Here is a 144,179-nt window from a genome sequence, read left to right on the forward strand (position 1 = left end):
GTATCCGAGAAATAAATGAAACCACAAAAACTACATTATTCACTGAAACATGAAAATGAGGCCAAGGACAAATGAAACCAGTCTGCATTTTCACCTTCATTCCATACACCAATTCTAGTTGACCTATTTCTAGTATCGGAAATATGGATTTTGTTATCAGTAAATTAAAATCAAACTAAATATTGTTGTTATATGCATATACACATTCATGGATCTACAATCTGTCGATACCTGTATCTTGGCATTGCAAAAGGTCATGTTTTTTTCAGACTGTTTATGACGTCATTACATTAAATCCATTGGATGTTGTGATTGATAATTTAGTCTTGGATGCACGATTTTTTTTTATTAGTTGTTAGTGGCTTTGAACTAGCGGTCAGTTCTCTCAGACCTGTACTTTAGTGTCTTATTGTTGTTGAGATATATAAGTACCTGGCCACATCCACTTTGTTTTGTATTTGTACTTGTATCCATCTGATGAGTTCATCCTTTTTCAACTGATTTTTATAGTTCATTCTTATTATTACACCACTGTCCCAGGTTAGGGGGGGATCCTACTACCCTGTTCAACCCTGCCACATTCTGTATGCATATGCCTGTCCCAAATCTCAGGAGCCTGTTAATCAGTGGTTGTGGTTTGTTAATGTTACATATTTGTTTTTCATTCATAAATTAGGCTGTTCGTTTTGTTTTAATTGATTTACATTGTCATTTAGGCCTTTTATAGCTGACGGCAGTATGGGCTTTGCTCATTGTTGAAAGCCGTACGGTGATCTATAGCTGTGAATTTGTGTCATTTGGTCTCTTGTGGAAGGTTGTCACATTTTCAATCATACCACATCGTCTTTTTTGTATTAAACAAATAATTTAAGGAGATCCGCCAGCTTGTAATCATATCTTGCGTTCTGCAACTTTCGTCACAAGTGCCCTGAAGTAGGACAAAAATTACTTTTTCAGTGTTTATTCAAATCAATTCCAACCAGGTGCTCCGCAGGGCGCTGCTTTATACGACCGCAGAGGTCGAACCCTGAACAGTTGGGGCAAGTATGGACAAAACATTCAAGCGTGATACAGCTCTGAATTTGGATTGTGATCAAATTTTTGACATTACATGGGTTTTTTTTACACAAAACAAATGTCAAGATTTTACAAATCAATTAAAGATTTCTTCTTCAAACTTTTTAAATCTAAAATTAAATAGTTGACACAGCATAGGTTTCTGACACAGAATGAATGTGGTCTAATGAACTTAAAAGTTTTTTTTTTGCCTTTGAGCAATTCACTATGCTGTTGAATATTAATCCTCTCAAAAAAATGTTTGAAGAAATTTTCTTTTTATTTATGAAATCTGAAATGAGAAAAATTTAAACCCCCCCCCCCTTTTTTTTCACATCCCCGTTTCCCTTTTTCCAAAACTGATATCAATTCAAATTTCTAATAGTTTGCAACAATAACTACTCTTTTAAATACATCATAAAATATTAAAATGTAAAATAAAGTGCTTGTTATCACTGAATGGTAAAGATTGGTTGGTAGTAAAAGTGAATATACATTGTTTATTGTATAAAACAATAAAAAAAACTTCATCAGCAACATTTTATATTGGCAAATTTCCAATGAAGTTATTTACATAAAGTTATTGGCAAATAAAAATAGAAAATGACATCATAGTCATGTCTGGCAAATGTCCAACATACATTATCTAAAAACATTTTAGATAGGATAAGGAAAAAAAGCTTCATCAGACATTTTATATTGGCAAACTTCCAATGAAGTTATTTACATAAAGTTATTGGCAAATAAAAATACAAAATGACATCATAGTCATGTCTGGCAAATTTCCAACATATATTATCAACTACTATTCTATACAAAGAAAGATAACTCCAATTGAAAATTAATTGCTATTGCACAATATTGTGCAATTAGATATTTCTTGCTATTGTGCAATACTGTGCAATTGAAAATTTCTTGCTATTGCACAATACTTGATATGGAATCCTGATTTGGACCAACTTGAAAACTGGGCCCATAATCAAAAATCAAAGTACATATTTAGATAAAGCATATCAAATAAGCCCAAGAATTTAATTTTTGTTAAAATCAAACTTAGTTTAATTTTGGACCCTTTGGACCTTAATGTAGACCAATTTGAAAACTGGACCAAAAATTAAGAATCTACATACACAGTTAGATTTGGCATATCAAAGAACCCATTTATTCAATTTTTGATGAAATCAAACAAAGTTTAATTTTGGACCCCCATTTGGACCAACTTGAAAACTAGGCCAATAATTAAAAAATCTAAGTACATTTTTAAATTCAGCATATCAAAGAACCCCAAGGATTCAATTTTTGTTAAAATCAAACTAAGTTTAATTTTGGACCCTTTGGACCTTAATGTAGACCAATTTGAAAACCGGACCAAAAATTAAGAATCTACATACATAGTTTGATTCGGCATATCAAAGAACCCCAATTATTCAATTTTGGATGAAATCACACAAAGTTCAATTTTGGACCCTTTGGGCCCCTTATTCCTAAACTGTTAGGACCAAAACTCCCAAAATCAAACCCAACCTTCCTTTTATGGTCATAAACCTTGTGGTTAAATTTCATAGATTTCTATTTACTTATACTTAAGTTATGGTGCAAAAACCAAAAATAATGCTTATTTGGGCCCCTTTTTGGCCCCTTATTCATAAACTGTTGTGACCTCAACTCCAAAAATCAATCCCAACCTTCCTTTCGTGGTCATAAACCTTGTGTCAAAATTTCATTGATTTCTATTTACTTATACTAAAGTTATTGTGCGAAAACCAAGAATAATGCTTATTTGGGCCCTTTTTTGGCCCTTAATTCCTAAACTGTTGGAACCAAAACTCCCAAAATCAATCCCAACCTTCCTTTTGTGGTCATAAACCTTGTGTCAAAATTTCATAGATTTCTATTCACTTAAACTAAAGTTATAGTGCGAAAACCAAGAAAATGCTTATTTGGGCCCTTTTTGGCCCCCAATTCCTAAAATGTTGGGACCAAAACTCCCAAAATCAATCCCAACCTTCCTTTTGTGGTCATAAACCTTGTGTTAAAATTTCATTGATTTCTATTCACTTTTACTAAAGTAAGAGTGTGAAAACTAAAAGTATTCGGACGACGACGACGACGCCAACGTGATAGCAATATACGACCCAAAAATTAAAATTTTTGCGGTCGTATAAAAAGGATATTAATACAAGAAAGCTCAAAGTACACCTTACAAACTAGTGAAGAAAAGCTTTTAATATGTTACATTTCATTGGTTGATTTTTTTATAATCACATACTTGAGTTTTGCATTTTATGTTTTCAAACATTAACACCTGCCATTGCAAATGATAGTTTTTTTTGGGCGTCTCAGTAGTCCTTTTTTGCTGATCTTGTCTCTCTGTAGTACTCACTCCTAGATTTGGGAATAATTATTTCCACCTGTGGAGAGAACAAGACAGTCCTCATACAATAATCTGTGGCATGACATTTGCCAAAGTATCGAAAGCAATCCCATGTTTGCAATACTTCAAAAGGAAAGGTCTAACTACTGTCCTTAATTGTTTTTTTCTTTGTGTGCCAGAAAAGCACAAGAATTTCCAATAAATTGTTATCACTAATAACATACAAGTGTTATTTCATGTGATATTTTAGTCCTACATATCCATCCTATATTTTGTTTTTAGTATCACACATAAACTGAATATATGTGAGAAAAATGTTCCATAATTATACATGCTTTGTATTCAAGGGTAATAAAAGTGGCGTCTGAAAGGGATTCACACAGTATAGCCATCCCATGTGAAACTAGGTCCCAAATATCAAGAAGTTATGGTGTATTTTGTAATATACTACAGAGTTATGGAGAAAATAGCAAAATGTAAACCAGGATGGATGGATTGTTGTCTGCTCAATGTCCAGTGGCAAATAAAATGCATATTCAGGACAAGAACATGTCTGTGTGATATGTATATAAACCCTGCTTTGTACTAGACCAATACTCTGGCTAGTTCATACCGAGTCCACTAGAAGACATGTTACTCTATCTGAACACATTATTCCACTCCGAGTGGATCAATCTTTGCTCTAACTCCTTAATGTTCCATGGTTAGCAGAGAAGCAGCTAATTTAAATTTTAGTCTGTTTCACACGGCTGACGTTAGAACCCACAACAATGAGACAGCTGAGGGGATTGAAGTAACCCAGTCTACTATCCTTTCTTCTGAATGGGAATAATAAATTCTATACGTTCTTTACTCAAGCTTAAATGTAGGTAGAACAAATTATATAACAGAAGTTCATTTTACCAATTCAAACCTTTAACTATACTACTGAAACTGTTTAGGATTTTTAATTTGCATGACAGTATTTTTTTTTCTTAATGGTATACAATATATGATTTAAGTGACACATAAAAAATATAACAAACAATTAACAGTTCAAGTGCCGAGCTCCTCGGTTTTTCTCCGTTTATCTGACATTTCTTCATTGTCCTCTGCAGGTCTTTTGTTTTTATTATTATTCCAAAGTTGATCAAATGTTACAACTATACAAGTCATGTTATCACATCCTGTTCCATCTCCTAATGTGTTAGGGGCCAGACATTTGTCAAATAGCTGAAAAAAACAAAAGAAAGTTCTTCACATGTGTTAGGGGCCAAACATTTGTCAAATAGCTGAAAAATACAAAAGAAAGTTCTTCACATGTGTTAGGGGCCAAACATTTGTCAAATAGCTGAAAATATACAAATAAAAGTTCTTCAGTGTTAGGGGCCAAACATTTGTCAAATAGTGGTTAAATAGACAAGCCTTGCTTTTATCCTGCTTTTTAACGTTTACACTTAACAAGAGGCTGTCACAACGACAGCAAACCGGATTTATTAATATTTATTTGTGTCCTGGCAATATCACAAGAACCATTACTGATGAATGGTGAAAGTGAAAATTGTCAATATCAAATTTGACCTCCATTTTGTCATCAGTATCAACATATTAAAATTTGAAAAGCTTAGATTGAATGGTTCATGAGTAAATGCAACAACGTGAATGGAAACGCCATTTTACAATCTTTCAAGAACCATAACGCCTGAACGGTAAAAGTCAAAATCGTCATTATTAAACTTGACCTCTATTTTGTCATCAGTAACAACATATAAAAATTTCAAAAGCTTTGGTTGAATGGTTCATGAGAAAATACACGGACACGACTGGAAACACCATTTTTCAATCTTTCAAGAACCATAACTCCTGAACGGTAAAAGTCAAGAGTGCACAAGCTGAAATGTCTCGCCTTCTTTACTAATTATTGATATTATGTTGATAGTCCTAAGTATAAAACTTTATTAAAAACTGTCACATAAACTTAGCATTAACCAAGATAACTAAACAAAGACCAATGAACCATGAAAATGAGGTCAAGGTCAGATGAACCATGCCAGGCAGACATGTACAGCTAACAATGCTTCCATACAACAAATATAGTTGACCTATTACTTATAGTTTAAGAAAAATAGACCAAAACACAAAAACTTAACACTGAGCAATGAACCGTGAAAATGAGGTCGAGGTCAAATAAAACCTGCGGGACTGACATATAGATCATAAAATATTTCCATACACCAAATATAGTTGACCTATGGCATATAGTATTAGATAAAAAGACCAAAACTCAAAAACTTAACTTTGACCACTCAACCATGAAAATGAGCTCAGGGTCAGATGACATCGGCCCGCTAGACATGTACATCTTACAATCATTCCATACAACAAATATAGTAGATCTATTGCATAAAGTATGAGAAAAACAGACAAAAACACAAAAACTTAACTATAACCACTGAACCATGAAAATGAGGTCAAGGTCAGATGACACCTGCCAGTTGGACATGTACACCCTACAGTCCTTCCATACACCGAATATACTAGACCTATTGCTTATAGTATCTGAGATATGGACTTGACCACCAAAACTTAACCTTGTTCACTGATCCATGAAATGAGGTCGAGGTCAAGTGAAAACTGTCTGACGGGCATGAGGACCTTGCAAGGTACGCATATACCAAATATAATTATCCTATTACTTATGATAAGAGAGAATTCAACATTACAAAAAATCTGAACTTTTTTTTCAAGTGGTCACTGAACCATGAAAATGAGGTCAAGGACATTTGACATGTGACTGACGGAAACTTCGTAACATGAGGCATCTATATACAAAATATGAAGCATCCAGGTCTTCCACCCTCTAAAATATAAAGCTTTTAAAAAGTTAGCTAACGCCGCCGCCGCCGCCGGATCACTATCCCTATGTCGAGCTTTCTGCAACAAAAGTTGCAGGCTCGACAAAAATCGTCATTATTGAACTTGACCTCTTTTTTGTCATCAGTAACAACATATTAAAATTTGGGAAGCTTTGGTAGAACAGTTCATGCGTAAATGCACGGACACCACTGGAAACTCCATTTTTCAATCTTTCAAGAACCATAACTCCTGAACCGTAAAAGTCAAAATCGCCATTATTGAACTTGACCTTCATTTAGTTGTCAGTAACAACATGTTAAAATTTTAAAAGCTTTGGTTGAACGGTTCATGAGTTAATGCACGGACAACATTTGATTGCCGCCCGACTGCCCGACCGCCCGCCGTACATTCCCAAATCAATAACCGACATTTTTACTTCCCAACACTTGAATTAGTTTTTGAATGAAATCAACAAGACTTTAAAACAGACGGCAATAAGGAAACAAAATTGAACTATACATTTACAGTAATTTGAACACAAAAGTTTGCTCACAACAAAAGAAGGATTCCAGTCTATAAATGGCTACTCAACATTTATCCCTTCACGTTACCTTTTCACCTGCACTAGTATAGTAGAAAAGCTAATTGCAGGATAAAAATAAAAACATGTAATAAATAGATAGTACCAAATATTTTGAAATATCTAAACAAATATTAATATTTGTTCTATAAGATTAATCACAATTGTCAAATATTTAAACACACAATGAAACATACAAAATGATAGTGATATAACTTGATAATTATGGCTATTTTCAATATAAACATTGTCTGCAAATGAAGAACTAGTGTTGACAAAGTTACTTGAATGGTTTTCCTACAAGCAATTCCTTTTTGTTCTGTTTTTTTTTTTTTAAAGACTCAACAAGTGCTGTTTCATTACTTCCTACTGGAAGTTCCAATCATTCCAAAAATTTTAATTTTAATATAAATGAATTGTAGTCAAGATCCTCTTTCAGCTATAACACAATTGCTACATTTTCTTTAGTATAAACAAGAATGTGTCCCTAGTACATGGATGCCCCATGCGTACTATCACTTTCTTTGTTCAGTGGACCGTGAAAATGGGGTAAAATTTGACATTAAAATTAGAAAGATCATATCATAGGGAACATCTGTACTAAGTTTCAAGTTGGCTGGACTTCAACTTCATCAAAAACTACCTCGACCAAAAACTTTAACCTGAAGCGGGACAGACAGACGAACAAACAAACAGATGCAGAAACCAGAAAACATAATGCCCATAAATGGGGCATAAAAATCTATTTCCATTATAACAATTCAATTAAAAAGATAATCTAATCCAATGAACTGTTTAACAGAGTTCAGAGACTTAAAAATTCTGATGTTAATGGCACATGATTAAAATTAAATTTATTTTTAACTAAATTTGATTATAAGAAAACTTTCCCCATGTTTAGCAATTCACAACAGACTGATAATCTAATTTTATTGAATGCTAAAATGGTTGAATGCTTTAGTATGAAGCTACATATGGAGATAAATATTGTTTTATATATTTTAAATTATTGGAACAACTATTATAAATACTGTAAAAGCAGAAATTTTCGTGGAGGATTTAATTTCGTTTATTTTGTGGATAAGAATTATCCACGAACTTAAAACCCCAACGAAAATTTAACTGTAGATTTACATTATTTTATGATCTGACAAAATCTTATTGACAATTATATAATTGATGAACATAAATGTAGATATTAAAATAAATAGTTTAATTGATTAGACGTTGATATTCAAAGGTTTTCTTTTAGTTAAATGATAATCCTAATCCTGTTTGTACAGTACTGTCAATCAATGTCATTTAACAGTCTTATGCGTCGGTAATGCCCTCTAGTCGTAATACATTTATTTCACAATCATTGTCCTTGGATAAAACATCAAAGGTGTGTAAAAGTCAATTAGCTTGTGCAGGTTACAACACTTAATTAGTGCTCACTTTTACTATAAAATGCAAATATTGACTTTTCCCAACGGCGAAAGTTCAGATAAGTTTTATTGAATATTGCCAATTATAAAGTGACATTTACATAATTGTTTTTCTAATCTTAAAAACCACGAAAATTAATCCCCACGATCTTACTTTTGGATTCAAAACCACAAAATTTTAACCCCACGAAAATAAATGTTTATACAGTACCTACCTTTTCACAAATAAGTGATAACTGCTTTCTATTTTCTTCCTCTTTCATTTTCTCTTTAACAAAATCAACAACCTCTTGACTGGTCATATAGTTCCTGAAAACAACATAATTATCAATATTTATGTTTGACATAAAAAGCAAGTAACACACCTACTAACATAAAATGTGCATGTGGTTCATTAAGGTTAATATTCTTACCCTACAAAAACAATCAAAGCACCAAAGGCGCTGTAGGCAGTTAAATAAAAAAAGCAGAGGCAAACTTGGCAGAAGTTAAGACGAAATTGTTGAAAAATTGGGGAAAATATTATCTCGGCTATTTCTCAAGTATTGAATAATGTTTGTACCCTAAAATTTTCACTATCCAATCCCGCCACTTTCAAAAGTTATGTCCAATTATTTATTTTAACATTTTTATTAGTTTTTATTGTTTTACATTTTTAATTCCTGGTCTTTTAAAGCTTACTATGCAGTATACATGTAGGTTTTGCTAATAGTTACAAGCTGCATGGAGGAATATACAACTGCTTACCAAATACCATTGACTTTTCATAAGTTGTCCTTTTTGAACAAACCTTTGGTTTTCTAGTTTGAAAGGTTTTACACTAGTAATTTCTGGACCCTTGTTGTTCGGTGTGAGCCAAGAAATTAAAAGTGACAAAGTTTATCCAACTGCACACCAAATATCATTGACCATTCACTAGTGGTTCCTCAATATCTGACCTAATCAAAAACTAATACATATTAGTCAATAGACCATGACAAAGGGGGTGGGCTAAATATTCTGGTAATGAGATATACCTACATTATTTAAGTATGTTCCTGTCCCAAGTCAGGAGCCTGTAATTCAGTAGCTGTCATTTGTTTATGTGTTACATACCGTAGAAAGGGGTGTATAGTCCGCGGTTTTGTACCCTGGGAATGAAATTGATGGAAAGAGTGCGCACTATGCAGTACTATAGGATTTCATGACATTTTTTTTCCAGAGTTGGGATACGATGTTGAACGAGGTTTGGCCAAGTAAACAGAAACACAAGGCCGTAGCTAGGCATCTTATTTTAGTGAGGCAAAATAATTGAGCCGAGCGAAGCGAGGCGAAATTTTTTTTGGAGGGTATGAAATTATTGGTGCAAAATCCTGCATTCTAGGCATTTTTAGAGAGTTTGATAATGTTTTGAATTTGGACACTTTTTATATATTTTTTTATATTTTAAGACTTTTACTAACACCAAATTTTATTTAAATTTATATGTAAGATAATCATCCAAATATCACTGATTTGAGTCTGCTGCCAGAACATAGAACAAACATCGATTCAGTAGAGTTTGCCAATTTTTCTATGGCCGGTTCAGTCAACTCGTTTCAGAATCATAATTTGGTCTGCTGATATCCTTATCGCGATGAACATGGCAAGTCCGCACAATCTCTCGCCACTCATGCATGCTCTTTTCCAAGTTTTCAGTCGTTTCAGGGCAGTCTGTGTTTCTAACGGAAGCACATTATCATCAACACAATGATCAATGTCTTCTTCAAATTCCTTCTCCATCAGCAATTTGGTAGCATCATCGGTAGTAACAGTTTTTTTTGCAAAAGGGAATTAAGATTTCCTGTAAGCACCATCATACAGTCGCAGTTACAAAATATTAAACTCGCTTTTATGCTGACAAAGAATAGACAAACTAGGGATAGAATGAGATAAGATAAATGTATATGATATGGGTACAGGGGAATTGGAATGGAGTTTTTGACGTTTACATGTAGGTCCATAATTTCAAATTATTTCTGGAAATAGTTGGTGGTATTTTAGTTCCAGAATCTATAAATTTAGGGGTTAGGGGTATGGGGTGTCCGATTCCGAAACCCCGAATATAAAGAAACGAAATCCCGTAGTCCCGAATAAGTAAAGACAAAATCCTGTGTTAAAGGTTCTACCATTCCTCAATAATATCAAATGGAATATGGGATATTCTTTCAATTTTTAAGGTACAGAAACATGGATAGAAACTAATCCATGCATGTTTCATATTATTTATATTTTATTTATCTGTAAAGAGAAAGATTAAAGTTCGTGAAATGAATACGCAAACAGGACTGTCCACTTGCGATGACTTGATTTGTCAAAAAATTGGTTAAACGGAGAAATTAATACGCAGACAGAACTGCCCCTTCCGAATACCAGTACTTGATTTGTCAGTCTACTTATCGTTTTTGGATTGTTCTAATGAAGTTATATACAATACTCAGACTCTGTTCACAAAACAACTAGTTTACTAGAATTATTCCTGCTTTACCTTCAGTGTCGCTTTCCCTTTTCTGCAAGAGCCTGTGTTTAACTAGAGATCCATGATGAATATCGTTTCTAGGTTAATGTTATCGAGAAACATCACCCGTTGAGATACTGAGTTATATCCAGGAAGAATAGTTTAAAAGGAATGATGTCAAGTTATATAGAAATTAAGGTTGAGACAGAACAACAAATGACTATTATATTGATATATATGTATAAAAAAAATAATCAGTGTCTAAATTTTAGTGAGGCAATTGCCTCACTTGCCTCAATGGTAGCTACGGCCTTGGAAACATTATGTGTTGTCAATGTTATAATGTATTCTTGACAACTCTTTGTATTATTTAGAAATAAAAGTATTCTTGACTACTCTTTGTTATTATTTTTAAATAAAATAAACAATCTAACAGTGTTGACTTAGTAATTTGCATAAAAATCAGCCTTTGATCGAATGTCTGCTTTGTTTCGGATTTGGTAAAATTTGTGTCATTGCATCTTAACAGTGTACCTGAATCCTGAATATCAATAAAAGATGAACCCTTCAATGGTAAAACCATTATAGTCAAGATAAAACCTAGTGAAATCTTCCCAAGATCGATTTCGTTTAATGTTATTCACGTGTGTACAAGCTAGTAAACCACGATGCGCCATTTTGAATATATGTGATTAAAGTATCAAAAATTTTCGTATTCCGACTTTTTGTGTTTAACCCCTAACTTATCGACTAAAATAAATCAAGACCTTACATTTTTTAATTGTAAATTGTAACCATTAATACTGAAAGTGTAAACCTGAAAGAAAGTGGAATTTTGAATACGAAACTATATTTCCAGGTGAAAGGTCACATTGTACAGGTGTATCTTCTTACATGAATGAGTTTACAGGTTATGGTGTGTAAAGCAATTAATTAACCATGTCAACTTTAGATTTTCCTCTAAGTTCAATATTTTTGTGATTTCACTTTTAACTAAAACTCGATAAAGGAAACCATCTTGAAATGACCTTAATTGACATCGACAAAATCTATAAATACGTATTCAAATGAGGTCCCGATTGAAATTGCAATGGCCCTGATCGAGTATAATGTTTAGGGGTTTACACGATACATAGCAAGTAAGAAGAGACACGATGACAAATAATAACATCAGCTTACATTAAATAATTAAATAAAATACATATCTTCATACAATGTAGAAATAAAATAATCAAGTATTCTTACAAATCCAAGACTTATACAGAGAGGAAGGAAGACAATGCTTAAGTTTTAAATATTTACAATTAGTAGGATGGAATCCACCAAATTCAACGGCGTAATAGCCGCAAAATAATATCCATGCGCCATTCATGCCATTTGGCAAATTTTAATGCCTTTATTACAAACATTTTCGGCGATGAAATTATTCTTACAATAGTTCACTTACATCTTCATCAAAAGCACAGACGATAAAAAGCTATGCTTAACTTTTTAATTAGCACTTTTTCAAATGGGGAACATCAATTGTTTTGGGAAAATCGACGATCATTTAAGGTAATCTTCCTTATATTGATTGTTTTTTATAACAAAAAGTGTGAAAAAAATGTCTAATTAGTTATAAAGAATCTACCAGACCTGCCAGATCAGAGCAATGGCACTTTATCAAAAATTACCAGGGGGGAACCCAAATCCAGGGTGCTCGCATAAGGCAGCTTAACTGCCTAAAAATGTACATGTCATAATAAGCATACCCTAAATCATATATCAAAGAATCAGAAAACATGAAGTAGGAGTCTGGCAGATTAAAAAAGCACACACATGTTACAAATCATTACTTTCTAGCTGATGACCAAATATGAAGTCATTCTCAAAAGTTTGAGAAAATTGTGATGAAAACTTTGAAGTGCATTCAGCATATTAAAACAGCATTGGTGTATTATACAACTTTCAACACTATTGTATTATTTGATCGCGGTCAATTTTTATTGGTAGAGGCAGCCTGGGTGCCTTGAGAGAACCATTACCTTCGGTAAATCTAGTCAATTAAGATTGAAGTCCCCATGTGGGATTCAAACACCTTATTATTTATTATCTATGTTAACTGGCTAGTGATACAGCAGTTACTACTTAGACCACTTGGCCACTGATGCCCCAATAATATCATAATGTCAAAATATGTAAACCATACTAATTTGGTCTCTATAGTTTTGTCTTGATTAGACAGGTGTTTTCGTTAACACAGGTTTAATTACTAATAAATATGTATTTTATATACTAATACATCAGTGCAATTTAGTCAAGTTCCTGTTTGTGAATTGTTCCATTTGTACAGGTTTCAGAATAATATTATAATGTTATATATAAGGACTACTTTCATTTTTTAAGGATATTATGCTCCTAAATTTTAGTGAGATAAAAAATAGTCTTATTAACTGATTGCTCATTGAATATGATTTTACCATATGCCATCACAAGCAAGAACCATGAACTCATCATTTTCTTGCAACTCAATTGTTTCTATATCTGGTAGTGCTGTTATCATCTGTTCCTTTGGAGTTTTTTCCATATTTCTTTTGTAGAAGTGGTCACCTTAAAATAATTAAAACAGAGCGAATTAGAAAAATATGATTGCAATGTACTGACATAGTTTTATTTTGAGATGTGTTATAGACTAAGTTAACATCTTTGAAACAAAATCAAACAAAATCAAACAACCCCAAAAAAAGGTCGATGGTTTATTACTACTTATTATTATGAAGTCAAACCTATTGCTCTGGATAAATTGAGACCACCATTTACACGTCCCTCCTCTGTAACTTTGCCGCCAGCAGCTTCAATGCGATTCTTTTCAACTTCATCTTCAGGTTTGTGGTCAACAGACATATCAATAGCTTTTCCCCCACGACTCAGTATACATCTGGAATCTCCTGCATTTGCTACATATAGCTTCTTGTTTTTTATCATGGCTAAAACTGCTGTACTTCCGCTATCCGAACCAGGCTGAAAAATAGGAGGAAAACAATTCATACTGTACTTTAATATATTCTGATTCTGTTTATAGACATTTGCATAGTTTTAAGAAAATAAATCTCTTCAAATGATCGAAATTTCATGGTTTCATCATATAATCAATTAAAATGAGTATATACGAGATCATTGACGGTTTAAAGATATAGATATATATATAAATATACAGAAATATGTCTTCTTGTTAACATAGTTTAGGGGGAAAGTCTTTCATTACTTTTGATAAAAAAACCCATCAAATTTCTGACCAAACAAGGAATGTCAGATACAGCTTTTATATTATACTTCAGAAAGTCAACAATGGATCAGATAACTTTTAAAACTCCTAAATCCTGAAGAAGCCAATACATGGTCTTTGGCTCATCAAAACACTTAAAGCTCTTCTATATCTTTCTTCTTGGAACAGTCTTATGAGTTCCGCCCCTAATTCAGTCCCCGATCTAAAAACTCCTGTTCTGGCACTCCAATTACTAAATCCAATAACGGATATTCATGGCAAATAAAATTGAGAATGGAAATGGGGAATGTGCCAAAGAGACAACAACCCGACCATAGAGCAGACAACAGCAGAAGTTCACCAACAGGTCTTCAATGCAACGAGAAATTCTCGCACCCGGAGGCGTCCTTCAGCTGGCCCCTAAACAAATATATACTGGTTCAGTAATGAACACCATACTAAACTCCAAATTGTACACAAGAAACTAAAAGTTAAGATAATACAAGACTAACAAAGGCCAGAGGCTCCTGACTTGGGACAGGCGCAAAAATGCGGCGGGGTTAAACATGTTTGTGAGATCTCAACCCTCCCCCTATACCTCTAGCCAATGCAGAAAAGTAAACGCATAACAATACGCACATTAAAATTCAGTTCAAGAGAAGTCCGAGTCTGATGTCAGAAGATGTAACCAAAGAAAATAAACAAAATGACAATAATACATAAATAACATCAGACTACTAGCAGTTAACTGACATGCCAGCTCAGGACTTCAATTAAACTGATTGAAAAATTATGTCTTCATCATATGAATATCAGGCACAATCCTCTCCGTGAGGGGTTTAGTATCATACCATCATAACATATATGAGAAGAACATAACCCGTGTCATGCCAACAACTGTTTTATTAGGCCAAATAAAAATATATGTGTGGTTCCAGTAACCCGACCGACCCTAGTTAAAACCCCCCGACCGTAGAACTTTTTTTTTTCATTTCTGAAAAATAAATTTTCAAACGATCAAATTTTGAGGATTGTGAATTAAAATAATTAAATTCATAGATTTCTGTCATCTGAATTTCAATCACAAGTATCTGTTGTGGCTAAAATGCAACAATTCATAACAGAATGCAACAAAATTAACTAAAAACGTATCATGACTGTTTATTTTACAACCAGACACATGTAAAAATGGTGGACTTCCGGTTGGGGCGAGTATAATACCGGAAACAATTTCGGTAAACACACGATTTTTTCCGGATCTTGACATTCAAAAATAAAAATTAAAAAAAAAAAAAAAAAAAATTTGCCGACCTACCAACCCTACTTTTTAAAAGTATGTAACTGGAACCACACATATATTTTTATTTGGCCTTAATAAAAAATGTGTTTAGTTCCGATGCAAAGACCTTATAAGTGAATCAATATTAACGCCAACATATGCAATCTTTAATGACCTGACAACAGTATGGCCAACATTAAAAATATCTTTGTTTCCCCTCCCCGACTGAGGTTATCAGGGTATGGGTAGGTAGGTAGGCAAATTATTTTATTTTATTTCTTGATATAATTTTTCTTTATTGTATTTTTACAAAATTCAACAGGTAAGATAAGTCAAGAAAAGTGGGGTATTCCCTGTATTCAGTGTACACCCCAGTTTTCTGATGTTAAAAACAGTATACAGGGACCTCCTTTTTCCTATTCATTTCATGGTATGAAATCTACAAATGCGCACATCCTTCATGTGGTAACAATGTGTAATGAAAGCAAGTGTTTAATTAGTTAACAAGAGTGCACACGCTGAAATGTCTCGCCTTCTATACTAATCATTGATATTATGTTGATAGTCCTAAGTATAAAGCTAAGCTTTATTACAACTGTCAAATAAACTTAACATTAATCAAGATAACTTAACAGAGACCAATGAACCTTGAAAATGAGGTCAAGGTCAGATGAACCATGCCAGGCAGACATGTACAGCTAACAATGCTTCTATACACCATATATAGTTGACACATTACTTATAGTTTAAGAAAAATAGACCAAAACAAGAAAACTTAACACTGTGCAATGAACCGTGAAAATGAGGTCACGGTCAAATAAAACCTGCGTGACTGACATAAAGATTATAAAATATTTCCATACACCAAATATAGTTGACCTATGGCATATAGTATTAGATAAAAAGACCAAAACTCAAAAACTTAACTTTGACCACTGAACCATGAAAATGAGGTCAAGGTCACATGACATTTTCCCGCTAGACATGTACACTTTACAATCATTCCATACAACAAATATAGTAGACCTATTGCATATAGTATGAGAAAAACAGACCAAAACACAACCAGGTGCTCCACAGGGCGCAGCTTTATACGACCGCAGAGGTCGAAACCCTGAACAGTTGGGGCAAGTATGGACAAAACATCCAAGCGTGATACAGCTCTGAATTTGGATTGTGATCAAATTTTTGACATTACATGGGTTTTTTTTACACAAAACAAATGTCAAGATTTTACAAATCAATTAAAGATTTCTTCTTCAAACTTTTTAAATCTAAAATTAAATAGTTGACACAGCATAGGTTTCTGACACAGAATGAATGTGGTCTAATGAACTTAAAAGTTTTTTTTGCCTTTGAGCAATTCACTATGCTGTTGAATATTAATCCTCTCAAAAAAATGTTTGAAGAAATTTTCTTTTTATTTATGAAATCTGAAATGAGAAAAATTTAAACCCCTCCCCCCTTTTTTTTCACATCCCCGTTTCCCTTTTTCCAAAACTGATATCAATTCAAATTTCTAATGGAGTTTGCAACAATAACTACTCTTTTAAATACATCATAAAATATTAAAATGTAAAATAAAGTGCTTGTTATCACTGAATGGTAAAGATTGGTTGGTAGTAAAAGTGAATATACATTGTTTATTGTATAAAACAATAAAAAAAACTTCATCAGCAACATTTTATATTGGCAAATTTCCAATGAAGTTATTTACATAAAGTTATTGGCAAATAAAAATAGAAAATGACATCATAGTCATGTCTGGCAAATGTCCAACATACATTATCTAACAACATTTTAGATAAGATAAGGAAAAAAAGCTTCATCAGCAACATTTTATATTGGCAAATTTCCAATGAAGTTATTTACATAAAGTTATTGGCAAATAAAAATACAAAATGACATCATAGTCATGTCTGGCAAATTTCCAACATATATTATCAACTACTATTCTATACAAAGAAAGATAACTCCAATTGAAAATTAATTGCTATTGCACAATATTGTGCAATTAGATATTTCTTGCTATTGTGCAATACTGTGCAATTGAAAATTTCTTGCTATTGCACAATACTTGATATGGAATCCTGATTTGGACCAACTTGAAAACTGGGCCCATAATCAAAAATCAAAGTACATATTTAGATAAAGCATATCAAATAAGCCCAAGAATTTAATTTTTGTTAAAATCAAACTTAATTTTGGACCCTTTGGACCTTAATGTAGACCAATTTGAAAACTGGACCAAAAATTAAGAATCTACATACACAGTTAGATTTGGAATATCAAAGAACCCATTTATTCAATTTTTGATGAAATCAAACAAAGTTTAATTTTGGACCCCCATTTGGACCAACTTGAAAACTAGGCCAATAATTAAAAATCTAAGTACATTTTTAAATTCAGCATATCAAAGAACCCCAAGGATTCAATTTTTGTTAAAATCAAACTAAGTTAAATTTTGGACCCTTTGGACCTTAATGTAGACCAATTTGAAAACGGGACCAAAAATTAAGAATCTACATACATAGTTAGATTCGGCATATCAAAGAACCCCAATTATTTAATTTTTGATGAAATCACACAAAGTTCAATTTTGGACCCTTTGGGCCCCTTATTCCTAAACTGTTAGGACCAAAACTCCCAAAATCAATACCAACCTTCCTTTTATGGTCATAAACCTTGTGTTTAAATTTCATAGATTTCTATTTACTTATACTAAAGTTATGGTGCGAAAACCAAGAAAAATGCTTATTTGGGTCCCCTTTTGGCCCCTAATTCCTAAACTGTTGGGACCTAAATTCCAAAAATCAATACCAACCTTCCTTTTGTGGTCATAAACATTGTGTTTAAATTTCATTGATTTCTATTTACTTAGACTAAAGTTATTGTGCGAAAACCAAGAATAATGCTTATTTGGGCCCTTTTTTGGCCCCTAATTCCTAAACTGTTGGAACCCAAAACTCCCAAAATCAATCCCAACCTTTCTTTTGTGGTCATAAACTTTATGTCAAAATTTTATAGATTTCTATTTACTTAAACTAAAGTTATAGTGCGAAAACCAAGAAAATGCTTATTTGGGCCCTTTTTGGCCCCTAATTCCTAAAATGTTGGGACTAAAACTCCCAAAATCAATCCCAACCTTCCTTTTGTGGTCATAAACCTTGTGTCAAAATTTCATAGATTTCTATTCACTTTTACTAAAGTTAGAGTGCGAAAACTAAAAGTATTCGGACGACGACGACGACGACGACGACGCCAACGTGATAGCAATATACGACGAAAAATTTTTCAAATTTTGCGGTCGTATAAAAATTTAACTATAACCACTGAACCATGAAAATGAGGTCAAGGTCAGATGACACCTGCCAGTTGGACATGTACACCTTACAGTCCTTCCATACACTGAATATACTATCCCTATTGCTTATAGTATCTGAGATATGGACTTGACCACCAAAACTTAACCTTGTTCACTGATCCATGAAATGAGGTCGAGGTCAAGTGAAAACTGTCTGACAGACACGAGGACCTTGCAAGGTACGCACATATCAAATATAGTTATCCTACTACTTATAATAAGAGAGAATTCAACATTACAAAAAATTTGAACTTTTTTTTCAAGTGGTCACTGAACCATGAAAATGAGGTCAAGGACATTGGACATGTGACTGACGGAAACTTCGTAACATGAAGCATCTATATACAAAGTATGAAGCATCCAGGTCTTCCACCTTCTAAAATATCAAGCTTTTAAGAAGTGAGCTAACGCCGCCGCCGCCGGATCACTATCCCTATGTCGAGCTTTCTGCAACAAAAGTTGCAGGCTCGACAAAAACCAAGCTTATTTCAAGCCTAATTTGATGCATAACTCACAACAAAACAATTTCTGTTTTCACCAATTCATACCTTGATCATCAATTATGAGATGACAAAAAGATATGTTAATGGCTTGGGAATTAAAATTTAATAAATAAAATTTTTTAATAGAAGTGAACATAATTCAGTTATGTTCAGTTGTACCTGGATCATGCAGCTTGGTCAATTAATTCCTAAACAAAAGATTTGTATGTTTTTTGAGTTCTAGAAAAAAGAAGGCTTCACTTTATGTTTTGTTGTTCCTAAAATACTTTTAGTATTTACAAATTCAACTGATGCAGTTATACCGTAAAACGTGACCTTTGGTAAATTTCATGCCATAAATTGAAAAATAAAAACACATTTAAACTGGTCTTGTTTACACAATTAAGAGGTGAAAGCAGGGAATTCACGTATCCAACATTTTCTGACTTGTGCTCAACCTGTTCGAAGTCGAAGACAAAGTACATTGATTTCAAAGCATTTTTACTCAAAGATCCTTTAAACAGGAACAGAGGTAAAAGACAAAGCCAATGAAGTTGCACTCAGTGGGTTGAATGATGCTTCAGATTTTTTATTTTCAAATATCACCCTTGCACACAACACAAATCGTGTAACAAGGCAGTTTGTTTTCCTTGATTCTGAATCATATAGACGCTTCAATGCAAAAATGCCTGATTTAAAACGCTTGTTGATTACAGCATTGGAAAGGTATGACAAAAAACCAACATAGCAAAAAAAAACATTTTGGACAAGAATGGCCAATAAAATTTTTTGAGTCGCGGCGATTCTACCGGGTCGGTGGTGGGAGGGGAAACAAACAATATTTTATTTTTGGCCTATCGTAACTATATCCCTTCTTAATAAGTCTATTTAAAGGTTTTGTTAGCTTCTGAGGTGAATACTGACATTTTTGTGCTTTATAAAGAATATTTCTATAAAATATTGGATGTGAAATACCTGAACGTATAAGGTAACTTTAAAAGTTCCAATATAAAACAAACCTCTTCTGTAGGAGTTCTTTCAGCCATATAACTGTCTTCATCCTCCTCTTCAATTTCTTCATCATCCTCACTTTCATCGTCATCTTCATCACTAATACAAAAAACCAACATATTCAGTTCTAACTAACATGTAGCACTTTGAGGTTTATTAACATTTATCTCTAGTAGATATTTACCTAATGTGGATTAATTTTTTTCGTGGGTACCAATTTTCATGGATTGAGGAAAACATGCATTTTCGTGGATATTAAATTTTGTGGTTTTGAGAGAGTCTGCATATATTCCTTTAGAAAATTTGTAATACGTGAAACATTTGAATTAGTGGTTCCCTTGATCCCATGAAATCCATGAAAATTGGTATTCAACAAATATTAATGAATCTGCAGTATTTTAAAATAAGTTGTTAATGAGTATTTGAAAAAGACTAAGCAACACGAACCCTACATATAACGTCGTCCTAGATTTAAGGAATGACTTAATGAAGCAATTTTATACTAGATTTTCTATGCCTTTGGGTTCTCTGTAAAAGCAAATACCTTGCAGCTTCAAACTCCTCATCATCGTCACTGCCAGATAAATCCTCATCTTCATAGTCTTCCATTTCATCATCATCATCATCATCATCATCTTCCTCATCATCGTTTATACCACTACTACTACCAGCTGATTCATTCTTATTTGAAGAGGAGCCACCAGCAGCTGGTTCCCCAATAAAAAAGCTTCCAGAGCCAGAGCCTCCACCAGACCCTGATCCTCCAACGGAACCAGTCACACTGGATCCAGCTGAACCACCAGAACTTTGTGAGGATGACCCACTGGTTTCTGTAGAAGACCCACAAGCTGCCTCTGTTGTATTGGATGAAGATGGACCATCACTTATCTCAGAATCATTTACCTTGGTCCCTGTACTAAAAGATTCCTTGATCTAAAAATAGAACAAATATACAAGTATTTTATGTCACGTCAATAACAACATTATTCTAGGAAAGTCAATACAGTTTCCTATTTATTTATCCTTTTTTTTAAGAAATTCTATAACCTGTAGATTGAGATTAAAGCTTTGAAAAATTTTAGAATTAATCATAAGGTACTGTGCTTGTTTTTATTTTTGAAAAGTAGGGATACAATTTGGAATTTGGTTCATTAGAGGATTTTCTAGTAGTTTCAAGCAATAAAATATGGTAGTCAATTTGGGTTAAAAAGCATCTGATACATGTGCATAAAGGAAAATAAAATTCAACATTTCCTTTATTGTTTCTTATTTCTTGCAGGACATACTTTCCAATGTGTTCAGACATGATAAATAAAGTCTTCAATCCAAACTTCAAATTCAAAAAGCCAACAAGTCTAACAAACATGAATATTTGTTTATTTTATTCACATTAAGAAATGACAAACAATCCTTTGGTCAACAATTTGTAACTCATTTGATGCCTATCTTTGCACAAAGAATTAATTTTTCAGATCTTTAGCCCTGTGTCTAGATTCCGTTATTACATGGTCATCATAAACAAAACAAGTAACAACGGGATGGACCTTCATTTTCATGTTGACTATCTCCACAAAAATGTATTGTTACCTTTACCATGTTTACCAAGAAAAATCTTCATAACAAGTTATATAATTATGAGTCACTAAGAATTTGGTATGAGAAGTAGGATGTAAAAGTAAATAACGTTTACTTTATTTAAACTTTGTTGGTTAGTTATCTCATTGGCAATCAAATCACAACTCCTTATTTTTATAACAGTAAATGAAACAATAATCATACTAGACTGAGTTACAAATGTATCTACTTTCAGTTGAGAGAACATTAACTATCACAAATAACTCATGTATAAATTACTGCCAAAAATGTCAGATGATCAAAAAGATTTAACAAAGTATGGTACAATCAGATAACATTTATAACAATATTAAAGAGTCTTCTAATTCCTAGGTGCATTTGTTTTAAACTTTTAGTTTTTACTAAAACAAAATTCAATAGAAGAGTAAGAGTTCCATGAATGATTGTAAGAAAATTTTTAATTTTAAAAAAGAGCCTCTTCAGAGCCTGAATCGCTCACCTGTATTTCAGAGGAGAAAATTTTCAAATATTAGCAATTGATGAACAAATTGTGTAAAATTGACTTTAAAGGGCAATAACTATTAAAGGAGGCTCGAGGGTACAAAAATTTCAGAAAAAAATAAACATTATTTTTTTCATTACAAATTTTATTTATTACTTTATTAGTTGTTACTTTATCATATGGTACAAAAATCATTCAAAAAAATCAATTCGTTTTGGCCACTATGACTTTTAAAATGGTAATATCATTGAAAAAGCTCCAAATTATCTCCCTTTGGTGCAAAATTGCCATTTTTTTGCATTAAAATTGAAATATCTTTTTTAACTCATCGGTGACCTATATTTTTTATTATTATTTTCAAATAAGGTGTACTTAAACTAAACTATTATAAAATTTGAGTGACTTCTGTAGTTTTTATGCCCCACCTACGATAGTAGAGGGGCATTATGTTTTCTGGTCTGTGCGTCCGTTCGTTCGTCCGTCCGTCTGTTCGTTCGTTCGTTCGTCTGTTCGTTCGTCCGTCTGTCCCGCTTCAGGTTAAAGTTTTTGGTCAAGGTAGTTTTTGATGAAGTTGAAGTCCAATCAACTTGAAACTTAGTACACATGTTCCTTATGATATGATCTTTCTAATTTTAAAGCCAAATTAAACTTTTGACCCCAATTTCACGGTCCACTGAACATAGAAAATGAAAGTGCATGTTTCAGGTTAAAGTTTTTCAGGTTAAAGTTTTTGGTCAAGGTAGTTTTTGATGAAGTTGAAGTCCAATCAACTTGAAACTTAGTACACATGTTCCTTATGATATGATCTTTCTAATTTTAAAGCCAAATTAAACTTTTGACCCCAATTTCACGGTCCACTGAACATAGAAAATGAAAGTGCATGTTTCAGGTTAAAGTTTTTGGTCAAGGTAGTTTTTGATGAAGTTGAAGTCCAATCAACTTGAAACTTAGTACACATGTTCCTTATGATATGATCTTTCTAATTTTAAAGCCAAATTAAACTTTTGACCCCAATTTCACGGTCCACTGAACATAGAAAATGAAAGTGCATGTTTCAGGTTAAAGTTTTTGGTCAAGGTAGTTTTTGATGAAGTTGAAGTCCAATCAACTTGATACTTAGTACACATGTTCCCTATGATATTATCTTTCTAATTTTAATGCCTAATTATATTTTTTATCCAATTTCATGGTCCATTGAACATGGAAAATGATGTGTGAGTGGGGCATCCGTGTACTTTGGACACATTCTTGTTTCTCCTATTATTAGTTCAACAGAAAAAAAGTATCTTTACAAAAATGTACAAAAAATCCTATATTAAGAAACAAATATTAAGGGGTGAATTGACAATTTTGGTCATTTAACTTTTTTGTAGATCTTACTTTGCCGAATATTATTGCTGCTTACAGTTTATATCTATCTATCTATCTATCTATAATAATATTAAAGATAATAACAAAAAACTGCAAACTTTTGTTAAAACTACCAATTCGGTGGCAGCAAAACAACAATGGATTGTTCGATTCGTCTGATAATTTCAGGGCCGATAGATTTTGACCAAATAAACAATTTAACCCCATGTCAGATTTGCTTTAAAAGCTTTAGTTTTTGAGATATAAGCCAAAAACTGCATTTGACCCCTATGTTCTATTTTTAGCCATGGTGGCCATGTTTGTCGATGGATCAAAACTTCGGATACTATTTATAAACTAGATACCCTAAGGAACATTTAGTTAAAGTTTGAAGGTATTTGGCCCAGTAGTTTCAGAGGAGAAGATTTTTTAAATAGTTTACGACGACAGACGCCAAGTGATGGCATAAGCTCACGAAGGGCCCCGGTGAGCTAAAATGTAAACCGAACTATATATATATATATTTTTTTTATTTACCTGGGTTGAGTCAGTGCTGCTAACTCCAGAGCTTTCAAGGTTTTTCAGGGTCTTTTTAGATCTAACTAGACCTTTCTGACTAGAACCGTCTGCTGTTGAAGAGGTTGCTTCCTCCTTCTGGCTTGAACTACTACATGACTGAGATGGGTCTTCTGAAGGTGATTTAGATGAATTGTCTGCTGAACTGCTTACTAAGTCCTGTTGGACTGATGATGATAATGATGATGATGTAGACGATGAGAGCGAACTACTCATCTGACTTTCTTTTTCTAAATTAATGTTATTTTCATTTTCAGCATGTCCGTTTGATATTTTATCCTCTAATTTAACTTCAGAGTTCTCATTTGTGTCTATATCCTGTTCACTTGCATTTTGAGGAAAAGGAAATTTTCTAGGTTTGATCACAGGTGAGTTTATCTGAGTTTTTTTGCATAAAATTCTAGTTCTAGGTTGAGCACTATCTTCACCTTCATATTTTGCCATTAACTCCTCAATAGGCATATCTGCTTCCTGTCGAAGAAGTTCTGCCTCAGTTCTTTGTTGTTTGATACTCTTTGCAGGATCTCCTTTGAAATAAAATAATTATTTGAAATTAAGATCAAGAATAAATGTTTTATATTGTTCATGACAGACCAAACCAGCAGCCATATTATGAAATTCAAACAAAATAATTTTAACAAATTAAAAGACGATGCAATCTAATGCTCGCAAACTAAAAATGTGATGTTTTGTGGACTATGAGTGATGACTAACCTTCATCATCAGATTCCACTCCAGCTAATACTTTCAGTTCCTGAACAATTTTAGGGGTGGTTAAGATGGCATCAAAACCTAGAAATGCTTCTTCTAATGCTTCATTAAATCTGCCTTCCTTATAACTCTTTGTTTCTTTAATATACTGGGGTAAATTAGCTGCACAGTACTGTGCTACTTCTGCACCTGAAATATATCAAAAATGTCTGTTGAGGTTTTGAATACAAATCCAACCTACAAAAACACACATCATCAGATTTTTAAGCATATAGATAGCCATAGGTTTCCATTTTAGCAACAGTTAGTTCCCTTTTATAGCAATATTTGAGGTTCATGTGCTCAAATTCCTTCATAAATCAACAAAATTCAAATATATGTACCCCTGGTAGGTAAAATGCCTAACAGACTTTAGTGACATTTGTTTTCGAAACTACTTAGATTTTTTTTAGTCTTGATTGATTCATGACTAAGATCTAGAGTTCTTCTATGACACTTGATTGTCGAATAAGAAAATCAACCATTTATCCCTCAAAATTGGCAGCCAAGGGAGATAACTAAAATTATGTCACATCATAACCTTTCTATTTATAAACAAATCTGTACACATATAATTAACAATTTCATTTAGTTCTGTTCAATGATGTGAAGGTGCAAAGGCAGTTAATTTTTAAATCAAATAAATATTTTGTCATTTTGAAGTCAATATACAAATGTATATATGCATAAATATGTCATTATTTATAATTCAGTGTTTCCCCCCCAGATATTTCATTTAACATCCTGGTAAACAGGGGAAATTGAAATATCATCTTGTTTCCAAAATTATAGCATCACATCCATAACATAATCTATAAGAAAACCACTTCAGATACATGTAGTATCACCATTAAGATTATTTACTAAAGTAATTTTTACAAATGTATATATACAAGGTCATCAGCCAAGTGTTACAATCCACTTCCCTCCTTTCCACCCTTGGTTGATTGAGATAGAATTTTGGAGACACAACTTAATGATTTTCATTGGATGCAGTCCTAACTGGCTGCATCCAATCAAAATGCATATATAGCATGATCTGATGTAAAAATAGAAAATGTAGGTAAACAATTGCCACGTGTTGATTGTGCAACAAGTCTTTACACCCCCCCCCCCCCCCCCCCCAAAAAAAAATGACGATATTTAGTGACAATTTAAATGTTTTTAATCAAATAATAGAAGTCCCTGTGTATGTTTCTTACACAAATTTTAGAATGCCAACGTATATTTTTTGTTTCCTGCTTCACCAAGTTAGTAAAATCTAGATGCTACCATGTTTTCACTTCCAAATTGAAAAGAGTCCAAGTGCTACCATTGGTAAATAATAATTTATTTGGAATGGGCAAGACTTTAATCAACAGATAGATGGTGAAACATTGTTATCACAAATGTTGGCTTAATCTGCCAAGTGTGGAGACGAGGGAAGTGGATTGTAACCCTTGGCTAGTGAAGATGATACAAGGTAACATAAGTTTTGATTATTCTCAGTCTCTCATAAAATGCTAGAAAAAATTAACACTCCTCTGTTTAGCTACAATATCATGACTTCCAGAATCAATACTAACCTTTCATGTTTCATTTGGTACAAAAAGGAATTAGTTGTGATTCTTAGCATGAATTTATACTGAAAAGTATCTCAATACAGGATTTGTTGAGTTTATAAATGATATATTATATACATTACATTGGTCTTACCTCCATGACCATCATAAACTGCAAATAAAGCTGTGTTTTCATCAAACTCAAGTAAACAGTTATGCGCATCCTACAAAAATAAATAGTAGATTCAAAATACTGATGGTCTGATTTCCCCCAAAACACAAAATCAAGACATCTAGAATATGTATCAAGAATAAACTCTTGAGAAAATTGTCTAATTGGTACATTTGTAATCATACCTCATCTTCTTTTATATATAATAATGTAACAACAAAGTCATGATAGCATATTAAAACATATTCATCATTAATCAAATTAATTTTCTTAAAAGCACATTGTACTTTCTGATTGTCTAAACTGAGTTATACAGTTTTGCTGTTTGTATCAAGTTTGAATGTGGCTTTATGCCAATAAAGATCGTAACACAACAGACTGCCATGGATGTTGAGCAAAACTTTATTTCATTTTAATAAAGATTGAATAAAAAACACACCAACTTTATCCAGTGGATGATGTAATTTTTTTATAATGGGAAATGGTTTAATATATATTGTTAATGATGGGATTGCAATCTTATATTTATGTTTAAAGTTATCAATTTTAATCTTTACTTGTCCTTCCATAAGAATTATATTTTTGCTACATTGACTGATTGCAAAATAAGCTAATGCACGACATAAGACCACCACTGTAAATGTTTTAAAGTACCAGTTATTTCAGAGCATTTATAATTAAAAGGTATTAAAAGATTCTAAATAATGTAATAAATCAATGATTTTGTAACTACCAGAGGCGGATTTATGGGGGGGGGGGGGGCAGGGGGCCCAGCCCCCCTTTTTGGGAAAAAATTTGGTTGCTTATATAGGGAATCACTGAAGCATGACTAGAGCGGGCCCCTCTTAGGTCAGTCAGTGGGCACCCACTTATGAAAAATTCTGGATCCGCCACTGACTACATAAATGAATACATGTTGAATTGGATACCCTTAATCGTTATTTCTCCGCAATTACTTGACATCACACATTATTGTATGATTTCAATGGTTCAAGCGGCCCAAATTTTCAGGTAAACTAGCACAGATTTCTAAAAAGGGAAAAGGTCTAAACATCCAGCTCAAGAGAATATTGAACTTATGATAAACTAGATGCTCTGCAGGGTGCAGCTTTATACAACCGCAGTGGTCGAACCCTGAACAGTTGGGGCAAGTATGGCTAGAGGTAAACATGTTAAACCCTGCCGCAATTTTGCGCCTGTCCCAAGTCGCAGCCTCTGGCCTTTGTTAGTCTTGTATTATTTCAACTTTTAGTTTCTTGTGTACAATTTGGAGTTTAGTATGGTTTTCATTATCACTGAACTAGTATATATTTGTTTCGGGGCCAGCTGAAGGACGCCTCCAGGTGCGGGAATTTCTTGTTGCATTGAAGACCTGTTGGTGACCTTCTGCTGTTGTCTGCTCTATGGTCGGGTTGTTGTCTCTTTGGCACATTCCCCATTTCCATTCTCAATTTTATGGACACAACATTCAAGCTCTGAATTTGGATTGTGATTAAGCAGTTGACACATCATAGGTTTCTGACACAGAATGAATGTGGTCTAATGAACTTAAAATTTATTATTTTTGCTATTGAGCAATACACTAAGCTGTTGAATATTAATCCCCTCAAAAAAAAATATTTATAGAAAAATTATTTTAATTTCTGAAATCTGAAATGAGAAAAATTTTACACCCCTACCCCCCAATCACCTCCCCCATTTGCTAATTTAAAAAAAAATCTCCATTCAAATTTCAAATGGAGTTGGCAACAATAACTACTCATTTAAATACATCATAAAATATTAAAATATAAAATGACATACAATCTGGTTAAAATTAATATTAATAAACAGTAACTTCTAATCAAAGAGCTGAAAAGCTCTGAGGGGAAAGACGGCCCTTGTTTCTATTTCATGTTTTTTTTGGGGGGGAGGGGGGGGGGGGGGGGGGGGGGGTATCTTTTGATAGTCTTCATATAAAGAATAAAGAATGAAAAAAAACAACAACTAGAAAATGTGGAAGGTTGACACTATTGGAATCAATTGTTGTTTAATGTAATTTCGTTTCTTTAGTTTAGGATTCAATTTAGACCAATGGAAGAGATCTGCATCTTCTAAATCTAAACATTCAATTAAAGTTGATAGTTAATTATCTAAAATTCAACTAGTTGAATTCTGTCATTTAACAACAACTACAATTATTTTTGAAATCTTAATAGTGTATGACTGAACTGCAGGCTAGGGCCATTTTCCTTTTTTTGTGACAGTACAGATTTTTAATTTATTTCTTAAGAAAGTTAGGACTGAAAAATCTATTCAGTTTTAAATTTCCATTGATAAAGTTCCCAGTTACATCTCTCATCACAGGGATACAGGTACTAATAAAAATAGCAATATGATTGATGTAAACTGTGTGAAGATTGTTTCCAAATCCTACATTTTGAAATATTTGTAAAATTTCATGAATATTAAATAGGTTTAAACTACAAAATGCAACATTTGTAATTTTTTTGTAACTATTACAATGATTATGTTGGTACACAAAATTTAGTTTTAATGGAAGACTACTTATCATATACTAAATGTCACATTTTAAGTGTTTATTTTAATGGATAATAAGCTCAAAAATTGAGGTGCTCCTGAATTGGAGGAAGATTCTCAAAACAGAGTTTTACAGAAAAAAATGGAAAAGATCGTTTCTCTCCCCGATCTCATGTAGCCCCTCGGACTTCCTGTTTACTTTGCAAGTTGTTGACCTACAAATTAAAGTATTGCATGTTGATGTTTGAATCATCTACAGCAAACATCATTATGTTTAAATTTAACAAATACTATTTTATAATAAGTGCACAATCTTTGAGAATGATTTAAATAACCAGTGAAGGATATCCCTGCTTATGCATAGTGTGGCATTCCAACAATGACGTCACTATAAAATATAATGTAGGTAGGATATATTTAGAATATCTCGTCATACTGATTTTTCCGGATTGTAAAAGAAACGTAAATAGTGTAAAGGAGAGCTCAATATACGATAATTTTGAGAGAAACAGAAGGGAAATGTGTAAAAAAATGTTTAAAGTCAATTTATTCATTTGTGTCTCCCCATCTCATCATTCTCAGTAAGATTTGTTGGGGGGTTTTTCACACTATAAAAACAAAATGAATGATGTGAGGGAATGTCACTCTGGTCAACCCCATTGGGGATTGACGGCTTGAAGCCGTCTTCCCCAAAAACAAATTTCAGCTAATCATCTCAAGTCAATCATTTCTTAATACATAATTTTCAAGCAGTGTAAGGGAAGTAATCAAGTAATGAAACATATATATATATATAACAGTGTTCTTTAAATTTTAATTGGATTACCTCCCCTTCACTGCTTTTAAATTTTATAAATTGTCCTTTAACCAGAAAAACCCTTGTTTTCCCCTTTTTTTGTCCATAATTGCTAAATGATTTGAACCATAAACCTCCCCTCCCCGATTACCATCCCTTTTGTAGCATGGAAACTTGTGGTATAATATCAGAGAGATTTATACACTTAAACACAAGTTATTGACTGAAAACTAAAAAAATGCTTATTTCTGCCCCTTTTTTGGCCCCAAATTCCTACACATTTGGGACCTTAACCCCTAAAATCAATCCAAACCTTCTACCTGTGGTATTAAACATTGTGGTACAATTTCAGAGCAATTGAAATGCTTAGACACAAGTTGATATCCTGAAAGTAGAAAAATACTTGTTTTGGGCCCCTAATTCCAAAACCGTCGGGACCATCATCCCCAAAATCAATCCCAATCTTCCTTTTGAGCTATTGAACCTTTTTAAAAAAAATTTCATAGAGATCCATTCACTTAAACTAAAGATATTGTCCGGACACAAAATGTGTCTTGGACGACGACGCAGACGACAACATCATACCATTATACGAAACCAAATTTTTTTGGCAGTCGTATAAAAATTACCTATATCATCTTGTATTGTGTTTTCGACCGTCTTACGTTTTCGACCTTATTCTACTTTCACTTCCCCCATGACGTCATATTCGGCTGCTATACTTAGGCAGCAACCATTTGATTTTCTGGGGGGGCTATGGTTTTTTTTGGAAAAAAAAGTTTGTTTCCAGTTTTTGGAGAAAAAAAAAATTTGTTTTTCATTCTGAGAAAAAAAAATTGTTTGTTTCACCCCCAGCTGCCACTATATGTAATGCTAAAATTGAAAGAAAAAAATTGTTTTCGACTTCTCGCGAAAAAAATAGATTGTTTTTCGCCGCAGGCGAAAAAAAAAGTTTGCACAGAAAAAAAAACCATAGCCCCCCCCAGAAAATCAAATGGTTGCTGCCTTAGTAACAATAATAAATTATACCACATGCGGTGAAGATTTTTCAATAAAGTTATAATGAAGTATTTACGTTTTTTTATTTGATATCACATTTTTGTACCCTTTCACTAATACTAGTTTTACCTTCCATATGAAAAAAATTTCTAAACTTATGGTCTTTTTGAATGCAAAGATAACTTCAAGGTCATTAAGTCACATGACTGTCAGGTGGTTAGTTGTAATACTTAAAAGTGAATTTGAATACGGAAATATGCATGCTCCATACAGCTTTTTACCGTAAAAATAAAATATCAGTTAATTTTTATTTACAGTCTATCAGTGGAAATTACAGACAATACTCACTAACCTCACTTCACAATGCATTCCCCGAGGGTATCACAAGCCCAGTAGTCAGCGGTTTTTGTGCTGACATGAATTTTCATTGATATGGTTATATTTATAAATTTACTGTTTACAAATTTTTGAATTTTTTGAAATACTAAGGCTTTTCTACCTCAGGCATAGATTACCTCAGCTGTATTTGGCAAAACTTTTAGGAATTTTTGTCCTCAATGCTCTTCAACTTCGTACTTTATTTGGCCTTTTTAACTTTTTTAGATTCGAGCGTCACTGATGAGTCTTTTGTAGACGAAACGCGCGTCTGGCGTTTATACTAAATTTAGTCCTGGTATCTATGATGAGTTTATTTTAACCAAAGTATTTAACAAAAACATTAATGTATACAAGACCATGCAAGGCTTCCAAAGTGCCTCATTCTGAAATGTGTACAAATTGTCCAAAAAAGCCATCAAAATAATATTTTATATCTTATAGTTGTATATTTAACCATTTCATTCATTATGTCATAAGTTTGATCGCTCTTACACTTTGATATAAACTTTGGTATCAAATTAATAACCAATTCCGGATTTGTACGACATGTTGTTTTTGACTTTTGATCCGTTTTTTAGATAGGTCGAAAACACAAGATGCTGGTTTTTGTCAACAAAGGTGCCATCGCTCCAATGAAATCAAATGAAAAAATAAATTAAAGATTGAAATATATTTCCGATACAATTATTTTATGCACAAGTATACTAGTGACTCTCAAAATATTAGGTATGTTTAAACATATAAAAGGGAAATTCAGAAAAATATCTTAGTACTGGTAGGTCGAAAATACAATACATGAGGATTATACATTTAAATTAAAACAAGGCAATTCATAAATGTTGAGCTTATCTATAGAAGAAGAAGATGCTTTATTTCCATAAAATGGACTCACAATACACCTTATCGCTATTTGTCCGCCATTGCTGGAAATCACACAGGTTCCCGTAAAATTTTGACGTCATAAAACAAAATATCTGACGCCACAATGTGATTGTTGTTGACGTCAAAAGTTCAAGCGGCCGGGTCAGCCGGGATTAGCGATAAGGTGTATGAGTATAATAAAATTAATATAATATCATTGTAATATTATCTATATGTACAATAATGAATTACTCCACCTTATCATTTATTATCTACCATGTACCTACGTTAAGGGGAATTTTTTATAAATTTTTATAGAAAATGCATGACAAAAACGAATGTAACAGACTGAGTCTGAAGTTAAAATGAAAGTAATCATGATAATGTTGTTTTCACCTCTTGCGCCATTCGCCAACCCTGCATTGAAGATGCCCCATATTTGAAACCTTGACATGTTTCATCACTTGAAATTTTTTCAGTGTTTGGCGTCGACAGATAGACACCCATAATGTCGCTAAATTAGTTAATATCTTTGGTAAACATTTCACATTTCCACATGTGTATTTCGCGGTTAGTTCCCCATTGGTCATGTGATCAAATAACAAGTCCGACGAAAATATTACATGTTAAACAAGAGGTGGAAATGTAATAACGTAAAATGAATTCATTGTCTTGAACAATATTGATAAGTTTTTATCTTTTTATATAACCTGGAGGGCGTGGCCCTTTTATTTCTTTTCATTTTGATTCTAATATTTGCTGCTGGTTTGTGATCTGTCCAATTTCCGTCTGCTCCAACAAGTAAATATTTTTTCTTGAAATTTTGTTCAGATAAGAACTTTAACATGGGAGATGTAGACCAGGAACAACCAGAAAAAAATGACAGTGCTGATGAATCTGAAGATGAAGGGGAAGTCTTAGAATATTCACCATGTGGAAGATGGCAGAAAAGAAGAGAAGAAGTAAGAAAATAATAAAATTTACTTCAGTCTTCATAATTTCATTGAAAACATTTTCCATGTTAAATCACTCACTTAAGTTTAATACGAGTATACTAACATTTGGGCAATAATATTGAAATGGAGCGCAGTTGTACATACATCTAATCAGTAATGTATCGTTGTGTCATGTGATCATATGTTTTCGTATGTCATGTGTTTTCGTATCAATCACATTTCGTTGGTTTCTACTGCATAAGCGTACATTGTGGCATATTTTTCGGTTTCTATATTTGGAACAACAACAACACTTCAACGTGACAAAAGTGAGACATAATCAAAGTCGCTTTTAAAGACGTAAGAACTAATTAAATTAAATTTGCCTGGTTCAGCCATTTTTATGTAATGTCAAAAATAGGCATGCACATCATTAGAATAGTTGTTGAGAAAAATTCTGAGTGGTTACATGAAGTATAGCCATATCGTCTGCCTGTCCAACATCGGATCTTCAAGACATGTGACTGTCGTGTTGCTTTTTGGTCATTTTTATAACAAACTAGTGAGTTATAAGTTATCTATGGTTGTTCAAAATGTATTTATTCAATATTTTACAAATGTTTTATTGACAATTCTTTTTATACATCCTTGATACATGAAGATGAAAACAGTCTTAACTTTTTATATTTAATCCTAAATTTTGAAAATTGTATTTTCTTAAAAAAAAAATAATGTATGTTGTACAAACTAGGTGCACATCTGAAAATAGTCAAAATCTAACAATTTCAGCACATAAACTATTTTCTAATAATTTTTAATACTGAAAAGTATTAAATAACTTTTTTTATGATTCAATCAATCACCAGAACCACAACTTTAGAAGATACTAATTTCATGATTATATAGTTATTTCCTGTTGGTGTACTGATCCAATTTTTGTTTCATACGAAAACATATGACGCCATTTTTTTTATATACATGTACAAAAATCGCAAAGTAAACGGAAACAGTAAAAAATCGTTGTAAGCTTTGACAAAAAAACTAGATACCTAAAATCAATCTACAGGACATGCTTTTTAAATTTGAGTAAACACCTGAATAAAAACTCAACAGTGAAAACCGTAAGCAGTGAAAATTGTTATGAGTACTAAAGACACATCACACGATGTTAATTATTAGGGTATACATGGTTTAGCAATGCACTTTCCAAAACTCCATTACGAAATAATTCATTAAACACAAAACCAATACACCTCATCGCTATTTGTCTGCCATTACTGGACATCACACAGGTTCCCATAAAATTTTGATGTCATAATAGAAAATATCTGACGCCACAATGGAAAAGTGATTGTTTTGTGACGTCAAAAGTTCAAGCGGGACAGATTCTCTGGTTCAGCAGGAATAGGAATAAGGTCTATAAAAAGGGTGAGAAACAGACTTTATGAGTGCAAAAGTGAAAAGGGGTGAACAGTTTTTGGGCAAATCGACCCAGATTCTTGTATTGTATTAGTATGGTGACTGTAAAAATAAATATAAAAATCATAAGGTAGAGCAGAGGGTACAACGGTTGAACCACAAGTCTATTTGGCGCTTGTTTATTCAGAATTTACTGTGCATTCTGGTGTATCTGCACACACAAGACATTTGGTTTCACTAAGATAAACTTACAAGAGCAAAAATCAGATGATATTGTTTAAACTTATTCATGTCATACAATAATTTCTTAAAATCATTGTAAGGTATGGTTTCACCTATAAACTCAAGATTAGAATTCATTCAAATGAGTCATCTCAGAGGTATAAATCAGTACTATAGTATTAGATCTGTATCTGCAGAACTGTAATCTTATTGTCTTTTTACATTTCCGGATAAATTTGCACTGCCCTTTTCTCGATCTTGATATCTATATCATTAATGGGAAGCTTAATACAAAAATTTATGATAAAAGAGATGATTTTTCATTTCCTATCGTTAATTATCCATTTTTAGATGGTAAAATCGTATTAGATTTTAGCAAGAAAAATTTATGTACATGTATTACTAAAAAATTATTACACCAGGGTTTTCGATATCACAAACTAGTCAAAACATTTACTAAATTTTATCATCAGTATAAGGAAATAGTTCGTAAATATATCTCAACATGCAGACATCTTATATGTCAGGTATTTCACATCCAATCTTTTATGGTAATATTCTTTTCAAAGCACAAAAATGTCAGTATGCACTTCAGAAGCTTACAAAACTTTTAAACAGACTTATTAAGAAGGGATATAGTTACGATACAGTTGTCAGTGTCATTAAAGATTGCATATTTTGACTTTAATATTGATTCACTTATAGGGTCTTTGCATCGGAACTAAACACATTTATTTAAAAAAAAACAGTTGTTGGCATGACACGGGTTATGTTCTTCTCATCTATACTATTAAACTAGAAGACCTCATTTTGTGTGTCGCTTCTCTTCCTTCCACAATAAATTAATCATCATGCCTCTGTGTTCTATAGGTAACATGCATAGTAGCATTTGTCATCCTTCCTTATGATTATTCAGATTGAGTTATTTTGGGAGAAAAACGACAAAATAGGTGTCCGGATATTGTTTCCAACTTCAGACTGACTTTTAGTCATAGATAAGAATTCCGGTTTTAAACATGCACAAGAACAACCAATCGTATGATACTAAGATTACAAAAATGAAAAATAAATAAGCCAATCAGAGCGTTCTCCATATCATGGTTTTTAGATCGCAAGAACCATACCTCCTTAGAGACAATTATTTTCCCCGTTTATCCACATGTAAACTACGATTATACTACTATAATATATAGAGACTCTTTGTATTCTGTCTACTGTTTTCTTTGAAATATTTACTATCTAAGGGGTCATACCAGTTGCATATATATTGAAATAAGTAAAACATGTGGAAACAAGAATGTGTCCTTAGTATACATGTATGGATGCCACATTAGCACTATCATTTTCTATGTTCAGTGGACCATGAACTGAGATAAAATCTCAAATATGGCATTAAAATTAGAAAGATCATATCATAGGGAACATATTTACTAAGTTTCGAGTTGATTGGACTTTAACTTCATCAAAAACTACCTCAACAAAAACTTTAACCTGAAGCGGGACAGACGGACGGACGAACGAACGAATGAACGAACGGACGGACGCACAGACTAGAAAACATAATGCCCATTAACGGGGCATAAAAATTTATTGTTGAAAGATAAAGTAGTGATTTTGCCAAAATGAAAGTACGGTAGAGATTAGAGGGAGGCAGAACTTTTTCGGCATTGATCCTTACAGGACCCGGGAATATTTTTTTCGAATTTCAGGATTTCATGTTTTAAAGGCCGGGATTTTGGGTCCCCCTTTGACCACCCCTCAATTAAGCCTTAGTCATTTAAACAAGGTTCAAATCCTACCATTGTCATGTTAATAGGGCTCTCAAAAGGAAAAGCACTGATGGATTGTCCTAGAAGCATATTTTATTAGAATAACAATTAATGGTCTATAGGCAGTTTCATTTATTTCATTTAAAAAAATGCATTGTAGCAAAGGGGAAGAATAATTGTGGTATGAGGCCAGAACCACGAAAATAATTGAATTTAACAGAAAGTAAACAAATAACGGTTTAAACATATAAAAGGGAAATTCAGAAAAATATCTTAGTACTGGTAGGTCGAAAATACAATACATGAGGATTATACATTTAAATTAAAACAAGGCAATTCATAAATGTTGAGCTTATCTATAGAAGAAGAAGATGCTTTATTTCCATAAAATGGACTCACAATACACCTTATCGCTATTTGTCCGCCATTGCTGGAAATCACACAGGTTCCCGTAAAATTTTGACGTCATAAAACAAAATATCTGACGCCACAATGTGATTGTTGTTGACGTCAAAAGTTCAAGCGGCCGGGTCAGCCGGGATTAGCGATAAGGTGTATGAGTATAATAAAATTAATATAATATCATTGTAATATTATCTATATGTACAATAATGAATTACTCCACCTTATCATTTATTATCTACCATGTACCTACGTTAAGGGGAATTTTTTATAAATTTTTATAGAAAATGCATGACAAAAACGAATGTAACAGACTGAGTCTGAAGTTAAAATGAAAGTAATCATGATAATGTTGTTTTCACCTCTTGCGCCATTCGCCAACCCTGCATTGAAGATGCCCCATATTTGAAACCTTGACATGTTTCATCACTTGAAATTTTTTCAGTGTTTGGCGTCGACAGATAGACACCCATAATGTCGCTAAATTAGTTAATATCTTTGGTAAACATTTCACATTTCCACATGTGTATTTCGCGGTTAGTTCCCCATTGGTCATGTGATCAAATAACAAGTCCGACGAAAATATTACATGTTAAACAAGAGGTGGAAATGTAATAACGTAAAATGAATTCATTGTCTTGAACAATATTGATAAGTTTTTATCTTTTTATATAACCTGGAGGGCGTGGCCCTTTTATTTCTTTTCATTTTGATTCTAATATTTGCTGCTGGTTTGTGATCTGTCCAATTTCCGTCTGCTCCAACAAGTAAATATTTTTTCTTGAAATTTTGTTCAGATAAGAACTTTAACATGGGAGATGTAGACCAGGAACAACCAGAAAAAAATGACAGTGCTGATGAATCTGAAGATGAAGGGGAAGTCTTAGAATATTCACCATGTGGAAGATGGCAGAAAAGAAGAGAAGAAGTAAGAAAATAATAAAATTTACTTCAGTCTTCATAATTTCATTGAAAACATTTTCCATGTTAAATCACTCACTTAAGTTTAATACGAGTATACTAACATTTGGGCAATAATATTGAAATGGAGCGCAGTTGTACATACATCTAATCAGTAATGTATCGTTGTGTCATGTGATCATATGTTTTCGTATGTCATGTGTTTTCGTATCAATCACATTTCGTTGGTTTCTACTGCATAAGCGTACATTGTGGCATATTTTTCGGTTTCTATATTTGGAACAACAACAACACTTCAACGTGACAAAAGTGAGACATAATCAAAGTCGCTTTTAAAGACGTAAGAACTAATTAAATTAAATTTGCCTGGTTCAGCCATTTTTATGTAATGTCAAAAATAGGCATGCACATCATTAGAATAGTTGTTGAGAAAAATTCTGAGTGGTTACATGAAGTATAGCCATATCGTCTGCCTGTCCAACATCGGATCTTCAAGACATGTGACTGTCGTGTTGCTTTTTGGTCATTTTTATAACAAACTAGTGAGTTATAAGTTATCTATGGTTGTTCAAAATGTATTTATTCAATATTTTACAAATGTTTTATTGACAATTCTTTTTATACATCCTTGATACATGAAGATGAAAACAGTCTTAACTTTTTATATTTAATCCTAAATTTTGAAAATTGTATTTTCTTAAAAAAAAAATAATGTATGTTGTACAAACTAGGTGCACATCTGAAAATAGTCAAAATCTAACAATTTCAGCACATAAACTATTTTCTAATAATTTTTAATACTGAAAAGTATTAAATAACTTTTTTTATGATTCAATCAATCACCAGAACCACAACTTTAGAAGATACTAATTTCATGATTATATAGTTATTTCCTGTTGGTGTACTGATCCAATTTTTGTTTCATACGAAAACATATGACGCCATTTTTTTGATATACATGTACAAAAATCGCAAAGTAAACGGAAACAGTAAAAAATCGTTGTAAGCTTTGACAAAAAAACTAGATACCTAAAATCAATCTACAGGACATGCTTTTTAAATTTGAGTAAACACCTGAATAAAAACTCAACAGTGAAAACCGTAAGCAGTGAAAATTGTTATGAGTACTAAAGACACATCACACGATGTTAATTATTAGGGTATACATGGTTTAGCAATGCACTTTCCAAAACTCCATTACGAAATAATTCATTAAACACAAAACCAATACACCTCATCGCTATTTGTCTGCCATTACTGGACATCACACAGGTTCCCATAAAATTTTGATGTCATAATAGAAAATATCTGACGCCACAATGGAAAAGTGATTGTTTTGTGACGTCAAAAGTTCAAGCGGGACAGATTCTCTGGTTCAGCAGGAATAGGAATAAGGTCTATAAAAAGGGTGAGAAACAGACTTTATGAGTGCAAAAGTGAAAAGGGGTGAACAGTTTTTGGGCAAATCGACCCAGATTCTTGTATTGTATTAGTATGGTGACTGTAAAAATAAATATAAAAATCATAAGGTAGAGCAGAGGGTACAACGGTTGAACCACAAGTCTATTTGGCGCTTGTTTATTCAGAATTTACTGTGCATTCTGGTGTATCTGCACACACAAGACATTTGGTTTCACTAAGATAAACTTACAAGAGCAAAAATCAGATGATATTGTTTAAACTTATTCATGTCATACAATAATTTCTTAAAATCATTGTAAGGTATGGTTTCACCTATAAACTCAAGATTAGAATTCATTCAAATGAGTCATCTCAGAGGTATAAATCAGTACTATAGTATTAGATCTGTATCTGCAGAACTGTAATCTTATTGTCTTTTTACATTTCCGGATAAATTTGCACTGCCCTTTTCTCGATCTTGATATCTATATCATTAATGGGAAGCTTAATACAAAAATTTATGATAAAAGAGATGATTTTTCATTTCCTATCGTTAATTATCCATTTTTAGATGGTAAAATCGTATTAGATTTTAGCAAGAAAAATTTATGTACATGTATTACTAAAAAATTATTACACCAGGGTTTTCGATATCACAAACTAGTCAAAACATTTACTAAATTTTATCATCAGTATAAGGAAATAGTTCGTAAATATATCTCAACATGCAGACATCTTATATGTCAGGTATTTCACATCCAATCTTTTATGGTAATATTCTTTTCAAAGCACAAAAATGTCAGTATGCACTTCAGAAGCTTACAAAACTTTTAAACAGACTTATTAAGAAGGGATATAGTTACGATACAGTTGTCAGTGTCATTAAAGATTGCATATTTTGACTTTAATATTGATTCACTTATAGGGTCTTTGCATCGGAACTAAACACATTTATTTAAAAAAAAACAGTTGTTGGCATGACACGGGTTATGTTCTTCTCATCTATACTATTAAACTAGAAGACCTCATTTTGTGTGTCGCTTCTCTTCCTTCCACAATAAATTAATCATCATGCCTCTGTGTTCTATAGGTAACATGCATAGTAGCATTTGTCATCCTTCCTTATGATTATTCAGATTGAGTTATTTTGGGAGAAAAACGACAAAATAGGTGTCCGGATATTGTTTCCAACTTCAGACTGACTTTTAGTCATAGATAAGAATTCCGGTTTTAAACATGCACAAGAACAACCAATCGTATGATACTAAGATTACAAAAATGAAAAATAAATAAGCCAATCAGAGCGTTCTCCATATCATGGTTTTTAGATCGCAAGAACCATACCTCCTTAGAGACAATTATTTTCCCCGTTTATCCACATGTAAACTACGATTATACTACTATAATATATAGAGACTCTTTGTATTCTGTCTACTGTTTTCTTTGAAATATTTACTATCTAAGGGGTCATACCAGTTGCATATATATTGAAATAAGTAAAACATGTGGAAACAAGAATGTGTCCTTAGTATACATGTATGGATGCCACATTAGCACTATCATTTTCTATGTTCAGTGGACCATGAACTGAGATAAAATCTCAAATATGGCATTAAAATTAGAAAGATCATATCATAGGGAACATATTTACTAAGTTTCGAGTTGATTGGACTTTAACTTCATCAAAAACTACCTCAACAAAAACTTTAACCTGAAGCGGGACAGACGGACGGACGAACGAACGAATGAACGAACGGACGGACGCACAGACTAGAAAACATAATGCCCATTAACGGGGCATAAAAATTTATTGTTGAAAGATAAAGTAGTGATTTTGCCAAAATGAAAGTACGGTAGAGATTAGAGGGAGGCAGAACTTTTTCGGCATTGATCCTTACAGGACCCGGGAATATTTTTTTCGAATTTCAGGATTTCATGTTTTAAAGGCCGGGATTTTGGGTCCCCCTTTGACCACCCCTCAATTAAGCCTTAGTCATTTAAACAAGGTTCAAATCCTACCATTGTCATGTTAATAGGGCTCTCAAAAGGAAAAGCACTGATGGATTGTCCTAGAAGCATATTTTATTAGAATAACAATTAATGGTCTATAGGCAGTTTCATTTATTTCATTTAAAAAAATGCATTGTAGTAAAGGGGAAGAATAATTGTGGTATGAGGCCAGAACCACGAAAATAATTGAATTTAACAGAAAGTAAACAAATAACGGACATTGGAAAAAAGGGAGAGGGCTTTTGATACCTTATATAAAATTCTCCAGACAACATCTTTTACAAAAAATTATTTTACAACAGTTAACAAGGTGTTTATGCTCGCGATTTCGCGGATGTGTTCTAGTATATTTTATGATAGTATGATACTAAACTTCTAATGGGAGGGATTGTGCCTGATATTCATATGATGAAGACATAATCTTTCAATCAGTTTAATTGAGGTCTGGAGCTGGCATGTCAGTTAACTGCTAGTAGTCTGTTATTATTAATGTACTATTGTCATTTTATTTATTTTCTTTTGTTACATCTTCTGACATCGGACTCAGACTTCTCTTGAACTGAATTTTAATGTGCGTGTTGTTATGCGTTTACTTTTCTACATTGGCTAGAGGTATAGGGGGAGGGTTGAGATCTCATAAACATGTTTAACCCCGCCGCAATTTTGCGTCTGTCCCAAGTCAGGAGCCTCTGGCCTTTGTTAGACTTGTATGATTTTTAATTTTAGTTCCTTGTGTATAATTCGGAGTTAGTATGACGTCCATTATCACTGTACTAATATACATATTTTTTAAGGGGCCAGCTGAAGGACGACTACAGGTGCGGGAGTTTCTTGCTACATTGAAGACCCATGGTGGCCTTCGACTATTGTCTGCTCTATTGGTCAGGTTGTTGTGGCTTTGACACATTCCCATTTCCTTTCTCAATTTTATTTAATGGTCAGTTACTTGTAAAAAAATATCTTAAAGACCTCATTCTGAGTCTAAGAGCTACAGTTCTGCAGATAATATGTCACCAGTTGTTTCAGCCTGATAGTGGTCATATCACACCTTGTCAACTTGCTCTTAAAGTGAGTCATTTCACCTCTAGTAAACAAAAATTTAATCACTTTTATTTAAGATCTATACTTTTTGACCTTATCGCTTGTTGGGAAGCTAAAACACTTGACTCAAAAAGGAAATTTCAGCTGTTTTATTAACCGGATTTTTGTGACAAAAATGTCGGTTATTGATTTGGGGATGTACGGCGGGCGGGCGGGCGGCAATCAAATGTTGTCCGTGCATTAACTCATGAACCGTTCATCCAAAGCTTTTAAAATTTTAATATGTTGTTACTGACAACTAAATGAAGGTCAAGTTCAATAATGGCGATTTTGACTTTTACCGTTCAGGAGTTATGGTTCTTGAAAGATTGAAAAATGGTTTTTCCAGTCGTGTCCGTGCAATTACGCATGAACTGTTCTACCAAAGCTTCCCAAATTTCAATATGTTGTTACTGATGACAAAATGGAGGTCAAGTTCAATAATGACGATTTTGACTTTTACCGTTCAGGAGTTATGGTTCTTGAAAGATTGAAAAATGGAGTTTCCAGTCGTGTCCGTGTATTTACACATGAACTGTTCTACCAAAGCTTCCCAAATTTTAATATGCTGTTACTGATGACAAAATGGAGGTCAAGTTCAATAATGACGATTTTGACTTTTACCGTTTAGGAGTTATGGTTCTTGAAAGATTGAAAAATGGTGTTTCCAGTCGTGTCCGTGCATTTTCTCATGAACCATTCAACCAAAGCTTTTGAAATTTTAATATGTTGTTACTGATGACAAAATAGAGGTCAAGTTCAATAATGACGATTTTGACTTTTACCGTTCAGGAGTTATGGTTCTTGAAAGATCGTAAAATGGCGTTTCCATTCGCGTTGTTGCATTTACTCATGAACCATTCAATCTAAGCTTTTCAAATTTTAAGATGTTGATACTGATTACAAAATGGAGGTCAAATTTGATATTGACGATTTTCACTTTCACCATTCATCAGTAATGGTTCTTGTGATATTGCCAGGACACAAATAAATGTTAATAAATCCGGTTTGCTGTCGTTGTGACAGCCTCTTGTTTCAGGATAACAGGCACCTATACTGTGGAAATTGCAATGTTAAACAGTCTTGTATAAACATTGGAGCTATAGCACCTTACAATTAACAATGGTTAAGGTATATAGTACATTACAGTTAAGGTTTATACGAATTGCTAGGAACAAACTGTGGTGATATAATGTAGTTATATGTTAATGCTTAAATGATTTAAAAAAAAAAGATGTTTTAATTTAAACACACTATAAAATATTTTTTTAGGTAGAACAGCGTGATGTTCCAGGTATTGATTATGCATTTCTTGCTATGGACACAGAAGAAGGTGTTGAAGTGGTATGGAATGAAGTGCAGTTTTCAGAAAACAGGAATTTGAAGGCTCAAGAGGTACTTCATTATAGATAAAGGGTCTAGCTCAAGTATGAACAGTATTTATATTTTAATATGTTTATAGTATCAAGTGTACCATAATTTTATTGCTAACTGCATCCATCATCAAAATTTTGGTGAAATCTGGAACTATATTCTCTACTTCTTGAAAAAGATTTTGCCTACATTTTTCTAAAATTTTACATTTTAAAGTAAAATGATATTCATCTTCTACATCCTTTTTACAGAGAGGACATAATCATTTTTCCAACGGTAAATTTATTGAAAAAATCTTTATATATTAATCCTTGTTTAGCAATGCAAGGTATTCTATAATAAAGGGGAATTTATGTTTCCAATTATAGCTCTGACCTACATTTTATGTTTCAAAGAAATATTAATTTTTACACCAGAGTTCAAATCTAATATATACATATATGAAGTGACCTATAATCATACAAATTACTGAAAGGATGCATCTTTGGGAGAAAAGGAACATCTTAAGAAAAAGAAAGCCACTATGATATAATTTTTATGCTTCATCTCTAGTACATACTGTTTGTGACCAGAAGAACTGTATTAAGCTAAAATATAGTTGCATGCGAAAGCAAATTTACAGATCTAACATTGTTGGGTTGATGTTTAGACGAGTTGTATATATATACATTATGTACACAGCCATGTATCACCATCATTGATGGCGATCCGATGGATACATCTGTTGTAGTTGTCACTGACTCAGACGTACTTATATATATATATATATATATATATATATATATATATATATATATATATAGCTTGGTATGCTTATAATTTTGAAAATTGATCACTTAAATGTATATAATGAGAAAAAGAGTGTCATGTAATTATAATATATTAATACAAATAGTTTAAGTAAATTAAAGGATTAAGATGAATACAGATCTGTAAAAGCAATAACATTAATTGATAATGTAATTATCATTGCAGGACAAAATAAGACAGGTGTTTGATAACTTAATCCAGTTAGACCATCCAAATATAGTCAAATTCCACAAGTACTGGACAGACACGAAAGATGGAAAATCAAGAGTAAGTAAATTTTAAATTTAAGTTCATTTACACTTGGTGCATGGTTTGCCAACAAAAAAAATGAATTTTGATACTCATTGAAATTTTTGGAACAGGTTCAATATTCAAGACCATGATCATAAAAAAATACTCATCTAGTAATAATAAGGAGATGTGGTATGATTGCCAATGAGAGTTTTTATAAAGAAAACTGGCCACCAGATTAACAGAAAATAAAATCTTAAGATTGATGGTTAACTACATGTTAAACATTTTGATATTTATACATTTGAAACAACAGTAAAAGGTTCCATGACATCAAAACACAAAATGATCTTTATTTTAGAACCAAAGTAGTGAGCAAATTTGTGCTTTGTACTTAGTAAAAATGTGCAGCTCCCAGTTCTTAATTGGAAACTCTGCAATTGCTACGGCTACATTTGCTGGTGAACATTCTAACACTTAAACAGACAAGCAGCTTAAATTGTTGTACTTTAAACAAACCGGAATAGTTTTTTTAGCAAGTAAAAATTGACATGTGATTGGTTGGCTACTAAACTATGAGAGAATATTGCTTTGAGGAGTACACATATGAATCATCACATTACAGATCCTTTTTTTCCCTCAAGGAGTTAGAAAAAAATCCTTGTTGAGAGGGAAAATTCATGGGTGTCACCCGCAAAATATTGGTCAGTTGACAGGTACATGTATGTGACAGGATTTATCTGACCTTGTCCTCATAGTCATAGATTTTTTTTTTAAATATTAAGTAAAAGTGATACTTCTAGTTAAACCTTTAAATCATAAAGATTTTCAACCTAAAATCAATGGTCAGTAAAGCAGGCAGGACATTTCTGCCTGTTTACTGTTGTTATTGATTTGTCCAATTCTATTGATTATTGAGCTTTATATATTGCATTTCTTTCAGGTCATCTTCATAACAGAATACATGTCATCTGGTTCACTGTCTCAATTCATGAAGAAAACCAGGAAAAATAATAAAACATTTAATTTAAAGGTATGTCATATCTCTTTAGTTTTGTGTGAAGTGTATATAAAAAGAAGAGCAAATCAACAAATAGGTTGTACAGATAATACCACTTCAGTATTACTTGTCCAGGGGTGTTTATTTTCCCATTCAATAGAGAAGGCAGTATTTTCATTCTTGTTCTCATTTCCAGAATGTTTCAATGCTTTGATACTCCAGTAACATAATCATAAACTGCCACATTAATTCCCCCCCCCCAAAAGAATTTGGAAAATAGAATTGAACCCTATTTAGATTATGAGAAAGAGAGATGGACCTGTGATATATATCAAAATTTGGTATTATAAATTGAAATTTTGAAAATATGCATCACACTATAAAAGACAAGAAACATTCAAATATAGATGCTGCTTTTGTGGATAGAAATTAAATAAACATCTTATATTTAATGTTGTGAATTTTAACACATCTATTCATCTGCAATTATCATTCATTCTATAAATTTATGAAGTTTTTCAGATAACATCTCCAGGATTACTATAAACTCAAGTTTTATCAACTTTCACAAGTAAAACTTTTTAAAAATATCCCATTCAGAATATAAAAAAAATAAAGTTTGAAGATTTTCTGACCATGAATCATCATTATGAATCTTGGGTGGGATTTTAAAAAGTTCCTCTTGCTTTTCTTTATAGGCATGGAAGAGATGGTGTACCCAGATTCTTTCTGCACTGAGGTATGTATATAGATACAATAACACATTAGAATAGAGTCTTTTGGATGTTAACACTTTGGTCTCTGATTGATAGTTATCTCATTTACAATCATCTCCTTGATAACATAATTTAAATGTGATATCTTTTAAGGAAATTCTTGCTACAATAATATTTTGCATGTAGTTGCATTACTATCAGTATATCTCAGTTTGACTACAATTTGGAGGTCCTGCTCTCAGGTCATGGTCCAGCGACTTTCAATGAATTATCAATTTTCACTAGTTGGTCCCGCAATATTGAATTGATAAGCAATGTTTCTGTATATCAGATAGTCTTTTTCAGAATTTTATGCCAACAAATGAGACAAATCTCTGTGTCAAGTTTATTTTATTTTATAAATATAAGAAATTAGCATGAAACTCTATCCTTAATAAGAAACTCTGCTCAAAATGGAAATTTCTTTAAAGTTGTATTCTTAACGGAGAAAACTATATGGAATGCAGGGACTAAACTTAACATTTACTTAGTCGTCAAGGTGACCAGATTTTTGGATAGGCCAATGTTTTATTATCCTCCTTGTCACTGTGTGACTACAATATTTTGCAGTTAATCCCATTTCTACTTTTTCCCCTGTGACATACTAAACTGTTTCCAAACATACATTTTAAATAATTATTGTTTAGTGTCCTCCTGACTTAGGACAGGCACATACATACAGAATGTTAGGGATCCTGAACCCTCCCCTAACCTGGGACAGTGGTGTAACAGTACAACATAAGAAGGAATTATAAGCTCGACAGTGGTGGCTTTAGCTAACTTCTTCAGAGCTTCATATTTTAGAAGGTGTAAGACCTGGATGCTTCATACTTTGTAAAGGGATGCCTCGTGTTACGAAGTTTCTGTCAGTCACATGTTCAATGTCCTTGACCTCATTTATTGGTTCAGTGACTACTTGAAAAATAGTTGAGATTTTTTGTAATGTTAAATTCTTTCTTATTATAAGTAAGAAGATAACTATATTTGGTATGTGCGTACCTTGCAAGGTCCTCGTGCCCATCAGACAGTTTTCACTTAACCTTGACCTCATTTCATGGATCAGTGAACAAGGTTAAGTTTTTGGTGGTCAAGTCCATATCTCAGCTACTATAAGCAATAGGTCTAGTATATTGGGTGTATGGAAGGACTGTAAGGTGTACATGTCCAACTGGCAGGTGTCATGTAACCTTGACCTCATTTTCATGGTTCAGTGGTTACAGTTAAGTTTTTGTGTTTTGATCTGTATTGCTTATACTGTATGCAATAGGTCTATTATATTTGGTGTATGGAATGATTTTAAGGTGTACATGTCTAGCTGGCAGGTGTCCTCTGACCTTGACCTCATTTTCATGGTTCAGTGGTCAAAGTTTTTGAGTTTTGGTCTTTTTTTCTAATACTATATGCATTAGGTCAACTATATTTGGTGTATGGAAATGTTTTATAATCCATATGTCAGTCGCGCAGGTTTATTTGACCTTGACCTCATTCTCACAATTCATTGCTCAGTGTTAAGTTTTTGTGTGTTGGTCTGTTAAACTATAAGAAATTGGTCAACTATATTTGTTGTATAGAAGAATTGTTAGCTGTACATGCCTGCCTTGCATGGTTCATCTGAGCTTGACCTCATTTTCATGGTTCATTGCTTTATGTTTAGTTTTCTTGGTTAATGTTAGTTTATGTGACAGTTGTAATAAAGCTTTATATTTAGGAATATCAACATAATATCAATGATTAGTAAAGAAGGCGAGACATTTCAGTGTGTACACTCTTGTTTAGTAAAATTTCAGTTTTTCACTGTAATACTTTGCATATACATGTATATAAAAGAGAACTGCTTTTAAAAGATACTTTACAATGAATTTTCATATTAACTTTAAAATAATGAATTCCTTTCCCCATATCAAGATAAAAGTTAAAATTTTGTAATCAGTAAGATTTAGATTAGATTTTCACAAATTTATGTATTAACTGAAATTTTACTTGAAAAATGTCAAATGGGATAATTTTTAACCGGATTTTTGTGACAAAAATGTTGGTTATTGATTTGGGGATGTACGGCTGGCGGGCGGTCGGTCGGTCGGGCGGGCAGGCGGCAATCAAATGTTGTCCGTGCATTAACTCATGAACCGTTCAACCAAAACTTTTAAAATTTTAATATGTTGTTACTGACAACTAAATGAAGGTCAAGTTTAATAATGGCGATTTTGACTTTTACCGTTCAGGAGTTACGGTTCTTGAAAGATTGAAAAATGGAGTTTCCAGTCGTGTCCGTGCATTTACGCATGAACTGTTCTACCTAAGCTTTCCAAATTTAAATATGTTGTTACTGATGACAAAATGGAGGTCAAGTTCAATAATGGCGATTTTGACTTTTACCGTTCAGGAGTTATGGTTCTTGAAAGATTGAAAAATGGAGTTTCCAGTCGTGTCCGTGCATTTACGCATGAACTGTTCTACCTAAGCTTTCCAAATTTAAATATGTTGTTACTGATGACAAAATGGAGGTCAAGTTCAATAATGGCGATTTTGACTTTTACCGTTCAGGAGTTATGGTTCTTGAAAGATTGAAAAATGGAGTTTCCAGTCGTGTCCGTGCATTTACGCATGAACTGTTCTACCTAAGCTTCCCAAATTTTAATATGTTTTTACTGATGACAAAATGGAGGTCAAGTTCAATAATGACGATTTTGACTTTTACCGTTCAGGAGTTATGGTTCTTGAAAGATTGAAAAATGGTGTTTCCAGTCGTGTCCGTGCATTTACGCATGAACTGTTTTACCAAAGCTTCCCAAATTTTAATATGTTGTTACTGATGACAAAATAGAGGTCAAGTTCAATAATGACCATATTGACTTTTACCGTTCAGGAGTTATGGTTCTTGAAAGATTGAAAAATGGTGTTTCCAGTCGTGTCCGTGCATTTTCTCATGAACCATTCAACCAAAGCTTTTGAAATTTTTATATGTTGTTACTGATGGCAAATTAGAGGTCAAGTTCAATAATGACGATTTTGACTTTTACCGTTCAGGAGTTATGGTTCTTGAAAGATTGTGAAATGGCGTTTCCATTCACGTTGTTGCATTTAATCATGAACCATTCAATCTAAGCTTTTCAAATTTTAAGATGTTGATACTGATGACAAAATGGAGGTCAAATTTGATATTGATGATTTTCACTTTCACCATTCATCAGTAATGGTTCTTGTGATATTGCCAGGACACAAATAAATATTAATAAATCCGGTTTGTTGTCGTTGTGACAGCCTCTTGTTATTGTTAAATCCAGCATTGACTGTCGATAATGTAACATAACTGTAACATGATATATATTTCAGCTACCTTCACTCATGCAATCCTCCAATAACTCATGGAAATTTAGCCTGTGACACAATATTTATTCAGCATAATGGGCTTATCAAGATTGGTTCAGGTAAGGCAACACTTACAGCGGAGTAATACAAGCATGGATAAATGCTTTGCAGTATATGCTAATTATTTATGATTTAATTTTCAATAAGTTTATTTTCACTTTCTATTACCCCTTAATAACAGTTAGGAATGATGCAAAGGTTTTATAGTCACAATTTCTCGTTAAGAATTTGTTTGCTTAAAATGCATTGCATGCATAATGATCTGCTTTAATTTTTGAAGGCTGTATCATTCTCTTGCTTTCCTGTAATTTATTTATATTTGTTTGTTTCCATTTACTACACATCACAGATCTATAGAATCTAACTAACAACACTGATGATTACAAAATTCATCCACGTCTTGAAATAGTTAAATTTTCAAACATCAAATTTTGTAGTCAACAGGGTAAAGAAGTAGAATCTGTTTTAACAATGATTTATATGAATATGAAAGGAAATTACATAAGACTAATTATAAGCTAGTGGTTTATCAAACTCATTATATCCTGTTTACGTGCATACAGTGCTAGAGAGTTATATATAATCCTGATTAAAGATCAAATAATTCAGCGAAAAGCTTTACCACTAAATCTTAATTTTTACATTAATCATGCTTTTATATGATTGGCTTTGTTTTTAGCTTTCATCACAACTTAAGCCTCTGGTAGTGCTTTCATGAATGATCTGTTTGTAATTATTTGCAAGTAACTTCTATTTAAATTGATTTTTGTAGGTTTTGCAAAAACTTTTACTGGTATGCATTAACACATATTTACTTGATAATCCTATTTTCAAAGAAACCCATAATTGCAAGAAATTTATTATAAGATCTTGTTAGATTAGTAGTTTCAGCAATTTTAAATCTTGATATCACTCTAGCTAGTATTTATGATTATGACCCCATTAATCAACAGCCAGGCCATATGGTGACCCATGTTTGTCCTACCATTGTTTTCAATCTTAAATACCCATAGTTTGGGGGTTTTTTACCTCCATATTTAAGCTGATTTTTGAGTGAATAAAAAAAAAGTTGAAAACTTGAGATTGAACTTGCATCTCATTTCAAATTACCTACTTTTTCAAGGAGTAAAAACAATTCAAAATTTGGCAGCAGGAAAAACCATGTGTGTCATCCTTAATGTTCCATTCAAATCAATGCTAGAAATGAATGACATTTGTTTTAACACATAATAAATTTTGCTGTTAAAAGTTGAACAATACATAATCTTATATGATTTTGATCTCATTTTCAGTGTATTTTTTTCAAGTTTCATTTTCCATTTCTCTGCAAACAGCCAAAAAGATTCGCATCTATTTAAGGTTATATTGTATTCCATTCAAGTTTGGTTCTATTATTGACAAGTTTGCTGAAACTCAGTCTAAAGTTCTTTGTTTCGGTGTAGGATTCAGGAATGAAGCAGCTTTTACTTGACTAAGCACTTTACTGGAATTTGATTCAGTATGCTTCTGCTTCTTACTGGTAAGGTTTCTACACTCAAACAATATGGTTAAAGTCATAAAACAATTATTCCTTTGTTATCAGGCATGATTGCATGTCCAATTTAGATAGTAGATTAATAAATTCTTATTTGTGAATGATGCTAGACAATCAAGTTGTAACATAAAAAAGAGATCACTTACATTGACTGTAATTGTCATTGTCTGCAGTACACTTTGCTTTATATCTCCAAACTCCTTGAAATTTGCTATATCAAACTCAACCAAAGTTGCATAGCTTCGTCTACAGGACATGATTTTTGGTCTAAGTGTGTTTTTTTTAAATTTCCAATACACTACAATCTGGTTTTTCATCAAGATGTTTGCAGGATAACTTGACATAAAAGAAAGGATAAAACTAACAATAAAAAAAGATTTTTTTCATTAATTATTTTCAAATTATGACAATTTTTTTGATTATTTTCTCTGTGTTTTTTAAACATTAATGAAATATGTTTGTAAAAATGGGGTAAATGGCAATTGAAGAAATCTTAAATTAACTTTGCATATATAAGAATATAACCCTGTGCTTAATGAATAACAAATATTCACTTTACACTGGTAATAACTCTTATGATAATGAGTTTCTTGTGGTATAATTCAAATATTTATACATAAAAATTATTCGAAAAATGATGATTGTTTTTTTACCCTAGAATTGTATGTGTTGTATGTCATGTTGAAAGGCAGCATGAAATATCTTGGACAGCATTCTTATTGAAAAGAGACCAACAAATAGGTTAATTATTTTCATGACCTGAAATTTACAAGTCATATGAATCAACTTAGTTCACATACTTATTGTGTTGTGAACTTTAAAAATGACATGCAGAGTTATGTTATTTTCTCTGAATTCAGGTTTCACTGAACACTAAATCCTTCACAATAACTCTTTACACTTAATCCATTGGATTTGTACTGATTAATACTTTAGTCTGGCAAACCAAGATCTGTACAATGACTTAAAATTACTCTTATATTCCTCATTTGAACTCTGTTGGATAATTATATCATTAGGAATCATACCACATCTCCATATTTTATACAGAAATGTGATGATAGAACTGATATATTTTGAGGTTAAGTTTTTGGTTTTGGTAGTTTACCATGAATTGTGGTCACATCAACTCCAGACACATGTTGTTCATGGTGTAATATTAAAAAATTAATTGCCAAATTATAATTTTTCACCTGGCACCCTACACATAGTCAAATTATAGAGTACATTGGGCATGGTTTTCTAATGGACACAAAATTTCTTGTTTATTTATTTTCTGGTTCCTTATTCAATGGAAAGAACTCAAAAGACTGAAGCTTACATCATAGATTATAAATTATTTTACTTAGGAAGTACTTTTAAGTTGAAGTCATTTTGAACTTAAATTGTTTTTATGATTATTTTTTTTAAAGCTTGTCATAAAAGAAGTAACAGCAATAACCTGACTGAATATAAATCTTTTCCTGTGTATGAAAGGGTGCTGCCATGGGTAACTTTGTAATTGTTTGTGTCATTCATAACTATAGGTTACACTTTGTAAATACAGCTGTTTCTCAAACCACGCCTCTTTTGGGAAGAAATAGAATATTCATAGGTAATTAACTTTGTTTACAAACTGGTTCCCAGTTCTGATCTGTAGGTTGCATCTCATAAAGACATAACTTGGAAATGTTACCTTAAATATACATGGGAATATTGTATAAATTAAAATCTGTGGTAACCCTACAGTCGAGGTAGGGGTAGTTAAGAAATTTAGTGTTAGTTTAAACTCTTAGGAAGTTCGGGGCATATAAACGTTAAAAATATGCCGCACAGCCCTTTATTTTAACCTTTGAAAAAAATAGTTTTGCATATGAACTTTCCATTCTAGGATAGGATTTTTTTTCAAAACTTCGTACTATAAGTGGTACAGTTTTAGCCATGAAGGGAGTTCCTATGAGAAAATGCATTGTCAATATTTACAGAAATGCAACCTTTAACAGCTTTCCTTCAAAATTTTTACAACATTGAACAGTGATTGCACACAGATAAACGATTATTGGCCTATTTTAATTATTTTTTCTTAGATTTCTAATGTGCAGAACTTAGGTTTTTTTTGTTATTGAAGGCTGCATATAGTTTCACATTTTTAAACCTCATGTGAAAAGGGATAATTTTGTAATCACTGTGCATAGGGATAGACCTAAATTATTACAAATTTTAATTAAGACTTGTTTTTTTTTTTTACAATTATTTGTAGAATATAATTTTTGTAATCTGATGTTGCCAGAGAACTACACATATATATACTTTGTACCTTTAATAACTACATTTGATAAAGATACTGACATTGACGAATATTACTTCAGACATACTATTTGTCAACTTGATTATATAACAACCTCTCTGTATATGACGATCCTATATTACATGTAGTATCAATGAGCAAATCTGTCAACTATTATATACATATATATAAGTAATTTGTTAGACACACTGTTCTTTTTCAAAAAAAAAAAACCAGTGATCAAAAAATCATTCAACTAATGAACTATGAAATGAAGCTATATATTAGAACTTTAGGTCATATTCTTTCCTTTCTTTTTGTTCTTTTGATGTGAAAATCTATCAACTTTTGACAATTACTTTTTGGTACATGTCTCTGTGAAGTTTCTGCAGATTAACATTTTTTTTTTATATGGTATCTAGATTTATATTTTTTATGACTATTAGTATTCATAATCTTTAAAAATTTTGGTGAAATTTATTTTTTCTAAAATTTTTATTATATTTTTAATTTTTATTTGATTAACAAAGTGTATTTAATTCTAGAGTAAGAACTTTTCAAGGAGCACTTCTTATGAGAGCTTCCTTGAAGTTGTCTAGTAGTTTATAAGCCGCAAGAGAATTCCTATTCAATCAAATTCAAGCTAACACTAAGTGATACACAGGAAAATTAAAATGCTTAACACTAGTTGGATATCTATTTCAGCATTTAATGTATGGCAAATTACTAATGCGTTATAACTCTGAAACACAAAAAATAAGTTTTTAAAATGAAATTTCTACACGAGGATTGTCACATTTAAATCGTTTTGCTTCTCATTTGGGATTTTTATTTGCAAAACATTCAATTTCTGAACTAGAGAAAACTTTCATGTTTTATTTTATTATTTGACCTATCTGTGTCATTGGTTTTTGCTTTACTTTTTCTTTCCCTGTAGAATATGGTGCAGTCTGTTATGTGACAGGAGAAATCAGGGAGACAAAAGGTTAATGCTGCTGTACTACTGTATTAGTGTGGTGGAAAACTAAAGCATGTTCTGGTGTTTGATTATTATAACCAGAATAAGTCTCATCTATTTTTAAATTTAACTAGAATCAGCAGGTCCAAATTGAAAATAAAAGAATGCACCACAGCTTATTATGTGAAGCTCTCCATAACACAGTGCTAATAATGTTCTTTGCTATTGTCTCTGTTGTTATTTTCATTTGAATTGAATTAATCGATTTTGAAAAATTTAATACACTGTGACGTCCAATATTTATGAAAGAATGTTTCAAATAGAAATTTTATAAGTAATATCAATTTTTTTATGACATTGTTTTAATTTTATGATTAGACATTTGAACAAAATGATGAAATAAAACAGATAGGGAAAGATAATCCACCCCACTTTTACTTTGCTTTGTTTGAATTCTAAAAGTTTTAAAGCTTGTTTTCTTAGTTTTGTTGTGTGCTTACCCTTGCCATCTCCAATTTATAATACTGGAATTATTTAATGTTATATGTCAGCACATTTTATCTATAAAAAATACTATAATTTTAGTTTAGGAATAGGTCACAGTTTATAATGCATCTTGATTGTTGTATTGTTCTCCCAATTTGTGCACCATTTTTTACTTGTATCTGTAGATGCTAAATATTATATGTAGGAATGAAACTTTGAAAAGGTTTATGTTACTTCGAAAAAGGGTTAACTTTTGTAATGCTTATTGAACATGAAAATTCAATTGTTCAGATTAATAGTTTAAATGAAATTATTTTTTTAAGATGTTTTCTGTCTCCTGAAATGAAGTTGAAAAAAAGTGCTCCTAACCTTAATGGGCGGATTTGCTGTTACTCATCAATCATCTTTCAACTTTTCTTCTTTTTGTCAAAGTCTCTGAAATAATAGTGGTAATTATAGATTACCTGTATACTAATTCATTATCTTTACTTAATGAGGAAAGCATATAGCTAGTTATAAACAACTCAGTGGTTTCATCATAGTTGCTTGCCTGGAGTGCAAGAGGTTGTGAGTTCCAAGACATGAAGAACATTAGTATTGCAAATTCTCCTCTTAGCAATTGGTAATCTTAGACTATGTTGGTTGTTTTGTTTGAATCTCACACTATATTGGTTGCTACGTTGGGTCCACAGACTATGTTGGTTGTTTTGTTTATATACTCTCAAACTATGTTGGTTGTCCTATTAGACCCTCATACTATGTTGGTTGTTCTGATTGATACTCAGTATAATTTGGCTTGTTCTGTTGGACCCTCAGACAATGTTTGTTGTTCTAGTTGACCCTCGGATTATGTTTTAAGCTCTGGTTGAGTATCAGCCTATCTTGGTTGTTCTGATTGAGTATCAGACTTTCTTGGTTGTTCTGGTTGACCCTCAGGCTATGTTGGTTGTTCTGGTTGACTCTCATACTGTGTGGGTTGTTCTGTTTGAATCTCAGACTATGTTGGTTGTTCTGGTTGACTCTCAGTCTATGTTGGTTGTTCTGATTGAATCTCAGACTATGTTGGTTGTTCTGGTTGACTCTCAGTCTATATTGGTTGTTCTGATTGAATTTCAGACTATGTTGGTTGTTCTGTTTGACCCTCATACTATGGTGGTTGTTCTGTTTGAATCTCAGACTATGTTGGTTGTTCTGGTTGACTCTCAGACTATGTTGGTTGGTCTGGTTGAATCTCAGACTATGTTGGTTGTTCTGGTTGAATCTCAGACTATGTTGGTTGTTCTGGTTGACTCTCATACTGTGTAGGTTGTTCTGTTTGAAGTTCAGACTATGTTGGTTGTTCTGGTTGACTCTCAGTCTATGTTGGTTGTTCTGGTTGACTCTCAGACTATATTGGTTGTTCTGGTTGACCCTCATACTATGGTGGTTGTTCTGTTTGAATCTCAGACTATGTTGGTTGTTCTGGTTGACTCTCAGACTATGTTGGTTGGTCTGGTTGAATCTCAGACTATGTTGGTTGTTCTGGTTGAATCTCAGACTATGTTGGTTGTTCTGGTTGACTCTCATACTGTGTAGGTTGTTATGTTTGAATCTCAGACTATGTTGGTTGTTCTGGTTGACTCTCAGTCTATGTTGGTTGTTCTGGTTGACTCTCATACTGTGTAGGTTGTTCTGTTTGAATCTCAGACTATGTTGGTTGTTCTGGTTGACTCTCAGTCTATGTTGGTTGTTCTGATTGAATCTCAGACTATGTTGGTTGTTCTGGTTGACTCTCAGTCTATATTGGTTGTTCTGATTGAATTTCAGACTATGTTGGTTGTTCTGTTTGACCCTCATACTATGGTGGTTGTTCTGTTTGAATCTCAGACTATGTTGGTTGTTCTGGTTGACTCTCAGACTATGTTGGTTGGTCTGGTTGAATCTCAGACTATGTTGGTTGTTCTGGTTGACCCTCAGGCTATGTTGGTTGTTCTGGTTGACTCTCATACTGTGTGGGTTGTTCTGTTTGAATCTCAGACTATGTTGGTTGTTCTGGTTGACTCTCAGTCTATGTTGGTTGTTCTGATTGAATCTCAGACTATGTTGGTTGTTCTGGTTGACTCTCAGTCTATTTTGGTTTTTCTGATTGAATTTCAGACTATGTTGGTTGTTCTGTTTGACCCTCATACTATGGTGGTTGTTCTGTTTGAATCTCAGACTATGTTGGTTGTTCTGGTTGACTCTCAGACTATGTTGGTTGGTCTGGTTGAATCTCAGACTATGTTGGTTGTTCTGGTTGAATCTCAGACTATGTTGGTTGTTCTAGTTGACTCTCATACTGTGTAGGTTGTTCTGTTTGAATCTCAGACTATGTTGGTTGTTCTGGTTGACTCTCAGTCTATGTTGGTTGTTCTGGTTGACTCTCAGACTATGTTGGTTGTTCTGTTTGAATCTCAGACTATGTTGGTTGTTCTGTTATACTCTTAGACTATGTTGGTTGTACTTGTTGACCCTCAGACTATGTTGGTTGTTCAGGTTGACCCTCATACTATGTTGGTTGCACTTTTTTTACCCTTAGACTATGTTGGTTATTCTGGTTGAATCTCAGACTATTTTGGTTATTCTGGTTGACTTCTAGACTATGTTGGTTGACTCTCAGATTATGTTGGTTGTTTTGTTATAACCCTTAGACTATATTGGTTGTTCTGTTTGGATCTAATAAAATTGAGAATGGAAATGGGGAATGTGCCAAAGAGACAACAACCCGGCCATAGAGCAGACAACAACAGAAGGTCACCAATAGGTCTTCAATGCAACGAGAAATTCCCGCACCCGGAGGTGTCCTTCAGCTGGCCCATGTTGGTTGTTCTGGTTGACTCTCAGACTATTTTGGTAGTTCTGTATGACTCTCAGACTATGTTGGTTGTTCTAGTTGACTCTCAGACTATGTTGGTTGTTCTGGTTGACTCTCATACTTTGTTGTTTTTTCTGGTTGAATCTCATACTATGTTGGTTGGTCTGGTTGACTTGCAGACTATATGTTGGTTGTTCTGCTTGACTCAGACTATCTTGGTTGTTCTGGTTGACCCTCAGACTATGTTGGTTGGTCTGGTTAACCCTCAGCTTATGTTGGTTGTTCTGGTTGACTCAGACTATGTTGGTTGTTCTGTTTTGACCTTCAGACTATGTTGGTAGTTTTGTTTTACTCTCAGATACTTTGGTTGAAATGTTATACACTTGGACTATGTTGGTTGTTCTGCTTTGACTGTCAGACTATTTTGTTGTTCTGTATGACCCTCAGACTATGACGGTTGTCCTATTAGACCCTCAGTCTAAGTTGGTTGTTGTGGTTTACTCTCAGATTATGTTGATTGTTCTGTTATTCACTCAAATTTTGTTGGTAGTTCTGTTTGACCCTCAAATTATTTTCGTTATGTTGCTGTTGTAATAATTATCTCCAATGATCAATTATCTATCATTGAAATCTAGGATATCATATGTTCATAATCAATTATGTTTTCTATATTAAAAAAAAGTTATATCATGTGGGTTACACCAAAATCAAGCAGAACAAATTTTTACCTCAATTGTTATTTGATAGTTGTATTAAAGATTATTAATTATTTAAATGAAATGGATAAGGCCAACTAAAATTAATTAGTAGATTTTCATCCAAATTTTTGAAAATAATGGGGCGGGTGGGAGGATTTTATTTTTTAAATTTTATTTAATATGAAACCCTTTTGTGACGAGTTCTTCATATATGCAAGTGTAATAAAAAGCTTATATCATGTATACACAAGTATGAGGAATCTTACATAATATTTCAAATCCTTAAATAAATATATCTAATTGCGGCTTTAAAAACTTAACAACAAAAACGTGTGAGAAATACTCTCTTCAGTTAGACTACATGTACATGTTAGTAACATGTACCTACACAAAATGTATTTTGGTTTCTAAACAATGGTTTGTATTACCATAAAATGAAGCAAATGCATTGGTATGCAACACAATTATTATGAGTACAGAATAAAATGAAAACTCAGAGAGTGTTGAAAATAATAGGGTTGGTACTTTATATGCAAGATGAAAATATAATTATCATGTAAAACATGAACTTAATAATAAAAAAAAAGTTGTTGTTTAATGAGTCTTTTTGGGTGTATTGGGACATTTGCTATTTGTCAACATAAAAAGACAGCCATGGGTAAAATCAAAGGGCTTGCATAAATAAAATGCGTCTGTTAGTCGACTTTTTAAATTCAATAAACGGTCATACATCTGACAAGTTCGTGCTTGTGTTTCAATATCTATAATTCAGTCATGTTTCCTGTATAAATGGTTTCCACGAATCTTGTGCTTTGGGTATCATTTACAGTTTAAATTTCTGAAACAAAGTCATTGCATAAATAAAAAAGTCCGCAGTTTTCTAATCACAGAAATTTGTGACATACCGCGATTTGCAGTCTTGGAAACAGCGTTTTTCTCGTAACACCAATATTTCATGTCATTCTCGTTATCAATCTTTACTCTCGGAAGATGATTTTGTCATCATAGAGCAGCGGAAAGGTCGACTTAATCATTTTGGTTAGATTTACTTGAGGTACAAAACCGAAATTTGAAACAGGAAGCATTGAATGAAACGAAATTTTAACAGTTACCGGTAACGGGAATGAACAAAATCCGGAAATCATAAATTTTATAAAATAAAAAAATTCGGGGCGGGGCGATTTCAGAGGGGCGGGCGGGGATGAAAATCTATCAATTAATTTTAATTAGCCTAACAATTTTTTAAACATTTATGATTATTTACAAATATGATTTTATAGGATTTTATTTTAATTGCCCAACACTACATATGTTTGGTTTATATTAGAACTTGCACATAACAATTTCATGAACTAGTGAATGTATACTATAGCATGTATTTTATTGTAATAGCTTTAGTTCTTTTGATTTCTTGAACTTTAAACTGCTTTAACAAAGAATATCAGAAAAAATATACTGCATGTATTCAAATTTAAAAGTTGCATGAAATTAAAGGAACCAATACTTGACCTAAGAGTCAGACAGTAACATGGTCTTATGGTATATACTAAAACAAATGTTTTAAAAAATAACCAGATATCTGTTGCAGAAAACAAATACAAAATGACATTAATAAACAGAACCTTTGATATTATAGTTGTAAGTTTAAAGTGTTGAATACATTATAGATACAAAACATGTATATATTATGAAGGTTAACAAGTTTTAACAAATAAAAACATATATATCCTAGCCAGGTGTGTGATTTAGAATACAAATTTATTTTTACAATTTCAAATTTCAAATATTAAAAAAAAAAATATATAAGTCTTTTGAATGAGCTATTTAACTTATTCTCGAAACAGTATAATGGTTGGGTAATGGTAACACTTGTGCACACAATGACATGCCCAGTGGCAGATCCAGAAGTTTTTATAAGTGGGGGCCCACAGATTGCCTAAGAGGAGGCCACTAGTCATGCTTTAGTGATTCCCTATATTATCAACCAAATTTTTCAAACAAAAGTACATGCTCCTTCCCCCTAAATCTGCCTCTGTTGCCACATTATATTGCCCCTTGGAGTTATGTAATGAAACTTTGCATGGTTATGCATCATTACTTGAAGGTGTGTAGTTTACCTGGAATTAAAAATTGAAAGTTGTGGTCAAAAACTTAGTTCAACTTAATAAATTTCTGAGCATGATAAGTACTTTGAAAAGTTCTTTCCAACCCGTAGGTGTTGGGTAAGTGTCATGACTATTCACTATTGCTAAAAGGTGACACATGCACAAGGAGAAAACCATAAAATTTAAGCCAGGGTCAAAAGCATAGTTCAACTTTGACATCCCTGTGAAAATGTACAAAGCATTTTTCAGCTCTCAACTATGAAACTCTCCTGAGTTTTGGGGATGAACTAATGGGATTTAGAAAATTGCTGCCTGGCAAGAGCACAAGTTATGTTAATATCAATTAACACTAATAACTGCTTAGTAAATTTCTAATTTTTCTCACAATTTATTTTTTACTCGATGCTAGGATCTCCTCCATCTACAAAAAAAAAAAAAAAAAAATGAGACTGGTGTAAAATAAGTGGGTCCATTGATTCTTTCTTTTGGTGTCCTATTTTCAGATTTGAGTAAATGAAGATATGTAATATATGTAATATGAGACAGTTACCCAACAACTCAAAATCTAGGAATCTAGAAGCTATCAAAGGACTAGAGTTTTCGCAGTGAAACATATACATATATTTAATCTTTCAACCCTAGTGAGGAACATTTTCTGAAATAATAGGGTTTTTAAAGAACTTATAGTCTTGCTTTTTCATCATGATGTACAAAGAAAGTATTTGTAATCATTGACATTAAGACAAAAAATACAGTTTTGAAAATATATGTAAATTTAATATTGTGTGTAAAGGTATATTTTAATGTGCCTTATATATGTTCAACAGTTGCTCCAGATGCTATGCATCATGTAAAGACATACAGAAAAGATATAAAGAACATGCATTGCATTGCACCTGAATATGCAGGTTGGTAATGTTATTATTCTTTTTAAACATTCATTTTTGTCTAAATTAATCTGTTACATATAACTAATGGTTTGTATGCTTGATTTTAATTAGTTTTGAAGTGATATAAGATGACTTATAAAGCATTATTACATCAACAGCTGTTTTATACTAACTGTACTGGATAAGCAAATACTTTTAAGTGGTTTAAATTTCTCAAATTTTAGTGCTAATAAAGTAAATCATATTCGTGGAGTTTAAATTTTTATAAATAAGATTTTTATTTTTTGTGTTTTTTTGTCTCTGATTCTATTCTCTAAAGATCAAATTTATGAGAGGAGTTATTTAAGCAATGTCATATTGATCAGAAGATAAAAAAGAAAGAAACCCATTTTAAAATGATATAACTTTTCAGTAGGCAAAGTGCATCATGTTTTGAAAGCCATGTATCCTGGACCTTTCTGTGATGCATTGAACAAGACCTATACTGTGGATTCATTTATTTTCGTGGATACAAATTTTCGAGGATGAAGAAAACTTACACTTTCGTTGATATTAAATTTTGTGTTTTTGCTGAAGTCTGCATACAATTTGTTGTTCATTGAAAATTTGTTGTTCATTGAACATTGAAATTCATGGTTCCCCTGTATCCCATGAAATCCACGAAAATTGGTATCCAACAAATAATAATGAATCGACAGTATTGTATTAAGTATTTAAAGTTGTGTTTTGATTTTAGATATAACATCAGCTGACCAGTCAGGTAAATTAGATAGTCAAGTAAAGCATCCAGGGTGTCAAGTGTATATTTGTTTTGTATCTGCAGTCCAAATTTCCATTTTATGTTGTACATTTGATATAGCAAATTATAAGAAATATTAATTAGAACATAAAATTGTGTTGAAACTTCCAATAAACATCAATTTAGTCTTCTATTTTACTTGAAAACAGACATACAAAGGAAATGTAAGTGTTAATGACGGTACATTTATAGTATTAACCTGGCCTTAATAGCAATGATTGGCATCTGTGTGATTTTTTATTTGATTTATTTACTAGACAAAATAGAGGTCAACTTAGATATTGAAGATTTTCACTTTTGCCATTCAAGGATTAATATGTTCTTTATTTTAAAATAAAAAATTACTGTTTATGTTGTTTCTGTGAACAACAATGTAATAACTGGAGAACAAAATCAATCCTTTTCAAATTTAATTATTTTATGCAATAGCGTTCAATAAAAAAATAGAGGTTTAGTTTTAAAATTGACTATATATACTTTTCCATTCAGGATTTGTGGACTAAGATAATTGAAAAATATCACTTTATGTTGTTAAAAAAAAGTTAAACTGATCCTTGTGAAATTTTAATATGTTGTTTCTAAAGACAAAAAGGAGGTCAAGGTTGAATTTTACAAATACCACTTATGCTGTCCAGGAGTTTTAGCTCTTGATTGCTTTTTCAATACATGTAAGTAAAACCTGGTTTGCTGTCTTACTGACAGCCTCCTGTCAAAAGTTTAAAAGACAATTTTTGGAATGAAGCTTTGTTTTTGTTTATTACTTTTGCTTTTTTGGCCAGGTTGCATGAAGTGCAAAACTGGCTTATAGTATGTAATGCTGGATACCTATTTATTTTGTATTATAAACTCATATAGTTTTTCAACCAGGTCCCTACAATTGCATACATTTTAAAATTGTGCATCTGACAAAATGGAATTGTTTCAGAAATATTTTCCCCTCTCTGGACTCCGGACTGGGTAATTTTTCAACAAAATCTTTAAAAAAAAAACAGTTTTAATTTTATGTTATCAATTCCTCCTACAGTTTTCAACCTAAATTCACAAATGTTTATAGAATTTTAAAACCTGTAATGAAGTTGTGAATCTGCTAATATTACAGAATTGTTTGAAAAATTGTTTTCTTCATTTTTCCAGACTTATGTCAACTTTGTCAATTTTCCGGACGAATTTTCCAGCCAAATTTTCCGAAGATGGTACCAATTTTATGTTATCAATTCTTCTTACAGTTTTCAATCCAGAATTTTTCTTTGCAAATACAGTTACTGTGGATTCATTTTATTTTGTGGGTACCAATTTTCGTGGATTGAGAAAAGTTATTTTAGTGGATACATGATTTCATTGTTTTGAAAAACTTTGCATATAATCTAATAGATAATTGGCACTTCATTCAACATGTTAATTTTGTGGAATATCAATGCCTGTGAATTCCACTAAAATTTGTATCCAATGATTATCAATGGATCCAAAGTAATTCTGTATACAAGATATTAAGTAATAATGGCCTTTTTTCATTGTTCAAGAAACATTAAATGCAACCTGGCCACATGAGTTTTTGATCCATTTTTGATTGTTCATGTTGACAAGTTTTTATAGACAGCCTGTTAGCCAATATGTCATATATTTGGATATCTATCCAAATAAAATTAATGATCTTCACCTTTGTATATGGAAATGGATATAAATGCACTGTGCACATTCTAGTATACAATTAATAATTCTAAAACTTATGGAGTAGGAACCTCCTATGATAGACTGTAGAGTAGCTCTTTCTGCTTTATATGAATATGCATTTGGATGTATCATATATCTGTTAATGAATTGAAATATCATAATGGCCCTGAAGGATAGTTAATAACTAGCAGATTAAGGTACTAATGCAGTGTGACTTCGTAGCAGAAAACACAATTTTAATATAAATTACCGTAGTAAGAAATGAGAGTTTTAAACAAGTTTTATCTAAATCCAGATTTTTTTATGGAATGGTAAGTGATGCTAAGTATAAGAACATAACATATAATGCATCACTGATCACTGCTTATATCAAAAACAATTATCAAGAAATAATACTTTGCTTTTATTTAATCAAAACTAATGTCCCAAAGTGAAGCCAAAAACTTAAACTGATGTTATTGCTGTTTTTGTTTTTCAGATCCAGGTGCCTTTGGACCTCCTATTGATATATATTCTTTTGGAATTTGTGCATTAGAGGTGAGTGTAACAAATATAAATTATGGCAGGAGAATTATCATTGACAAAAGATATTTCACAACTACATTGGTTATAATCATAGTTTTTAAAGTGTACAGCTGGGTTCAGTTTGATTTAGAGATTTTTTTCTGGTTGAACCTATGTTTTTATGCTCCTGCAACTGACAGTTGGGGGCATTATGTTTTACCCCTGTAACTAGCCCCCTTTCTTTAAGCCATGTATGCATGACTAACCCTCCTAAATTGGGTAAGGGTTCATTGCACATTTCTTATCAATTTTCCAGAATTTAAAATTATTTAAGGAATGACTGTTATATTTTTTCTGTCTATGAAGAAATAACATAAAAAAAAATGGTGCACACTGAATAACGCGCGTAGCGGGTTATTTAACAGTGTGCACCACATTTTTTATGTTATTTCGAATAGACAAAAAAATATTACAGTCATTTCTTATAATTTAATTCTTAATTCCATTTTAGACCGTTAAAAACCATGAAAAAACGTTGATGACATCACGGTCACATGACAAAATTATGTCTATGTGCTGATAACAAAATAACGTCAGCCAGTCAGAAGACGCGTTACATTTAAAATTAAATTATTCCAGATTGTAATAATTCTTTATTTTTATAATGTTGACTTTTTGAAATACATATATTTTTCTTATTCGTTGGATACAAAATTTTGTGGATACTGCACCTGGTGGACCACGAATTGTAATGTTCTAGAAATTTCTTTATAGAGGTTTGTATACAGTCTTTTGCAAAACCAAGAAATCAAATATCCACTAAAAAAGCAAGTTTTCCTCAATCCAAGAAAATTGCTTCCCACTTAAATAAGTGAATCCACAGTATATGACAAAGAGGGATTCAGACAAGGATTTTGCTATTCACAGATTGGGTAAAAGTTTTGGTATAATGCAGTTTACTATGATGTTGTTCAAAATCAATAAAAAAAATTGTATATGAAGGAGTTGATGTCTTTCATTGTTGTCTTTCCTGATTGTTTACAGATTGCAGCTCTTGGTTTTCAAGGAAATGGTGGTGAATCAAGTGTACATGTTACAGAAGAAAACATTAAAAGAACTTTAGAATCCTTAGAAAATCCATTACAAAGAGTAAGTTGAATTGAACATTAAACAAGCAACAAGCAATCAATCAAGCATTTTAAAATGAGTAATTTTTAACCGGATTTTTGTGACAAAAATGTCGGTTATTGATTTGGGGATGTACAGCGGGCGGCAATCAAATGTTGTCCGTGCATTAACTCATGAACCGTTCAACCAAAGCTTTTAAAATCTTAATATGTTGTTACTGACAACTAAATGAAGGTCAAGTTCAATAATGGCGATTTTGACGTTTACCGTTCAGGAGTTATGGTTCTTGAAAGATTGAAAAATGGAGTTTCCAGTCGTGTCCGTGCATTTACCCATGAACTGTTCTACCAAAGCTTCCCAAATTTTAATATGTTGTTACCGATGACAAAATGGATGTCAAGTTCAATAATGACGATTTTGACTTTTACGGTTCAGGAGTTATGGTTCTTGAAAGTTTGAAAAATGGAGTTTCCAGTCGTGTCCGTGCATTTACGCATGAACTGTTCTACCAAAGCTTCCCAAATTTTAATATATTGTTACTGATGACAAAATGGAGGTCAAGTTCAATAATGACGATTTTGACTTTTACCGTTCAGGAGTTATGGTTCTTGAAAGATTGAAAAATGGTGTTTCCAGTCTTGTCCGTGCATTTTCTCATAAACCATTCAACCAAAGCTTTTGAAATTTTTATATGTTGTTACTCATGACAAAATAGAGGTCAAGTTCATTAATGACGATTTTGACTTTTACCGTTCAGGAGTTATGGTTCTTGAAAGATCGTAAAATGGTGTTTCCATTCACGTTGTTGCATTTACTAATGAACCATTCAATCTAAGCTTTTCAAATTTTAATATGTTGATACTGACTACAAAATGGAGGTCAAATTTGATATTGAAGATTTTCACTTTCACCGTTCATCAGTTATGGTTCTTGTGATATTGCCAGGACACAAATAAATGTTAATAAATCCGGTTTGCTGTCGTTGTGACAGCCTCTTGTTATATATTAATTTGTTTCAAAGACATCATCTCTTTTTGTTTAAATGATGAAAACAATTTAAAAAAAGAAAATTGCTAAAAGCCATAATGATTAATTGATCATAAAGTTTATATTTAATTGCATTTAAATTAGTATAATATGAGCAGTTTTCCAATATATAAAGTTCTGGATTGTTTGCTACTGCCATTTTCCAAAAAAAAATATTCATTTTGTGACTTACAGCAGATATATAACATTGTTTAGAAATCTGCTATTCTTTATATACATAATATGATAATTATATATTTACATTTATAGGATTTCATATCCCAATGTATTATAAAAGATCCAGCAGACAGACCAAATGCTAGGGAGCTGTTATTCCATGCCATATTGTTTGAAGTACATTCTTTGAAGCTCCTTGCTGCTCACACATTTGTCAAAAGTCTTTGTAAGTTTGTAGATATGTAATTATTAGTGTAATTCTCTGAGGTCAATATCCATGACCAGTCACCACACTCAAATGAACTGGTAATCGTTGGTTTTCTTTTAAAAGTCTGTCTCTAGAACATATTTTTACTCTCCATTTGTATCAGAGCTTCCAAAAAATATTTGAGCCAGCCTGACATTTTTTTTTCTTACCCTAATTTTAATCCCATAAGACTTAGTAATGTAAGGCAATCATTTGGTCAATAATTAACATAGAACGATCTTTAACTTCTGACTTGATATAAATACGATGTTCTGATGTAAACTGTATCATTGACAGTGGATCATACTAGTGAACAACATCAGCATACTAGTGTCTACCTTACACTCTTTATTAATTCAAAATCAGGCTGTCTCAACCTTTACTTTTGTTTTTAAAAAGGACATTCTCCTCATACACCATGTTCACTTCACAACAGTAAAATACAGATTAAAAACTGGTATGTAAAATCTATGTACATTAACAAAGATTAATTGAGTTTAAGCAGCTCTTGACAAGATATTTTTTCTTCAAGAAAATACTGAAATAAACATAAAGAGTATCAATGATAATTTTATATATTGAAAAAATTAGGTTAATAATTCAATCTCACATATTGTACTAGTTCAAACAATTATTTCACTTAAAACCTTTTATAACATTTGTTTATATATATAATCAAACAATATTTTGATACAAATTCTGATAGTCTGAACATTTTTTTCAAAATTAAAGTGAAATAGCAGAATTTTATGAATTAGTAAATAACCAATACGCAAAGCATTGTAGAACAGTAATTAATATAGAACTTTGTACCTGTAATAAAATGTGACATTACTTAGTCAGTTTTGGAATGTCATCTGGTAACTGTTTTACAAATTTTAGCTCTTTAATCATAGAACTATAATATGAAAAATATTATTATTACATGAATCAAATAATATAATTTACTCATGCATATTCAATTTATTTCAGCAATTCTTCCTGAAAATTTAACAGATGAAGCATTTATTAAAAGGATAGATCCCAATACTGTATTTGCTGAAATCTGGTGTAAAGAACCAGTACAATGGAAGTAAGTCGTGGAGGAGTGTGTAGAAATGTTAAAAATGGCAAATATGACACACCATACTTTCAAGAGGCAGCTGCTAAATTCATGTTCATCGATTTGACTCGATTTATAGCATACAAAAAAACAAAATTACAAAAAGTCAAACAAAAAATTTACAATGCATGTACTCCATAATATTTATCAGCATTTCATGTGTAATTTAGTCTTAGACACTTTTGGTAAAACCAGGTGTGTCTTGTGTAGCTAGATAAAATAATTAGCAGTTAGATGAAATAATTAAAGAATGATTCTCAAAAATGAAACTAAAATGACAGAGCTTCACATTTCAATTATCTTTAAGATTGAAAAAATTATCTTTAAGATTGAAAAAAAAAAATATTTCAGATTTTCTGCTTGGTAGGAAAATTCTGAAACTGTTATCCGCTGCTTCAGTTATCCTTTGTAGTAAAATTCTGAAACTTTTCTTTTTACAGTTATCATTTTTTCCAAATTGCAAAGTAGTTTTTGATAAAAAAAATAACTATTTAAATGTCAGACCTTCTGTTTAAGAAGCAATTTCTTTTGTAGACGATCACAAGTGCCAAATTTAGAATTAGAAAAGTTTTTGGAAGATGTAAGGTGAGTGATTTTGATTTAAGTGCATGTGTTCCATTATAAAATTCAATTGATGATGTTGCTGTAAATGAATTGAAAACAAGGAAAGACAATTTTCATGAGGATAAACTGGACAGCATTACATGCGTAGTAAGATTGGAACTTTTTTTTAAACACTATTTTTATACGACCGCAAAATTTGAAAAATTTTTCGTCGTATATTGCTATCACGTTGGCGTCGGCGTCGTCGTCGTCGTCGTCCGAATACTTTTAGTTTTCGCACTCTAACTTTAGTAAAAGTGAATAGAAATCAATGAAATTTTAATACAAGGTTTATGACCACAAAAGGAAGGTTGGGATTGATTTTGGGAGTTTTGGTCCCAATATTTTAGGAATTAGGGGCCAAAAAGGGCCCAAATAAGCATTTTCTTGGTTTTCGCACTATAACTTTAGTTTAAGTGAATAGAAATCTATGAAATTTTGACACAAGGTTTATGACCACAAAAGGAAGGTTGGGATTGATTTTGGGAGTTTTGGTTCCAACAGTTTAGGAATCAAGGGCCAAAAAAGGGCCCAAATAAGCATTATTCTTGGTTTTCGCACAATAACTTTAGTATAAGTAAATAGAAATCAATGAAATTTTAACACAAGGTTTATGACCACAAAAGGAAGGTTGGGATTGATTTTTGGAGTTGAGGTCACAACAGTTTATGAATTAGGGGCCAAAAAGGGGCCCAAATAAGCATTATTTTTGGTTTTTGCACCATAACTTTAGTATAAATAAATAGAAATCTATGAAATTTAAACACAAGGTTTATGACCATAAAAGGAAAGTTGGGTTTGATTTTGGGAGTTTTGGTCCTAACAGTTTAGGAATAAGGAGCCCAAAGGGTCCAAAATTGAACTTTGTGTGATTTCATCAAAAATTGAATAATTGGGGTTCTTTGATATGCCGAATCTAACTATGTATGTAGATTCTTAATTTTTGGTCCCGTTTTCAAATTGGTCTACATTAAGGTCCAAAGGGTCCAAAATTAAACATAGTTTGATTTTAACAAAAATTCAATCCTTGGGGTTCTTTGATATGCTGAATTTAAAAATGTACTTAGATATTTAATTATTGGCCTAGTTTTCAAGTTGGTCCAAATGGGGGTCCAAAATTAAACTTTGTGTGATTTCATCAAAAATTGAATAATTGGGGTTCTTTGATATGCCGAATCTAACTGTGTATGTAGATTCTTAATTTTTGGTCCAGTTTTCAAATTGGTCTACATTAAGGTCCAAAGGGTCCAAAATTAAACTAAGTTTGATTTTAACAAAAATTAAATTCTTGGGCTTATTTGATATGCTTTATCTAAATATGTACTTTGATTTTTGATTATGGGCCCAGTTTTCAAGTTGGTCCAAATCAGGATTCCATATCAAGTATTGTGCAATAGCAAGAAATTTTCAATTGCACAGTATTGCACAATAGCAAGAAATATCTAATTGCACAATATTGTGCAATAGCAATTAATTTTCAATTGGAGTTATCTTTCTTTGTATAGAAAAGTAGTTGATAATATATGTTGGAAATTTGCCAGACATGACTATGATGTCATTTTCTATTTTTATTTGCCAATAACTTTATGTAAATAACTTCATTGGAAATTTGCCAATATAAGATGTTGCTGATGAAGCTTTTTTTCTTATCTTATCTAAAATGTTTTTAGATGATGTATGTTGGACATTTGCCAGACATGACTATGATGTCATTTTCTATTTTTATTTGCCAATAACTTTATGTAAATAACTTCATTGGAAATTTGCCAATATAAAATGTTGCTGATGAAGTTTTTTTTATTGTTTTATACAATAAACAATGTATATTCACTTTTACTACCAACCAATCTTTACCATTCAGTGATAACAAGCACTTTATTTTACATTTTAATATTTTATGATGTATTTAAAAGAGTAGTTATTGTTACAAACTCCATTAGAAATTTCAGTTTTGGAAAAAGGGAAACGGGGATGTGAAAAAAAAGGGGGGGGGTTAAATTTTTCTCATTTCAGATTTCATAAATAAAAAGAAAATTTCTTCAAACATTTTTTTGAGAGGATTAATATTCAACAGCATAGTGAATTGCTCAAAGGCAAAAAAAAACTTTTAAGTTCATTAGACCACATTCATTCTGTGTCAGAAACCTATGCTGTGTCAACTATTTAATTTTAGATTTAAAAAGTTTGAAGAAGAAATCTTTAATTGATTTGTAAAATCTTGACATTTGTTTTGTGTAAAAAAAACCCCATGTAATGTCAAAAATTTTATCACAATCCAAATTCAGAGCTGTATCACGCTTGAATGTTTTGTCCATACTTGCCCCAACTGTTCAGGGTTCGACCTCTGCGGTCGTATATGCTGCGCCCTGCGGAGCACCTGGTTGTATTTTTTTTTAAATTTTAATTTTTGTATAGTGCAATAGCACCTGTCACATTTGTGAGAGAAAAAAATGAATGATCAGCATTTTGATTCACAACATGTTATAATAATTTGATGACTTATTAATTTTTTTTTTTTTTTTAATTTCATGAAGAAATGGAATTTATCCCTTGACAGCATTTACTATGCAAGATCCACCAACTAAAACACGTCCTGTAACTCCTGAGGTGGACAATCCACAAAAGTCAGAAGATCAAAATTCATTAGACGTAGAAAATCGTTTGGTGACATCTTCTTCATGTAATGTCAGGAAGGACGATTCCTCTAAATATCACATAACACTCATGTTAAAGATGGACGATAAAATGAATAGACAATTAACAGCAGATTTTTCAAAAGGTGACAATGCAGATATCCTTGCACAAGAATTAGTTCACTATGGTTTCATTAACAAGGTTGGTATAATTAACCTATAGATGTTAAATATTCTGAGAAGTCATAAAAAAAACAGATTTATATGTTGTAACATAGGTACAAAGAAAAAAGGGATGTTGACCAGGGTGTTTTCTTTTATCTTGCTTTAGTCTCTCTAGACTGTTTTACTGAAGACATTTAAACCGATCAAGGTAACCCCAGAGGAATTAAGTGCAGTGATATTGATAACCACACATGGCCAAGATTACCTCATACTCATACTTGTCAACTTGAAGTTGGTCGAAGTTACATAAACAAAAAGTTGAACACTTTTTTTTTTTTTTTTAAATATTTCTATATCAATAGTCCATTTGCCAATTCCGTTTGTAACATTTTAACACAAATTGCTTCCGTTTGTCAATCATAGACTGGTTCTATACTGAACAAAATCAACTTTTGCCCAGGCAAAGTATAAGTTGAAAGTGATATATTGCCTTTTTTTTTTAAATATATCTTTTTAGCTTTACAAAAAATTGAATATTAAAAAAGGTTACAGACATAACACACAAATAAATTTGCTCTTTCCTTTAGTCCTCCATTATCAATGAAAGTTTATGTCCCACCTAAGGGAACTCAAAAATGGAGTTTGCAAATAGACTATTGATTATAAAATTAATCACGTAAATTTTTTAATAAAACTTATTTATATATGCTTCCTATTTTTCTACAAATGTTCTAGAAGCTAGGTGTAAATTAACAAGATTTTGTTTGTGTTTTTCAGAGTGATGAAGAATTAATTGCAAAGTTGATAAATGATCAGCTGATGACAGTTTTACAGAAAACAAATATCCCTGTAGAAGGATCGTGATATATCCCTGTTGGTGTCATGTTTATTACGGAAATCTTACTAACATGATTATCATATGTTATAAAGTGTCACATGTTGTGTCCTACAGTCAGAGTACAACCACTGGTGATGTGACGCTGAACGGGGCCACACAAATTAAAAAAGACAGAACAATTTGGTGCTATTTACTAAAAGATGAAAATATTATCTTTTTGGTGGTTCAAAGTCAAATACTTATATGAACAGATTGTAATGAAGTATTATTGAGATATTTGTAATTTTATTTAAACATGAAAGTAAATTGTTCAAATCTATTTTAATGCAAATATTTCATGTCAAAATATTTTAGCATTGAGTGGCATTAAATTCTTTTCAACTATTGATTAAAATGAAAGTAGATTTCTTTTTAATTTAAGAAAAATTGGTTTGAAATTTTATTGGAAAATATATTGATGCACAGAATTTGATCAATGATGACATTACAGTTTTAAATAATTGGTGAATCTAAAATTCAAAGTTAGTCCTATTTTGTTCTTTTCCTTTGTACATATTGATTAAAAGTATTATGATTAATGAGGTTTGACTGTAATTGTCAATTGAAAAGAAAATTCCATCGGACTTTAAAAAAGCAGCCTATTTGATCACAAAACCTTTATTACACTTTTAAAGGTTTTTTTATAAAGGTACATTTTGCTTATTTTTCTGAAGAAAATGCCAATTGATTAAGTTTGATGTTATGTTATCGTAACTAATTCTAGGTATACCCCTTGTTAATTTATCTATCCTAAAATGTACATTGTCATATGGATTATTAAATGATAAGTTAAGATTTTTTTTGTGATGTCAAACCATGTTTTTTGTGTCTTTACAGATAAAAGCTTTGGAATATTCATATTATGCGTTCCAGACAAAAATGATTATTTGTTCTTTACTGTGCATTTATTTGAAAAATATTTAATGTAAAACAATGTGTGCTGAGAATAAGGAAAAATGTGCAATATTGGAAATTTTAGTATTTATTTAGTTACACTTTGAAAATGATAAAAAATTATGTATTTTAAGACAGGATCATTACATTATGTTTATACTAGAACACACCCGTGATATCGCGGGTCAGTGACTGAATTAATGTATATAACTGTGCGTATGCCTTATTTTAGTATTGGTATTGTCATCTGATAAAGTCATGCCGATTTTAAGATTCCGAGAGTTTTCTCTGCTTTCAAAATCTTTCTGTTTGAACCCGTCGACCTGGAACCTATCAATTATTGGTAATATTAATAATTTGGAAAACAAAAGGGCTTGAATGGAGTATTTTTTACTCAACAGTATACAGCAAAATTCTAAATATACCGTTTGGTAGTGCGTCTGTCAGATGCGGAACGTACAGATAAGGTAATAGGTAACAGGTGAATATACTATTGGTATCGGTGTCGGACTCGATCGGAACTTCTTAATTATTGGCAATATTAATTACGTGGAAAACAAATGGGCCTGCAGTGGTGTAATTTTTAATCAACACCATTGTACTATATTAGTTATATATAAAGTTGAATTCTTTGATTCATCGTTTTTACGTGATGACGGCTGACAAATTGGACCTCGTTATTTTAGTATTATAGATTCCCTGCTTTAGAAACTGCTAAAAACTACTAGCCAACAAAGGTCATTCCCTCTAAATTTTCGAAGTTGGTACTGCTTGTGAATCATTAAAGCAAAATAGATGATTGCTTAATTGTTTTGGTACAATATGTATGTAAAACATTGTCTCATTCCAGAGAAAAAATACAATATCCAGACAAAATGTATTCAGTTTGATAAAGATTTTCTACTGGTTCTTTCTGTGCTTTTGTTCAGTTAGTTTTTATCATTATTAGAAATGTTTATCTTATGATGCTGTTTAAACTTATTCTATATTGTTGATATCTTACAATGAGATTGTATTATAATCACAAAACATCAATAAACAAATGTTAATGCATTACGTCTTTTTTTTAACCCCAATGTTGATGTATATGTCATCCGTCCGTAACACTTCTGGTTTCAGGGTAATAACTTAAGTACTGACTAGCTACCACTCTGTGACAAGATACTTTTAATACATTATTATTTCTTTAAATACTTATTTTTATGGTTAAGGATAATTGACAAATTTTAATATATGCTGATCTACTAATTGTTAGAGAATATGATAGGAGCAGATGAAAATACCACAAAAATTAGCTACAACGAAATAGTTTATTTTTCTAATACCACAAAATTGATTGCAAAGAAAATAAATGAATGCACAGTGCTAGGATATATACTTAGTCAATTATTTAATATATTGCATATTATTGATTATTGAGCTTGAGATTTGTTTCTCCCATTTAAAAATCACTGAAAAGAAGAAAACATTCTTAGTATTACACCCTTGTTTCCCATGGAACCAAGTGTCCAAAGCTGATGCACCGGAAATAAAATGGCAAGTGATGTATAAATCATTACATGTGTTGGTATCTGTACCACTAACCTACCAAATAATGGGGAAAAATTGTTATGTTCAGATCTACAATATTCTTTTAAAAAAAATGAGATAATATGTGCAGAGTAAAAGGTGGAATACCAATTCATATTTGTTTGAAAACAATGAAGTTGTACTGAATATGGCAAATTGTCAAGTGTATCTTTCACATAACCATATGCATGATTAGGAAGAACATTTCCTTAGGGTGCAACATACTTTCCTAAAAAATAGACAAGTAGCTGCACAATATGACCATCTCTTAATCATCCAGAGTTAATAAAAATTGTTGATATATATTTACGGAAACCAAAGTGATTGTCATTGTCTCCTTCCGCCTAACTTTTTGGCAATTTTTGTCTAGCCTGTGATGAAAGATGCTGATAGTAAGATGTAGGTGTTGCTTTTTTTCAATTTTTTTTAGCGATGGCCTCAATAATTGTTAAGTTTTTTTGCATAAGTAGGTTTGAAATGAGCTTCTTTTGGTAGATCAATGCTATTTTCTTTATATTGCATTACTATCAGAACATATTAGTTTGATGGATATAATCTTTATGTCATGGTCTAGTGACTTGGAATTGATTAGCAATGTTGTATGTGCTGTCAATCAGATTTTTTTTTTTTTTATGCCCCACCTACGATAGTAGAGGGGCATTATGTTTTCTGGTCTGTGCGTCCGTTCGTCCATTCATCCGTCCGTTCGTCCGTCCGTCTGTCCCGCTTCAGGTTAAAGTTTTTGGTCAAGGTAGTTTTTGATGAAGTTGAAGTCCAATCAACTTGAAACTTAGTATACATGGGCCCTATGATATGATCTTTATAATTTTAATGCCAAATTAAGAGTTTTGACCCCAATTTTACGGTTCACTGAACATAGAAAATGATAGTGCAAATTTCAGGTTAAAGTTTTTGGTCAAGGTAGTTTTTGATAAAGTAGAAGTCCAATCAACTTGAAACTTAGTATACATGTTCCCTTTGATAAGATCATTCTAATTTTAATGCCAAATTAGAGAATTTATTCCAATTTCACGGTCCACTAAACATAGAAAATGATAGTGCGAGTGGGGCATCCGTGTACTGTGGACACATTCTTGTTTAATTTTATTTACAGACGAAACATATCTCTGTGTCTATAGCTTTTTTCTATTGCAAATAAGAAACCAAAATGATAAGGGACATTCTTTTTGGCTTATCACTTTCTAGTTCGCTCAGTGGCAGGGTGCCTTTCTATGTTCTAAAGTTATGTCCCTTTATAACTTTTTTATGCCATTATAAGGACACTTCACTCTCACACAAAGCTAAGAACCACAACAGGCATATAGAGGAAGAATTAGGAAGTCATTTACTATTCTAGAGTTGTGCTGCTTTAAGAATTGGAAAATTGCAAGGTGTTAGCAGGGGCAATCTATTTTTGTAACAACTCAGCCCTCCCCCTTTTTCAATCTTTGTTAGGGGACTAAAAATATAAACCTTCCTTCCCTGCTCAAAAGGTAAAGGTTCAATGAAGGTATTTTAATATTAAAATATTCTTATGGCATCAACCATACTAAGGGGACAGAATTTGATATTCTGGGGAAGGAGGGTCACAAGGATTTTTTAGGGGTAGGGGGTTGACTATTCATTTTCATCTGTCGCTACAACTGCTTATCTTTTCAGTGGTTCCACTGTTGAAAAATTCATGATTGATCACTGCATATTGTGTTGCAATATATTCATTTTCATTCTGTCTATTTATTATCTTCAATTACATTGTCAGGATATGCATTTACAAAATCCTCCTTCCCTTCCCTGCCCACCCAAAACTTATTATTCTCATCTTAATTAACTTTACTTTAAATTGTTCAAAGAAAACATACAAATAGAATATGTATGATAAAAGTACTATTAAATAAAGGATAGAGATGTCTTTTCGAGCGCACCTGTAATAGACTTTCGGAATATCTCTTGACTTTTGGTAAAGGAGGTGAAAACAGAAGAGAAGCAAAAATGGCACAACAAAACGATGGGTGTTTTTACATCGAACTTTGTAAAAACCCTATACGATTCGACCCAGTTGATAAAGTCACAAACGTATTCTATGACGACGCTAATAGACAGGTGAATGTACAACTAGAATGTTGTCTTTGAAGTCCGCACACTCTGTTTTGTCATAGCTTAGAAAATGACTATCTTTGATAACTTCATTTCAACATTTGTCTGCAAGGCCATATATGTCTAGAAATGTGTACACATGTGTATATATGTGTCTGGTACCTTGATTCAGTGTTGTTTCAACCAGTGACAGTCTTGTCTACCCTTTGTCATTGAAATCATGTTTTTATTTCAAATAAAATTGAGAATGGAAATGGGGAATGTGTCAAAGAGACAACAACCCGACCAAAATAAAAAAACACAACAGCAGAAGGTCACCAACAGGTCTTCAATGTAGCGAGAAATTCCCGCACCCGGAGGCGTCCTTCAGCTGGCCCCTAAACAAATATATACTAGTTCAGTGATAATGAACGCCATACTAATTTCCAAATTGTACACAAGAAACTAAAATTTAAATAATACAAGACTAACAAAGGCCAGAGGCTCCTGACTTGGGACAGGCGCAAAAAATGCGGTGGGGTTAAACATGTTTGTGAGATCTCAACCCTCCCCCTATACCTCTAACCAGTGTAGAAAAGTAAAAGCATAACAATACGCACATTAAAATTCAGTTCAAGAGAAGTCCGAGTCTGATGTCAGAAGATGTAACCAAAGAAAATAAACAAAATGACAATAATACATAAATAACAACAGACTACTAGCAGTTAACTGACATGCCAGCTCCAGACTTCAATTAAACTGACTGAAAGATTATGATTTCATCATATGAACATCAGGCACAATCCTTCCCGTAAGGGGTTTAGTATCATACCATCATAACATATATGAGAAGAACATAACCCGTGTCATGCCAACAACTGTTTTTAGAATAAATGTGTTTAGTTCCGACGCAAAGACCTTATCAGTGACTCAATATTAACGCCAAAATATGCAATCTTTAATGACTTGACAACAGTATAGTAATTATATCCCTTCTTAATAAGTCTATTCAAAGGTTTTGTAAGTTTATGAGGTGAATACTGACACCTTTGTGCTTTATAAAGAATATTTCCATAAAAAATTGGATGTGAAATACCTGAACGTATAAAAAGTCTGCATGTTGAGCTATATTTACGAATGATGTCTTTATACCGATGATAAAATTTAGTAAATGTTTTGACTAGTTTGTGATATCGAAAACCCTGGTGTAATAATTTTTCAGTAATACATAAATTTCTCTCGTTAAAATCTAAAACATTGTTACATACACGAGCGAATCGTACAAGTTGAGATATATAAACACCGTAAGATGGTGACAATGGAACGTCACCATCTAAAAACGGATAATTAACGATAGGAAATGAAAAATCATCCCTTTTATCATAAATTTTAGTATTCAGCTTTCCGTTAGTGATATAGATGGTCTTTTTTGGAGTTTTTGTAGTTTTTTTTTAATGAATAGGCCACGCATGCACCAGTTATAAAGGTATCAGGTACGTTCACCCTAATGACATGTTCGCCCTGTGTCCGTTCGCCCCGAGTTCGTTCGCCCATAGAGTCCATTCTCCTTACTTTAAAATATCAATATTCAGGGCATTGAAGTTGTTGAATATACTTATTCAGATATTTCTATGGTATATATTCTTATATTTAAAAGTTTATGGGCTGTTTTGGATCATTAGGATCATTAATTGTTTAATGACTAATAGTAAAAACAAACGTTTTGTTTTGATAAAATATTCAGCTTGAAATTAATAAAAACAATGATGTACGAACTGTAAATTATCATGAAACGGATTTTCAAGTTTATTTATTATAATACTCTGGGACTAGTCTCATTTGAACTGCATACATTCGTGATTGACTGAATACAATTATTTTGCTAACAAATATCAATAAAGATATATTAATACATATTGTATTCCAAGTATTCTGCTCTGCAAATCAAAGGGAAAATTATAAATTGATTGCGGCAATATAAATATTTTGTCAATTTTTCAACAAACTTTAACATATTTTGTTAAAATATTTAAAATTATGCGACTAGACAACAATTAGAAAAAAATAAAAATCAGGGCGAATGGACTCTGGGCGAACAGGTATCAGGGCGAATCAGTGCGAACGGACCCGGATTCAGTTATAGATCATCTTTATTCAGATGGAAAACTGGAAAACTTACAGAAGAAAGAAGAAGGTCTCACCGAAGTCATGGCTAAGTATTCATTTTGTTGATTGTGGCCATCAGGTTGGGGTTTTGCTTATTTTACGTAAACATGGTAATGTGTTAATAGTCTTAATGATAGAAGAATTCTAAATTTGTGCTCTTTTGCGTATAATTCCTGTTAGAATGTTTATGTTATAGGTCTCTGTAAGAATCCATTGTTCAATGATGTCATATACACAGATTGACCCAGGTCCAAAAAAAACCTTGATATTGGTGTATAAACCATGTTGCTATTTCGGAATCTGTGACACTATTGTGATGTCAGAATTTTACAGGAACCTTTGTGATGTCCAGTAATTTCAGACAAATTGCCTTAAAGATAAATCCCTCTATTGTTTATGCGCGTATACAAGCGCAACAGTACTATGCCGTCAGCGGTTTATGACGTTGCGTTTTCCGCGAACTGGAAACGTTTATTAGAGTTATTCCTCTTTGAGCCGATGGAGAGAGTGACAATCGTTTTGATAGGTTAATTTGCCGAGAAGAAAATGAAAATTGTTTTTATATAATAGACATGCTACGGAATTGGATAAAATATGTGAATGAAAAGAGAGTCTACTATACAGCAATCTAACAACAAAAATACACAAAAATGACTGTCAAGAAACGAAACAGAATCTGGATACTCGACAACAAGATGAGCCAATCAAATTATAATATAATACTGTTTTCTTTAATTTTCTACATGTATAGACTTTCGTAGGTTCTTAATTATATCGATATTTTACAAATCATTAAGAAAGTACGAAAATCATCAATCATTCTGGTCATGTCCTAAAAATTCAATGTATCTTTAGCATTAGGTACATTTATTTTTACACGAATATGAAAATTAGATTTCTGATAAACACCAACAAAACAGTTACCTAACGACGCATACATGTAAAACAAAGTACATCTAGAGAAGTTAACATATATGCTTCTAACATTGTAGGTTTTTTAAATGACCATTCCGAGTTTGTTCCTATTTACAAAGTTTGATATTTATGTACAAGGTGCGCAATTTTTGTATATATAAATAAACATAATCGTGTCTGTGTTTAAAAGTTGTCGGAATAAAGAATTACAGAGGAATGCATATGGAAAAAAATCAATTAACATGAGATTTGAGAACAGAGGTCGGACTCGGTTCTATTCATACTCACGGTGTGACAGCTGTATGAGTATACTTAGACTGAGTTTTTAGCAACATTACGGAATGTTTCGATATTCATAGATGCCTAACTTGAAGGATGAATGATCAAAACAGAAATGGTGCTAATTAGACCCCGTTAACACTTGCACGGAATTGAAATTAAATCGATCTCTGAAGAGCATCTCGCGTTTTTCGAACTTAAAAGTGGTTGCTGTTTACATATGTTACATATGTGTTTTTCATTCATTTTTTTTGTTATTTTCTAGTTTGAATTGTGTTACATTTGTCCTTTCGGGACCTTTTATAGCTGTATATGCTGTATGGGATTTGATCATTGTTGTAGGCCGTACGATGACCCATAGTTAATAATTTCCTGTGTCAATTGGTCATTTGTGGAGAACTGTGTTATTTGCAATCATACCACATCTCCTATTTTATTAATATATTTTCAGAAGAATAACGCAAAAATGTTGAATATATTTATTTGGTTTTTTTATTATCTCCATGGCACGTTCTGTCAAATCATTTGGGAATAAACACTGAAATCAGCTTTTTTTTTTTTTAAATATTTTTAAACTGACCATGCGCAGATTTATTTTCATATCTTCATAAAACGCTTGGAATGTTATATCGATTGATTGATTGAAAAGTCGATCGCGATGTATCTAAAGCGTTTTCACTTGAAGAAAAATCGGTCTTTTAAAACTACATCTGGAGATGGAAAGTTTACGTCCGATTGAAGATCGATCTTTCTCATTTTTGCAATACTAAAGATCGGCGATCTCAGAAATGATCGATCTGTATTGTTAGTGGAAACGGAGTCTTAGATTTCTAATGATTTTAGGTAATTATCATCAAATTAAAAAGGAACAACATTCTTAAACGAAATTAAAATTCATGATATCGGAAGCAAAATTATCTCTTGTCGTTCAGATATACTTTAATTGAACAATGATGTTATATAAAAATGTCTTCACTATTTTAAAAAGAATTTCTGTTCAACACATAAGCACTATGAATAACCTGAAATGAAATGTTCATAGAAGCATTCGTGTATACATTTGTACAACGCATTGTTTTCCAACCACCATCTTTATATTACATGTCTGTGATACTGACTGAAAACTAAGTACTTTCATGTGTAGATTAATGAGAATTTATTGTAGTTTAAAACAAACAAACAACAAAACAGCAAATAACGAGAACTGGGTTGTCCCAAATTTGTAAGAATATATCCTAAACCGGCCGAACGTCTTTCGACGTTGTTTTTAGAATTGGCGCAATGTGTTCCCGCAAATTCAAATTATTAACCCCTTTTTAGAAATATCTCTTTTTCCATTACGGTGACCCCATCTTTTTATTTCGTTATTTTGTTTAGATATAAACAACGCATATTCTATTGAAGACTCATGGAGAAATTATTGGTCAACTTTTTTAAAACTTACTTTTTTTATAGGTATTTCACAATAAAAAAAGGCGGGAAAACTATTATTGCAACTTATCGTTATTATTTTCCACTCCGAAAATGGTGATATTATTAAAATAGTTTGTATTAACAACTAGGTTAACAGAACAGACAAGTTTTTATTGGATACGAACTTTAAAAAAAATATTACACTGCTATATATATATATTGACTAGAAGTCCCAATTTCCAAATTCCGTGAAAAAGATGGCGTTTTAAATCGAAAAAGAGGTCGGTGACCCCATTTTTTTATTTGCTTATTTTAAAGCTGCTACCTAGCCTAAAGTAAAAATAAAATATAAAGAAGATATTATTGGTAGATCTGAATAGAAGGATTTGTCTTTAAGGTATATTTTGACGTCTTAAAAGGCTAATTTTTTTTGCTGTGATGCTACATGAACATGATGGAGGCGATTGCAAGCTTACTTTTCTGGAGGACTACATTTATACCTCAACCTCCACTTTACAGAATCTACCATATTAATTGATGATTTGTTCTCTTTCTGATCATTCATGAAATATTTTCTACTAAAGCAAACAACAGTCAATCTATCAAACCTTTTATTTATACTTGTACTTAGTATGGATATAAGAAGATGTTGTATGAATGCAAATGGGACTGTATTGTGGAAAAAATATTACTTTAGTAATGTTGTCTTTGCCATCAACCATTGTCAACAGATGATATTAGTAAATATTATGAATGTATTACAAGGATAACAGAAGCCAGAAAGAATACCTTTTATTTATTTCAAATAACAATATAATGTACATGAAAAGGATAACAGAAATTCCTGACATTGGGTTTTCAATCTTATTTGTTTTTAACTACAGAAATAACTCCTTCACCTAACTCAAATTCCTCAGAATAAACAGACTTCAAAGACAAAACAGCAACAATAACATATGGTACAGATAGCTTTACTTTGTACAGGCTCTAATGTGGTGGGGTAAAACAGTTTGCATACACACAAACCATCCCTTTATCTATGTAGGAACTAGACCATATGTTATAAAACTAAAACGCATACCGTTATTAAAACTGCTCATAACAAAAACCAACAGGATGACCACTTGCAAAATTATAAACAGCCACAACATAATTTGGAAAGATGAGTCAGTTGGAATGCTATATATTTGTATGAAAGATTACTCTAAATTTGTTTATATGTGACCACTTACAAGGAAATAAAAAGCCTGGACATAATTTTAAAAGCTGGAACAAATTGAATGTCTATTTGTAGGATTACATATGGTCTTTTTCGAAGAGACCACTTTTAGTTTGTTTATATGCAAAACAATGATTGATCAAAGACAAAAGAACTCTGAATTTACCATATACTATGCATTAAACCATTTTGTTATCTCACCAAAAAAAAAGGAAAACGGGGTTTATCGATTTTTTTCCATTGAACATTTAATATATGTTGCAGGTATTTGCAGTACGTTCCTGTGGAGCTATGGGGGTGGTGGTTAAAGGACCAAAAGATAGCAACTCTCTTACTTTCAGGTTGTACATTATATTTGAAAGAAATTTGAAATTATGATTTAATTTGCAAATTTTATATATTTGTATCGTTTTTAAAATTATTGTCCGATAAGATCATCACTTGTTAGAATTTGCTATCCAATATTTAAGGTAAAAATGGTAAAGTAAACATACATGAAGCAAAACTTTATCCTGCAATATACCAGAAGATAAGTGCTTTACCATGTTTACAATGTTTACTTACTGTTCTTTATTTTGAAAGTCACTAACATTTGTGTCTTGTTCTGAACACAAGGAGCATTTGAGAAATATAAGTTCAAGAATGGTCGACTTATGTAAACAGAAAATTTGGTTTGATGTCAATTTGGCAGCTCATTTCTTTTCTTAGTTTTACTGTACACTTATTTGTAACCCTTTGTTAAGATGGCTTTATGTTATACAACAGAAAAAAACATATTATCTAAATACATTTACAAATGAAGGTTCATGTTTTAACAATAATTAAAATAATTTTGTTTTCACAGAATGGAAAGCAGAGGAGATGTTTTATCTATAAAATTTTCTGCAGACAAAAGAATTCTAGGTGTACAAAGATCACAAAAATCAGTTGTAAGTACTATTAGTTATATTCTTTCTATGATTGGTTCTTCAGTGCAGTATTATGAATGATATATACCGGTATGTACTTGTATAATACAGAAAATACTTAAATGCCTTCCCTTACCAAATGTCAATTTCTTCAAGCAAATAGATAAAAAAAAATATGGTTGGATACATGTATATGAATGCATAAAAATTGTCGGATATCAAGAATTCCTTTTAAATAGAATATTTAATTAGAATCTCTACATTTGTATATACAGTGACAAATATGAAAGTTTTAAACTGGTCTGCATTCCCTCTAAATATTGAAATAATTGGTAAATGGGGATGTTGGTTAGGTTAATTTCTTTCTAAAAGTCTTTAATTGATGCAAGTAAGCATGGCTTTGACATAACTTTTCTGGAATCAACTGCCTCAGTTATTTAATGAAATAGATAAAGAAAAGTATAAAGATTTATATTTTAGAAGGTAGAAAGAATACCTAGATGCTTTATATCTAGTATGCTGATAGATTACCGTATGTTACGAAGTTTCTATCTGTCATTTGTCCATTGTCCTTGACTTCATTATCATGGGTCAGTGATTGCTTTAAAAAAAATGCTTTAAAAAAAAATGAGTTGTTTTTCATGTGAATTTCTCACTTATTACGAGTCAGTCATAGGGTAACTTCATTTGGTTGTAAATAGGTTTCTTACAATGTCTACATGTCCGTCAGACAGGGTGAACTATTTACCTGACCTTGTTCTCATTTCATGAATCAGTGATCAAGGTTAAAGTTGATTAGGTCTGTTTCTCGAATATTATAAGCAAACGGTCAACTATATGTGGTGTATCAAATGATTGTCATGGGTACATGTCAGTCTTGTTGGTTCAATCTGACCTTGACCTCAATTTTGCACTTCTGTAGTTTAGTTATAGGATGGGATCTGTTCCCTTCTAACTTTATACATGTACATTATTGACCAACAATGTTTGTTATGTCTGTAGGTTGTAAGGAGTCAAAATATTTCTGACCGTCCCAAGTTTTACCTTAGAAATTATACATGATATATTAAAAAATACTTTGTATTGGATTTGACTACATAAATATGTGCACCTCACTGGTTTCAATTGAAATTCGTAAAAGAGAGTTCATTGTCCTTTACAATAATTCATATATTACACCTGGCAAGACAATCAGTGTGTCAAATCTTCTTTTATGTTCACAATTTTAACGATGAAGTCTGTGGTACCTTATACCTTATACTACTTTCAGGAATTTATAAATTTTTCACGTGATGGAACAACAGATCAATTAGAATACTCACAGACATGTAAGGTAAGCTGTAAACAGGTCTAACTATTATTGTTTTCCTGTACACGATGTAATGATACCATAACTTACTTTTCTTATACACTCTAGAAAATATATAAAGTATAATCCTGTTACTGTTCCTGTTCCATATTTTTGTACAATTTTGATGTGAAATTTGCCTGAACTAAACATTTTTATCATCAAATTTCTTTTTACGAATTAGATAGGTATTGTGTTAACTTAAGTCAAATTACTTAATGTTTGCAATCTTTTATAACTGTTTAAACAAAAAGAAATTAAATAAAACATTTTCAATGGTGGTGTTTAACCCTGATGAGGGTCTCACATTGTCTGTAAACTTTTCCCAAAACATTGCTTACTTTTAAGCTCTGAAAGGTCCAAAGGACCAGTATGAGCTATTGTAATCACTTGATGTCCTTTGTCCTTTAACTTTAACAAAAATATTCAACTCTGATACAACTTTGCAAAAAGGAACCAACTCTTGTTTTAGCAATCTCACATACCAACCACCATGGCTGCAAAGGCTTAAAATAAAACACAGGGGTAAAATTCCAGTATTTTCAATCATGTTGACAATAGTAAGCTGAAGTCTCTTTTCGCATGTCAACCAACATTGTCGCCAAGGCTTAAACAGATTATATTATTCTCTTATATCATAAATTCTTTATTGGAAGAGTAAACTGACAGGGGCAAAAAAGTTGATCTATCCATAGTCCATATTTATTTTAAAAAAAAGTCAGATGACTCCTGATTGGAGTAATTAACCCTGAAGTACAAAATTTTACATATTTTTTTTATGATAATGATCATCAAAGAATTCTTCTTTTAACTCAACATTCATTTCTGCTCAATTAAGTATAAATCCTCTGAAAGGGTGCTTATGATGAAGTGTATTTGTATTACAGGTTTATGAATTTGTAAGTGACATTTGACTCAATAATTAAAAAAAATTCCAAAGAGAAATTTCTTGTCATGTGAAAGCATATACTATCATTGAATTGCCAGTGGGACTTTGTTAGATGGCCAAAGAGACTGTTTACTAAAAATAAAAAATATGACAATATTACTAACATTTTAGTTTGATCAATTTCTTAAAACAATAACCCATATTTATATTACATGCATGTGCATGATCAGCTCTGATTTTATGTGGGATATTTACTTTGTACAACATTTCCTTTTGAATTTGCATTTTTCTGTGACCACTAAATATGATGTGAAAACTTCTATTGGTTTATATAGTATTAGTATTACAAAAATTGAATGAACAAGTTAAAGAGTAAAGTCAACTTCTGTCATAGATTTGTGCACTCTTAGTATAATCAACAATTACTTCTTGAACAATCAGCAACTTTTATTACCCAGTACATTGAATTTCCCATAATGCATCATACTATTTGACACGGTAAACACAATCTTTGCTATTTGAAAAAGTAAGGCTGAACAGTTGAGAATTAAAAAAATAATTCATGTAAGTCTGTGATTTTTTGTTGATTTTACCCATTTGTAGACTTTATATTAATTGAAATTTTTATCTCAAACATACCTTATAACCTTTATTTGAAATGTGTTTATTTACAATCTTAATAAAATTAATTAATCTTTTTTAACACAGAAAAAAAACAGCATATATTATTGACCCTCCATAAATCACTCTCCATATAAACGATTCTCATTTTTACAGTATGTATGTGTCTTGTTCTATTTTGTAGGGCAGATCTACAATTATTAATGGATTTGTGTGGACAGCAATTAATGAAATATGTTTTATAACAGATCACGGAATAGAATTTTATCAGGTAAATTCAGCAAAATACAAATTAACATACTTTTGTTGCATTTGACATTTCTTCAGACAGACTGAAGGTCCAAAGTTCCCAATATAATATCTCTGGGTAAAACGTAATGGTTAAACTAAATTGTTCATGACTTTAATCTTATGTATATTTTGTTGGTCCACTGATAGAGATGATCTAATATGAAAAATATGAAACCATTCAATGAGAAAACTATTTACAGCTGTGTAACTTTGTTTGAGATGGATATTTCCCAGTTTATAAGAATTCTATGAGGAATAGAGTTTTGTTCATCTATTTAAATGACCTACAAATGTTCAATAAGACATACATATTTGAAAATTTAATTGTTGAGGGTTTTAATTTGTGATCAGGGAAAAATGTCTTTTTTGTTTTAATTTTTGGATTTGATTTATAGGTAACTCCTGAAAGACGAACACTTAAGTGTTTAAAGACTATAAATGTTAGTGTTGTATGGCATAAATGGCTGGTAAGTATAGAATATGTATGATTTTGTTGATAAAACATCAAACCTTTCTCAAACTTTGGAAGTAATTCAGAAAAATGTCTCTGCACCAAAAATGTCATGAAATATTGTTACAGGGACAAAACCACAAGGTCTTATGCTTTGAAGTTAGATTCTTGTTTTGGTGTTGAGGTATAAAACAGGTTAATACATTTTAGAAGTTACTAGAACACACCTGCGAAATCGCGGACATTCAGAGCGTAGTTTAAAGTATGTAAATTAAAGTGTTGTTGGAAGAATTTTGTAAAATACTGAATGACTGAAGAATTTCAGAAAAGTTATCAAAAGTTCACATAAATAATTTTAGCCCTTATCTGTATATTATGAACATTCATTACTATATAAATAAAGTGTATTTACTTTCAATTCTAAGTTTACTAATCGATCCATGGTGGTCATTGATATAGTATACAGACCCTCTCTATTTAATAAACTCTGTGACTGCCGTGGATAGTAAACTTGAAAATGATAGCAGATAAAATTCTGAAAATACACTTTATTCGTAGTAAATATATGTTCAAAGTATACAGAAAAACACAAGCCGGAAGTCTAATCTGACTTTAAATTTCGTCCAATGACAGGACAATATCGGATGCCTTTTTTCCTGTTTTTCTCCCAAAATAACTCAATCTGAATAATCATATGAATGGATGACAAATGCGACTATGCACTGTACCTATAGGACACAGAGGCGTGTTGATTAATTTATTGTGGAAAGAAGAGAAGCGACACACAAAATGAGGTCTTCTCGTTTAATAGTATAGATGAAAGAAAAGACAATCATACAACCCCATGCTCATTTTTCTCAACACTGAAACACTTTCCTCCTAACAATAAGTTTACAATTCATTTTGCACAAAAGTTAACTTTATTAAAACATGCTATACCCCCCAATACAGTACACACATTTTTAAATACATTTTTATTGTTATTGTAGGCTGAAAGCAATTTGCTGTTGATTGCCTCTGGTAGCCTTAGCAACACATTGAATCCTTTTTATTTTCGAGTAAGTATATTGAATATTTTTAGTTTTAAAAATTTGGAAAAGTGTTTCAATGATAATATATATATCATTATCATTCCTCATTGCAAATCTCTGGAGGATGTTTGATGAAGATACTATAGCTCATTATCACTGAACTAGTATATATTTATTTAAGGCCAGCTGAAGGACGCCTCCGGGTGCGGGAATTTCTCGCTACATTGAAGGCCTGTTGGTGACCTTCTGCTGTTGTTTTTTTCTATGGTCGGGTTGTTGTCTCTTAGGCATATTCCCCATTTCCATTCTCAATTTTATCCTCATTAGTTTCAAAACATTGTATTAGTGCTTGAAATAATGCTGAAGAAGTATTTTTGATACTGACTGGCATATGGAAGTTTTTACCGTTATATCACTTTTCATCAACCTGTGATGTCAATATTAGTCCAAGAGTGATATGAAAAATACTTATAGCATATTATCTTACCTGAGCTTATGGGTTTTGCCTATTATCTAACTGTAAACAGCAAAAATGATGAGGTTACTGAAAAGGACTCTTAATAACCCATTCGCTTTACTCAGAGGAAAATTCAAAATCAATCAAATAGCAAAATCAAAAAGTAAAGCGCATTAAACGAATTGATAACAACTGTCATATTCCTGACTCTTATGTAATTAATAATAAGTGATCACTGATGTTGATAAAGACCATACATTTTTATATGTATCAAATATTCAGACTGTATTGATAACAACTATTTGATCAAATGAAGTACATGTATTTGTTTACAGGCAGGATCTGTGATTAAATTACCAAAGTTTGAAGTAGATCTTCCAGTTGTTCCAAAACAGACAAAACCTAATTTAATGGAAAGAGATGTTTCTATGGCAACTATGTAAGTAACTTTGACTGAAACTTCACTCCATGCTCATGTCCCAAGTAAAAAACCACATAATTGGTTTTCCTTGGTAATATCTTTATGTTTTTTGTCAATTGGAGACTTGAATGTTGATGGCAGTTTTTTAATAGTATCTTTAAGATTTATGAACAACTTTTCTATACTTAAGATCACTTTAAAGCTTGATATTGTGTATTAGCAATTTATCACTTGTTTTTCCCCCTTTGTAATGCATGTAAGACATATGTAAAGAATAGTTCAATTTTAACTCATATTTCTTGAAAATAGGTCAAGGTCAGGTAAGACTTCATGCACAGAAGAGCTATAGTATCTTCATCAAACATCCTCCAGAGATTTGCAATGAGGAAGCTTGAATGTATTCAATTAAAGATAGAACAATCAGAGATATATAAGCATTGAAGTAAAATTTGTTAAATATTATACTGTAGGTTTTATTTTATAACCTTTTCTGAATTTGATTAATTTCTACTTTTAGATATAACCAGTTATATATTGTAATACTCAGACATCAACCAAGACCTGGATCACAAGGAGCTGAAATTGTATTGTACCAAATATCAAGGTATTCTTATTTGCCATATGTATTTGGTTTACATGCATATAGATAAGCATGCAATTGTCAATCAATCATAATTAAAGTAATATCATACTGCAAAATGGGTAAAGGAAAAAAAAGAAGTATTCCTAGCTTGCAATTGCTGTCATAATATAGTTTTTTTTTCATTGTTTTATTCAACTCACCATATGGAGCTTAAAATTAGATTCTACCACTCACTGCATTGGGAGTGATATGATATTTATCCACAGTTAAATTTTCTAATTTTAAACGAGAGGCTTTCCAAGCATTTTTAATATATAAAATTTAACTGTCGAGAGTGGAAGATATAGTATTGCAAGAGATTTGGTGGTGGAATCTGTTTCTCTAATGAATTTACACTATATACAGACAATCTTAATCCTTTTATTCAAACAACCTGCATAAAGATGTGTTCTTTCATCAGGCATGGTCACCTTTTTTTCATGACTTCACAATATGAATCTCAGAAAAAAGGAAAAATAAAAGATAATTATAATTTAAATCATTTTAGAATATTTTATTTATCTTACATCATAAGTCACAGAATGGGAGACATATACAAATATAATGGTGGTGGTGATTGTGTTCGCTAATTGTAAAAATTAATGTGATTGAGGATGGGAATTTTAACTACCATTGGAATATGAGGGTATGCTGGAATCTGGCAGAAATATTGCAATGCAACAGGCCAGCATCATACTCTTACATCACACTTAGCCAGAACAAACATTACTCTGTAGCACAGGTTTTACATGTGTTTTAATTTTCATCTTAGAGTATGGGTAGATATTTTTTGCCTCTCCCAGACATCTGTAACCAAATTTGTATGTTGAGGTATTCTCCTGTGCAGAATCTATTGGAGCAAATGTCCACAAACTTTTTATATTTTAGCAATTAATATTATTCAAAATGAAAAAGACACAATTGTGACTAAATTAGCAGTTATTTGGAGATTTAAATTGAATTGAAAATGAAAAATCATAAAACTTCAAAAATCAAGATGAACACTTTTACTTAAAATAAATGTAACAAATTTAAGTGACAATGTTTTTATTGTGTAAATTAGATATTCAATTATTTAATTTTAGGGACACACCAGCACGTAAAACAGATGTTTTAAGATTAGATATGAGTGGAAGATTCGCTATAAATGTTTCTGATAATTTAATAGTGGTACATCATCAAGCTTCAAAGGTATAATATTTTATGGAACGCCACAGCTGTCTTATGTGGAACTTTGATATTACTTTATGTTGTTTTATTATTACTTAATGATATTTTGTCTTTACTTCATATGGTTTTGACATTATGTAATGATGTTTTAATATAACTCAATACAGAATAGTCATTACTTAATGATATTTCAATATTACACGATATGGTTTTGTATTGACTTATATAGTTTTGTCATTACTCAATATGGTTTTGTCATTACTCGATGTGGTTTCACCATTATTTAATATGGTTGTTTCATGAGTCAATGTGGTTTTAACATTACTTGATGTGTATGTGACATAACGTAATGCAGTTGTTTTATTACTGTTGAGAATATAATGCAAACGTTAACGTTGTGTTTCCCGTATTTACGTCTTATGTTTATGACATTACTTTGTACCTTTGTATTGGCGCCTTCGATACAGATTTTGAGCATAAAAGTAACACAACGCAAAGTATCGAGTTTTATTCATTTATTACAACACAATTACATAATGTGGTTTTGTTATTTCGTAATGATGATTTGTCTATTCTTTATATGGTTTTAACATTACGTAATGATGTTTCAAAATTTGATGATTTTACACTACTTGATGTGTTTGTTTCATTCTTTGATGTGGTCTTGTCATTCTTTGATGTGGTTATCCCATTACTTGATGAGGTAAAACCATGTGACCAATTTGGAAAAACCTGTTCTATTTTTTAGATAGATTTCCATGTTGTATGTGCCTTGAATGTCTGTGGCCATCCATCTAATAAGGTTCAAATTAAAGTTCAGGTTACTGTTTGAGTTAAACTTTGAGTTAGTTTTCGAATTCAAGTCATGCTTAGAATTAAAGTCCTAGTTAGCATTGAGTTTCGAGATGAACTTTGAGTTTCGAGCTGGACTTCGAGTTTGAGTCACATTTAAAGGCAGAGTTCTAGTTACAACTTTGAATTTGAGTCACTTCTTGAGGTAGAGTTTGAGTTAGATTCGAATTTAAGTCTCGTTTAGATTTATTAAGATTTCGAGTTGAAATTCAAGCTATTTTATATGTCTTTTTAAGTTCATAATTAAATTTTCTATCGCGGAAAAAGGGCTTTTGCTCGGGCTTCCGAAAAGAGGACTCCGGGATATGCGTACTAAATAAACAATGTTGCAGTATACAAAACGCAACATAGAAGTTGATATAAAGTTAAATGTGGTGTGATTGCCAATGAGACAACTATCCACCAGAGTTTAAATGCAGTGGATGTAAGAAATCATAAATAGGCAACCGTATAGCCTTCAACACTCTGTATAGCTACAAAAGGCCACCATGCACTGTTTTTTAACAGATTTCAATCTGTTGTTTGTTTAATGTGCTCTGGATGGGTATCACCAAATATTAAGTTCAAATTAAATTTCGAGTGGTTGTTCAGTGTTATTTGGTATGAAAAAGGGGAACGGCAGACAATAATAAAAAAATAAAATCATAAAAATTGTACAGTATTTCGGCGATAATTGGGATATCCCCAAACCACTTGGTCCTGGTATTTGATCTTAAGTTCTTAACTAGAAGCAGCATTATAATAAACTAATTAGATGGATGGCCACACTCATTCAAGGCACATACAACATGGAAATCTATCTAAAAATAGAACAGGTTTTTCCAAATTGGTCACATGGTTTTACCTCATCAAGTAATGGGATAACCACATCAAAGAATGACAGGACCACATCAAAGAATGACAAGACCACATCAAATAATGAAACAAACACATCAAGTAGTGTAAAATCGTCAAATTTTGAAACATCATTACGTAATGTTAAAACCATATAAAGAATAGACAAATCATCATTACGAAATAACAAAACCACATCATGTAATGAAACAACTACATTACGTTATGTCACATACACATCAAGTAATGTTAAAACCACATTGGCTAATGACACAACTATATTAAATAATGGTGAAGCCACATTGAGTAATGACAAAACTATATTGAGTAATGACAAAACTATATTGAGTAATGACAAAACTATATCAAGTTAATTCGAAACCATATTGTGTAATATTGAAATATCACTAAGTAATAAAATTGAGAATGGAAATGGGGAATGTGCCAAAGAGACAACAACCTGACCATAGAAAAAAACAACAGCAGAAGGTCACCAACAGGTCTTCAATGTAGCGAGAAATTCCCGCACCCGGAGGCGTCCTTCAGCTGGCCCCTAAACAAATATATACTAGTGCAGTGATAATGAACGCCATACTAATTTCCAAATTGTACACAAGAAACTAAAATTAAAATAATACAAGACTAACAAAGGCCAGAGCTCCTGACTTGGGACAGGCGCAAAAATGCGGCGGGGTTAAACATGTTTGTGAGATCTCAACCCTCCCCCTATACCTCTAGCCAATGTAGAAAAGTAAACGCATAACAATACGCACATTAAAATTCAGTCCAAGAGATGTCCGAGTCTGATGTCAGAAGATGTAACCAAAGAAAATAAACAAAATGACAATAATACATAAATAACAACAGACTACTAGCAGTTAACTGACATGCCAGCTCCAGACTTCAATTAAACTGACTGAAAGATTATGATTTCATCATATGAACATCAGGCACAATCCTTCCCGTTAGGGGTTTAGTATCATACCATCATAACATATATGAGAAGAACATAACCCGTGTCATGCCAACAACTGGTTTTTGAATAACAGTGTTAAGTTCCGATGCAAAGACCCTATAAGTGAATCAATATTAACGCCAAAATATGCAATCTTTAATGACCTGACAACAGTATGGTAACTATATCCCTTCTTAATAAGTCTATTCAAAGGTTTTGTTAGTTTTTGAGGTGAATACTGACACCTTTGTGCTTTATAAAGAATATTTCCATAAAAAATTGGATGTGAAATACCTGAACGTATAAGAAGTCTGCATGTTGAGCTATATTTACGAATGATGTCCTTATACCGATGATAAAATTGAGTAAATGTTTTGACTAGTTTGTGATATCGAAAACCCTGGTGTAATAATTTTTCAGTAATACATAAACTTCTCTCGTTAAAATCTAAAACATTGTTACATACACGAGGGAATCGTACAAGTTGAGATATATAAACACTGTAAGACGGTCTAAAAATGGATAATTAACGATAGGAAATGAAAAATCATCTCTTTTATCATAAATTTTAGTATTCAGCTTTCCGTAAGTGATATAGATATCAAGATCGAGGAAAGGACAGTGGTCATTGTTAGTATTAGCTTTATTTAAAGTAAGTTCAGCAGGATAAATTTCTTTAATATACATACTGAAGTCGTCATTATTGAGAGCCAAAATATCATCCAAATATCTAAAAGTATTATTAAATTTGTTTATCAGATGTTGTTTCGATGGGTCTTTGCTTATTTTTGTCATAAATTGTAACTCATAGCAATACAAAAACAGGTCCGCAATAAGTGGTGCACAGTTAGTCCCCATTGGAATTCCGATAATCTGACGATATACGGAATTCCCAAAGCGAACAAAAATGTTATCTAGTAAAAATTCAAGGGCATATATAGTATCAAAGCATGTCCAATTGACATAGTTTTTTTGTTTATTGCTACTAAAAAATGACCTAAAAGAGTTTGAACATATATATTCACATTCTGACTTTTTAAATGCCCATTTAATTAGGTGTGTGAATTTTTTGTTAATGAGAATGTGAGGCAATGTGGTATACAGGGTAGAAAAATCAAAACTTTGAACAGATTCAAAATCACCAATATAAGCATGCAATTTATCAAGTACTTCCAACGAGTTCTTGACACTCCAAAAGTAATTAATTCCACTATTTTCGAAGGCCTTATTTGAACAATTTATTATCAGATTTTTAATTGTACCAAGAGTGCTGGTAAGAAGAATAGACGATTTAGTAGTGGAACAATGGCTTGAAGACGAAATACATCTATATTTGTAAGGTGTTTTGTGTAGCTTTGGAAGCCAGTACATAGTTGGGACTTTCATTGTATTTGGCTCTGCTTGTAAAGCGGTAGCTAAAAGTTTATGTTTGTTACAGATGTTGTTTTCTGAAAATGGAGTCAGTTGGAATGTTGGTGAATTGGTGATTTCTTTTTTCAGAACCTCAATGTAAAATTTACGTCAAACAATAATAATGTTATTAGCAGCTTTATCGGCCGGGACAAAAACAAATTTCATGGCTAGTTCTTTTAGTTTATGTTTTATACGAGTTATAGGTTTTTTGTGGTTATTGTTAATAGTAAAATGTTCTTTAAAATGTTGAATAAGTATATCAACTATCTTCATTACTGAATTAGAAAAAGAGTCCAAAGATTTTTTGTCAGCTTTTTCCCGTTTTATCCATTTCATACAGTAAGTATGGAGTGAGACGTGGATGATATTACGACACTCATTCCAATTAATAATTGACGGGGGACGATATTTAGGTCCTTTACTGAGGAATGATTTTAACTCTCGGTCTTGAACGATGTTAAGATCTCCTGTTATAACATGGGAAATGGGTCCATAAATATATTCGGAGGTACTACAATTACATGAAGTAGGTGTATTTTCACTGATATTAACATCTTTACACTGTTGACTATAATTAAACACAAATTTCCGGGTAGATTTCTTGTAAATATAACAAATAAGAGGTAGCTCAGTATTGTGACTATTCCATATTGAGTTATATTAAAACATCATTACGTAATGTCAAAACCATATTAAGTAAAGACAAAATATCATAAAGTAATAATAAAACAACATAAAGTAATATTAGAGTTCCACATAAGACAGCTGTGGCATTCCATAATATTTGAATACATCTTTCCTGATTGGTACTTTGTGATAGATTTCAAGGCAAAGGATAAAGCATCCTTGGAAATATTACAGCATGTACCATTGAAATGCAGCTGTTAAAATATCCGAAAACACACACTAGTTTTTATGCTCCTCAGCCAAAACATATAGAGCAAATCCTGCGTACTTTGATTTTAAATAATGTGTTGGGAGTACAGAGAAATGCCTGCTGTGAAATTGTTAGATTTAGAGTTAGCAGACTAAAATCTGAATCAGTGTGTAGGTCTAGAACAAAACATTGGTATATTTATAACTTATTATAACCTCATTACCCTGAGTAAACATGAAATATTTCCTGCTAAAATAAATATGTTAAGCAAAGAGCAATGGATGATGAATGCATATCTATATTTTATAGACGTCAGTTATATTTGATATCCAGTTAGAAACAGAAACAGATGGTTTTGCTAAATATCATTATCCTGTTGTATCACCACTGCCTCTCAAACCATTTAAGTTACTTTTACCATGTAAGTATGTGTTTAGTTACAGTTTTATATTAATAATGTGCTTTACATTTTAGATAAACAAATAACTCTTTTCATTTCAAAGGAAACATTCAGATATTCTTTAACCAAACTGATTTAATAACAAAATTTTTAGGAAAAAACCCAGATTTGTTTACAGCTATTTTATTTGTTATGAGATTCTAATATATTCTATTCAATGTAAACAAGTGCAAAATTGCTACTTTGCTATGGAGAAAAGGTATTTGTGTTAAACAAAATTATAGTTTTATTATATTTATTACAATAAGTGATTGAAATTTCTGTAATTTGTGATTAAAAAAAATCTTTACAAACCAAATGATTATTTTATTTTTATATAATTGAAATTCATTTCTTTTCAATGGTGAATTTTATGTATTTTTCTTTACAGCACTTTGTGTTCAAGAAAATAAAATGATGGAGTATAATTGTGAATTATGTATCCTTTGAAAGAAAATTCCATTTAAAGGAAGTTAATACATTGTTCACTCTTATTTCTTCAGTTAGTTGTTGTTTTTCGTTTCTTTCTCATTCTGGTCTGGGTCAGAATTTTTTTTCTTTGACTTAAGACATATTTTGTATATTGGTAAAAGAATTTCTCCAACTCTGTGGCAATTTTACCCTTTTCGAACTGATTGTATAAAATATAATCTAGGTGTGGTTGCCAGTGATCTCAGAAGATGATTGGATGAAATTAAGGGTCAAAACCTTTATCAGCTCACTGAATGAATCAAAATATGCTAACAGTTGTTAATGAAATTGACAACCTTGAGCAAAAAATGAAAATTTAGTTTATTAGTTATAGTGGATTGGGAAACAAGTTATTGAAACTTATATTAATCCCTTTCCACTTTGCGGGTGGGAGTGCTGCCTTATAGCAGCATTAGCCTGCTCTTTTTCAGAATCTAGAAGGGTGTCTTTTACGTGCAAGAGATATGTCTCTCTCTTAACATGGGTCAGCCATTTATCGTTCCCTTCCGACGGTCTATCATCATTTCCTCAAGACCATACTTGCAAATGGTGTCAAAAATATAATTATTTTTTAATCATTAGAGAAACAGATTTTTACTTTGTTTTTTATCTTGATTGGACAAATCCTATAACCCACTGGTATCAATGTAAGAATCTATATGTATCAGAAACCTTTGACCTCTAGTGTTATTTGATATGTAATACATTAGTCATTTATACCCTTAACTGTTCACCAGATTCAGCAAACTGGATAGTATTTCAACCAAATATTGTTATAGATGCTAAACTAGGTAAATATAATATCATAGTAGATCAAAAGTAAATACATTTACTTATTAAAAAATCAAACAATCTGATAAAAAGTCTCTCGAGAAGAAAAGCCAATTAGTGGTTAACAAGAACTTTTCAAAGGTACATTGAAGCAGTATAATCAGAAAGAAGTTAAAAGAATATGAAATTTACATTGAAGGCTGACTTTTCATGGCCAGTTTTTGTAAGAAAAACATGTTTAGCCCTTGAAAATTTATTTCATTGTTTGTGGTAAACCTAGGGAAGATAAAAAAAGCGCTAAGTAAATTATGACTTTTACAAAAGCACTTGCTATTAGGTAGACAAACCATCATGCTTAAGGTGGATCGGGATCATTCGACTGCGCATTATTTCACGCATTGATTACAATGCACAAAAACGTATGTGTTGTAAATTCGATATTATTTTTTTAAAATATTTTGATTAATTAGAAATGTTAGATCATTGTAGTTATGTCACTTAAAGAATATTGTCGTTATTATGTGTATCTGTGAAAGGCTCAAAATGACATTTCACCCATTTTCACCATTTTCCCGCCATTATTTGGGCTTTAAGGCAAAATATTTTTTTCCTTATCGGTGACTTATGTTTTTTATTTGCTCATTCTTTGAAGCTATATTTCAGCTTTTTATATTACAGTTTTGAACCAAGTGTCATAGAACGTTTTTTTGATATTCTGATAAAAATATGTCAACACCTCTATTTTCCCTATCATTTCATTGAAAAATGGTCCCTTTTACATACCTGCTTAAAAGTAAAATTTTGAGCTTATGTGGTCCGTGACCCCCTATTTTTTTTTCGACCAATTTGATTAACTTTCTGTAAAGAATAAAATAACAAAAAATATGGCACTTCTGATAGAAACTTTGAATAAGCCCTAGCCACCTTAATGGCTGAGAAAATGATGAGAATGACAACTTTGATCATTTACAGGATGTTTGTGGTATGTGGAGTTAAAGTTAGAACCTTTAGTTACAATGATTCCTGACAAGGTATGTATGTAGATATATACATTGTTAATATATTCAATTTAACATTTTGAAATAAACAATAAAGGTGAGCTTTCCATATAGACCAATCATGCCAATATGAAATTAAAAGTAGCAGAAAATATATATGCAAAAATAATAAATTTCAATTAATAATTCTGTGTCTAATAAATTATTATGTAATTCTAAGATTATGACTTTTATTTTGACTGACAAAAAAAAGGTAATAAAAATACAAAAACTATTAATATTTATCTCTGATGCAATTATAGCAATAAATAAAACTATTAAGATTGCAAACCCAACTAGGTCTCCTCACTTATACATATATCAAGAGAAATTTAATGGGCAATTTCTTGACAGACGTTTACCATATTACAATTTGTAATCAGCAATTGGCAAATCTGTTAGGTTTGATCCACTCCATAATAACAATAACTCAAGCTTTGAAAGTTGTCACCCATTTTACAGAGTCGTCTGATGAAACTTTTACTACTAAGAAAAGACAGTAAATCAGTAATATTATCTGTATGTCGAGAAATGTTAAAACCAGGTCAACAGGCTGATTTATCTACCATTGCCAAAATATTAGACATGCTGAATAAAGTTTACCAACAGCATCTAGAAAAAGAGGTGTTAATATTGGTAAGTTGATTAATATGTATGTATTCGGTTTTATTTGTACATGAAACAGTGCTTACATGAACTCCATCCTATTTCATTGACTAATTGTAATAAAAGTAATCTAAATGTAATCAAAGAGTAATTAATGATAAATTATATTTATTGCAGTATTCAATTAAATTACTTTTACATGTGATCAAAATATCAATTACAATCATTTATCATTACATATTACAATAACCCTATTCCTGGTTTAATTTACAGAATATTACTGTTTTTCGGAGTTTAATGAACATTGCAAACAGATATGATTTTGTGCAATGTGTAGGACAGAAAAAAATATATTAGACACAAGGTTATACAATAATGAATTAAAACATTTAACAATTGGCCAATTAAGCTATATGATTTTGTGCAATGTGTAGGACAGAAAAAAATATATTAGACACAAGGTTACATGTATACAATAATGAATTAAAACATTTAACAATTGGCCAATTAAGCTTAAGAAAAAGGTTTAAAGGGCAATTCCCACATTTGTTTGCTTTGTAAACAGTATTACAAAAAATGTACCATAAAGACTGGGTTTGAAATATAACATCTAGTAGCAGAATATAAAAGCTCAAAACCATACAAACTGCCATTGCTCAAAGCATTGAATATGAATAATATACATATTGCATACATTTGTACTTTATAGGCTGGTGAGATTCCTGGTACTGATTTTAACCATGCACAAGTTATAGTAGACCAGTCAGAAATGTATACTCATGTATTCTCAGAATTTGAAGATAATCAGGTATTGTAACTTCCTTTACATAGAATGTATAGATTAAAAGTAATTGGTACTTGGTACCAAGATTGACCCTTTCAACTTTGATAAGAAGAACAAACGAATGCAATTTGGTGGCCTTTAATTGACAATTCAAACTCATTCATGGAAAACATACTGATAATGATTTGGCAAAAAGAAAAAACATACTGATAATGATTTGGCAAAAAGAAAAAACGAACTTCTCTATGTTCATTACTTTAGGAATATCTATCAAAAAGTAGTATTTTAATATTCAGCCCCATTCATCTATTTAGTCAGACGTCAGTCGCTACCTTGATATACCCTATCTTTTGTTAAATTTGTCGGGTAACTTATGACAATAAGCATTTGACGTCTTGAGCCGAACAGTTTTATCATTTTTACACAATTTAATCTACTGTGTGATGGTTCATATTCTGGACGCCAGTCTTTGCTCCTTTGTAATAAATCTACATACCAAAAAACTAATATGAAGCTTAGAAATGGAAAAATATTAAATACTAAACTCGTTCAAAGGGTATCTACACGTCTCAATCTTCAGAATCGCTTATCTAAAAATACTACTATAGCTAACGTTTTTAACAATAAAAATCGTGGTTACCCTTCTATCGATAAGTGTCATGCCAAAAAATGACTTACGTGTCCCCGTCTTTCCACCAACAATACAGTAAGGTCCACATTTAATGGTCGCACATTTTCTCTAAATTTTGAAACTGATATTACTTGAAAAACAAACAGTATTATTTATTTACTCACATGAAACAAACCGGGATGCGGTATTCAGTACGTAGGTGAAACTGGGCGATATTTATCTAAACGCACGCAAGAACACCTGTATCGTTTTAAAAGACCCAATAAATTCAAAAGTATCATTTATCAACATCTTAAGAAGCACAGTCATCCTATTAAATATTTAACAGTTCAACCTTTAGAAGTAGTAAATAAGCAGCCTGGTGAATCTCATTCCAAGTTTGTACGATCACGAAAAATAAATGAATTAAATTGGATTAAAAAATTACAGACAGTCTACCCTCTCGGTCTTAATGATAATATCATGGGAATTGGCAATATATCAAGAACCGATTCTGTTAACATTTTGGATATAGTTTCTAAAACTGTTCGTAAAAATCGTTCTCATGGACGCAGAAAAAATCGCAATCAAAGAAAATTTCGGACCAACCATACAAATATTTCGGACCTAATTTCCATTTCAAAAAACAACGGCAGACATTATCTGTTAACCAAGCTTTGTTCTTTACCTATAAATAAATTAAATAAAATTTTAGAGGATTGCAACACAATTTCATATTACAGTCCTAAGTATGAAATTGTCCAAATTATAATGGCATATTGTTATTCTAAACTGTTTCCAAAAATTGATCGCCCTGAAGATCATAAAAAACATTTTATTAAAATAAAGTATGTCAATAAAGGTTTTGATTTTGTAAATATTGCCGGTATTTTTAACGACCATTCTGTTAAAGACCAAATTCCTGGATATTTTGATAATACTGAACTCCCTCTCATTTGTTATATTTACAAGAAATCTACCCGAAAATATGTGTTTAATTATAGCCAATTGTGTAAAGATGTAAATATCACTGAAAATACACCTATGTCGTGTAATTGCAGTAATTCAGAATACACCTATGGACCAATTTCCCATGTTATAACAGGAGACCTTAACATCGTTCGCGACCGAGAGTTAAAATCATTCCTCAGTAAAGGACCTAAATATCGTCCCCCGTCAACTATTAACTGGAATGAGTGTCGTAATATCATCAACGACTCACTCCGCGCCTACTGTTTGAAATGGGTAAAACGGGAAAAAGCTGACAAAAAATCTTTGGACTCTTTTTTTAATTCAGTAATGAAGATAGTTGATATTCGAATACAACATTTTAAAGAACATTTTACCCTCAACAAAAACTATAAAAACCCTATTTCGCGTATCAAAAATAAACTAACAGAACTAGCCAAGGAATTTGTTTTTGTCCCGGCTGATAAAGCTGCTAATAATATCATTATTGTTTGACGTAAATTTTATATAGAGGTTCTGCAAAAGGAAATCACGAATTCACCAACATTCCAACTGACTTCATTTTCTGAAAACGACATCTGTAACAAACATAAACTTTTAGCTACTTCTTTACAAGCAGAACCAAACACAATGAAAGTCCCCACTATGTACTGGCTTCCGAAGCTGCACAAAAAACCTTACAAATATAGATTTATTTCATCTTCCAGCCATTGTTCAACTACTAAATTGTCTGTTTTACTTACTAGTACACTTGGTACAATAAAAAACCTGATAATAAATTGTTCAAATAAGGCCTTTGAAAATAGTGGAATTAATTACTTTTGGAGTGTCAAAAACTCGTTGGAAGTACTTGATAAATTGCATGCATATATTGGTGATTTTGAATCTGTTCAAAGTTTTGATTTTTCTACCCTATATACCACTTTGCCTCATATTCTTATTAAGAAAAAATTCACATCCCTAATTAACTGGGCATTTAAAAAGTCGGAATGCGAGTACATATGTTCAAACTCTTTTAGATCATTTTTTAGTAGCAATAAACAAAAGAACTATGTCAATTGGACATGCTTTGATACTATTTATGCACTTGAATTTTTACTTGATAACATTTTTGTTCGCTTTGGAGATTCCGTATATCGTCAAGTTATTGGAATTCCAATGGGGACTAACTGTGCACCACTTATTGCGGACCTGTTTTTGTATTGTTATGAGTTACAATTTATGACTAAAATTAGCAAAGACCCATCAAAACAACATTTGATACAAAAATTTAACAATACTTTTAGATATTTGGATGATATATTGGCTCTAAATAATGACGACTTCAGTATGTATACTAAAGAAATTTATCCTGTAGAACTTACTTTAAATAAAGCTAACGATAACAATGACCACTGCCCTTTCCTCGATCTTGATATCTATATCATAAACGGGAAGCTTAATACAAAAATTTATGATAAAAGAGATGATTTTTCATTTCCTATTGTTAATTATCCATTTTTAGATGGTGACGTTCCCTTGTCACCATCTTATGGTGTTTATATATCTCAACTTGTACGATTCGCTCGTGTATGTAACAATGTATTAGATTTTAGCGAGAGAAATTTATGTATTACTGAAAAATTATTACACCAGGGTTTTCGATATCACAAACTGGTCAAAACATTTACTAAATTTTATCACCGGTATAAGGAAATAATTCGTAAATATAACTCAACATGCAGACATCTTATACGTTCAGGTATTTCACATCCAAAATTTTATGGAAATATTCTTTATAAAGCACAAAAATGTCAGTATTCTCCTCAGAAACTAACAAAACCTTTAAATAGACTTATTAAAAGGGGATATAGTTACGATACTGTTGTCAGGTCATTAAAGATTTCATATTTTGGCTTTAACATTGATTCACTGATAGGGTCTTTGCATCGGAACTAAACACATTTATTTCTAAAAAAAACAGTTGTTGGCATGACACGGGTTATGTTCTTCTCATATATTTTATGATAGTATGATACTAAGCCCCTAACGGGAGGGATTGTACCTGATATTCATATGATGAAGACATAATCTTTCAATCAGTTTAATTGAGGTCTGGAGCTGGCATGTCAGTTAACTGCTAGTAGTCTGTTGTTATTTATGTATTATTGTCATTTTATTTATTTTCTTTTGTTACATCTTTTGACATCAGACTCGGACTTCTCTTGAACTGAATTTTAATGTGCGTATTGTTATTCTTTTACTTTTCTACATTGGCTAGAGGTATAGGGGGAGGGTTGAGATCTCATAAACATGTTTAACCCCGCCGCAATTTTGCGCCTGTCCCAAGTCAGGAGCCTCTGGCCTTTGTTAGTCTTGTATGATTTTAAATTTTAGTTTCTTGTGTATAATTCGGAGTTTAGTATGACGTCCATTATCACTGTACTATTATGCATATTTTAGGGGCCAGCTGAAGGACACCTACGGGTGCGGGAATTCTCGCTACATTGAAGACCCATTGGTTGCCTTCGGCTGTTGTTTGCTCTATGGTCGGGTGGTTGTCGCTTTGACATATTCACCATTTCTTTTCTCAATTTTATACTGATAATGATTTGGCAAAAAAAAACATACTGATAATGATTTGGCAAAAAGAAAAAAACATACTGATAATGATTTGGCAAAAAGAAAAAACATACTGATAATGATTTGGCACATAGAAAAAAAATGATAATGATTTGGCAAAAAGAAAAAACATACTGATAATGATTTGGCACATAGAAAAAACATACTGATAATGATTTGGCAAAAAGAAAAAACATACTGATAATGATTTGGCAAAAAGAAAAAACATACTGATAATGATTTGGCAAAAAGAAAAAACATACTGATAATGATTTGGTAAAAAGAAAAAACATACTAATAATGATTTGGCAAAAAGAAAAAACATACTGATAATGATTTGGCAAAAAGAAAAAACATACTGATAATGATTTGGCAAAAAGAAAAAACATACTAATAATGATTTGGCACATAGAAAAAAAATGATAATGATTTGGCAAAAAGAAAAAACATACTGATAATGATTTGGCACATAGAAAAAACATACTGATAATGATTTGGCAAAAAGAAAAAACATACTGATAATGATTTGGCAAAAAGAAAAAAACATACTGATAATGATTTGGCAAAAAGAAAAAACATACTGATAATGATTTGGCAAAAAGAAAAAACATACTGATAATGATTTGGCAAAAAGAAAAAAACATACTGATAATGATTTGGCAAAAAGAAAAAACATACTGATAATGATTTGGCAAAAAGAAAAAAACATACTGATAATGATTTGGCAAAAAGAAAAAACATACTGATAATGATTTGGCAAAAAGAAAAAACATACTGATAATGATTTGGTAAAAAGAAAAAACATACTGATAATGATTTGTTAAAAAGAAAAAAATTACTGAAAGTCAACAGCAATAAACAAAACACAACGTAGAAAGCTTACGACTGAGTAATATAAAATCCATTAAAATAAACTTGGGTGATCTCACATGCTCATGTAAAGCAACTGATATAAACTTAGGATGTTACTCTTTCAGGCAAAGTTGACTGTAAGTGGTTTTGACTGTTCTGTTTACCTCATGGAGCATTCCTGTCTATCTATTACCTCATACTTTTTTAAAGACCGAATATTTTTTAAGCTCAGTGTTTCAGGTTAATTCATTGTTCTTACAATAATGAAGGTTCATTCTAGGATTCTCCTTTGACTGAACAAGTCCTTTTTTCATTTCAGGAAATAAAATATAAGTTTAAAGTAGCAGTATTGATAGAATATATAAGATCATTGAGCCAATGTAACATTCCTGTTCAGGTAAATACTATGGGGTGGTAGAAATAGTGTACACCTTCAGAAAATTCAGTTTACATAATCCATCTTAATATATAATGTTAAAAAGATGTGGTATGACTGCCAATGAGACAACTCTTCACAGGAGACCAAATGACACAGAAATTAACAACTATAGATCACCTTATAGCCTTCAACAATGAGCAAAACCTTTGCAGCATAGTCATCTATAAAACTATCTGTTTGAGGGCCTTGATGTTTTATGATCAATTTAGTAAATAAGTTTTGAGAAAAGAAAGAACATCAATATGTGACATTTTTATGATGCTATATAGAATATGACACAGATCTTAGGAACGGACTAAGATTTGAGGTTTACATATACATGTATTTAAAGGGGTGTTAGCTACAATTTATTGAGAAAAAAAATAACATTGATTTTGTTTTTGTTTCCAGCATTTTTACAGTAATAATTCGATATATTAATGTCTAACAAGAAAATAATTTGACCTCATTTGTCCATAAGCATGCATCCTTTAATAATAAAATTAAAGACTTTAAGGTGGTACCTAACACTACAGGGAGATAACTGTGTAAAGTCAGCTAAATTTTTTAATTACGTTGTGTTGTAAAAGGAATATTAAGCTTCTCAATGATCAAAATTGGTGTTTGTCAAATTGCTATATAACCAGTGTAATTTTTCTGACAAAACGGTTGGTTCAAATTTTTTAAAATTTTTATATATTTATTAAAGTCTCAAAGTAAATACTTTGACAAAATTTAATGAAAATTAAACGAGCCAAATTAATTTTAGTGAAAGTGTTGGGTACCACCTTAAGTCAAGTTACTAGTAATTAATTTTGCAGCTAATGCTTCTTTGAAGTTCTTGAAAATTACTCATGGGTATTATTGTTTATTAGGGATTGTCATAGTTCAACTCAAAATGAGATTAGTCATGATATAACCAATACTGTAAATTCAGAAATTATTGCCTGCATTTATTATTGCCATTTTGTCATTTTAATGTTTACAATTTTGAGAAAAATCCTGTTTAATTCATATAAAATATTTCAAAATGCAAGTTTAAATTAATGTGTTTAAAACTCAGTCGCATCTTTTTCGCAATAATAAAAACCTCACATTAATTTCTTAATTTACAGTAGTATTGCACAGAAATCATGCAAAATGTGCTTGGAATAAATCTTTTTGATTTTGTAAATATTTCTTTTTTTATTTTCAGCATTACCTGTATGAATTAATCATCAACATTTTAGTGAGAAACAATTGTTTTTACCAACTACATCAGTTTTTACAGTACCATGTGTTAGCTGATTCCAAGCCATTAGCTTGTTTGATGTTGTCTTTAGAACATGTATATGCTCCAGCTCATCAGTTGGCTCTAGACATGTTAAAGGTCAGTCTTTACAGTTTGATGTTGTCTTTAGAACATGTATATGCTCCAGCTCATCAGTTGGCTCTAGACATGTTAAAGGTCAGTCTTTACAGTTTGATGTTGTCTTTAGAACATGTATATGCTCCAGCTCACCAGTTAGCTCTAGACATGTTAAAGGTGAGTCTTTACAGTTTGATATTGTCTTTAGAAAATGTATATGCTCCAGCTCATCAGTTGGCTCTAGACATGTTAAAGGTCAGTCTTTACAGTTTGATGTTGTCTTTAGAACATGTATATGCTCCAGCTCACCAGTTAGCTCTAGACATGTTAAAGGTCAGTCTTTACAGTTTGATGTTGTCTTTAGAACATGTATATGCTCCAGCTCATCAGTTAGCTCTAGACATGTTAAAGGTCAGTCTTTTTATAATATCTCTATTAAAATCCACACTTTTAAAGATAAAATTTGAAAGTGAAAAAAAATAAATATTAAGAAAAATTTTTAGATGACAATAAGCAAAATACCATGTTAATGTTAAATAAAAATGAAAGACTGTATTTTACATTTTTTTAGAGAGTATCAACAGCAAATGAAGAAATAATTGAGGTTCTATTATCAAAACATCAGCTACTGCCTGCTGTAAGGTATGTTCAACCAAATATATACAGACATATTATCTCTAGCCCTGTCATCAGTATGTTGATCAGAAACACCTAGTGGGTACATAGTTTGTGTCCTGTCTAGATCCAACCACTTTTCATCAACATTACTCAAACTTTGCACACACATTGACGATGTGTACATTCTATTTTAGAGAGATCCATTCATTCTTTTCTGGTTTTCTGTTTGTGTACCTTTATAGTCATATTTGTTGTTGAACGGTCAAAAGGTTCCTTTTTTTATTTTGTGTCTTGTTGTTTTTATCCCCCAGAAATTTCATTGATTTACTTCAGACTTTGCATTTGCAATCAAATCAATTGTGGGTTTTTTTTCAAAACATTGTTGAAATAAATTTACAGACTTTTTGAATAAATGTTTTAAAACTGTTTTTTTTTTAATGAATGGCTGTTATTTATTTTGAATTTATTGAACCATAAAACTAATTTTTGACTCTTCACATTGAATAATCCGCGAAGCGGATTATGTTAAATGTGAAGAGTCAAACATTAATTTTATGGTTCAATAAATTCAAAATAAATTATTGCCATTCATTATAAATAAATTTCTATCAAAAATAAGGCTCAAAGATATATATTAATAAGGATAACAACTTACACAGATGTTTGCGTATGAATACACAACATTAGAGTGGGCGTGTCGCCATAAAAATTGATAACATTCAAAATAAACCCAATTCTTTTAACCAATCAGAAGACAGTAAATACACCAAATTTATTTATAATGAAATATACTGGAGCTCTGCTAGTCTTCTTTGTAATCACTGTTTAAGGCAGAGATATAGCTTAAATGTAATTCATTTTGCAAAAAAAAACCTACACACCATACAAATCTTACATATCTTCTTCTAGCTAGCATGTTATTCCCAGATTTTCATTAAGCTATAATATTCATGTCTTTTGATTGGACAAATATATGTCAAATGACAATATTAATGAATACCACAATCAGCAGCTTTAGTTTGATGGAACATGAATTGAATTTCAAAATCTGTATTAAACAGTATACCTCTAAAAGTATGAAGAGCCATTGTACTGGTAGTCAAAAATGACATTTGCAGTAGAGGCCCCTGCATGGTAATGGTACATTTTGTAGTATTTCTTTTGAAATTTGTATGTTAAGTGGAAACTTTATTTTGTATAGAAATCTTAAAGAAATACATATTTGAATTTTAAATAAAAATAAATTTGAGAAGGTTGTATGTTAAGTGGAAACTTTATTTTGTATAGAAGTCTTAAAGAAATACATATTTGAATTTTAAATAAAAATAAATTTGAGAAGGGAATTGGGAATGTGTCAAAGACGCAACAACCCATCCTGCAGAAAACAACTGAAGTTAATTTATTTATTTCCTTTTTAAATGAAGTTAATTTTAGTCTAAGATATATGTATGTATTTGGTGTACAAATATATATTCAGGTTTATTAGAAGTGTTGGGATAGTAGATACCGTATCAGCCAGGAAATTTTTAGAAGCAGCAATGAACACAGATGATTCCATGTTATTTTATACAGTGTTTAAATTTTTTGAACAAAGAAACATCAGATTAAGACAAAATCCTAGATTTCCTGCAGGTAAGTAGTCATATTATTGATGTAACCTACAAAAAAAAAGCCAGAAAAAAATCATTTGTATCCCTTCAACACATACATTATTTTTCAAGTACCTTTACAGTAGTACACTCCATAACATTGGAAATGTCAATAACATTTACTAACAAAAATTACAACATACATTCGTAAGGAAACCTGAATAATTCACCTTATAATGAATTATAAGTAACAGGATAAAGTATACCATGGGTACCAATTTCGTGGTTGAGGAAAACTTGGATATTTGTGGATACTCAATTTTGTGATTTTGGCAAAGCAAACCAACATTCCATTTACACAGTTTGTAATTTGTTGAACATTTAAATTTGTGGATCCCCTATACCCATGAAATCAAAGAAAATTGATATCCAATGGATATTAATGAATCTTGAGTATGCTTAAGTAATTATTAATTCAATTAAATTAAAATTAAATATTATTATCTAATTACAGGTGAGCATTGTGAAGAATATGTAAAACATTTTGAAGGATTATTTGGTACAGATGCACTTGCTTCCTTGACAGCATAATGATGATGGTATTACAATAATCTTGGATATATTCTGTGCAATAGTTTGTTATCTACACATACCCAACACTTGTTAACATGACAATGAAGTTAATTTATACTGTGATAATATTTATAATAAAATAGAAGAAAAAAAATATTTGGACCAGTTTTCATTCTCTAAATGTCACTCTACTTTAAATGGTAATTATCTCCTATGAAAAATACTAACAGAGAATAAGGGTAAGAACTTTTGAGACAAAAAGTTAGGATGAGCGTTTTTGGAGACAGAGAATAAGATCTGAAAATGATTATTTGTTCAAAGATCTTATACTGGTCCCTTTGTGAAATATGTGAAACCTCTGCCAGCTTACCTTAGTATGAATTACTTTTACAAAGAAATTTATTAGCAAGTTCTATTAAATTTGAAAAAAAAAACAACATTTGAAGGTCTTTCTGCATCACTCATGGTAAGCAAGGTTTCTATGAACTTATATAAAGATTTGCTACTACTACAATAACTGCATGGTCTTTCACAACCTTAACTACCCCTGGCCCCTCTTTAGGGCGGTTCAAGAGTATTCTGGATAGCTTTTTGCAGAATATTTCTTCTGAATTGACGTTTTTCTCCTACCAGCTGGGTACGCTATATAGAAAACAATACTAATAAGTTCAACTCCACAGTGATTTCACTCCCTCCAGATCATAAAATTGAAAGTTATCTGGAGGGAGTGATGAGGAAGAACGTTTTTCAATGGACCAAGGCAGGCAGGAAGAAGGTGATAATATAGTTTGGGACTTTCAAAATGTTTCTCAAAATTCTGGTCCTGTGCCTATCCTTTCATCTGTAATGGGTCGTTTTTCTACTAATTTCAGTAAGGATCTAGAGACAGGGGATACTCCTACTTTGAAGGATCTTACAGATTTTGGTTTATACCATCATGAGAGTTACCATTTCAGTCACCTCCTAGACCCAAGAGACTTACCTCTACTTTCGAGTCTGTCTATAAACAACGTAAAGTCACATACTAGTTTTCCACAATCCAGCTACACGTCAACATCTTTTCAGATAATCAATAATTGGATTGTGTCTATGAGTCCCAATTTCCCCAAGTAAGTGGTTTTTGTCTTGCCTCATTTACTGAGCAGTTCTGTTTTGAAGATTTTGATCCTACTTTGGGTTAATTGGAACTTAAATGTGGCAAAAAGTAAAATCACAAAAATACTGAACTCTGAGGAAAATCAAATCAGAAAGTCCCTAATCACATGGCAAAATCAAATGACAAAACACATCGAAAAAGAATGGACAACGACTATCATACTCCTGACTTGGTCCAGGCATTTTCAAATGTAGAAAATGGTGGATTGAACCTGGTTTTATAGCGCTAAACCTCTCACTTTGTACAAGTCTCATCAAATTCCGTGATATTTACAACGATGTGTGAATCAAACAGACACAATAAATAAAATAGTCAAAATGAGGGCGTCATCATCTTTGATTCTTTCTAAAATTGGGATAATGGGATGCGCTTCTCATGCTTAAAGCACTTTTGCAATGAGAGCCGTAGTGTAGTGGTTAGTGCATCGGACTACTATCACAAAAGTTCCTGTTTTGATCCCCATCTCCCTTGACACTATTTGAGTATGGTATTAAGGAAACAATGATAGTCCGTCGGAAGGGGACGATAAATGGCTGACCCGTGTTAAGAGAGAGCAACATCTTGCACGTAAAAGATACACTTTTAGATTTTGAAAAAGAGCAGGCTAATGCTGCTACAAGGCAGCACTCGCACCTGCAAAGTGGAAAGGGATTAATATAAGTTGCTATAACTTGTTTCCCAATCCACTATAAATAGATGGTTCATTGGTCAGTTTACTTGGTTACGTCTGTTTCTTAAAAACTATAAGCTATAGGTCACTATATTATGTGTATTGAATGATTTTAAGTTGTAACTGTATTTCCTGTTTGGTTTATCTGACTTTGACATCATTTTCTTGGATCATGTTAAGTTTATGTGATAGTGACTATATTTAGGACTATCAACATAATATCAATGATATATAAAGAAGGCGAGACATTTCAGCGTATGCTTTCTTGTGACTGAAAGGTCTGATCTTTTGAAGGAACATATCAACATACTATAGATGAAACCAGTTATTCCTTTACTGCCTCATTTTCAGTCCCTACTGCAAAACCAAGGAGAAACTCATTGTTTATGAGCTGTTACTTTTAGCAAGAATAATTGATTATTCTCTTTTCTTTTCAATCACCTTCATCTACAGATTGTAGTTCGTCAAGTATGAAGGAAACTCAATGTGTTAGCAGATGCTATGTCCAGAACACTTATCCCAGTCCATACAGAGTGGGAACTTCTCCAATCAATATTTCAGACAATAACCCTCCAGTGTGGGTTTCCTGTAGACCTATATGCAACAATCCTCAATTAAAAAGTTCAAATGTTAATGTCTCCTGTACCAGTTCCGAAGGCCTACGTAGTATCCTCATCTGGTTTGATGGAGTTTTAAAGCATACGTTTTGAGAGTCCAACTTCTGTCCTCTTCAGTTCCAAATCAGATTCTGTTCCCAGAAGCCTCCAACCTCGGTTGGGGAGCTATTCTGAAAGTTCTTAGAGTCTCGGGACTATGGACTCCATGGGTATTGGTCATAACACGTCACTCAGTACTCATAGTTAGACTACATGAGTGTTCCTTGGGGTGGAATGTTTGCTTACGCCTTCCTTCCGTTCATATTTTTGTCGGAAGTTCTTCAGAAGATATCAGCAGAGCAAGGGCTGGTCACTTTCATAGCTCCAGCTTGACCCAAACAAGCCTAATTTCAAGATCTTCATCTATTTTCTGTTCTCTCACTGGTTCTATCAGTACGTCACACTCTTCTGTCCCAGTTCAGAGAAGCTAAATCTGTTTGCGTGACTTCTCTCAGGGATAGATTCAAGGAGAGAGGTTGTCATGAACGCGCGGCCAGACATCTCCCCCGAGCAGTTAGAGATTCCACTTTCATCGTCTGTGATGCACCACTAGCCTTTATCAAACTCTTACACAATCTTCAGTATTTGATGTAGTGAGAAGGCAGTTCCTTTCCAAAAAAAGAAAAATCACAAAAATACTGAACTTAGAGGAAAATCCAATCGGAAGGTCCATAATCACATGGCAAAATCAAATAACATAACACATCAAAAACAAATGGACAAGAACTGCCATATTCCTGATTTCGTACAGGCATTTTCAAATGTAAAAAATGAGGATTAAACCTGATTTTATAGCGCTAAACCTCTCACTTTGATGACAGTCTCATCAAAATCCGTTATATTTACAATGATGCGTGAACTAAACAGACATAATAAATAAAATAGTCAAAATATGGGTACAGCAGTCAACATCGTGTAACAATTTTAAAAGGAACAATTTAACAAAACACAAAAACATCTACCTACAAATAAAGGCAACAGTAGTATATCGCTGTTCAAAACTCATAAATCTATGGACAAAAAACAAAATCGGGGTAACAAACTAAAACTGAGGGAAACGCATTAAATATTAATAGAGGAGAACAACGACACAACATTAAAATGTAACGCACACAGCAACGGACTAAGCATTCATTGTTTCAATAAAATTTAGACGTCACATATATTTGTCATTCAATGTATATAAAAAAATTACACATGGGCAATGTTAACATACAGGGTTAAAAATCAAAAGTATGTAAGAATTAATTTCAGAATTAGACCGAGAATTAAAATAGTCCAAAAGTGTATAGAATTTATAAGAATCTACAAATAGTTCATTCCACTACGCGATTGAATAATTTTGATGTTTGTGGTTCAATGTATTTTGTAATTAATAATAGAAATATATCATAATGACATTTAATAGAATAATATCGTACTGACGGGATATTTTAAAGTACAGAGTCACGATATGAGAACCAAAGAAACACAAAAAGTCGCATATACAAAACACACCAGCAAAAAATGAAAGATAATACAAACAAAATAGAATCAGATCATCTATCTTATAAACAGATTAGACAGCAGCTTATATGGGGCAATAAAAATATCAAATTAAACGGTAAATGTCTCATTTTCAAAAACTGGATAAACAGTAAAATTCTATTTGTAAATGACGTTATTGATAATAAAGGAAAATTTAATCAAAACATGATCTTAGATAAACTATCCTGCCATGCTAACTGGTTCTCGGAATATTCTAAATTAACGAAAGCAATACCAAAACAGTGGTTACAAGAGCTAACTAAAGAAGAATCAATTAAAACAAAAGTTGCTATTGAATCCGAATATAAATTTAAAGATAGAAAAGGGAAAATGGTATCTCTTAAAAACATTTCTTCCAAAGACATTTACATCTCCCTCTTAAATAGATATTATGAAAAACCAATAGGATTTCAAAAATGGGACAACATATTTATCTTAGAAAACAACACAAGCAAAAGACAACAAATGTTAGATTATATCTTTTATTATATACAAGATAATAAATTCAAAATGTTAAGATGGAAATTTCTGCACTACATTTTACCAACCAAACAATTACTTTTCTCTTGGAAAATAACTAAAAATCCACTATATAACATTTGTGATGTCATCGAAGATTATGAGCACTATTTTTAGACATGCAAATTTCTGAAATCATCTTTGGATCAAATAAAACTATTACTTGATAAACTTAAAATAGGACATCATATAATACCAATTAGATCACTTTTGTACGGATACAAAATAAACGATACAAGTTATTACAGTATTAATGATTTTATAACAATTATTCTGTTTACTGTATACGAAGGATACTATATATCCGAACATAAAACAAAACAAATAAATGTGTTTGGAATTTTTAAAAAAGAATTTCTTCAATATCATGAAATACTGATAAATAAAAAAGGCACCTATGAAAATTTCCATAATCTGGTTGCAGCAAAAATTAAATTAATTTCATGAATTAGAATTTATAATACATCATGTTATCTTATTTCTATTCAGTTACATACATGTCATTATTACTATATAACTATATTGTGCACTAACAAGTACTAACTTCATCACTGAAATACTATATATTTACGTTAACGAGGCCGGGATAAGGTACCGGTACTTCATGTATCTCTAACAAATGTAAAATTTAAATAAAATATTATAACCTAAAAAAAAAAAAAAAGATAATACAAACACATTGACGGGATGTTTAAATACCGTGCCACGTTAAATGGATATCACATAAAACAATCCAACAGTAAAAGTAATATTAATAATAGAACAAAAACAAATGAAAGAACAATATAACACGTTGTTAAGATGATAAACAACATCAGTACGCAGAATCTATACATCAAGACCATCATGTATTATTTGTAAAGTTGATACGGAATATTTATTAACAAGGTCTTGGTACCTTCTGATGAACTTTTTTTTAGAAAAAGGATGAGACGTTCTTTGACATACCCCTGGTTCATCAACTTTCTACTCAGACACTGATGACGTTTTACAAAGTGTGAGTAGTAGCTGCAAGCTCTTGAATATCGAATAAGTTGGGAAATGTATATCCCATATGCAGATGAAGTTGGTATATTGCTACTAAGGTGGGGGGAATTTATAATTTCAAAATTAAAATCGTCTCGTTTGTCATAGATTCTGGTACTGAGATGACTGTGTAAGTCAAATTAGAGATATAAGTCTAAAAATGAGTCGGAGGAAGCCGTGTCTGTTGTTTCTTTAATTTCTAGTTCTGGGGGATATATTAATGGAACCCGATCAGAAAAGTTCGGATTGATAATGGAAAGAACATCATCAATATATCTGAAAGTGAAATTAAATAATCTGGCTTCTTTGATCATCATGTTTTTGACAAGTGTCTGAAGGAACTCCGATTCATATGATAATAAGAAGAGGTCGGCAAGAAATGGCGCACAGTTTGTTCCCATAGGAATGCCGTCAATTTGTTGGAAAAGTCTACCTCCAAACTCAACAAATATGTTGTCGATAAGAAACTCCAGCATACTGACCACTTGTTCTTCTGTGTGACATGTTTTCCCTTTTTGTTTGTCACTATCAACGAAATATGCCTTATGATATCCCAAATTAATAAATTTATAGCGTATGCTACCATTTTTATGTTGAAAGGCATTGTGGATTATTTCTTTTAGGCGATTTTTCAATTTCACATGTGGAATGGTGGTATACAGGGTTGAAAAATCAAAAGTTTTAATAAAACTTATTTCAGAAAGAGACCGAGATTTAAAATTGTCTAGAAGTTCTTTAGAATTTTTAAGAATCCACATATGGTTAATACCACTACGCGAGTAAACAGTTTCACAGTATTTCTGAAGACCCTCTTTAACTGCGGACAGAATTTTAGTCAATCTAATGGACAATTCTTAAGTTGAACATGAAGATGAGCCAGCAATATACCGTTGTTTGTACGGAATTTTATGAAGCTTTGGTATCCAATACAAACAAGGTAAGTCCTCCGATTTGTTGTTAAATGTAATGTTTATTAAAGCCATGAAGGACTTATGATTTATCAGATCCTTGTCAAATGATGTCTTTGTATGTGGATTTAATAGAGTGCTCATTTATACCTATTTCTTTTACAAGACATTCGTAGTAATACGATTTACATACAAAGACAATATTATTTGAAGCTTTGTCCGCAGGAACAACAACATACTTATCACGAAGAGATGATAGACATTTCATGGCCTCTTTGTCTCTGAAAACGGAGTTTGGTCGATCGTTCAAAGTTTTTCAACTTGTGACTGCGACGTTTTATCAGAGACCTGATAATTTTAACCAATTCTGACAAAGTGTCCAGTTCAACTTCTCGCTTAGCCCATGCTCTGGCGGAGTCCTCAATGGAATCCATAATTATATTGAAGTTTTGGTTCCAATTGATGTGTTGGGTTTCTCTAAACTTAGGACCAAATGTCTGTACAGCAACTATTAGACTTCCTGATCCACATTTTTTTAAACAATGTTTTATCTCCCTCTACTATCAAAGTCTGTAGATCAGCTATTTCTAGGGCGATTTAAATGTCCTGAGGTCCAGATTTTGGTTATAAAAAGTTCATTTCTCTTTCAGTTAAGAATTTCACTCTTTAACAATGTAGACAGAGAGTTTTAACCCCGTCTTGGAATTTGGGTGTAGTTTAATCAGTTTAAAACCAAATCCTTTTGAACCTGCTGAAAAGGTTTAGATCAAGTTCTTATTGTATACTAGAAATTGTTGTTTTCCTCTTGACTTGGCCTCTGGTAGAAGAAGAAGTGAAGTTCATGCATTCTCCACATCCGATTACTTATTTCGTTTTACTCTGTTAACTTGTTTGGCGTTATAACTATTTTGATCTGTGCGTCACTGGTGAGTCTTATGTAGAAGAAACGCGCGTCTGGCGTATTAAATTATAATCCTGGAACCTTTGATAACTATTAACGAATCCAGCTAATTAAGCTAAAAATAGAATTCCGAACTGGGGTTCAGGACCGAAAGTGATTCAAGCACTTCCTGGGGATTCAAGTTCCAAAGAACTCTGTCCTATCCGAGTCTTACTTTTATATCTTCAGATAACCTCCTCAAATACAAGGTTATGTATTCCTATTAACATAGGAAAGCAAGATTTGTCTGTTAAAACGATTTCAACATGGATCTGTAAAACTATTCAACTAGCTTTCAATTCTTCTAATGAAGAACTTCTGAATATAAGAAGTATGTTGTTGAGGTCCATGATGCTAGATATCGAGTTATGTATACCTTCCTGTCCACTTTTCAATAACGCTTCACACAGGTTCCTGGAGAACTGAAAATTCTTTCATTTTCCACACAAAGTCTGCATTCCTTAGAATCTTTACTTTCCGCATAAAGAGTTGTTATTATCTTCTGGTTCAATGGATTCGGCCAGTATACTCTAAATGTATGTTCCTGGTTCAGCTTTACGGTATATTCTGTATTTTACTCAGAATTGATGATGGTGACATATTTATTGACATAAAATTGTACATTTTTAAAGTAAAATGAGATTTTATGAAATAAATACTTATCATCATAATTTAAAAGTCCCTCCCAACGTCCCATTCATCCCCTGATTTATTACTAGGACATCTTGCTTACTTTAGAAATTAAATTGCGTGGTTATATGCACACAGGCCATCCCTTGTTGTCATTTGATGATATTTTTAGTTGGGGATTTCCTCCTGTCATACTTGCGCAGATATGTGTACTCGAATTTATGATAAGTACAAATGTATTTATTGAATAAAATATCATTTTTTCTTTTAAAATTTACAATTTTCACAGTTCATTGCTTAAGTTTTGTGGTTTTGGTCTCTTTTTAGCTCACCTGGCCCGAAGGGCCATGTGAGCTTTTCTCATCACTTGGCGTCCGTCGTCTGTCGTCTGTCGTCTGTCGTCCGTCGTCGTCGTCGTTAACTTTTACATTTTGAACTTCCTCTAGAGAACCACTGAATGGAATGAAACCAAATACGGCATGAATGTTCCTTATGATGTGCTGACCAAGTGTTGTTACTTTGTAGCCGATCCATCATCCAAGATGTCGCCAGCGGGGGACTTAGTTTAACATAAGACCCTATTGGAAATGCATACAAATGACTTCTTCTAGAGAACCACTGAATGGAATGAAACCAAACATGGCATGAATGTTCCTTATGAGGTGCTGACCAAGTGTTGTTACTTTGTAGCCGATCCATCATCCAAGATGGCCGCCAGCCAGGGACTTAGTTTAACATAGGACCCTTTGGGAAATGCATACAAATGACTTCTTCTAGAGAACCACTGAATGGAATGAAACCAAACATGACATGAATGTTCCTTATGAGGTGCTGACCAAGTGTTGTTACTTTGTAGCCGATCCATCATCCAAGATGGCCGCCAGCCGGGGACTTATGGGAAAGGCATACAAAAGTCTTCTTCTAGAGAACCAAGGAATTGAATGAAATCAAACATAGCATGAATAGTCTTTTCCTTATGAGGTGCTGGCCAAGTGTTGTTACTTTGTAGTCAAATTTTATCTGTTTTTATATGATTTCAAAAACCCATGTAGAGTCAGGTGAGCGATACAGGCTCTTGAGAGTCTCTAGTTCCTATACTTATGGCAATTAGTCAAACATATTTGGTGTATTGAATGATTGTAGGTGTACATGTCTGTCAGGGAGGTATTATATCTGACCTTGATATCATTTTCATGGTTCATTGGTCAATGTTAAATTTTCATGGGTAACTTTGTTTCTTTTAGATACTATAATAAGTTGATCAACTATATATGATGCAACTGTTGATTGTAAGGTATATATGTCTGACTGGCATGGTTCATCTTACCTTGACCTCATTTTCATGGTTTGGTCCATGTAAAATTTTCCTGGTTGAATTTGTTTCTGAGAAACTATAAGCAATAGGTCAACTATATATTGTATATGGGTAATAGGGTGTAAATGTATGTCCGGTTTGATTTATCCGACCTAGTCTTTTTTTCTTCGATCATTTAAGTGTGTGTGTGTAGTTTATATTGAGGACTATCAACATAAATCAATTATCAGTAAAGCAGGCGAAACATTTCAGCGTGTGCACTCTTGTTACACTTTCGGATTTTTTGTTGAAACCATAGTAGATTGAATCTTTCAGTAGTATAAATGTTCAGCTAATTTAGAAACAAATACATTTCAAGGACGAAATCGTTAATATAACTTTGAACGGACGGAAAGTCATCATCTTTCGGACTTAAATAGTTATCTTTTAATTGTCATCTATATTTATCTAAAACTTTGCTATATTATTTTGGTTTAATATGCAACTTATGTATGTTTCTTCTTATCCGATTATAGACTTTGTATCGACGTGTCAAAGACAGTTCTTTGCAAGTTATCTTAACAATGAGACAATTCTTGCTTATTCCATAGTTACATGTAATGTTTGTATTATTATTATGTTTTATACACTTCTTAAACACTGATAGCCAGCAAATAGTCCAGTTATATTCATTTGAATAGAATTGCTTCCATTGAAGACGTTTTCTGCCCTTATCATGAAATTTAAACAGACAGAAAAGTATAATAGAAATAGAGAAACAATATGTAGCCAAATTATTCACAAAAATAAGATATATAGGCAATTTGGTTGATATCGTCAGTTGGTGCCTCAGAAGATTTACTGCTCTTGAAAGATGAGTATAACACATTTAAGTATTTTTACAGACTTTTAAAAGATGGAGCGGAACAGTTTAAAGCTATAATGTTCAGCACAAATACGTCATCTTGCCCAAAATTGACAACTGTTTCCGTAAGTTATTTCTCCTAAGTGATGATTTGTATCCGTTTTTCCATTTTATCTCAAAACCTAGAGTGGTTAGAAGCAAATGATATCAGGGGGGGGGGGAACTGTTTTGTCATTATTCCTTAAATTTTGTCAATTATATAAAAAAAAATCTAATTGATAGACCTGTATAACTAAACAGTCAAACATGTCAGTTAACTGCTAATAGTCTGATGTTATATATGTATTATTGTCATTTTGTTTATTTTCTTTGGTTACATCTTCTGACATCAGACTCGGACTTCTCTTGAACTGAATTTTAATGTGCGTATTGTTATGCGTTTACTTTTCTGCATTGGCTAGAGGTATAGGGGGAGGGTTGAGATCTCACAAACATGTTTAACCGCGCCGCAGTTTTGCGCCTGTCCCAAGTCAGGAGCCTCTGGCCTTTGTTAGTCTTGTATTATTTTAACTTTTAGTTTCTTGTGTACAATTTGGAGTTTAGTATGGTGTTCATTATCACTGAACCAGTATATATTTGTTTAGGGGCCAGCTGAAGGACGCCTCCGGGTGCGAGAATTTCTCGTTGCATTGAAGACCTCTTGGTGACCTTCTGCTGTTGTCTGCTCTATGGTCGGGTTGTTGTCTCTTTGGCACATTCCCCATTTCCATTCTCAATTTTAAATGATCACCAATACAAGATAAAAAAAAATGCCGCTCAGTATGCGGTAAGGACTTTGCTCATTGTTGAAGGCCGTACGGTGACCTATAGTTGTTAATGTCAGTGTTATTTTGGTCTTTTGTGGATAGTTGTCTCATTGGCAATCATACCACATCTTCTATTTTTATATCTTAGTAAGATTTTCAAATAAGCAAAAATAACTGATTGCAATAATACTTAGATAAATATCAAAATGGCATATCTTTACAAGGTGAGCAACTCGGGCTATTATAAGACTCATCATGAAGGGATTTCCAACTTATTCGAGTATGAACAGCAAACAAACAGCAATATATTGTTTTTATTCACGAAAGAAAACATATAAAAGATAGGGCATTACAATCTTAAATGCCTTAATTTTATATATTTATTATGACTTACGTCTTTAGAAGCCATGAAAAACATCAAAACTTAATTATGTCCTTTTAAAATTAAGTTCAATTAAGGATGCACTTGATACAAAGGCTAACATTTAGGTCGTGGAATAAGTTTCGGTAAGGTATTTCATTGAAAAGTATATCTAGATGCATAGGATTCATACAAACATCATCATAAACCATGCAGAATTTGTTTTTTTTTAAACATCTGTAATTAAAAGGTAAATAACAAAAGATACCGAACTCCAAAGAAAATTCAAAACGGAAAGTCTCTTATCAAATGACAGAATGAAAAGCCCAAACAAATCAAACGAATGGAAAATAACTGTCATAATCCTCAATAGATATACATATACTAGTAACTGCTATTCTAAAATCTAAAAAAATGGTACCGCAAATTTGGTAGTCGAATGATCTTACATGTAATAATATACCGATAAGCTTTTTTTTTTTTTATATCGTGAAGAATATAGGGTTATTGCATGAATATTGGGGAATATTGTCCCGAGTAGAATTTTATATTGCACGAGCTTGCGAGTGCAATATATGTTGTACGAGGGACAATATTCCCCAATATTCATGTGATAACCCTTTTATTGTATAGAAATATAATGTTTGAAAGTAAAAATTGGTTTAAATTGAGATTTTGTCGTTTATAACGTCATGAATTTTGATGATTTATTGCACTAGTGCAATATTAGAATTTATTGCACGCTCACTTTTGGTTACTTTCTGAGTGTAATATTATATTGCTATGCAATAATGATAGTTCTTACTATTCAGTCACATGGTTTTTTTTATACGTCCAAATATGTGATAAAATTAGGACAGACATTATCCGTTTATTAAATAAGATAAATGAAAGGTAAAGATCAAAATTATAGAATCAAATATCTATTTTATGTGCATATTTAAAAGTAACAATAACAGTCGTGCGATTGAGGTGTTATCCTGGATAACATTAAACAGGAACGCACAACCAAAAACACTTGAAAGCCAGAGATGTATAAAAGTTTCAGACCGTATGAATATTTGGACCGTACGCATACGAGAAGTTGGTCAATTTTATTAGATACAAATGTTTATTACAGATCAACAATCCTGAAATCTCAAATAAATATAAAATTACAATTGTATAATTGAAAATGAATATTTCAACTATTCAAAAAAGTCACGATCATTTAATATGTTATTCTCCTGTATTTAGCATGTGAGAAATTCTAATACATTACTTGAATTATGCTCACTGAAATGAAGTTATCGGAAGTAAACATAAAGTGGGAAGATAGTGTTTTTAGAATATTTTGGAACTTTGCAAAAAAATGCAAATGTTAAGGAACATAGATGAACAAAACATGTCAATATAAAAAATATTATGTTTCTTGTGGTAGCAAAAGTCACATTGGGCGAGAGTACAAAAACAGGATTCGGACTTATAATTAAACAAATATCTAATTTCAATTGTTCGAAATTCACTTTGTTTACCTAACAGTAATAATGACAATTTGAAGAACTTAAAAAAAATTGATAAATGTTTGGTTAAATTTAACCAATATGATCCCAAAACATGTATGTGATATTGGCTTTATAAATATTTTGATATGAGCGTCACTGATGAGTCTTTTGAAGACGAAAGGCGCGTCTGGCGTACTAAATTATAATCCTGGTACCTTTAATAACTACTTACACCACTGGGTCGATGCCACTGATGGTGGACGTTTTGTCCCCGAGGGTATCACAAGCCCAGTAGTCAACACTTCGGTGTTGACATAAATATCAATAATGTGGTCATTTTTATAAATGTCCTGTTTACAAAACTTTACATTTACCGAAAAACTAAGGATTTTCTTATTCCAGGCATAGATTACCTTAGCCGTATTTTGCACAACCTTTTTGGAATTTTAGATCCTCCATGCTCTTCAACTTTGTACTTGTTTGGCTTTATAAATATTTTGATATGAGCGTCACTGATAAGTCTTATGTAGACGAAACGCGCGTCTGGCGTACTAAATTATAATCCTGGTACCTTTGATAACTATTTACACCACTGGGTCGATGTTACTGCTGTGGACGTTTCGTCCTCGAGGGTATCACCAGCCCAGTAGTCAACACTTCGGTTTTGATATGAATATCAATAATTTGGTCATTTTTATAAATTTCCTTTTTACAAAACTTTGATTTACCGAAAAACTAATGATTTTCTTATCCCAGGCATAGATTACCTTAGCCGTATTATGCACAACCTTTTTGGAATTTTGGATCCACCATGCTCTTCAACTTTGTACTTGTTTGGCTTTAATATTTTGATATGAGCGTCACTGATGAGTCTTATGTAGACGAAACGCGCGTCTGCCGTACTAAATTATAATCCTGGTACCTTTGATAACTATTTACAACCCTGGGTCGATGCCACTGCTGTGGACGTTTCGTCCTCGAGGGTATCACCAGCCCAGTCGTCATCACTTCGGTTTTGACATGAATATCAATAATTTGGTCATTTTTATAAATTTCCTGTTTACAAAACTTTAAATTTATCGAAAAACTTATGATTTTCTTATCCCAGGCATAGATTGCCTTAGCCGTATTTTGCACAACCTTTTTCTTGAAATTTTCTATCTTCCATGCTCTTCAACTTTGTACTTGTTTGGCTTTATAAATATTTTGATATGAGCGTCACTGATGAGTCTTATGTAGACGAAACGCGCGTCTGGCGTGCTAAATTAAAATCCTGGTACCTTTAATAACTACTTACACCACTGGGTTGATGCCACTGCTGATGGACGTTTTGTCCCCGAGGGTATCACTAGCCCAGTAGTGAACACTTCGGTGTTGACATGAATATCAATAATGTGGTCATTTTTATAAATTTCCTGTTTCAAAACTTTGAATTTACCGAAAAACTAAGGATTTTCTTATCCAAAATAAAGGCAACAGTAGTATACCGCTGTTCAAAACTCATAAATCTATGGACAAAAACAAAATCGGGGTAACAAACTAAAACTGAGGGAACGCATTAAATATTAGAGGAGAACAACGACACAACATTAAAATGTAACACACACAGCAACGAACTAAGCATTAGACAACATCCGATGAGAATAACCAATATAACATCAAAACCAAATACATGAATTTGGGATAGAAAAGTACCGTGACACGTCTTATAGTAATGTGAATTCACACTCAAAAATAGGAGAAAACAAACGACACAACGGAAACACAACGTAAAAATGTTACACACACAGAAACGAACTATGATATAACAATGGTTATTTTCCTGACTTGGTACAGGACATTTTTAAAGAAAAAAATGGTTGGTTGAACCTGGTTTTGTGGCATGCCAAACCTCGCACTTTGATGGCATTGTTAAATATAACATTAAAATGACAAAATAATAATACAGGACTACAATACAAATAAATAGCAGAACGTATTAGGCAAAGAAACACATGAATAATAGATAACAAAAGGCATCAGGTTTAAAATTCATAACGTCAAAAACGCGCCGCGTCCAAACAAGACTTACCAGTGACGCCAAGATATAAAAGTTCGAAAGTCAAAAAAAGTGGACAAAGTTGTACAGCTCTGAGGATCAAAAGTTGAAAAAGATTGTGCCAAATACGGCTTGGGTTTTTTGCTTGTGATAAGAACATCCTTATTATATAGAACAATTTATGCTATTGCAAACAGTAAATTATAGGCATAGATTACCTTCGCCGTATTTTGCACAACCTTTTTGGGAATTTTAGAGCCTCAATGCTTTTCAACTTTGTACTTGTTTGGCTTTATAAATATTTTGATATGAGCGTCACTGATGAGTCTTATGTAGACGAAACGCGCTTCTGGCGTACTAAATTATAATCCTGGTACATTTGATAACTATTTACACCACTGGGTCCATGCCACTGCCGCTGGACGTTTCGTCCCCGAGGGTATCGCCAGCCCAGTAGTCAACACTTCGGTTTTGACATAAATATCAATAATGTGGTCATTTTTTATAAATTTCCTTTTTACAAAACTTTGAATTTACCGAAAAACTAAGGATTTTCTTATCCCAAGCATAGATTACCTAGCCGTATTTTGCACAACCTTTTTGGAAATTTTGGATCTTCAATGCTCTTTAACTTTGTACTTGTTTGGCTTGATAAATATTTTGATATGAGAGTCACTGATGAGTCTTATGTAGACGAAACGCGCGTCTGGCGTACTAAATTATAATCCTGGTACCTTTGATAAATATTTACACCACTTGGTCGATGCCACTGCTGGTGGATGTTTTGTCCCCGAAGGATCACCAGCCCAGGAGTCAACACTTCGGTGTTGACGTGAATATCAATAATGTGGTCATTTTTATAAATTTCCTGTTTACAAATATTGAATTTACCGAAAAACTAAGGATTTTCTTATCCCAGGCATAGATTACATTTGCCGTATTTTGCACAACCTTTTGGAATTTTGGATCCTCCATGCTCTTCAACTTTTTACTTGTTTGGCTTTATAAATATTTTGATATGAGCGTCACTGATGAGTCTTATGTAGACGAAACTCGCTTCTGGCGTACTAAATTATAATCCTGGTACCTTTGATAACTATTTACACCACTGGGTTGATGCCCCTGCTTGTGGACGTTTCGTCCCTGAGGGTATCACCAGTCCAGTAGTTAACACTTCGGTGTTGACATGAATATCAATAATGTGGTCATTTTTGTAAATTTCCTGTTTACAAAACTTTGAATTTACCGAAAAACTAAGGATTTTCTTATCCAAGGCAAAGATTATCTTAGCCGTATTTAGCACAACCTTTTTTGGAATTTTGGATCCTCCATGCTCTTCAACTTTATAAATATTTTGATAAGAGCGTCACTGATGTGTCTTATGTAGACGAAACGCGCGTCTGGCGTACTAAATTATAATCATGATACCTTTGATAACTATTCTGCTTGTACTTGACTACATACTCGTACGGTCCGTATGGTCGGACCGTATGAGTATACGTATACGGTCAAAATACTCCTATGGTCTGAAACATGCATATTTAGAAACATTAGGAGTTATGTGACCATGAAGGACTAACTTGACTCCAATCATGTTTGACTAGGATTGTCAACAACAACTCAAGGACTGAATGGAGTCGAGGAATTGTTACAGAGCAGAGCACTGATTTATCTTGTTAGACGCAGAAGAATCCTTGCCAGGACACAAACCGTAGCTCAAGGAATCTCTCAGCACCATGATCATCCCACGACAACAGCAAAGTTTGAAGGGCGAGAAGCACATTACACAGCAAATGGAAGAGACACCACACCAGAAAGAAAATATAGCATGGCCAAATATGAACAGTTAAGCCCAATAGAGAGATCTAAACGATGATTCCGGGGTAATTCTAGAAACATCACCTCAATGATGTGTTGAGAGGAGGATAGAAACACTGACTATGCTAGTCTATAACATCGGAATGGAGATATTTGGTGTCGAGGAGAGGAAAGAAAGGAGTAACATCAAGCAGACACTAAACAGGAGAGAATAGAACATTAAACACATAAGGAAGGTACTCATAGACTTAAACAGACGATACAAGAAAAGCAATTAGTTAGAGAAGTTAGGAATAGCCTGCCTTACAATCAGTGTTAAAGATGAGTTCAGAAGAATTAGAATGGCAGAACTCAAGAATAGTAATAAGAAGAAAGCGTAAAATAGATCGAACTGAATCAAGAATCCATACAACTACACAAAAACACTGTTGAGTGGAGAAAGGACAAGGCGTCTGCATTGTAGTTAGGAAGAAGTCAAAAAGAGTCTGCATGAAACACACTCAGACATAGAAAGAGAAACATTTTGGGATATTGTCCAACAGTTGAAGAAGAACGACAACCAACAAAAGAATTTGAAACGAAGGAACAAACATGAGAGGAAGTTTATGAGGTGGTAAAAAAGAAAAGGATCAGCACCAGGGTAAGTGGTGTGCCATACAAGGTCTACATGAAAAGCCCAAAGACTCTTTGAAAGCTATAGCAGCTATTCCAAACACTATAAAAAGGAAACTATTCCTGAAAGCTGGTAGTAGACAGACGGGTGCTTTGTACCAAAGGAAGAAGATTCAAAAGACATTCCACAGCTCAGGACAATTTCATTGTTGAGCAAAGCGGTAACAATCATTTAGTCTGTATTGTCGAACAGGATGACGAAATATATGGTATATAGAGAAAAGCTACATCGATATATCTATGCAGAAAGGAGGCATTGCAGGTTTTCGGGATGTGTAGAACATACTAGTGTTCTTAGCAAACTCATACATGAGGCGAAGACTGGAAAGAAGAATTTGGCAGTTGTATTGTTATACCTAGCAAACGCATATGAATCAATACTACCGAGTGTACACAAATTGATAGAGATGGCAATGGATCACAACATATTCCAGATTACATCGAGGAGATAGTTCAAGAGTATTTTAGTGGAATTTCAACAGTTGCGATTTACTGTAGATAACAGCGTAGCAGAAGTTAGAGAAGGGCATGGCTGCGAGATGTACCATCTCAGCGATACTATTCATTATGAGTATGAATAAAATCATTAAGGAAGCAGTAAGAGCAGAAAGAGAAACAAGGGTTTCATGGATTTTTCTACCAGCAACAAGAAAGTTTATGGATGACCTTACAGTAAAGACTTCATTCCATATTCAAGCAAGATGAATACTGGAAGAGTTAGTCACTTGGGCCAGGATAAAGATGTAAGCCAATGAAATCAAGATTAATGATACTGAGAAAAGGTCAGATTACAACGAAGTTCTATCTTAAGATCCAACAGGACGAAATACAAACAACAGCAGATAACCCTATAAAGTGCCTTGGAAAATGGTTTAATGATACCTTTAAAGACAATACCAATTAATGTGAAGCACAGGCTGCAGAATGGCTTAAGATGGTAGATAAGAGTGGAGGTTTAAGGACAGCAAGATCAGTAAGGCTCGAATCACAGCAAGTACTGGGCGGAAATGATCAACGAGAACTGCAGTAGATCAAGAAGAAAGTATTCTTCATCACAAATACTGTGGGGACTGATAGAAGAACCAAGCTGCAAATTATGTGGTCAAAGAGGCACGATGACACACATACTTTCAGTTAGTAAGGTTGCTCTGGCACAGGAAAGATATCGATGATCGCATGACAAAGTTGCAATACATCTGGCAGAGATCCTTGAGAAAAGGAAGAAGAGACCATCAACAACAGAGGCAAAGCAGATTCGTTAGAGAGGAAGATACTGGTCATGCAACAAAGTCACAACAGCACTTCATCTTGAACAAGGGCAGTGAATGGATTATGTGGGCTGACATTGGCAGGAAGCTTGTGTTTCCTGAATGTGCACAGACAACCCTACGCCCAGACATTGTAGTTTGGTCACAGTCATCAAAGATGATAGTAGCAATAGAACTGACAATTCCTTGGGGAAAGAGATGTGACAAGGCATACAAGCGGAAAAAGGAAAGGTACAAAGGGCTGATTACAACATGTAGAGAGAGAGTTTGGAAAGCGTGGTTGTCTTATTCAATTTTGCTTTACCAAATTTCAAACAAATAAAATATTCGTTTTTCCAACTTTATATGAATTTTAATGATGGAAAATTGAAAACCAGAGAAAATATATATCTCCGATGGAAACAAAATTGCTGAATATTTAACACTTAAACAATTATGATGCAGAAAATGAAAACAAATACTTTAATAAATTACATGCGTGAAGTGATGTTCTGGGCTTATATAAATCAGATACACTCACAGTCGAATATTTGAGAGTCACTGATTTATAATAACTGAAACAGTTGAAGAGCTATATGATAAAAAATAAAAAAGACAGAAACAAGAGTGTTCACGCTGAAGTGTATCGTCTTCTTTACTAATCATGGATTTCATGTTGATAGTCCTTAAAATAAAAATTTGCTACAAGTATCATAAAAACGTAACATGATCCAAGGAAAAGAGGTAAAGGTCAGATAAACCAAACGAGAAATACATGTACGCCTTAATATCATTCATTACACCAAATAAAGTTTACCTATTGCTTATAGTTTCGCAGAAATAGACTTAAACGAGAAAACTAAATGAACCATGAAAATAAAGTCGAGATCAGATGAACCATGCCAGGCAGACATATTCACCTTACAATCAATCTATGTCTTTAATACAGTTGACCTAGGCTATTGCTTATAGTATCTGAGAAACAAATATAACCATAAAAACTTAACATTGACCAATGAACCATAAAAAGAGGTCAATGTCATATGCTGCCAGGCAGACATGTAATCAACACAATCCTTCCTTACAACAAACATAGTTGACTATTGCTTATAGTTTAAGGAAAACAGACCAAAACTCAAAAACTTATCATTGACCAATGAAACGAGGTCAAGGTCAAATAAAACCTGAGAGACTTACATATATACATAAAATATTTCCATACACTAAATATAGTTGACCTATTGCATATAGTAATAGAAAAAAAGAAAAAAAACGCAAAAACTATACTTCAACCACTGAACCATAAAAAATAAGGTCAAGGTCAGATGATATCTGCCAGTTGGGCATGTTCACCTTAAAATCATTCCATGCACCCAATATAGTAAACTTATTGCTTAACGTATCTGATATATGGATGGACTTGATCACGATACGTAACCTTGTTCGCTGATCAATGAAATGAGGTCGAGTTCAAATGAATACAGTCAGACGGGCGTGGGGACCTTGCAAGGTATGTACATACTACTAGTAATAAAGTTATCCTATTACTCATAATAAGAAAGAAGCTAACATTAAAAAAAATAACTTTTTTGAAAGTAGTCACTAAACCATGAAAATGAGATTAAGGACAATGAACACATGACAGACGGAAATTCATAACATAAGGCATCTATATACAAAGTATGAAGTATCCAGGTCTTCCACCATCAAAACTATAAAGTTTTTAAGAAGTTACCTAACGCCACCGTCGCTATCCATATGTCTAGTTTTCTGCGACAGAAGTCGCAGGCTCGACAATGAGTAGCCAAATCCAAAAGAGAGAGTCGAAACCTTATATAGTTTCTTGATAGTGTCAAAATGTGTTATTACTCGGGTCAGGACCGAGGTACTGACTATCTACCCCGGGGTGATAGTCCATCAGCAAAATGTTAATTCGATGAAAAACTTAAAAAATCATTAAGGTTGCATTTTTTTTTTATATCAAAATGCCATTTACAGCAACATGATTGCAGCGCTTCATAACATTTCGATGGTATGCAAATAAGTATAAAAAATAAGAAAAAAAATATGTATGATCTGGATTTTTCAATACTTAATTTCTGATATAGAATTTGCCGGACAAATTTTATCAATTTGATCCCGTGAGTGAAACAAATACAGGTAAAGTTGGCCATACATGATTATCCTATTCTTTCTAATTCGGGACTTGACATACTTGTCTTTTTTAATGTACACGATTTTCTGTCGTCCGAGAGCTGTCTCAGTGATGCATATCTCACATCTATGCCTCATTGGCTGCATTGCACAATTAAATTGGAATGTTGACAATTCTCATCTTAATGTTTATTATTTGTTAAAAAATCAAACTAACTGCTAATAGTCATTTACCTTTGCTTTCATCGGACTTTGGATTCATATTTACCGTTCAATGAGAATCTAATGTCAGTAATAACAATAGATATATTTTAATGACAAGCTCTATAGTTTTTGAAAATAAGTACTAGTACCAAATATAACTTATTGATTATAATGTTTTGATTAAAAAAAGTCATCAATTTTCATAACACTAATCCAAAAGTGCATTAAAAGTTTAAATGTTTCAATGACGTTTTTAAACTCTTTTATTTTCTTTACATCATATTATGTATCTTTCCGAATGAATAATTCTATACAAAATCTTACGAAAATGTCTTTATATTAATGGCATACTAGTGTATGTTTGAAAAAAATAAATTGAACTTTTAATGTATTTAAATGTATATATTGTGATAATTAAAATTATTTTAATTGATCTTATTAAATATTTCTATTTTAAAACTTGCTTGTTCATCCTCATATCATTTTTAAACGTACCACAGTCAACAACAGCGGATATAACATACTATATGATGCTGCTGCTGGTATTTTTGAATGTGTTAATTATAATTGGAACTGGTATGGGGTATTCCGCTGAAGATGTTGTTAACTTGAAGAAAACTTTATTTCAAACGTACGATAAAGATGTCAGACCGTCTCTGGATTTTTCAAAGTCTTTAGCTGTAGATGTTAAACTAGTTTTTCACGAAATTGATGAAGTAAATGAGAAAAGTCAAAGCATATCTGGGTCGGGAAAACTGAAAATCAAATGGAATGACAATTATTTAACATGGAATGAATCGCATTTTTATGACATTAACCAGATTCTTGTACCAGAGGAATCGATCTGGAAACCGGATATAAGAATTCATAACGGTCGAGCTTCGATAGGCAATTACGAGTCGAAGTCGAAACAGTTGAAAGTAGGAAAGAATGGGGATGTCACTTGGACACACTTTCTGTGGTTTGAAACCCAGTGTGCTATCGATGTAAAATATTATCCTTTTGATAGCCAGTCATGTGACATTGAATTTATATTCCTAAATGGTGATGGAATTTGGATTGACTCTGCAGTTGTTGATACAGACGTTACGGAAGTTAAAGATGATTGGGTAATAGAAAAGACAAAGTCGAGAATAATAAATAGAAACAATAAACAGAGAGCTCAGTTTAAATTGTACATCAAACGCAAACCATATAGAGTCCTTCTAGAATTTGTTCTTCCTGTAGTCATGATGGCCGTACTTGATCTGTTCACGTTTTGTATTCCTTGTGATAGCGGAGAGAAAATATCCTACACAACAACAATGTACCTTGCATTTTCAGTCTATACCTTTATTTTGTCGTCATATCTCCCAGAATCATCGGATAATTCTGTAATAGCAATATTTCTGAAGGCGATTATGGTACTTGAAACAGCCATTGTAGCAGTTACAGCCATACAATTGAGAATAAATCACCATAGCAACAACCCAAGCCCTCCATCTTGGGTGAAAGTAATTTGTCGACTCACGAATAAAGTAACTTGTTACAGTAATAAGAATAAAGTAACAGTTTTCAAAGAAAAACATTCAGAAGATTTGGATGTCGACGAGAAGATTTCTGGAGAAGATGTTAAACGAACTTGTGACAACTTGGACAGGATTTTATTTTGGTTTTTCGCTGTTGCAATGTTTTTGACCTCTCTCACCTGTCTACTTGTGGTATCTTGACAAGGAGTTCAAAAGCTTACATTTTGACTTTGATTTTTGTCATATATGTAGTTATCAATTTAACTCTTCACTTCATGATTTGTTTTGGGGTAATGACATCAAAAGGTTAGTGTTTTCTGAAATCTTGGTTAAAGATTATGGCAAAACTTCTAAGTAATGTTGTATTGGTGGTGCTGCTAAAAAATGCCAAATGTAAAAGAAAGGAAAGTGAAGTTATCAAGTTGTAATTGCAATTAAAGATAAACATATTTTAAATGAAAAATTCATTCTTCAATATCAGTATTCGATGTAAATAAAGGCGACAGTAGAATAGCGCTGTTCAAAAGTCATAAATCGATTGAGAAAAACAAATCCTGATTACAAACTAAAACTGAGGGAAACAAATCAAATATAAGAGGAAAACAATGAAACAACAGAAACACTAAAGTGCAACATAAAAACGACAATGCAATACACACAGAGACTATAAGATAACAATTGCCATTTTCCTGACTTGTTACAGGGCAATTTAAGAAAAAATAGTGGGTTGAAACTAGATTTTTGGCTAGCCAAAGCTTCCGCTTTTATGACAATATAAAATATAAAACTAAAATGACAACATTCATGACAGGACTACATTACAAATAAATGGAAGAACATACAGGATAGAGAAATGCTCAAATAAACAATACAAACAGAACATTAGGACATGCGAATAGTTATTAAATTTACCAGGTTTAAAATTTAATACGCCACTGAGACGCGTGTTTCGTCTACATAAGGCTAATCAGTGATGCTCAGATCAAAATAGTAAAGAAAGACAAACAAAGATGAAGAGCACTGATGACCCAAAATGTACACAATAAGTTGTGCCAAATACGGCTAAGGTTATCTGCCTGGGATATGAAAATCCTTAGTATTTAGAAAAAATCATACTTTTGCAAACAGTAATTTAGTGAAAAAAAAACCCTATTTATTATCTTTATGGTAATACTGCATCATTGAATTTTGTCAATCAGCCATGCTTTTGTCATAAAAGCTGTGTAAGAACGATTGCAGATGAAAATTCACATTTTACAACTAGATGAAAACAACACAAGTTCAAAATCTAGCATGTTAGAATAATCTTAAGAAAAAACGTTTTTGATTGGCTTATTAAATGATCATGAGAAACACAGAATTTGATTGGCTGAACACGATTGTCTTAACTTGGGAACAAAATAAGGAACAGATGATTTTCACTAAATCGTGTTTTAGAGTTTTTTAACGATACCCTTAATATTAATATTTTTTTAATAAATGATAAGAGTAAAGAGAATGAACACAGTACGGGCGAAAGAACTCAGGACGAACAGACCAAGGGCGAACATGTAAACAGGGCGAGGTGTCCCGATACCAATTTCAGGCATGCGTACTACAAATATCTACAGTAAAAACATCCGGTTACAAGTAAACAAACAACGTTCATGTAGATGAGCAAAAACTGATGAGATGAAATCTAATAAATTTACATAAATAAAAGGATACATATTTACGATAGTGATTGTTTTTCAATCCTAATTTATAAATTAAATGATTCAGATGCTTAATCATGTGTACAAATCGGTGTCAGGAATCAGAAGTTGTTATGAAATTTTAATACACAAAATCGAATGCGGCATACGGAGGTTCAATGATTTGGCCCTCAGAAGGCTTGAAGTCTTCTTCCACCAAAAAGGTATGTAGATATAAAAAGATACCAGAATTAAAATGATGTACGCCAGACACGAGTTATGTCTACACAAAAAGCATCAGTGACGATCGAATGAAAAAAAGTTAATAGGATAACATTACAAAGTTAAGGAATCTATTCCTTGGGTAGACAATCCTTAGCTTTTTAAAAAGGTCAAAGTTTATAATAGGACAGTGACTCAAAAAAGAAACAAAAGAGAAACAACACGAGGTCAGCATACCGTTAGTTATGATCTCAGGTTATGATGACCGTGCTTGAAAGTCACACGCAAAGCTCTTTCTGCCGTGTCCTGAATTTAAATAACAAAAACGAAAATAAGCTTTCACGAGTGAATTTAATAGTATTGCATGCAAGTAGTATTTTAGCGCACGAAATAGTAAATATATATAGAAAGCATCTCACTGATACTCAGGAAAAGAATACGCATTTGCGTCATCACATATCTTAATCTAATCAATTCGAATGTCAAACGGCCTATATTAAATGTTTTGACTCCGGATTCATTGACATTTTATCCGGAATTTTTGAGAACGCAAACCGATAGTGCGCTTTTGAAATATGATCTATAATGTGAATGAATCAAGACGTGTGGGCTGATATTGGTGTCTCGGAATGATACGACATATGATACGGATTTTGCCATGTTTTATACGCTTTATCATATATTTCAACAGGAGAGTTATAAAAAAAAAGTAGGGGTGTGATAAAGGGTATGCGATAAAGGGTGCGCATCAAAGTTGCGCGATATGGATTTAAAAACAGCAGGCTATTTATCACATATTCAAAACTACTGTATTTAATACTAAACATATGATAATCAACATTATGGTTGTAATTAAATTTTGTTGTGAATATTGTAAATTATTTTTACAGTTGTGAGCTGCAAGGATTTAAAATCATGCTTTATGAATTGAAAACACACAAGTATTTTTAATCACGACCGTTTAAAATTTAAATATGTAATAATTGTATCTTACTTTCCGTTTTATGGATATATTGCAATACAAAAAATAAAATAAAAAATAATTACTCATAAAACCTAAATATTAAAACGGTATGAAATAATTAACGTAGAAATATAATGATTATTGTTTATAAAGTTTTTTTTTGTAGGATGCAAGAATTTATTTAGATTCTATTTTTATGTTTCCTTTACAAATAAATATTTAAAAATACCAAAGCAGAGCATCTTGTCAGATAAAATTTCCCTTCTGAAAATTAACATTCTGATTTCAATCATTGTAAGTTTCTTCAGAAACATAAATACACTCAGTATATATTTTGTATACGTTTCTTTGATTCTGATTGAATTAAATACTTTTGATAGGAATATTATCTTCCTGTTTTCCGATCTATAAATAGTAATATTTTAACCAGAATATGCATAGACTGCATATGTTCTCTCCCGTAGGTCTATGAAATACACAGTATCCCGTGCTTAAATCTTCAAACATAATTAGTTTACATGTTATCGAAACAACAGACAATACCACGTTATAATTGACCACGATACACACAATTTTACGTGACTCTGTATTTATGTATCCCGTCATACTTTGAACGACAAAAATATTTTATGTCTACCTGTGCGAATTTCAAACGCGCAATTTTACACTAGTACTTAAAACCGTGCATCTTTAATGGGTGGATTTTTTTTTCTTAATCCTCTTCGTGCTTTGATGCACATAAGGCCGACACTAGCTCTCTCCATAACAGTCTGTCTTGTGCTTTCTTCTCTACTTCTCGCCAAGACATCCCAACCTCCTTCATCTCGCTTTCCACTGTTCTTCTCCATGTTTCTTTAGGTCTCCCCCTTTTCCTCTTACCAGTTGGAGTCCACCTCAGTGACACTTTAGCGATGTTTGCTGGTTCCTTCCTTAAGACATGGCCTATCCATTTCCATCTTCTTGTTTTTATTTCGTCTCTTATATCTCTTTGTGCTGTCAGTTTGAAAAGTTCCTGGTTGGATATTTTGTTTGGCCAAAAGATTTTGCATATTCTTCTCAGGCAGGTATTGTGGAATGCGGCCAGTTTGTTGAAGTCAGTTTGTATAATTCTCCAACATTCTGATCCATAAAGCAGTACAGATTTGACATTGCTGTTGTAGATTTTGAGTTTTGTGTTTCTTGCAAGGGATGACGATTTCCAGATTTGTCTGAGTATAGACAAAAGGATGTTCTAGCCTTACTCAGTCTTGCTTTGATGTCTTTGGTGGTCCCATTATCACTGCTTATTATGCTGCCTAGGTATGTAAAGTCTTCTATTTCCTCGATGTTCACGGATCCAATCTTTATGGAATTTTATTTGATTGGTCGTTGATTGACATGACTTTCGTTTTCTCGATGTTTATTTTGAGCCCAAGTTTGTTTGACATGGTGTTCAGTCTTGATGTTTTCTTTTGCATTTGTGCTCTGTTGCTTGATAGTAAGCAAATGTCATCTGCAAAGTCTAAATCTTCAAGAAAGGAGTTGAGTGTCCATCTTATCCCAGTGTTTCCATTTCCTAAGGTTGATCTCATACACCAATCAACAACTATTAAGAAGAGAAGAGGAGAGATTACGCATCCTTGTCTGACGCCTGTATCCACTGAGAACCAATCAGAAAGCTGTCCATTGTGCAATACACTACATTCATACTTGTCGTAGAATATCTTTATCAGCTTGATTATTTTCGATGGTACTCCATATGCTCTTAGTATGTCCCAAACATATTCTCTTATAACACTGTCAAATGCTCTTTGGAAGTCAATGAAGTTTAGTACTATTTTGTTCTGCCACTCTATGGATTGTTCTATGATGTTTCGGAGGGTAAATAGATGGTCGATGCAGCCTCTGTTATTTCTAAAACCTGCCTGTTCTTCACGCAGCTTGGATTGGGTGGGTGGATTTAACATAGATAAATTAAATCGTATAATATAGGCAAAATGAGGATATTAAACTGCTGTAACCCTATTGATATTTTTACCTATTGTGTCTGTTCGTTTTGTTCACGCATCGTTGACAATGTTATTGAATTTGATATGACTGTCATACAAGTGAGAGGTTTAGCTAGCTATAAAACCAGGTTCAATCCACCATTTTCTACATAAGAAAATGTCTTTACCAAGTCAGGAATATGACTAGTTGTTATCCATTCGTTGATGTGTTTAAACTTTTGATTTTGCCATTTGATTTGGGACTTTCCTTTTTGAATTTTCCTCGGAGTTCAGTATTTTTGTATTTTTACTTTTAACACAGTGTACAGTGGTTGTTTTAAAACCTGTATAAAAGACTGAAAACTTAAAAGATGTTCCGAGAATTTTATTCTGTCTTCCGGCCGAGAGATGTCGAGTGGCCCATAGACACATCCAAAACTCGCCAATATATAAGCATGAACCCTCAGGGGGTTCATGCAATTACAATACTATTAATACAGTGTTAGTAATTAGATAATTAAGCCACATCACCGTTAAATTTATGATGCGCTATTCCTTTTGAAATAAAGTCTTCTACAGGTAGAGACAAACTTGCAAACCAAATCTTTGTATCTATGGAAGAATTTAGTAAATGTTTTAAGTAATTTGTAGTAACAAAATCACTAATTAAATAGTTCACTAGAAATACATAGATTACGCTCATTAAAAAAAAAAACCCGTCCCCACAGACACGGAAAATAGCGAACAAGTTGGTATATATAAACTCCGAAAGACGGTCCCAAAAAATATATAAATCTAGAAAAGAACAGTTATAACTGTTAAAATTTGATCTAGATAAAGTAAGTTCCTTTCGTATAAATTTCAGCAGTATATTCAAAGAATTCTTGATTATGTAACGAAAAAAATATCCTCAAGAGAACGGAAAGTGTTGTTGGATATACCAATTAAATGGACTTTGGATGGTTCTTTACTAAATTTAGCCATAAACTATGGTTTATAACAGTATAGGAACAAGTAAGCTACTCAAGTGGCACATAATGTGCCCGTAGGATTACCTTCAACCTGTCGATAAACTTTATTGCCGAAATGTACACAAATGTTCAAAGGAGAAAATTAAGGGCTTTATTCATCTTATCACAGCTTTAGTAAGTATATCTAGCATATCCACCTTTCTCGTTTAAGAAAATGCTTTTTATGAGTTGCAGCAAATAAATTTGCAATCAGTTTATATATCACTTTGATGATGTAAACCACGTCTGCCCTATAACTTTCTGCACAAGCAACTCAGTGAGAAATTCTGAAAAGCACGATTGTAGAGTTACTAAAATCTGGTAATTTGCACCTCTCGTATGACCAAAGGATATTTAAACACGTTTTTAGATTGATTAAAACGTCTGAAAGGTTTCTGGGCAAATATATTGAATAATGTATACGAATCTGCAAAACATGTATACACGTCACCATCATCATTGCCAATTTAACAGTACCTTTTCATTAACTAGAAATAGCCACGTAGACGATATATTCATAGTTGCATTAATAATCTTTTGCAGCTGCAGACAGTTTTGCTACACATAAACAGTTAATGGTAAAAGGTTATGTAACAACTATGTTATAACAAACTGCAAAGAAAATACAATTAATTCATCCTGGCTGCTTATTTCGATGAAAAAAATATGTTTTATTTTTACATTGACTTGTTATCTTACTTGGAGCTGCCATTTTTCTTTTATACACTGCTTGTTTTCAGTTCGGTTTGTCTTCTTGTCTGCTTATTTCTTGTCTTGTTTATTTTTGTCTTCTGATCTTTTGTTTTAGAGGATGGGGATGGGACAGAAAAACCAACATAACAATTAAATATATCGGTATTTATTATAATTAACAGATCCAAAAGATAAAGGGTGTTAAGACAACATATCATGGCGAATTATCTTTTCCTACAATGATACAACAATCCTGACAATAAAGAGCTCTTTAATCATAAATCAATAAAATGATAAAAATGTGCATCATTACATAATCGTTGTTCTCTTTCCGATAAATATTATAGTTTTGAGGTGAACATTTCTTCCTAATCAATGTTTAAATAATGTAACAAAATCAATATATTACATATAAAAGTGGCAACACAAACAGGGTACAAATGTTAAATCTGCAGAAATGGTTTCTTTTAGTATGTTTTGATTGAGAAAGAAGGAACATATCTTCAAGATCCACAACAGTAAAAATGATTTATAGACCTTCAAGAATTAGATTCATGCAAGAACATTATAGAAATTGTATCATATATGACGAAACTTTATTTATTGTAAGGAAACTTGTGGACATCAAATGAAAAAGAAGATTGTAATGATTGTAATGAAAAATAAATCACTGGTCTGTTTGGCAATACATTGTATCATCTCTATGTCCGATTGGGTCTAGGACAGGAAATGCGCGAACAAACTTCCCTTCGGAAAATATCATTTCACACCAGTAACAAGGAATATTATATCCAACATAACCAATGATGTCATCAAATTCTCGAAACTGTCTGTCTAGTGACGCTATCATTTGTGGCTGTTTCCATGTATTAACTATTGCCTCCGTCATCAACTCGTCAGAAACAAACCTTGGTAATGGACCATAGCTATTCTGCTGGAAGTCGTTGGCAGAATAAAGATAGCGGTCATAATTGCGTTCTAATTGTTCTACCAATTCATCTTCGAACAAAAATTTTCTTTTGGCATACTTTTCCCAATTTTCTTCTGAAAAGTGAACGGCTTGTTTAAATGCCGCTTCTCTGATAAGATCAAAACACTTCATATGAGCATCTTTCTTGAATGAAGGAACAGGATTCACAATTGTCTTTTGACTGTTGTCTTCCGTCGACGCTGTAATCTTGTCAGCAATATCTTGTTGACTTGTTGGAGCAATTGTGACAACAGATGATACTCTAACCCCGTGCTCGTCTGACGAGGTTCCATTTTCGTCTGTTGCATGTCGGCTTATTCTTGAATCTTTTTTTACCTGTTCACTTTTTAGACTATCTGTTCTTGGTACAGATTTGCGTGAAGAATTTCTTTCCCGTTCGTTCGACACTTGTTTTTCATGTTTCGTGGACTCTTTTCTATCATACTCTCTTTCCTCTTTTTTTCTATCATACTCTCTTTCCTCTTTTTTGCTATCATGTCTTTCACGTTTATATGACGATGCACGATCTTTTGAGGCCCTTTCCTCGCGTTGGCCGGGTAATTGTCTGCGAGATTCATCGTATATATATCTATCATATTTATATGGACTTGTTTCAAAATATTCACTATGTGATCGGTAATTTCTTTTCTCATTTCGAGTATATTTAGAACGTTCATCTCCAGTAGAAAATCTACGTGTTATTGTTAAATTTTTGTAACTAGGGGCTCTTATTTCTGGAGTCCTCCATTCATCAGGAGGCCTTGTATAAATATTATCTTTACAATGTTCTTCGTCAGTAGTTTTTAGTGTCGCAGTGTGATTGTAATAGTGTTCCCGTTCTTCGTTATATCGATATTGCGTTCTCGAATCCTCGGTCGATGGATAATGAAAATATTCATACGGAGTATCACTTTCACATTTTGATTCGAAAGTTCTGTATTTTCTTATATAATCTGATACAGATTCGTATGGTTTTCTCATATGTTGTAATGTTCCGTATCGTGAATAGTTTCTACCTCTGTAACGCGAGGATCTTAAACTACGAAAAGATGATTTATCGGTACTGTATGGTCGTCTTTCGTTCGCTTCTATTCTATTTCTCAAGTCGTGTTGATCGGTTGTAGATTCATTGGGTTCATAGTCTACACCTCTTCTATCTGAATAATCAAGCCGATCAAATGTATTTCTGCTGGTTTTTGTTTCTCTTGGAGGCAGTGAGCGCCCTCGCGACAATGATCGGTGAGACTGAGATCTTCCTCTGTATGGTCGTCGACCCCTTAAACCTCTACTATAGCGTCCTCTAATATATCGAGAGCTATATCGGAGACTAGAACCTATATACTTACTACCTTTTCTTGTTAATAAATACCGTTTCAATGAACTACTACTGTGGTGAGCAGAGGTTTTACGTTTGTCCTTTTTAATTGGGTCCACCTCGTCTCTAATTTCCCCTGGTTCTAAATCATCGATTTCTCTTTTTATATCGATTTTCTTACATTTTGATTTCTCATCTGTTTTCTTTACCAGAAGTGACTTTTTGTTTTTATAATTTGGTAAGATTTCATTTGACTCGATGCTTGTTGGTTTATCTGCGACGCTTTTACCAAATGCACCTGTTTGGAAGAAAAAATAGTATTGATTAATGCATTTATTGTTGGGTTTTCACCTTTTCTTATATTTCAATCAAAATCTGTACCTCTATAGCTAAAGTTTATATGCAGAAAAAACATTGAATGAAGAAAAATGCCGGCTAATTCTATCTTTATCTTAACTATTTGAAAAATTAAAAATCTCTTTTAAATAATGATTATCAGTGTTGTGATCGTGCTAGATTTACTTTACCTGTTGGACAGACGGTTGAGGTTTCACACCTTTTGCTGAGACACGATCTCGAACTTTCAAGGTGAAGTTCATATTTCTTATCTTCTCTACATTCACATTCAATGTGATCTAATATGTAATTCATAGTATCAAGACATGTCTCCTGTATATTCATATTGTCTAAGTTTCCGATAATGTTAAAACTACCTTGCTGAACTGTGTGTGTTTGATCTGAAGTGTGCAAAATGGTTTGGTGTTGACTTACAGTGAAAATTGCATTACTTTTCAAAACACGTTGTCTTTTATTAATACTCTTCGTTTTACTCTGAAATGTGTCTGCAAGCGATCTCCGCTTTGATACGTGCCTGGTTTTATGTTTACAATTAAGGAATTTCGAATATTTTATTCTTTGGTTTATTCCATCGTCAAATTCCATCTCGTCGTCCGAGAAGAATCCCGATGACGATCCATCGTTATCCGACGATTCATTTAATTCACTACTTTCTGTTGTATCGTTGGTAAGTTGTTGAGTAGATTCTGTAGTAACGCATACAAGTTGCTGGACATTTTCTGATGTATTGTTAATTAGTTGTTGGACATTTTCTGTTGTATCGTGAAATAGTTGCTGGGTATTTTCTGGAATATTGTTAACTAGTTTTGGGGTATTTTCTTGAGTATCGTTAATTGGTTGTTGGATTTTGTCAACTAGTTGTTGTGTATTTGCTGTTGTATCAATAACAAATTGTTGAATATTATCTGATGTATCGTTAACTAGTTGTTGGATATTTCCAGACACAGTTGTATTTAGTGATTTAAAAACATAATCATTCTCTTTTAGATGAGATGTTAAAAAATGTCTTCCAATAAGAGCGTCTTCTTTGTTTTCTGAATAAGATGACGAGCAGCTAGTGACTGGTTTATTATCACCTTGACTGCAACTTCTTTCTTCTGGATTATTTTTCTCTTCACACGTATTTTTCGGTCGTCTTTTGCGAATACTCTTCTCACTGAATTTGTATGATTTAGCTATATGATTGTCAGATTTATTTTCATTTTGGGACCCTCTGTTGCATATGGTTGTTCCTGAATCATTATCTTTATTGTTTTTTGCTTCTTTGATATACGTATTTCCTTTTTCTACTAGAAACTCATCTATTGACTCAATTGTTTCTCTTACGCTGATTATTTTTCCATCCTCTGAGTAATTGTCTCTCAAAAGTATTGACTTTTCAACATAAATTTCTACACGAATTTCGGTATATGAGTTATTCATACTTCTTCTTTAGTGCTAAAATTTCATGCGTAATGAAATTTTGGTGATCCTACAAATAAAAAAAAGTTTAAATTTTTTTATCAAAATTACAACTATAAAAATTCAACTTTTTCATGAGTATAATTGACTAATTGGTGAAGAGCTATTGAGATTAACCCCAAAACAACCGACAGTCACATAACACGATATAAACATAAACATAAATATAAATAGATACATGGACCTCGTGCAAATAAATTTGTTTATTACTGTTTGGTTTCAATTTTAAGATTACAAAATAAGTTGATTTTCGATTTTACCTGTATAAGAATGACATTCTTTACTTTTAATAGCCTAACACGCATCAATCATGCATAATCCATCTCTAGCTGAGGTGTTTAATTGAAGTTCACGTGAATACGGATTCAATGAGGTCAAATTATTCACTTGCAAGTGAATAATTCATCATCGATGTTTTTTAGCTTATTCTGACAAAATTGAACCATACTAACTGCTTATAGTGAATTATTATTTTACTATTTTCACTTTCATTAAAGAATCATAATTTAAATTGTTTATGTATCTCGTAGCTAGTGACCCTTTAAGCTGTAATCGAAAGAAAAAAAATAAGACTTTTTTAACCAAAATAGAAAATTTACTAGAATTAAAGTGGTTTTCATGCAAAATTTGACAAAAGGATGTAAAATTGGCAAAAGTATATAAAATAAGTCTTCGACAGATTGTATGGATATGTCAATAATCAAATTATAATTAATTGGTTTCAATACCCTGATTTTGGCCATACCAGCCACGAATGAAAAGGAGTGATACTATTAGTTTACACTTCCTTGCCGTTCTGGATCATTTTAGTTTGAGAAATCATTGATTTTGTATTAAGATAATTTTTAGCAATAAATTATTTAGAGAAATATTATACGCCAATTGGGGTTAAAATAGACGTTTCAGTCTATGCTTCACACGGTTACACGTGCAACGATGCATATTATTGTATTGTTTAGTCTTCCGCCTATATACGGGTTGTTCTAATGATCGATTATACATTGAGTTAGAAGGGTAATGTACATGCTTTTGAAGTTGGATCACAATATACAGAGCGCAGTATAAATTTAAGTCACCACACTGTAGCTTAAATGTTCGTCTGTGTAAATTGTATACTGGCGTGTGACTATCACATGTTAGTTGTTAAAAAAACGAAAATTAA

At 32.3% G+C, this 144,179-nt stretch overlaps 4 protein-coding genes across 13 annotated transcripts in view; 2 read left to right on the plus strand and 2 right to left on the minus strand.

Annotated features, from left to right (window-relative positions):
- Positions 1–4,363: 4,363 nt before the first annotated feature.
- On the minus strand, positions 4,364–32,750 carry LOC143053417 (protein phosphatase 1G-like). The gene is made up of 10 exons (XM_076226215.1): positions 32,545–32,750; positions 26,577–26,646; positions 24,846–25,031; positions 24,093–24,658; positions 20,673–21,061; positions 20,137–20,227; positions 13,514–13,748; positions 13,208–13,337; positions 8,488–8,581; positions 4,364–4,642 (listed from the first exon to the last, which is right to left on the minus strand). The coding sequence occupies exons 1-10, from the start codon at positions 32,653–32,655 to the stop codon at positions 4,466–4,468; spliced, it is 2,049 nt and encodes a 682-aa protein (XP_076082330.1). The 5' UTR covers positions 32,656–32,750; the 3' UTR covers positions 4,364–4,465.
- Positions 32,751–37,514: 4,764 nt separating this feature from the next.
- Positions 37,515–74,495, plus strand: LOC143053432 (nuclear receptor-binding protein-like). 10 transcript variants are annotated; one of them, XM_076226220.1, is made up of 18 exons: positions 37,515–37,823; positions 43,580–43,702; positions 44,657–44,758; positions 45,666–45,755; positions 46,421–46,461; positions 49,811–49,905; positions 50,619–50,639; positions 54,584–54,631; positions 61,554–61,634; positions 62,353–62,376; positions 63,000–63,083; positions 64,565–64,623; positions 65,635–65,739; positions 67,015–67,147; positions 68,141–68,240; positions 68,805–68,855; positions 71,408–71,708; positions 72,449–74,495. In XM_076226220.1, the coding sequence occupies exons 1-18, from the start codon at positions 37,707–37,709 to the stop codon at positions 72,533–72,535; spliced, it is 1,662 nt and encodes a 553-aa protein (XP_076082335.1). In that variant the 5' UTR covers positions 37,515–37,706; the 3' UTR covers positions 72,536–74,495. The 10 variants fall into 10 exon arrangements, with proteins under 10 accessions (XP_076082335.1, XP_076082343.1, XP_076082349.1 ...); XM_076226228.1 differs by lacking the exon at positions 50,619–50,639 and having other exon boundaries at positions 37,516–37,823; XM_076226234.1 differs by lacking the exon at positions 54,584–54,631 and having other exon boundaries at positions 37,517–37,823.
- A 2,459-nt stretch (positions 74,496–76,954) lies between these two features.
- LOC143053486 (regulator of MON1-CCZ1 complex-like) lies at positions 76,955–110,056 on the plus strand. The gene is made up of 21 exons (XM_076226296.1): positions 76,955–77,111; positions 83,341–83,417; positions 83,921–84,005; positions 85,255–85,317; positions 87,027–87,113; positions 87,529–87,600; positions 88,574–88,642; positions 89,408–89,511; positions 90,011–90,097; positions 91,201–91,306; positions 96,526–96,637; positions 97,047–97,094; positions 97,864–97,917; positions 98,870–98,928; positions 99,397–99,570; positions 100,250–100,348; positions 105,676–105,753; positions 106,970–107,143; positions 107,694–107,764; positions 109,218–109,372; positions 109,844–110,056. The coding sequence occupies exons 1-21, from the start codon at positions 77,001–77,003 to the stop codon at positions 109,918–109,920; spliced, it is 1,962 nt and encodes a 653-aa protein (XP_076082411.1). The 5' UTR covers positions 76,955–77,000; the 3' UTR covers positions 109,921–110,056.
- A 29,432-nt stretch (positions 110,057–139,488) lies between these two features.
- LOC143053498 (uncharacterized) overlaps positions 139,489–144,179 on the minus strand; it is a 5,448-nt gene continuing 757 nt past the window's right edge. Inside the window, exons 2-3 of the mRNA XM_076226302.1 lie at positions 141,727–143,027; positions 139,489–141,497 (exon numbers count right to left, since the gene is read on the minus strand). Of these exons, the coding sequence (XP_076082417.1) occupies positions 139,582–141,497; positions 141,727–142,978 (3,168 nt within the window). The 5' untranslated portion in view covers positions 142,979–143,027 and the 3' untranslated portion in view covers positions 139,489–139,581. The remainder of the gene's footprint in view (positions 141,498–141,726; positions 143,028–144,179) is intronic.

The sequence above is a fragment of the Mytilus galloprovincialis genome, chromosome 1 (assembly GCF_965363235.1).
Source record: "Mytilus galloprovincialis chromosome 1, xbMytGall1.hap1.1, whole genome shotgun sequence".
In the NCBI taxonomy this organism is placed as follows: domain Eukaryota; kingdom Metazoa; phylum Mollusca; class Bivalvia; order Mytilida; family Mytilidae; genus Mytilus; species Mytilus galloprovincialis.

What these genes read in the sequence shown, in the direction of transcription:
- LOC143053417 (XM_076226215.1), bottom strand. Translation starts at nt 32,655, where the DNA reads ATGGGTGTCTATCTGTCGACGCCAAACACTGAAAAAATTTCAAGTGAT. An exon ending in GCAGCACTGACTCAACCCAG is followed by an intron (nt 21,062 to 24,092) that starts GTAAATAAAAAA and finishes TTCTATTTTTAG; the next exon opens with ATCAAGGAATCTTTTAGTAC. An exon ending in AAAGAACTCCTACAGAAGAG is followed by an intron (nt 13,749 to 20,136) that starts GTTTGTTTTATA and finishes CCTATTTTTCAG; the next exon opens with CCTGGTTCGGATAGCGGAAG.
- LOC143053432 (XM_076226220.1), top strand. Translation starts at nt 37,707, where the DNA reads ATGGGAGATGTAGACCAGGAACAACCAGAAAAAAATGACAGTGCTGAT. An exon ending in ATAAAACATTTAATTTAAAG is followed by an intron (nt 45,756 to 46,420) that starts GTATGTCATATC and finishes TTTTCTTTATAG; the next exon opens with GCATGGAAGAGATGGTGTAC. An exon ending in TGATTGCTTTTTCAATACAT is followed by an intron (nt 63,084 to 64,564) that starts GTAAGTAAAACC and finishes TTTGTTTTTCAG; the next exon opens with ATCCAGGTGCCTTTGGACCT.
- LOC143053486 (XM_076226296.1), top strand. Translation starts at nt 77,001, where the DNA reads ATGGCACAACAAAACGATGGGTGTTTTTACATCGAACTTTGTAAAAAC. An exon ending in AATGTAACATTCCTGTTCAG is followed by an intron (nt 105,754 to 106,969) that starts GTAAATACTATG and finishes TTTTATTTTCAG; the next exon opens with CATTACCTGTATGAATTAAT. An exon ending in CAGCTACTGCCTGCTGTAAG is followed by an intron (nt 107,765 to 109,217) that starts GTATGTTCAACC and finishes ATATATATTCAG; the next exon opens with GTTTATTAGAAGTGTTGGGA.